Consider the following 144,179-nt stretch of genomic DNA (forward strand, 5'->3'; position numbering starts at 1 on the left):
CAGACTCGATGGTAAGAATGGCCTCCTTCTGCATTGTAAATTCTATGAATCGGTGAGTTTCTATACGCCAGGGGAGGTGGATACCAATGGATTTGACTCCCAGTCAATCGTCTCCTGGAACTTGTTTGATTTACTTCAACAGGTGGTCAGGAATTTTCCAAAGCTCTTGAAGTGTTGGGTACTCTGCTACACAGACGAACCAACACGGTTGCGAATGGTACAACGCAGTTTTATTTCAAACATCTATTTACACTGGTAAACTATTTACTGAGGTTCGATCATAACCCTAGAATCTGTGGACCTATTCCTAATTCTATCTTGTAGTGGCACTCAGCACATGGTGGATGTCTGAGTGGCTTGTAATGAGCTCTGTGCCCTGAGCCGTCTCCTGCTCGAGTGCCCAGGAAGTGTCGTGTTCCCTGTTTTGTACTGTGCCTGTGATTGGCTGTCGTGTTGTGTGTGTTGATTGGTCCGTTGATCTGTCCATCAGTATGTATGTATGTATGTGCTATGATGTTTACCTGAATATCATGACAGCTCTTTCCTACGTTTGCCTACTTTTCGTTGTTGCCTTTCCCAAAAGGTTGGTTGGCTGCTGGGGGTGCAGGAGGCTGGGAAAATGGTCTTGGTTGCACTCGTTATACCCGAACGGCACGGGACAAGCTGTTTTTTTTCTCTGTTGCTGTCCTTTGCTTTTGTACGCTTTGGAACATTGAACTTGTTTGAGCTTTTATTGATGAAGCCAAGTTATTTACCAAAAGATGTAGAAGTAAATGGGAGAAATATCATCCTGTATAAGGGCGGCATGGGAGCACAGTGGTCAGCACTGTTCCTTCACAACGCCAGGGTCCCAGGTTCAATTCCCAGCTTGGGTCACTGTCTGTGCGGAGTCTGCACGTTCTCCCTGAGTCTGCGTGGGTTTCCGCCGTGTGCTCTGGTTTCCTCCCACATGTCCTGGAAGTCTCCTTCTGTGTACCCAAACAGGCACCGGAGTGTGGCGACTGGGGGCTTTTCACAGTAACTTCATTGCAGTGTTACAAGCCTACTTGTGACAACAATAAAGGTTATTATTATACAGTGAAAACCCTTCCATGTGGCGTGTTGAATAAAAACCAATAAAAGGTAACAATCTAAATGCAAAGCTACTGTTTCATATATAGCGTTTATGTACAGAGGTTTCCTTTCTCTCACTTAAACCCCTGTGGGAATGTTATTAGCCTAAACTGTGGCTCTTGGAAGAGCCACAGAGGTTTGAACAGTCGCAGATCCTTAAATGCGCCAGAAAAATAGTCACCAAGGTTTCTCGGCTCTGAATGACTGCTTGTTGCATTTACAGCTGATTGGTTGTCATAAAGTTAAAAAAAAAGGAGTTGTATTCTTAAAGCGCCTTCCGCAAACTTGCAGTGTCCCAAAGCCCTTTACGCTCAGTCAGTGAAGTACCGATGGAGTGAAATCGCTGCTGCAACGCGGGGAACGCAGCAGCCAATGGTGGTAGTTTAGTTTGGACATGTAGCGATGTGCTAACCACTGGATAATCTGCTTTTTTAATTTTGTGATATTGATTGAGGGTCTATTAGAAAAGTCAAAGTGAGCTCAGTTCAAAATTACTCCAGCAGCTACTAAGATCCTTTTGTGATAACGGCAAGCTTGGCAGATTTTCAGACAGTCAATCTAATGCAAGTACAGACTGTAAAACAAACTCACAGAATCATCAAAGTGCCTCAGCTCCCTGAAGAATTTTGTATCATTTGGAAGCTGCAAGTCAAACTGAATTCCAATGGTAAATAATGAGTGTATAATGGATTAACAATAAAACTATTTTTATGCTGCAAATGTAAGTATTCATTCCCAGTAAGTTCCATGCTTTGACTCCAGGATCCCAAAGGTTGTGTCTCTTTATCCACTCACTTCCGCAAGGTAGTCCGGGCTAGGAAGGCTTGCTAAAACTGTACCTGCGGAGCGACAAGCCAAGCTCACACTATGATATGAGGTTAGCTAATCAGGTATGACTCCTACCACTGGAGAGTTTCCACCTGCTTGCCACTGTCTTCAATTTTGCTCGGGCCTCTTAATGCCACACTCAGTCAAAAGCTGCCTCGATGTCAAGGGCAGTCACTCTCATTCTCACTCTCTGGAGTTCAGCTCTTTTGTCCATGTTTGAACCAAGGCTGTAATGAGATCTGGAGTTGAGTGACCCTGGGACCCAATTTGAGCGTCTCTAAGCAGGTTATTGCTGAAGCTGTGCCACTTGATAGCGATATTGACAACACCTTCTACCACTTTGCTGATGGTTAATAGTAGACTGATGTGGCGGTAATTGCTGGATTGTATTTTTGTGAATAGGACATACCTGGGCAATTTGTCACATTGTCAGGTAGATGCTAGTGTTGTACTGGAACAGCTTGGCTTGGTGTGTGTCTTTATTATTGTCACAAGTAGGCATACATTAACACTGAAATGAAGCTACTGTGAAAATCCCCTAGTCACCACACTCCGGCGCCTGTTCGGGTACACTGAGAGAGAATACAGAATGTCCAATTCACCTAACAAGCATGTCTTTCAGGACTTGAGGAAGGAAAGTGGAGCACCCGGGGGAAACCCACACAGACACAGGGAGAACGTGCAGACTCCGCATAGACAATGACCCAAGCGGGAATCAAACCCGGGATCCTGGCGCTGTGAAGCAACAGAGCTAACCACTGTGCTCCATACCGCCCTAGTTGTGAATCATAAATTGTTCAGCCCTACAGCTGAGATGTTATCAGGGTTCAAAGCTTTTGCTGTATCCAGTGCCTTGATATTGGCTGAATATTGGCATGTTAACTGGCTGGTGTTGTTTTCATTGGTTGCAATGCCTTCATAAAGGTAACTAGTTCAGACCTTCTACCTGACCACTGTTGCTCTCTTTGGTTGGCTCTTAATTTGGCTCTGTTTAATTCCGTTTGCTCAAGAGTCGGCAGGTATCTTTCGACACTGCCACAAGGTTCAGAACCGAATACTGATCACTGACTCGATACACCAGTTAGTAAGTTCAAAAGCAATGCTCATTTATTTACACATAGTCAAATCTACTCATGCATAAACTCTACAAACTAAACTACCACTATTACTAAAGCCTATACTTAGCTTCGGGTGCCCACTCAGTCAGAGGAACAATGGCCGTTGCTCGGTTCTGAGGCTGCTGGGTTGAGCTGTTCACAGGGTAGCAACTAGGAGCGTCTGCCTCGTAGCGTGCGTTGACTTGGAAAGTACTTGGTCTGATGCAGCTGCTAGGCTGGTCTCTCTCTTCACTGAGAGCCAAAGCCAAAGGAGAAAGATTCTCCCTTGGGGAATACCTTTTATACCTAAAAGGGCTTTGCGCGCTTTTGGGCGGGCCTTGAACTTGGCCTCATCTAATTGGGTCTTTCACAATCATCTGTATCGATCTTCCTCCAGTAGAGGGGTGGTTCCCTGATCGCTGGGTGTGTCCTATGTGATTGGATTGGATTGGATTGGATTTGTTTATTGTCACGTGTACCGTGGTACAGTGAAAAGTATTTTTCTGTGAGCAGCTCGACAGATCATTAAGTACATGAGAAGAAAAGGGAATAAATGAAAATACATAATAGGGCAACACAACATATACAATGTAACTACAAAAGCACTGGCATCGGATGAAGCATACAGGGTGTAGTGTTAATGAAATCAGTCCATAAGAGGGTCATTTAGGAGTCTGGTGACAGTGGGGAAGAAGCTGTTTTTGAGTCTGTTCGTGCGTGTTCTCAGACTTCTGTATCTCCTGCCCGATGGAAGAAGTTGGAAGAGTGAGTAAGCCGGGTGGGAGGGATCTTTGATTATGCTGCCCGCTTTCCCCAGGCAGCGGGAGGTGTAGATGGAGTCAATGGATGGGAGGCAGGTTCGTGTGATGGACTGGGCAGTGTTCACGACTCTCTGAAGTTTCTTGTGGTCCTGGGCCGAGCAGTTGCCATACCAGGCTGTGATGCAGCCTGATAGGATGCTTTCTATGGTGCATCTGTAAAAGTTGGTAAGAGTCAATGTGGACATGCCGAATTTCCTTAGTTTCCTGAGGAAGTATAGGCGCTGTTGTGCTTTCTTGGTGGTAGCGTCGACGTGGGTGGACCAGGACAGATTTTTGGAGATGTGCACCCCTAGGAATTTGAAACTGCTAACCATCTCCACCTCGGCCCCGTTGATGCTGACAGGGGTGTGTACAGTACTTTGCTTCCTGAAGTCAATTACCAGCTCTTTAGTTTTGCTGGCATTGAGGGAGAGATTGTTGTCGCTACACCACTCCACTAGGTTCTCTATCTCCCTCCTGTATTCGGACTCATCGTTATTTGAGATCCGGCCCACTATGGTCGTATCGTCAGCAAGCTTGTAGATGGAGTTAGAACCAAGTTTTGCCACGCAGTCGTGTGTGTACAGGGAGTAGAGTAGGGGGCTAAGTACGCAGCCTTGCGGGGCGCCGGTGTTGAGGACTATTGTGGAGGAGGTGTTGTTGTTCATTCTTACTGATTGTGGTCTGTTGGTCAGAAAATCGAGGATCCAGTTGCAGAGTGGGGAGCCAAGTCCTAGGTTTTGGAGCTTTGATATGAGCTTGGCTGGGATTATGATGTTGAAGGCGGAGCTGTAGTCAATAAATAGGAGTCTAATGTAGGAGTCCTTGTATTCGAGATGCTCTAGGGATGAGTGTAGGGCCAGGGAAATGGTGTCTGATGTGGACCGGTTGCAGCGGTATGCGAATTGCAGTGGATCAAGGCGTTCTGGGAGTATGGAGGTGATGCGCTTCATGATCAACCTCTCGAAGCTTGGTCTCGAAGCTTGGAACAGCAGACTGTTGGTCTGCTTTGTCTTAGTCTCTTCTGGTGCCGGGGAGTCTCCCTTAACATTGTGTATCTAAATGTTTCCCTTTTGTCCCCGGAGATGGTTCATTAGTTTGTAGATTGCTTGGCAGTTTCTGTCCTGTCTGAGAGTTTAAGGTTCTAATCAACAGACAGAGCTTGCACCTGCTTGTTTCTTAGTATTGTCCAATTTTCCCTGCATTCTTTGCAAGTGTCCATTTTGTAATCGGGACGTGGCCATCTCAGATGGCTACACTCCCTCCTTGTGATTCTCAACGCGAAGCGTGAAGGATCGCACTACTATGTCGTCTTCATCCTCTGACCAACCGGGGCACCCCTACTTAGGCTCTACACTGTCCTATCCTATGCAACACAATTTTACCTAAACCGTTTTAAATACATTCATTATCATAAAAACTCTACGGGGCGCTATGACATTAATACATGCATTACAGAAAAATAAAAAAACTGGAACCTCTAACTATTTTCACTAAACTGACCTCATTCAAACAATCCAAAAATACAAACAATCCAAAAATAATCTATACATCTTAAACTGTACAAAATAGCAGCACACAAATTTCTATGGCCTGGCAGTCAGACACAGAGGTTTACATCTCTTTATTCCACAGAATACATAAAGAAAATGGATGCATTTTCATCCGTCCCAATGGGTTCGGGGGTCTGGTGAAATCCGAAAATGGGGGACCTAAACCTGTGTACCGGGGGTGCGAGAGCAATATGCTCTCTTTTGCCATTTCCTAACTCTAAACGTTTGCACGACACTGCAAAGTATCGCCAGCACTAAGAGTGCTTCGACTACATAGGAGAGTGAGTACCAGGTGATAAACTTATCACACCAGGTCAGGGTATTGCTAGCTGTCACTGGTCCTCAGGCAGGGCGGGGACCAATGCCGTTTCTCCACTGCCTGAGCAACCGGCAAGAATGGGTAAGAATGTGGTCGTCGTGGGGGGCTGCCTCTGGTATTAGGAGAGCAACTATGAGACCTGTTCTGTCGACAAACTAGTTCCTCTGAACTATTGTCTCGGGACAAACTTGTTCCATTAACAGCCGGGGGGGGGGGGGGGGGGGGGGGGGGGGGGGGCGTTAAAGGAGTGGTAATGTGGGGCCGTGAAAACTTTCGAGTTTATAAACATCACTTAACAATAACACTAACGAACAAACATTCAACAAACATGGTGCAGGTTCCATCAGAAAGGACACCGTATCTCTCCATCGGTTCCTTTTTTCTCCATCATCTGGACACCTCACTGCTCAATAGCGAACAGGGTGGCAAAGGGATTCGTTTGGTGGGAGTCAGACTCTAAGTCATCATCTTCTCCCGGCTGCCAAACTCTTGTCTGTAGTAACCGTGCTAAAGCTGCTTGGGGCGAATTGGGGTCCATCTCATCATTCCGGATGAGCCTGAATGAATTGTATCGGTGCCAGAATCGTGTGTCGAGGTTGGAGCGACTATGCTTCAATCCGTAATCGTCGGGCGGTGGGTCTGCGTCAGGGGCTTTGATCTCTGTGATCTCAAATGGGTCAGTAGAATCATGCTCAGATTCGCTGGGAGTGGGGCCTGGTGCAGGGGTATAGTCGTAACATGGTGTGCTGTGGCTATCGTCAACGTGATCGCTATCACTGTTGCTGTCGCTGTTGGTTGAAGGAAGGGAGAGGCGGAGTCGTGCCTCTGGGGGCGGAGTTGAAGTTGTGTCTGAGGGCGGGCTTGAGTGGTTGAGGGAGGGTAGGAATGCGTCATCTGTGGGCGGGGCGTGCTCGTCTGCTGCTGTGAGCAGTATGTGGTGTGTGTGGTTATTCTGTGAGCCATAAGCCTTGAGCTGGTTTATATGAAACTACGCAGACTTACCATTGGGATAGGTTATTTTGTATACTGAGGGACTGACTTTGTCCGGAATGGAGTACGGTCCGGAAAATTTTGGGGAAAAGAATGAACTGGGGTTGCAAAGGGAAAGCATAACTTGTTGCCCTACTGTAAACTCAGTGGTGTGTACTGTTTCGTTGAAACAGGCCTTGATCTGTTTCTTCCTGGTTCCAAGTCTCACTGCTGCGGTGAGTTGGGCTGCCTTTATGTTCTGTACGAGTTGTGTAACCGCATTTTAATGCGTGAGGGTTGTAACTGCGGGGCTGGCCAAATCCAGTCCTAATAAATACTCAGTGGCTTTCATGGGGCGTCCGGTCATGAGGATGTGGGGGGTGTATCCTGTGGACGTGGATACTGTGTTTCTTAAAAACATCAAAGCAAATGGGAGTACTGAATCCCAGGTATTATTATTTTGCTGAACCATTTTCCTGAGGGTGGCTTTCAATGTCCTATTCATTCGTTCTACAATACCACTTGACTGGGGGTGGTATGCGATATGGAACTTTTGTCTAATGCCGAAAATCGTGAGGACATTTTTCATTATACATCCGGTGAAATGGGAGCCTTGATCGGACTCTATACTGCGTGGGAGGTCCCATCTTGTAAAGATGTGGTGTGTTAATATTTTAGCCGTCGTCTTGGACGTATTAGTTTGTGATGGAAATGCTTCCACCCATTTTGTGAAGGTGTCTATGACCACCAACACATACTTGTAACCATTTCTGCACGGGGGTAGGGGTCCTATATAATCTATCTGGAGATTTGTCCAGGGTCCATTAACGGGGCGGGTAAGGCTAAGTTGAGACTTTTTAGCATATCTGTCCGGATTGTTCTGGGCACAGATTAAGCAATTCTCTACGTAGTGCGTTACATCAGTTTTTAAATCAGGCCACCAACAAAGCGGTCTGAGGTGCGCTAGGGTGGGTACAATTCCTTGGTGTCCATGATTGTCATGGAACTGACAAATGATCTGGTTCCTGTCCTGGCTGGGAACTATATAAAGGTCATCCTTTAAATTCACACCGTCGTGTGTGGTGATTGCGTTTCTAAACTTGTCGTTCGGGGCTGGGAAGGTTCCCTTTAAAACTTCCTTTAGTTTCTCGTCCTCTTTCTGGGCCTTCGCTAAATCCTGAATGTTGGTCTGTGAGACCTGAACTGCGTGTACTGGGGTGATTTCGGGGTGGTTCCAAAAATAACCATGCCTGGAACCTGCCTTCGCTAGGGTGTCTGCTTTAACGTTTCCGGGGGGGGGGGAAGAACGGTGATGACTGCGAACCTTAATTATTCCGTATTTCCTATCCTTCGCTGTCTCTAAGATATGGCTGAGTAATGGGGCTGAGGGGAGGGGTTTACCGTCCACGGAAACAAATCCTCTTGTTTCCCAGAGTGGTAGGAATTCTGTCAAACTATTACAGACATACAAGCTGTCTAAATAGATGTCTGCTGGGGTCGGGAACGAGTCGGGGTGGTCTACAATATATGCAATCGCTGCCAGCTCTGCTGCCTGTGAGCCTAAGTGTCCTGGCAACTTTAATGAAATTTCATCGAGGGCGCGTCCTCTACATATATACCGCAACTGGTCATTCTCGTTCCATTTAACACTGTGGAGGAGCCATCCACATATATCTTCAGGGGTGCGCACGTGTCTGTGAGCTGGGGTCTCTGGGGTGTACTACCTGTTTTCCTGGGGGGTGTTTGGGGAATAAATGGGCCCGTGTTGTGTTTAGTGGTGATGATCTCACATTCATGAGGGGTGCCTGCATACTGCAAATTATCGGCAAGGAAGGTGTGGGTTGTGGTTCTCTTTACCGTGATGTCTCGTCCCTGCAAAAGAACGGTCCAACGGGCTGCGCAAATTTGGCTGACTGTGCCATCTTTAAGTCGGCCGTCTAACAATACCTGTGTCGGTGTGTGTTCTGTGAGGATGGTGATGGGGTTTAGTCCTGTAATGTAGGCGAAGTATTGTACTGCCCAGAAAACTGCGAGCAGGTGCCTTTCACAGGCAGAAAATCCTTGCTCTATGGGGTCTAATACGCGTGAGGCGTATGCCACGGGGCGTAATTGGTCATGGCGTTCCTGTAGGAGCACGGCCGAAAGGGTTCGGTCAATGCTTGCTACTTCGATAGCGTACAGGGAATGTGGTTCTGGGACCTGTAGTGCGGGGGCTGTGCTGAGTGCTCTTTTTAAAGCGTCCACGGCATCTGTATGCTGTGGAAGCCATTCCCAAGGTGCCTGCTTCTTGAGAAGTTCGGAAAGGGGCGCTGCTTTAGTGGCGAAACCGTCAATATGGTTTCGGCAGTAGCCAACCAGTCCTAAAAATGACCGGAGGGCTGAGACATTGTTAGGAAGGGGCAATTTGACGATCGAGTCAATTCTCTTTTGCTCGATCTCGCGTTTACCATGAGTGATCACTGTTCCCAAGTAAATCACTTTTTCTTTCAGAATCTGGGCCTTCTTGGGGTTGACTTTACAACCAATTTCTTTTAGGAGTGCTAGGAGTTCGGTGAGAAGCGAATGTGCTCTCCCTTTGTGTCTGTCTGTAGTAACAAGTCGTCTACGTACAGGACCAGACAATCGGGGCGGGAACATTTTGCTAATCCATTTGCCAGCTGTTGGTGGAAAATGGATGGTGAGTTGTGGAAGCCTTGTGGAAGGCACATCCATGTGTATTGTTGCCCTTGGAATGTAAAGGCAAATTTGTACTGGCACGCTTTAGCCAATGGAATGGACCAAAAGCCATCACTAATGTCCAAAACCGAAAAACATTTTGACTGGAGTCCCTGTTTGAGCATGGTCTCGGGACCCGTGGCTACAGTGGGGGCTGCTGCTGGGGTTACTTTGTTCAGTTCCCGGTAATCAATGGTCAGTCGCCATGATCCATCCGGTTTCCTGACGGACCAAATCGGTGCGTTGTTTGTGGAGGCTACTGATCTGAGTACGCCTTGATCCAACAAACTCTCTATTACTTTGGAGATTTCTCCCTCTGCTTCCTGAGGAAATCCGTACTGCTTCTGCGGTTTAGGGTCGGGACCTGTAATGTTCACAAAGCCAGCCAAATTGCCACAGTCGTGCTTGTGCTGTGCAAATACTGCTTTATATTCCTGCAGGACTACCCTAACCTGGTTGTCTGCACTAATGGCTCGAGGGTCGAACCAGAAGTCTCCTGCTGAGCTAATCCTGTTTACGTATTCTCCTACTGTGAGCGTGGCGGGGGCTCGTGCTGCCTTTGCCATTTTCCAAACACACTTGTTAACTGGGTCAAAAGAAAGGTTATGGGAGCTCATGAAATCGATCCCAAGGATATGTTCTGCTATCTGGGGCAGATCAACTAAAACTACGGGGTGCTTAGTCATGATGTTCCCTATCTGTATTGCTATAGGGGCCGTGATGTGTCCCTGTTGTAAATGACCTGTAACACCGCAGAGTGTAATGGTGTTGGTTGTGGGCCACGTGTCTCGCTGAAACATCGTGGAGGAATTGAGTGGGGTGCGGGATCCTCCTGTGTCCCAAAGAAATTCTACGGGTTGTCCCCGGACTTTGCCTGCTACTACCGGTCTACCAGACTTGTCCCAAAGGGTGTCGCAGACGCAAGTTGGGGAGCCCGAACACCGTCAGCCGGTGCCGTTCATGTCTGTACTCTCTGAACGGGCGCTAACGCTATGGATCGGCTTTGCCCTATTCTTGTTTAGGGTGCCTGTCTGTTGGTTTCTCTGCTGCTTCTGGGGCACGTTGCATTCTCGTGCAAAGTGTCCTAGCTGTCCACAGTTGTAACATTCCTGAGCTTTGGGCTGGGGTCGGCTGTTCCTGCCCTCATTTACCCATGCGGGGTTCTGGTGCGCTTTAACTGGGTTCATCTCTGCCTGCTCTTCATCGGGTGTTATAAATGCGGTTTTACCTGCAATTGATTGCTCCCAAGCGCGGGACAATCTCTTCAAAACCCATTTTTCATTGTGGGCCTCATCTGAGGGGTCATAATTTGCGCAAGCTTTTCGTCCTGCTTCTGTGGCATGGGAGACTAGAATTCGGGTCCATTTGGCCATATTATCTGGGGACAAATGGGCGCGGGCTAATTCTCCAAAAACTGCGGTAAAGTGAATACACAAACATCCAGCAAATGCTGTGGGGTGCTCTGTCTTCTTTTGCCGACACTTATTTAGGCCTTCTATGGGGTCTCCTCTGTTAGCCGATCGCATCAAGGATCGCTGTGTGCATCTCTTGGAGTATCCCTCCTCCTACATTCTGTGGGTCGGGAAGGACTGCTACGACTGAAGGGTCGAGGCTTAAACCTGTGAGCTTCACTTGCTCCTTTTCGTCCCGGCCGTACATGGTAGCCTGTTGTTTGACTGACGCATAAAATTGGTGGGGGTCGGATGTGGGAAGGTACGGTGTAATTTTTCCACACGCGTCCCGTAATTGGGTCACGGTTACCGGGGTTGTGTAAAGGAAGTCTGCTTCTCCTTCTCCTGTGGCCCTGCGGTGTGTGGTTACAGGGTTCATGGGGATGTGTTCTGCCTGTTCGGTTGAGGGTTGGGGCGCTTTCCTTTTCTGGGGTTTTTCCTGTGTACATATCTCTTGATCTAATTGGGGTCCGAATGTACTTTGAAATCCATTTTGAACGGAAAGCAGAGATTGCAATTCTGCAATTTGCTTCCGGCACTTTGCGTGGTCTACGGAGCTCTGCCTTTGTTCCATTGTGGAAGTATGGAGTGCTCGTAGGGCTGCTTTTAAATCGTTGCATTGCTTCTGCAATTTCTCCACTTGCTGCTCTATTTCTTGTCTTACCAAGACCGCACGTTGCGTGTCCTAGTAGGCCTTATCATATTGCGTCTGAAAACTGTTCAAATGCGCGAGACAAGACTGATGTGCCCACTTGGCATCATCCACCTCTCTGTCACTTGCTGCTAACTGCTCTTTTAAATCTCGATTCCCCTTCTCTACCTCACTCACGTCTACCTCACTGGTTCTGTCTCTCTCCTCTATCTCTCTACAGAGCGTCCTAATGACCTCCACTGTGCCTCGCAATTGTGCCAAACAGGACACGATTGCCATCGGCTTGTTAGCTTTCCCTGAGCTCTTCTTGTGGATCTCTGACAGGTTCTCCCACCAAGTATGTCCTATCCTCCCGGGTCCTGTTTCCTCATTATTGCAGAATTCACACCAAAGGGGCCATCCTTTCCCTTTGAGATGTTTCCTGATCTCATCTTCCCACCCGGGACACTGTCCTACTCTACTGGTCGCTGCGACCTCGAATACCTGGGGGTTAAAAGGCGTTCCATTGCCTTCATTGCCATTTTCTCTATCTAGGTTCTCTACTGAATTTGGAACAGGGGGTGATAAAGTGGTGATATAAACACGGGTACGGCTTACACTACTTTCCGGCCTACAAAACTCCCGACAGTTTTACGCAACAAAATCTCTCAGGTTTACCTTATATCCTTGTTAGTACGCATGCATTAACACACTTCCGAATCTCAGATGCTTGATTAGTACTGTTTTGACGCTTGTGGTTTTTCTTTCTGTTCCCAATTGGACTTCTAATTCAAAGATTGTGGGTTTGAGTCTCACCAGAGTCACCAGTAAATGTTGCTCTCTTTGGTCGGCTCTTAATTTGGCTGTTTAATTACGTTTGCTCAAGAGTTGTCAGATATCTTTCGACACCGCCACAAGGTTCAGAACTGAATACTGATCAATGACTCGATACACCAGTTATTAAGTTCAAAAGCAATGCTCATTTATTTACACACAGTCAAATCTACTCTACAAACTAAACTACCACTATTACTAAAGCCTATACTTAGCTTCGGGTGCCTACTCAGTCAGAGGAACAATGGCCGTTGCTCGGTTCTGAGATTGTTGGGTTGAGCTGTTTACAGGGTAGCAACTAGGAGCGTCTATCTTGTAGCGTGTGTTGACTTGGAACTTACTTGGTCTGATGCAGCTGCTAGGCAGGTCTCTCTCTTCGCTGAGAGCCAAAGTCAAAGGATAAAGAATCTCCCTTGGGGGATACCTTTTATACTAAAAAGGGCTTCGCACGCTTTTGGGCAGGCCTTGAACTTGGCCTCAAATAATTGGGTCTTTCCCAATCATCGGTATCGATTTCCCTCCAATAGAGAGGTGGTTCCCTGATCGCTGGGCGTGTCCTGGTGACTGTCAGTCTGCTTTGTCTTAGCTTCTTCTGGCGCCGGGGAGTCTGTCCTAACATTGTGTATCTAAATGTTTCCCTTTTGTCCCCGGATATGGCTCATTATCATGTAGATTGCTTGGCAGTTTCTGTCCTGTCTGAGAGTTTAAGGTTCTAATCAACAGACAGAGCTTGCACCTGCTTGTTTCTTAGTGTTGTCCAATTTTCCCTGCATTCTTTGCAAGTGTCCATGTTGTAATCGGGACGTGGCCATCCCAGATGGCTGCACCACATTCTCTCCTAGATAAATCAGCCAGCTTCCTTTCCTTTACTTTAACTGGTTATACAACCTCGAGCCTCAAATTGACCCAGTTTCTAAAGTGATAGTGATCTTTGATCTCACCGCGACGTGCAGTTTGAGGGTGCTGCTGCACTGTCTGATCTCAAATTTTGACTGTTACAGTCCATGGGAGTGAGCTCAAATAGAGAATAAACACTGGCGTGGGCTTGTGGGCTGAATGACCTTTCCTGTGTTGTATATCCTGTGTAATCTAAATATTGTGACAGCACATGACACTATTGGGAACATCCAGAATAAGGAGCCCCATCTCCTGTTCCTCTTTCAATCAATGCAATTCAGTATGTTTACAAACTCCACTGTATGAGCCTCTCCTAATGAGGTTCTGAACCAGGCAGATCCATTTTCCACACAATTCAAGGACCTGCGTAAACATGTAATTGTCGAAACGAGGAGTGATCTTGATAACTTTCCTCAGTGTGCTTTCCTTACATTTTGCTTCCTGTCGGCTATTATTCCATCTTGATTTGGTTTGAAAAAACTATAATCTAAGGGTAATGACAATTCTTGCATTGGAGATTTTTTCAGCAGTCAAATCATTGAATGTCTGGAGTATCGTCTAACACCGTTGCCCAAAGGTAGCCTGTGCATTTATTGACTGTGGTAAGTGCAGTTTTATTACTAAAATTATTGCTTTGTGAGGGTTTCTCCCTTTTTGGGGGGTTCGTTATCCCCAATATAGAAAAATGAAATGAAAATCACTTATTGTCACAAGTAGGCTTCAAATGAAGTTACTGTGAAAAGCCCCTAGTCGCCACATTCCGGCGCCTGTTCAGGGAGGCTGATACGGGAATTGAACCGTCCTGCTGGCCTGCCTTGGTTTGCTTTCAAAGCCAGCGATTTAGCCCTGTGCTAAACAGCCCCAGGCAGGAAGATGCAGGTGTAGGTGCACTCACAATGAAGTCACCGAGGAGCGGTTTTCATTCCATACATGAAAAAAAAACATAGGGCAAACAAATACACAATGTAAATACATAGACACAAGCATCGGGTGAAGCATACAGGAGTGTACTACTACTCAGTACAGAAGATATCAGATCAGTTCATAAGAGGGTCATTTAGGACTTTGGTAACAGCGGGGAAGACACTGTTTTTGAATCTGTAAGTGCATGTTCTCAGACTTTTGCATCTCCTGCCCGATGGAAGAAGTTGGAAGAGTGAGTAACCCGGGTGGGAGGGTTATTTGATTATGCTGCCCTCTTTCCCAAGGCACCAGGAGGTGTAGACAGAGTTAATGGATGTGAGGTGGGTTTGCGTGATCGACTGCGTTGTGTTCACGACTCTGTAGTTTCTTACGGTCTTGGGCTGAACAGTTGCCATACCAGGCTGTGGTGCAGCCAGGTAGGATGTTTCTATGGTGCATCTGTAAAAGTTGGTAAGAGTCAATGTGGACATGCCGAATTTCCTTAATTTCCTGAGGAGGTACAGGCACTGTTGTGCTTTCTTAGTCGTAGCGCGACATGGGTGGACCAGGACAGATTGTTGGTGATGTGCACACCTAGGAATTTGAAGCTGTCAATCATCTCCACCTCGGCACCATTGATGCAGACGGGTGTGTACGATACTTTGCTTCAACAAAGAACAAAGAACAAAGAAATGTACAGCACAGGAACAGGCCCTTCGGCCCTCCAAGCCCGTGCCGACCATGCTGCCCGACTAAACTACAATCTTCTACACTTCCTGGGTCCGTATCCTTCTATTCCCATCCTATTCATGTATTTGTCAAGATGCCCCTTAAATGTCCCTATCGTCCCTGCTTCCACCACCTCCTCCGGTAGCGAGTTCCAGGCACCCACTACCGTCTGCGTAAAAAACTTGCCTCGTACATCTACTCTGAACCTTGCCCCTCTCACCTTAAACCTATGCCCCCTAGTAATTGACCCCTCTACCCTGGGGAAAAGCCTCTGACTATCTGACTATCCACTCTGTCTATGCCCCTCATAATTTTGTATACCTCTATCAGGTCTCCCCTCAACCTCCTTCGTTCCAGTGAGAACAAACCGAGTTTATTCAACTGCTCCTCATAGCTAATGCCCTCCATACCAGGCAACATTCTGGTAAATCTCTTCTGCACCCTCTCTAAAGCCTCCACATCCTTCTGGTAGTGTGGCGACCAGAATTGAACACTATACTCCAAGTATGGCCTAACTAAGGTTCTATACAGCTGCAACATGACTTGCCAATTCTTATACTCAATGCCCCGGCCAATGAAGGCAAGCATGCCGTATGCCTTCTTGACTACCTTCTCCACCTGGTTTGCCCCTTTCAATGACCTGTGGACCTGTACTCCTAGATCTCTTTGACTTTCAATACTCTTGAGGGTTCTACCATTCACTGTATATTCCCTACCTGCATTAGACCTTCCAAAATGCATTACCTCACATTTGTCCGGATTAAACTCCATCTGCCATCTCTCCGCCCAAGTCTCCAGACAATCTAAATCCTGCTGTATCCTCCGACATCCTCATCGCTATCCGCAATTCCACCAACCTTTGTGTCGTCTGCAAACTTACTAATCAGACCAGTTACATTTTCCTCAAAATCATTTATATATACTACAAAGAGCAAAGGTCCCAGCACTGATCCCTGTGGAACACCACTGGTCACAGCCCTCCAATTAGAAAAGCATCCCTCCATTGCTACTCTCTGCCTTCTATGGCCTAGCCAGTTCTGTATCCACCTTGCCAGCTCACCCCTGATCCCGTGTGACTTCACCTTTTGTACTAGTCTACCATGAGGGACCTTGTCAAAGGCCTTACTGAAGTCCATATAGACAACATCTACTGCCCTACCTGCATCAATCATCTTAGTGACCTCCTCGAAAAACTCTATCAAGTTAGTGAGACACGACCTCCCCTTCACAAAACCGTGCTGCCTCTCACTAATACGTCCATTTGCTTCCAAATGGGAGTAGATCCTGTCTCGAAGAATTCTCTCCAGTAATTTCCCTACCACTGAAGTAAGGCTCACCGGCCTGTAGTTCCCGGGATTATCCTTGCTACCCTTCTTAAACAGAGGAACAACATTGGCTATTCTCCAGTCCTCCGGGACATCCCCTGAAGACAGCGAGGATCCAAAGATTTCTGTCAAGGCCTCAGCAATTTCCTCTCCAGCCTCCTTCAGTATTCTGGGGTAGATCCCATCAGGCCCTGGGGACTTATCTCCCTTAATATTTTTTAAGACACCCAACACCTCGTCTTTTTGGATCACAATGTGACCCAGGCTATCTACATCCCCTTCTCCAGACTCAACATCCACCAATTCCTTCTCTTTGGTGAATACTGATGCAAAGTATTGATTTAGTACCTCGCCCATTTCCTCTGGCTCCACACATAGATTCCCTTGCCTATCCTTCAGTGGGCCAACCCTTTCCCTGGCTACCCTCTTGCTTTTTATGTACGTGTAAAAAGCCTTGGGATTTTCCTTAACCCTATTTGCCAATGACTTTTCGTGACCCCTTCTAGCCCTCCTGACTCCTTGCTTAAGTTCCTTCCTACTTTCCTTATATTCCACGCAGGCTTCGTCTGTTCCCAGCCTTTTTGCCCTGACAAATGCCTCCTTTTTCTTTTTGACGAGGCCTACAATATCACTCGTCATCCAAGGTTCCCGAAAATTGCCGTATTTATCTTTCTTCCTCACAGGAACATGCCGGTCCTGTATTCCTTTCAACTGCCACTTGAAAGCCTCCCAAATGTCAGATGTTGATTTGCCCTCAAACATCCGCCCCCAATCTATGTTCTTCAGTTCCCGCCTAATATTGTTATAATTAGCCTTCCCCCAATTTAGCACATTCATCCTCGGACCACTCTTATCCTTGTCCACCAGTACTTTAAAACTTACTGAATTGTGGTCACTGTTACCGAAATGCTCCCCTACTGAAACATCTACCACCTGGCCGGGCTTATTCCCCAATACCAGGTCCAGTACCGCCCCTTCCCTAGTTGGACTGTCTACATATTGTTTTAAGAAGCCCTCCTAGATGCTCCTTACAAACTCCGCCCCGTCTAAGCCCCTGGCACTAAGTGAGTCCCAGTCAATATTGGGGAAGTTGAAGTCTCCCATCACCACAACCCTGTTGTTTTTACTCTTTTCCAAAATCTGTCTACCTATTTGCTCCTCTATCTCCCGCTGGCTGTTGGGAGGCCTGTAGTATACCCCCAACATTGTGACTGCACCCTTCTTATTCCTGATCTCTACCCATATAGCCTCACTGCCCTCTGAGGTGTCCTCTCGCAGTACAGTTGTGATATTCTCCCGAACAAGTAGCGCAACTCCGCCTCCCCTTTTACATCCCCCTCTATCCAGCCTGAAACATCTAAATCCTGGAACGTTTAGCTGCCAATCCTGCCCTTCCCTCAACAAGGTCTCTGTAATGGCAACAACATCATAGTTCCAAGTACTAATCCAAGCTCTAAGTTCATCTGCCTTACCCGTAATGCTCCTTGCATTAAAACATATGCACTTCAGGCCACCAGACCCGCTGTGTTCAGCAACTTCTCCCTGTCTGCTCTGCCTCAGAGCCACACTGTCCCTATTCCCTCGTTCTCCCTCAATGCTCACACCTTCTGACCTATTGCTCCCGTGCCCACCCTTCCTGAAGTCAATGACTAGCTCTTTAGTTTTGCTGGCATTGAGGGAGAGATTGTTGTTGTTACACCACTCCACTCTCTATCTCCCTCCTGTATTCTGACTCATCATTGTTCGATATCATCAATTTCTCCAGTATGCTCCATTCCTCCTCATTTAGAACCAATGTCGGGCATGTGAACCAGGCAGAAATGAGTTATACGGCTGGCCATGGTGCCTGATCAGGCACAACAAGACCCTTTAGTTTTTTAACATTATCAAAAAGATATTCAGCTCTTTCCTACGTTAGAACAGCGACCACCGTTCACAAATACCTCTTTGGCTGTGAAGCACTTTAACGTCTTGGGGTTGCGAAAGGCGCTACATGAATGCAAGTCTTCCTTTAATTCAAAAGGTTCAAGATGAAGGTTAAGAGTCTTATATTGGTTGGAGTTCTATTGGAGCCAATGGAAAAAGTAATGGGAGGCTAATGCAGTTTTCCACCACTTGCTGGTCTTAATAACAACCTTCCTGCGTTATAATGTACACCTGGCGATATAGAGCAGAAAGCTGGGAGAAGGACATTGTCGGCACCAGTACTGATGAAACTTTTGACATTAAGGAGCTGCTTATTCCGTTTGCTGGAGATTCCCAGCATGACCGCAAGTGAATAGAAAATGTACCAGCTAAATTCGAGTTTCAAGAGAGTCTGCCCAGTAATATATATATATTTTTTATCCGAGTGGTCAAACTTGATGGGATAACTGGAGTATAAAAGCCAACAGGTGGAATTCCTTCTACTGCCCAGTTCTAGCAAATCGGAAAAAGTTTTATCAAAAGGAGGAACTTTAGCTCCTGACCTGCGCCATTTCCTGAAGCTCCAGAGGAAGATGCCTGTGACTTCCAGGGGTAACTCAGAGGAAAACCTCATTTGACATCGTATGAAGATAAGTTTAGAATGATGAATACCTTTCATATTGGTCTGTGAATGTGTGAAAAAAGTGATACATAATCAACAAATCTTTGGGAGTCAGTTTATAGTTTATCAGGGACAAATTATACATTAAAAAACTGAAATGCACAGAAACAAGAAAGAAATGGAAATTGCTGGGCGTCACATCGCTGGTGCATGAACTCTGTTTCTGGCACAAAAAAGAATCAAGTGAAATATGGATGTGAAGAAGGCAAAATTCCAGGACACTGACAAATAACCTCTGTAGCGATTCCTGGAAGTGCAAAGCAACTGGGAGAGTGAGGTAAGGAAGTGTAATGATGTGAAAAGCAGAACGACATGAATAATGAAAGGCCACGCAAAGATGAGAAACAAGAGCCATCAATCAAAACACCGCCATAACACAAACTCCACAAAGATTAAATCAAAACAGTGATATTACGACAAGCTGAAAAACTAGACCAGTAGTGCTTCAAAGCCAAAGAATAGCATTCAAACCCGTTCGTAAATAGGGATGTATGCAATGATAAAAATAGAAAGGCAAAGACATTGGTGTGCCAGGACGGTTTGGCTGATGGGTGGTGTTGCTGCAATGAAGCAGCAACTTCTTGGAAGCAGCATGTTATGAGGTTCACAACGGACACAAGATCTGAATGGTGTAATGGTTTGGCACTGTTCCCTGATTTGTTATGTTGTAGGTGTAACATAAACGGCTTCCTTGTGGTGCACTTGACAAAGGAAGGTTCAGACGTGGAAATAACTTCAACACGTTTATTAAACTATTTACACTTCTATTACTCGGGTTTGACACTACTGCTAATCCTACTATAGCTACCCAGACTGACTAACCAGTTGCTGCAATCCACGTGGTGGGTGTAATATTGAATCAATCCTGTGTCTCTACTCACTGACTGTCTCCACTGGAAAGAGGCAGATCATGATGTGTGGTGTCCTTTATATATGGGTCGTGTCACCTCCTTGTGTATCATGAATGTCCATTGGTCATGTCCTATCTAACTGATCTATTGGTTGAGTGTGATGTTTCTGGTGCTCCCTCTAGTGTCTAGCTAGCCTACATGCATTTACATTGATGCACATCACCACATTCCCCTGGCGGGAAGTTCGAGGTCAATTTGCACCAAGCAGCTTTCCTGCACGTTAACAGCTCGGGCAGCTTTGATGGGAGCACAATTGTTTCACAGCTCCAGGATCCCAGGTTTGATTCCCGGCTTGGGTCACTGTCTGTGCGGAGTCTGCACGTTCGCCCCGTGTGTGCGTGAGTTTCCTCCGGGTGCTCCAGTTTCCTCCCACAGTCCAAAGATGTGCAGGTTTGGTGGATTGGCCATGCTAAATTGCCCTTAGTGTTCAGAATTGCCCTTATTGTTGGGTGGGGTTACTGCGTTATGGGGATAGGGTGGAGGTGTGTGCTTGGTTAGGGTGCTCTTTCAAAGAGCCGGTGCAGACTCGATGGGCCGAATGGTCTCCTTCTGCACTGTAAATTCTATGATTCTATGATTCTATGAGTTGAGAGCTGGTGTCCTGCCTCCAAGTCATCGCCTTAGACAAGCACGTTGCATAGGGGAGGCCAAGGGTGGAAGACAAAATGCTTTTCAAAAACAGAAATTTAGAAGTGATATTCTCACCTGTGCAGCAAATGTCGCAGGGCTTTGCCAATTGCTGCATCTTTAAACTTTCTTCCCGTGAAAGCTGAATTAAACAGAACGGCCCCAGTTTTACAGAATTCGCAATGGCGATGTACAATTTTGTAAGTGGGCAGTAAGGGTTGTAAAATCCACCAAGCAGACGTGTGTGATCAACGCTCTGGGGCAGCAATAATCACCACTCTTTGTGAAGTTGCTCCGGCGGCCAACAAGCTCTTCGTTATACTTCTGAAAATATGGTAATTATATCCAGAACTATCAGTTCCTCTCACTTAGCACTCTTCACCTCCCTGCATCTGCCATCTGATTGCTTGCCAGACATGCGGTAAAGCTTCTCAATGCTTGAATGTTAGTTGCATAGATTAATTTGTTTACTGAAAGTAGATGGTCCAAAATGTGTTTTCCTTTCTGCATTGATTCGTGTTGCTTTGGAGGGCAGGTTTCTCACATTGCAAAACCCTTAATACCGCTCTGTTTATCTTACAGCTGTCAATTGCTAGCAGCTACCTTCCCACTTGCGACCAAGTTCTCAGAATTCAGGATTGTAAAAGCACCCTGCAATTTGGATAACAAAGCTGACTTCTAATCGGAAAGGGAAGGATTGAAAAATGTGAAGCCCTCCATCAATGTTCAGTCGAGTTGATCGCCCACCTGTCCAGCTGGTCTTGGGAGAACATTGTGGGCAGGATTTGGTTATTTTTGCACCAAGTGCTGGCTCAGGCCAGAAAACCGACGTGCCAGCTCGCCGGCTGCGCAATTGGCATTTCTTGCCAGCTAATCCAAATTGGTGCAAAAAAAGATGGAAGCTTGGCCCACGCTGTCAGGCTGGTGGTGGGGGGGGGAGGTTGCTGGGAAAAGCTGGCAATGTCGAGAATCCCGAGATTGGAGCACCGTTTAAATGATGCTCTGATCTCTGAGAACAAAGAAAGACAGCATTTCCCCCTCCGTCAAACACACAAACACACACATGGAGACCCTCGCACATGCACACAGGAGGACTGGAGAATCCGTTCCATTTTTCCAGCTGGAAGCTGGCAAGGACCAGGATCTCACTTCCTGTTGGTAAAGGGCAGAAACTCCTCAAACTTGCAGACTATTGTTCCCAAGATACTTGTATCTGTAACGGTGCCTGAATCAGACAGAGTGCCATCGCATCGCCTGCTGTGAAATGCTAACATCCTGTCAATTACTTGGACCTGCCACCTTACAACGGGAAAAAAATAAATGTGTTACAATTATGTCAGGAGAGAACACCTTGCAACAGAATAAGCTGTAAATATATTGCGCGTCATGCTGTTCTGTGCAAAGTATGCCTCGATGTTTCGAAGCGAATGAGTGAGCAAGGGTAACAATGAGAGTCATAAAATAAGAATACCTGCTGTGTGATGATACTAGAGTTTCAAACACTCACTGCATATACCTTGCGTGAACACAGGGATAAAGATGATCTCTGTCGTCTCCTTGAGGCTTGATCAGTCCTTTATTTTGGAGAGCCCTCTCCCCCCACTTGTTGTATTTCTATCAGCTTCCACCAACTTTTCAGGAGAGCATTCCAGATCCTGACAATTCGGAGTGAAAATTATTTCTCCTTGTTCCAACCCTTCCCCCCCCCCGGTTGTTTTGCCAATGTTTCTTTTTGAATATATCCATTCGTGAGATGTGGGCTCCCCTGACTGTGACAACCCCCATGGAGGCCACGGGGTGTGGACCATCCGGTTCCCCGTGACCACTACTGAGTACAAATTTCCCTGGTAACAGGCCTCCCCTTTAACGAGGGAAACTGTGCAGCATAAAAACCCTGACCTGGACTTCTGGTGGTGGCTATGATGGAGTAAGCACATTTGGTGGCTCCCACTCTGGTCTGACGTTTGGACCTTTTCCCCCGAATTTCTACCGGACTTGAACTGTAAAACTGAAGACAGAGTCAATTGTGTACTGAATTCCCACATCGGTGCATGGAGAGAAGGACTAGAAGTGCTCGTAAAGGCAGAAACAGAAAGACAGAGAAGGCTTGGGCTGAAGCTGCAGCAGGAGACAGCATGGCGGAGGACCGGACCTCTGGTTTGTCGACCCAGCGGTCAACAGAGCAGCTGATGCAAGTTATTCAGGAAGGCTTTGCTAGGCAGAAGCGGGACTGCTTGGACCCGATAAAAGAGTTGATTGAGCGGCTGGAGCTTAGATTGGATGCCCAAGATCGGGCTAACCAGAAGGTGGAGAAGGTGCTGGCTGAGCAGGAGGAACATCAAACTGCGGTGGAGTTGGAGGTGGGGATAATGAGAGACCAGCAGAAAAAGCTCCTGGAGAAGGTGGAGGACCAAGAGAGTAGGTCCCGCCAGCAGAACTTGAGAATCGTTGGGCTCCCGGGGGAGCCCGAAGGAGCGGACTCTGGGGCATACATCACAGATATGTTTGAGAATCTGCTGGGGGATGGGGCATTCTCCCGACCCTTTGAGGTGGACAGGGCTCACAGAGCACTCGTGAGGAAGCTGCGACCGGGAGATCCTCTGAGGGCAGTGGTGCTGAGATTCCACAGGTACCTGGATAAGGAGCGCATTCTACAGTGGGCCAAGCAGACACGGAGCTGTAAGTGGGACAATAATATCCTGCAGGTCTACCAAGACCTGAGTGTGGAGGTGGCCAGGAGAAGAGCAGGCTTCAACCAGATTAGGTTGATCCTTTTTGAGAAAAAGGTGTTGTATCCGGCTAGCTCACAGAAGCGCAGTGGGGGGGGGGTGCATATGTTTGGTTTATCAAAGGTGATGGGTTACAGAGTTTTGTTACTAGTGGGGGGGGGGGGGGAATGTTCTGCTGATGAGGGAGGGACTTGGGCCAAGGGACAGAGAGGAGGTTGGAGGCAGAGGCTGCCTGGGGCGGGCTGGTGGAGGCGCGGAGCATGGGCTGGAGGCGGGCCCAAAAAAGGGGATGGCTGATTGGCGAAGGGGGGGGGGGGGCAATGAGCCCCCATTAACTAGGCTGATCACCAGGAATGTTCAAGGGTTAAATGAGCCGGTCAAGAGGGCACGTGTGTTCGCGCATCTTAGGGGACTAAAGGCACTCGTGGTAATGTTGCAGGTGATGCACCTTAGAGTAACTGATCAGATTAGATTGAGGAAAGGCAGGTATTTCACTCAGGACTGGATTCAAAGATTAGAGGGTCGCGATCCTGATCAGTGAGCGGGTGATGTTTGAGGTGGGTAGAATAGGTTCGGATGTGGGAGGTCGGTACATTATGTTCAGTGGGAAACTGGAGGGGGTGCAGGTGGTATTAGTAGAAGGCGGTGGTCAGAGGGGAGCTGATCTCGATACGGGCCCATAGGGAGAAGGTGGACAGGGCTGAGACGGACCGACTGTTAAGGAGATACTGCAGATTGACAGGAGGTATGCGGAGACCCCAGAAGGCAGGGCTTTTAAGGGAATGGAGGAGGCTACAGGTGGAGTTCGGCTTGTTAACCACAGGGAGGGCGGTGGAGCAGCTGAGAAAGGCAAGGGGGGCGATCTATGAGTATGGAGAGAAGGCCAGCAGAATGCTTGCACAGCAGCTTAGAAAGAGGGAGGCAGCCAGGGAGATAGGGAAAGTAAAGGACGGAGACGGGAACCTGGTTGGTGATTCAATGGGGGTGAATAAGGCTGTACAGGTCAGAACCCCCTACGGGGCCGAAGGGGATGAGGCACTTCTTGGGGGGGCTGAATTTACCAAAGGTGGATGGGGAGCTGGTAGAAGGGCTGGGGGGCCCGATCGGGTTGGAAGAGATAGTGGAGGGTCTGAAGACCATGCAGGCGGGTAAAGCCCCGGAGCCAGATGGGTACCCAACGGAGTTTTATAAAAGGTTCTCTGGGATATTGGGGCCGCTGTTGATGAGGATGTTCAATGAGGCAAGGGAGAGAGGGGTGCTGCCCCCGACGATGTCACAGGCCACGATTTCACTGATTCTGAAGCGGGACAAGAACCCAGAGCTGTGTGGGTCCTCCAGGCCAATATCCCTGTTGAATGTGGACACCAAACTGCTGGCCAAAATTTTGTCCTCCAGGATTGAGGATTATGTTCCGGACATTATTGGGGAGGCCCAGACGGAGTTTGTTAAAGGTAGGCAGTTGGTGGCCAATGTAAGAAGGATATTAAATGTGATCATGATGCCCCCAGAAGGTAGGGAGGTGGAGGTAGTGATCGCAATGGATGCAGAAAAGGCTTTTGATCGGGTAGAATGGGATTATCTGTGGGAAGTACTGGGATGGTTCGGATTAGGGCGGGGATTTATTGACTGGGTCAGGGTGCTGTATCAGGCTCCTGTGGCAAGTGTACGGATGAATAGGACAACATTGGACTATTTTAGATTGCACCGGGGGACAAGACAGGGATGCCCCCTCTCCCCACTGTTGTTCGCGCTAGCTATAGAGCCGTTGGCAATTGCTCTGAGAGCTTCAAGGGGCTAAAATGGACTGGTCCGGTGGGTGGGGGTGGAGGTGGGGGTGGGGGGTGGGGGGGGGGGGGGGGGGGGGGTGGGTGGGGGGGGCATGGATGCAGACGACCTGCTTCTGTACGTATCGGACCCATTAGAAGGGATGGAAGAAATCATGAGGATTCTAGGGGAATTTGGCCGGTTTTCGGGGTATAAGCTAAATATGGGGAAAAGTGAGATGTTTGCGATCCAGGCGAAGGGGCAGGAGAGGTGATTGGGAGAGCTGCCGTTTAGATTAGTAAGGGGAAGCTTTAGGTACCTAGGCATTCAAGTGGCGCGGGAATGGAACAGTCTGCATAAATGAAGGACGATTTTCGGAGATGGGATGCGCTCCCGTTGTCATTAGCTGGGAGGGTGCAGACAGTGAAGATGACGGTCCTCCCGACACTCCTGTTCGTGTTTCAATGTCTCCCCATCTCATCTTCTATACCACCAACAACGGATACTTTCTCAGCCTTCTTTTTCTCCATACCATTGCACCCAGAAAGTCAATATCTATTTGCCTTTACATATCGGAATCAACAGTATTAAAAGAGACTTGGACGAGTGCCAGTTGTCTGCAGGCTCAACATTCCCTCAATATGATGATGATTTATTGATAGCCTCAGAGGGAGGGCTAGTTTGTCAACAGAATACCCTTTTGTTATTATCACATCTGGCAGAAAGAGAGCATAGGGTCTCAATGGACAAGCTGCAATTCTGTCAGGAGACAGTTCAGTATTTGGGATTTCAGCTGCAGCAAGGACAGCGGAGGCTTGTGTCTGAAAGCATACAGGCTGTAGCAAGGGTTCCAACTCCACGCACGGAAAAGGAAACCTTTACCTTCCTCGGAATGGTGGGCTATTTCAGGCAGTGGATACCGGACGATAGGGAGATGGACGCATTGTGATGACAATCTTATTGATGGCTCTAAGATCTTGCACAAACCCCCACTCGTTGGGTCTTCCTACCTTTGGAATGGGGAGTACAGGGGTGTTACAGGGGCTTTGTGTTCTTTTCAGCACCCCTTGCTGTAATAGTGCATCGATCACTCCCCCTATCCCTTTTTCTGCTTCCGGTGCCAACCTGTATAGTTTTAAGCAGGGCAGGGCAACGTTCTTCTGTAACTGCACCCTATGCGCTGGGGCAGAATGTACTTTTCCAACATGATTTTTATGTTGGGCCCATAGATGTGCCAGTACCTGGGCCAGGATTGAAGGGAGTAAATGCTGGCTCTCTCGGGGAGGTTGTTGTCTTTCAAATGTAGCGGGCCATTGCTCCTCTCTCCAGGTCACTTTGCCCTCCTGTTTGCCATAAAATTCTATCAGGCAATTTCGTCCATCCATTTCAATATAAATCCCATGTATTACTTTTTTCCTTTGGCCTCTTTGATCACTTCTCCTATTTGCTTTGCCTTAGCGGGATGTCTTACGCCCAATATTAAATGGGGTTCTGAAGTTAAACCCATCCTAAAAAGGTCCCTCTGACTATGGGTCAACTGTACTAACATTCCTAATCCCACAACACCGAAAAATAAAAAGGAGTGACATGCAATGATGTCAGCTTTCCTAAGTGACTTTGCGTTTATAAATTGTATGCGTGCTCATCCTCATGAGCATACCAAGCCGTGCAATGGGTCACTATATTCTCTCATCTGGGGCGAAATTCTCCGTTATCGCGGAAAGTCCGCCGATCGGCGCAAAAAACGGCGCAAATCCCACTTGCGTCACGTTATAAAAATGGGCCGATAGTCTCCGGCCCGAAATGGGCTAGCAGCGACGTGACGGGATCCGCGTTTGCGCAGTGGTTCACGCCGTGCAGCGTCATACGCGCTGCACGGCGTGACGGCTCATAAGGCCGCGCAGCTCCCCCCCACCCGACTGGAACACCCGACCGCAACACTCGACTGGATGGCTGGCCGTCGCTCAGCCCCGAGGTTCGAGTCACGCGATGTGGAGGCGCTCCTGGATGCGGTGGAGCAGAGGAGGGACGCCCTGTATCCCGGGCACGGCCGCAGAGTTGCCCCACGCCACAGCCGGCGTCTGTAGAGGGAAGTGGCAGAGGCCATCACCGCTGTGGCCCTGACACCACGGACAGGCACCCAGTGCCACAAGAAGGTGAACGACCTCGTCAGAGCAGGCAGGGTGAGCCTCCCCATATCCCCCCTCCCCCATATCCCCCCTCCCCCATATCCCCCCCTCCCCATATCCCCCCTCCCCATATCCCCCTCCCCCATATCCCCCCTCCCCCATATCCCCCATATCCCCCCTCCCCCATATCCCCCCTCCCCCATATCCCCCCTCCCCCATATCCCCCCTCCCCATATCCCCCATATCCCCCCCTCCCCCATATCCCCCCTCCCCCATATCCCCCATATCCCCCCTCCCCCATATCCCCCCTCCCCCATATCCCCCTCCCCCATATCCCCAAGTGAATCCAGCCCTAACCTTAACCTCTGCAATGCACGCGCAACCGATGGCGTGCATTCATATACCTGCCTAACACTGTTGCCTTTTACCCCTGCCACCACCCCCCCCCCCACAGGAGAAGCGCGCACACAACAATAGGGAGCATGTGAGGACTGGAGGAGGGCCCGCTGATGAGAGGCCACTGACCGTACACGAGGAAAGGGCCCTGGAACTGGCTGGCGGACCTGAGGACCGGGAGGTTGCTGATGCAGAGGTCGGGAGCCCACGAGCAAGTGAGCCACCAACAGCCCGTCCCCATATCCCCCCTACCCTATATCCCCCTCCCCCGTATCACCTGATCACTGCCTGATGTCTAACCATGCATGCTTCATTGTGTATCGCAGGACCAAACGTCCAGGCACCCATCCCCGCAGATGCACACCGCCCGCAGGATGCCCCTCGGAGACCACGGGAGACGGAGAGACCCGGACCCTCCAGCATGCGACGCCCGCAGGATGCCCCTCGGAGACCACGGGAGACGGAGAGACCCGGACCCTCCAGCATGCGACGCCCGCAGGATGCCCCTCGGAGACCACGGGAGACGGAGAGACCCGGACCCTCCAGCATGCGACGCCCGCAGGATGCCCCTCAGAGACCACGGGAGACGGAGAGACCCGGACCCTCCAGCATGCGCCGCCCGCAGGATGCCCCTCGCACACCACGGGAGACGGAGAGACCCGGACCCTCCAGCATGCGCCGCCCGCAGGATGCCCCTCGCACACCATGGGAGACGGAGAGACCTGGAGCAACAGGGAGACGACACCCCCGTCACGTGCGGGAGCGACCACCCAGCGATGAGGGGGGCAGCCACAGGCCCCCGTCACATCCGAGCCAGGACACCACTACCCAGGACACCACTACCCAGGACACCCCTACCCGGGACACCACTACCCGGGACAGCACTACCCGGGACAGCACTACCCGGGACAGCACTACCCAGGACACCCCTACCCGGGAAGACGAAATACCGGACAGTGACTCAGAGTGGATGGGTGGAGACGAACCCCCACCCCAAAGTGCCATGGAGTCAGAGTGGGACGAAGAGCACGACACAACGCCACTGCTGTCACCAACACCCTCCACCATCGCAGAAACACTCACCACGGTTGGGCACTTTAGTGATGAGGCGTCGGGTACACTCACTGGTGCGCACAACACAGCCGTCCCGGTACAGCAGGTGGAGGTAGGAGCAGCAGAGGGACCGGGCGGTCGGAGGGCAGCCCAGGCCAAGCGAACATCTGCCGCCCAGATGGATCCCGGGTTCCTGCAGTTACCACACCCACACATAGATCCGATGCAACCACCGACACGGAGACGAGCGAATAGGGTGACGGGTGGCTTGCGGCGGCTGCGGTCGCAGGTGGAGGAGTCCACCCGCGTCCAGGAGCTGGGAGTGGTCCCGGTCATGCGTGCCACCCAGGCTGACACCGCACGGGTGGCGTCCGCGGTGGAGGCAATGGGTGCGACGGTGTCAGACATGGGGAACGGTTTGCAAGGCCTGGGGCCTTCCGTGCAGGCGGCGTCTGTGGCCCAGGAAATGGCTGCCCTCTCACAGGAGGCCATGAGCCAGTGCCAGCGCCAGATGGCAGAGGCGCTCAACGCCATAGCCCAGTCTCAGCAGGCCATGGCCCAGTCTCAGCAGGCCATGGCCCAGTCTCAGCAGGCCATAGCCCAGTCTCAGCAGGCCATAGCCCAGTCTCTGCAGGCCATGGCCCAGTCTCAGCAGGCCATAGCCCAGTCTCTGCAGGCCATGGCCCAGTCTCAGCAGGCCATCGCTGAGGGCATCGGCGCCAGTGGCCATGTGCGAGCCGGCGTCGCACTGTCACAGACAGGGTTTGACAACCCCCTGGGCTCCATGGCTGCAAACCTGCAGACCCCTGTCGATACCAGCACGGGCCTCCAGGACTGGCAGCGCCAGATGTCGGGGGCGCGTCGGATGGCCAGTCCGTTCGCATCCCCCACCCATGTAGAGGCCTGGGGGCCATCGGGCACCCCGAGGGAGGAGGAGGTGGTGTGGTCCGTCCCGGCTCCCTCTGTAGGGGAGGTCCCGGTACACCGCGACATCTCGGACTCCCCCCCTTCCGTCCCAGGTGCATCGGGTGGGCAACGGGCAGGACAGGCTGGCAGCTCGCCATCCCAGTCGCCCGGGCCGCAGCCTGGCCCATCTAGGCCAGGACGCCCCAGGAAACGGCCGCCAAAGGGATCCAGTGTCAGAGGGCAGGAATCACAGGAGTCCACCTCCAGTTCTGCTGTACCGTCTGGGGAACCACGTAGACGTAGTCAAAGGGCCCGTAAGGCCAAACAATTAGACACTGAGTAAGTTGGCACGGGTGCAGGGCACAGATGAGTTTTAGGGGCTAGGGCACGTGCATGAACTCCTTTGGTTATTAAAGTCAATGGTACACCTACCGAAGCTGCCTTTGTGCTCTGTCCAAAGTGTGCGGGGCGTGTCATGTACGTTGAGCGCAAGTGTGTGTGTGACGGGTGGTCTTACCTCAGCCCCAGGTGAGTCTGCCCCCTTCCCCCTGGGCCGCCATCAACATCCCCCGGGCAGAGGACGGGACCGTGCGCTGCAGTGTCACAGCCGCATGCAGGGATGGTCCGGGTGGATGGTGGTACTGTGGCCATGGGTCAGACATAGTCCAACGATGTAGAGCCAGGAGCTCATCGGAGGCGGGTTGTCATCATCCTCCATGGCCTGCGATAGACACGCGTCCACCCGCAACTGGGTGAGCCCGGCTCGTTGTGCCGCCGGTGGATCGGCAATTGGGGGGGGGTGGTGTGCATGCGGGTGGGGTGTGTGGGGTTGGGGAGGGGGGTGAGGGTGCTGGGTGGGTGGATGGGTGGGGGGTGTGGGTGGTCGGCTGTTGCCATGGTGTGCGGTCTGTGGCCATACTACCCGATTCCCACGCCCATCTAGTCAGTGAAGCGGGCGTCTATCAGTCTGTCCCGCGCCCGCTGGGCCAGCCGGTAACGGTGGACAGCCACCCGTCTGTGTCTACCCCGTCTTCCCTGACCATTGCCCCCATCCCCCTCATCTGGGGAGGACTGCGCCTCTTCCTGCTGCTCCTCCACTCTGCCCTCCTCTGCCTGCGGCACATCGCCCCTCTGCTGGGCTATGTTGTGCAGGACGCAGCATACCACAATGATGCGGCCGACCCTATCTGACCGATACTGGAGGGCGCCCCCAGAGAGGTCCAGGCACCTGAAACGCATCTTCAGCACGCCAAAGCACCTCTCGATCACTCCCCTTGTCGCTACATGGGCATCATTGTAGCGGTTCTCCGCCTCATTGCGTGGCCTCCGTATAGGCGTCATCAGCCACAATCGCAATGGGTAGCCCCTGTCGCCCAGCAACCAGCCCCTCAGCCGGGGATGGCGTCCCTCGTACATGCCGGGGATGGATGACCGCGACAACACGAATGAGTCGTGTACACTGCCTGGGTGACGGGCGCAGACATGCAGGATCATCATGCGGTGGTCGCAGACCACCTGTACGTTCATCGAATAGGTCCCCTTCCTATTAGTGAACACGGCCCTGTTATCTGCAGGTGGCCGCACGGCGACGTGCATCCCATCGATCGCGCCCTGGACCATGGGGAACCCGGCAACGGCAGAGAAGCCCACGGCCCGGGCATCTTGGCTGGCCCGGTCCACGGGGAAGCGGATGTAGCGGTGCGCCATGGCATAAAGGGCATCTGTCACTGCCCGGATGCACCGATGCACCGATGTCTGCGATATGCCGGACAGGTCCCCACTCGGTGCCTGGAATGACCCCGTTGCATAAAAGTTCAGGGCCACCGTAACCTTGACGGACACGGGGAGAGGGTGTCCCCCGCCAGTGCCACGCGGTGACAGGTGTGCCAGCAGGTGGCAGATGTGTGCCACGGTTTCCCGGTTCATCCGGAGTCTCCTCCTGCATTCCCGGTCCGTGAGGTCCTGGTATGACTGCCGGGGCCGGTACACACGGGGCGCCCTCGGGTGCCTCCGTTGCCGTGGGGCCGCGACGTCCTCCTCCCCCTCCTCGTCCTGTCGGTCAGGTGTCCCTCCAGCCTGGGCGGCTGCCGCCTGCCCCTCTGCGGCAGCCTGCGCCGCCTCTCTGGCACGCTCCTCCTCCTCCTCCTTCTCATCCAGGGCAACATAGACATGAGCGGCTGCCACCACGGCGGCCAACATCGCTGGATGGTCTGAAAACATGACGGCCTGGTGGGGGGGAGGGGAACGACGACATGTCATCATTGCCCATATCCCCTCCTCCCCCCAGCCAGGTGGCATGGACCGCATGGGTCCAACTGTTGGAGGCTGGCACCTGGCCAGGTGGACCAACTCATTTGCCCTCCCATCACCCACCCCGGCACGAACCCCCTCCCCAACCTCCACCCCAGCACGGACCCCCCCCAACCCCCAACCTCCACCCCGGCACGGACCCCCCCCCCAACCTCCACCCCGGCACGGACCCCCTCCCCAACCTCCACCCCAGCACGGACCCCCCCCCCAACCTCCACCCTGGCACGGACCCCCTCCCCAACCCCCAACCTCCACCCCAGCACGGACCCCCCCCAACCCCCAACCTCCACCCCGGGACACGGACCCCCCCCCAAACTCCACCCCAGCACCCCCTCCCCAACCTCCACCCCAGCACGGACCCCCCCCCCCAACCCCCAGCCTCCACCCCGGCACGGACCCCCCCCATCCTCCACCCCAGCACGGACCCCCTCCTCAACCTCCACCCCAGCACGGACCCCCCCCCCAACCCCCAACCTCCACCCCCGGCACGGACCCCCCCCCAACCTCCACCCCAGCACGGACCCCCTCCCGGCACTCCCCCGGAGCCAAGCCTACTCTAACCACCCCCCCCCGCGCCCGCCGCACACACACACACACAAGCTGAGACACACCTCTCCTCACGCAATAAGTCTGCGGCCACGCCATTTCCTGCCCAGAGCCAACCCCCCAGGCCGTCACTCACCTCCTCGCTGGTCGGCGTGAGCCTGGAGCACCGGGTCACGCCGATGAAAAGGAGGTTTGATTCACGTCGACGTGAACGGTCATCACGTCGACGGGACTTCGGCCCATCCGGAAGGGAGAATATCGGCAGTCCGAAAATCGGCTGCCTTGCGCAGACCCGTGACGTTCTCCGCGGCAGCGGCGCCATTAACGCCCCGCCGACTTTTCTCCCTTCGGAGACTTCGGCGGGGGCGGGATTCACGGCGGCCAACGGCCATTCTCCGACCCGGCGGGGGGTCGGAGAATGACGCCCCTGGACTCTATCAGGTGGTTTAATAGCTGTGCCCAAGGATCATTAATCTTTTGTAAGACTTCCTGCAGTTTAAACATTTTTTTTTTTTTAACAGTGGTACTGTCAGGGTTTAAGTTCAGCTGCCAGCATAGAACACAGACACAGAGCGATCGGGCGCAGGCTCAGAAGTTATTAAATTTTGCACCTGATGAGCTCGTATTTGAGACAGTTCTATAAACGGTTCTATTACCGCTCCTAATTTGCAAAGTGTCTGTCTGCCTAATAGGGTCAGGTGTCGCCAGTTGCGGTACATCCTTCCTGGGGGTTAAATGCTTCTTGGCCCCTTGCATGAAAGCCTCTTTCCCTCCATTTGCTAACGTGTTCGAGGGACTCATTTCCTTCATTCAAATGATTATCATTATTGGGAACCCAGCCCCCGTTTAAGCCGGGTGGGATCCCATCCTTCAAAGCCAAGATGCACCATAAGAGTATTTTAGAAGCAGCAAAACATCCCCTGGGAGGGGGCTATAAATAGCACACATTTAAGTCAATTTCCAATGATTGATTTTATAGGCATTCGCTATTCTTAGAGACGTATATTTTTTCTTTGTCAATTCAGAAAAGATCAACTGTCTGCTGAAATGGTTAATGTTTCCTGCAGAATCTAAGGGGCGGAGAACTTGGCATGATGCTATTTACGTTTTTTCACGTAATCTAAAAACTTATCCATATTCAATTACTTTTATTCGTAAAGGCACTTTCTTTCTTTTAAACTGATCGTAATTTCCAATGTTTCCGTTCATTTGAGAAATCTCAACAAAAATCATTTAAGTTATAATCTCTGACTCACAAAGACAGATGATAAAAAATACAACCCACTTCATGCTTTGACTAAAATTAATTGGTTAAACAAAATACACAGATTCTCACAGCTCACAAATATCACAGTTAACCTTATCTCACGGCTACAGAAAATCTGAATTCCCTTTCTCTACAGGAACTCATCTGTTACGCTTTTACCTTAATCTTCTATGTACTTTTACTCCCCTGTTTTTTTTTCGAGAGGGGGTCAGCTTCATTAGGTTCCTATGCGGGACATATAGGTTTTCCTACCTCATTCCGTTGCTTTACGATTGTTTCTTTTCGTTTTCTTACTCATTTTGACTCCCTTATCTGTCCTCTTTAAGGAGTTCACCTTCTTTCTTGCTCCGTATATCTTTACCGAGGCTTTGGGACGACCTGTGAGGGGGCATCGAATTCATTGCTCATCGTTCCTTCTGAAAAATACTTTAGAACATATATATAACAATAACAATGACCGCGGAAATCATGGACAAATACTACAGGGAGCGCACACCGGTGTTTATCCTTTCACGAACCTCGAAGTCTTAAAAAAAAATTTTTTTAGTCTCTATGGCACCTTTTTCTTCCCATGCAGCTATCATGAGTCACTGGCCAGTAATTAAGGCTGCCGAGCCGCAGACCCCCCTTTCAGCTGGGGTCGCACTATGGCTCTCTCCCTTTCAGCTGAGCGAGTCCTGTTTAGAGATTTGTTTCGGGGTTTACTTCCGTTAAATTAGGGAAACTGCAACGACTATGCCAATTTGCCGTGGAAATCATAATAAAGACAAATTCCTCGAGGTTCAATTTAAGGAAATTTATTTACACAAATATATTTGCGGCGAGAGAGTGTTCTAGCTGCAAAGCCAGGGCACCGCACTCTGAGTTATACAACCGAAAACCATTATATTTATAGTGTGAAATAAACAACTTTGAAGAGATAAAGCTTGGGAACATACGCAAGAGGAAATATGAATGTTTTGCCCTTGGTTTAAAAACAATTCGAGTACGCATTTTGTTGTCCTTCAGAAGAACAACTTATTATCATAATAACGCAGAGTACAAAATACTAAGCAGTATTTAGTTTACATTACTTGACCTACTTATTTTCGCTCAAAAGCAGTGTTAAAATATAGTCAATATTCCCAGCATGCTTCTAAATTGGTAACTCATTAACATCCCTTCCACAGAGGGTGCAGACGGTGAAGATGACGGTCCTACCGAGATTCCTGTTCGTGTTTCAATGTCTCCCCATCTTTATTCCGCGGTCCTTTTTTAAACGGGTCAACAAAGTGATCTCTGGCTTTGTTTGGGTGGGCAAGACCCCGCGGGTAAGGAAGGTAATGCTTGAGCGGAGTCGGGGAGAGGGCAGGCTGGCACTGCCAAATTTTATTAACTATTACTGGGCGGCGAAGATAGCCATGATCAGAAAGTGGGTGGTGGGGGAGAAGTCGGCATTGGAGGGTATGGAGGTGGCTTCATGCAAGGGCACCAGTTTGGGGGCGTTGGTAACTGCGCCTCTGCCGTTCCCACCGGCACGGTACTCCACCAGCCCCGTGGTGGTGGCGGCCCTGAGAGTCTGGGGGCAATGGAGGAGACATGTGGGAGCAGAGGGAGCATCGGTCTGGTCCCCAATCTGTAATAATCACCGGTTTGCCCCGGGAAGTATGGATGGGGGATTCCGGATATGGCGGAGAGCCGGGATTGAGAGGATGGGGGATATGTTTATAGAGGGGAGCTTTCCGAGTATGAGGGCGCTGGAGGAGAAGTTTGGGTTGGCGAGGGGAAACAAATTCAGGTACCTGAAGGTACTGGACTTCCTAAGTAACAGGTGTCAACCTACCCGCTCCTACCGCTAAGGGGAATTCAGGACAGGGTAGTTTCCAGAGGGTGGGTAGGAGAAGGGAGCGTCTCGGACATTTGCAAGGAACCTATGGGGTCAGAGGAGACGCAGACCGAGGAGCTGAAGCGCAAGTGGGAGGAGGATCTGGGAGGAGAGATAGAGGTTGGTCTATGGGCGGACGCATTGAGTAGAGTCAAAGCGTCCGCAATATGTGCCAGGCTCAGCCTGATACAATTCAAGATCGTTCATCGGGCTCACATGACAGTGGCCCGGATGAGCAGATTCTTTGGGGTGGAAGACAGGTGTGCAAAGTGTGCGGGAGGACCAGCGAACCATGTCCACATGTTCTGGGCATGTCCGAAGCTTAGGGGATTTTGGCAGGGGTTTGCAGATGTCATGTCCACAGTGTTAAAAACAACGGTGACACTGAGTCCAGAGACGGCGGACGACCCGAGAATCCAGGAGGAGAAATAGGCAGACGTTCTGGCCTTTGCTTCTCTGGTAGCCCGGAGACGGATACTATTAGCTTGGAGGGACTCAAAGCCCCCGAAGTCGGACACCTGGCTATTGGACATGGCTAGCTTTCTCTGTCTGGAGAAAATCAAGTTCGCCTTGAGAGGGTCAACGTTCGGGTTCACCCGGAGGTGGCAACTGTTCGTCGACTTCTTCGCGGAAAATTAATCGTCAGCAGAAGTGGGGCGGGGGGGGGGGGGGGAGGGGGGGGTTTGTTTTGCTTAGAGTAGGGGGTTAATAAAGGTGGGACCTGTGAGGGAGGGAGACGGCTTTTGCACTATGTTTATAGTTTCATGTACGTTGTGTTGTTATAATATCAAAAAATACCTCAATAAAATGTTTATTTAAAAAAAAAACCCTGACCTGGTGAAGTTCAAGGCTGGAGAACCCTGCTGGGAGTGGACTAGTTTAATGAACGTGATGATAAACCTTTCTTTTTACATCCTACCCTTCATTCCTCGTGATCACTCTGTGCGGATTCTACACTGGCGAGGGCAGAATTTGGTGCCCATCTTTTGTTGCCTTTGAGAAGATGGTGCTGAGCTGTCTTCTTGATTTGCTGCACTCCATGTGGTGTAGGAACACCCACAATGCTGTTAGGAAGGAAGTTTCAGGACTTTGACCTAGCGACGTGAAGGAACGGCGATATATTTCCAAGTCAGGATAGTGAGCGATGTGCTGGGGAACTTCAAAGTGGTGGCGTTCCCCGGTATCTGCTGACCTTGTCCTTCTATTACGGTAGTGGTCGTGGGTTCGGAGCTTCCTGTCTAATGAATCTTGGTGAGTTCCTGCAGTGCATCTTGTTGATGGTATGCATTGCTGCCACTGAGCATTGGTGGTGGAGGGAGTGTCTGTTTGTGGAAAGGGGAGAAATCAAGCGGGCCGCTTTGTCCTGGATGGTGTCGAACGTCTTGAGTGTTGTTGGAGCTGGACTCATCCAAGCAAGTAGAGAGTATTCCATTACACTCCTGACTTGTGCCTTGTGGATGGTGGACAGGATTTAGGGAGTCAGTCGGTGAGTTACTCGTTGCAGAATTCCCAGCCTCTGACCTGCACTTTAGGCCACATTTCGATGGATAGCCCAATTAAGTTTCTGGTTAATGGTTACTGACAGGATGTTGGTAAAGGGGGTGCAACGATGGTAATGCCATTGAATGCCAAGGAGCGATGGTTAGATTTTCTCTTGTTGGATATGGCCATTGCTTGGCACTTGTGTGGTGTGAAGATTTTTGCCACTTCTCAGCCCCTGGATATTGTCCAGGTCTTTCGGCATTTGGGCACTAGTACTGAGCTTCAGTATCTAAGGAGTCACGAATGGTGCGATCATCGGCGAATGTCCCCACTTCTGACCATATGGTGGAGGGAAGGTCATCAATGAAGCAGCTGATAATGGTTGGGCTGAAGACACTACCCTGAGGAACTCCTGCAGTGATGTCCTGGAACTAAGATGATTGACCTCGAACCACCTTCCTTTATGCCAGGTCTGACTCCAACCAGCGGCGAGTTTCCCCCCTGATTCCCATTGACTCCGCTATTGCTAGGGTTCCTTGATGCCATACTCAGTCAAATGTCAGAGCGATCGGCTTTGAGAGTTTTAACTGCTTGGCTGCTTTAAGATTTTCCTTTGGTTTTCTGCCCACAGGCCGTCTGATTGACTCTCTAGAGGCCTACTGCGCAGGGAAGCCTGCAACATAAGGCCTCATTCGGTAAGAGCAGGTAAATGGGGTGATGTGACAGCCTGGGTGAGATCACAATCCTTGGGGGGGGGGTGGATTCTGATCATGGGGGCAGAGGGGGGTGCTCTGATGGTGATTGGGGAGGGGTTGGTCGATGTTGCTTTCAAAGCTGCTGGAAGCAGATGGTGGTTGAGGAGAGCAGACAGGTGACACCAAGAGGTTTATTGGCTGGAGGTGGGCCAGGGGAAAGCACCTGTGCTCCTCCTGGTCCACAAGCAGTGCTGTAAAAGCACTTACCTCACGGGACTTAGCCCTTCTGAATACACTTAATCTGCTGTATTTCCAGAGGCCTGGAAAACCCAGCCAGCATGAGTTAGATCATAGAATTTACAGTGCAGAAGGAGGCCATTCGGCCCGTCGAGTCTGCACCGGCTCTTGGAAAGAGCACCCTACCCAAGGTCAACACCTCCACCCTATCCCCATAACCCAGTAACCCCACCCAACTCTAAGGGCAATTTTGGACACTAAGGGCAATTTATCATGGCCAATCCACCTAACCTGCACATCTTTGGACTGTGGGAGGAAACTGGAGTACCCGGAGGAAACCCACGCACACACGGGGAGGATGTGCAGACCCCGCACAGACAGTGACCCAAGCCGGAATCGAACCTGGGACCCTGGAGCTCTGAAGCAATTGTGCTATCCACAATGCTACCGTGTTACCAGTAGCTGTTAAAAGCAGCAGCCTCATTGTAATAAAAAAATGACCAACCCAACTCTCGCAAGCTAGTTGGTGACCCACCCTTGACCTACCTCTGTTTCATATTGTTTTGAATTTCAACTTCTGACACAACCTGATTTTGACAGTTAAGATTCAGCCCGACATTTTTGAACAAAAAGAGAGTTTAATCCTGAGCTAAAATGAGCTTTGTTCGAATGTTTTCGATAAAGGCAAAAATAGAAGTGAGACTGTTGGCAGCCAACTCTGTTTCCACCTAATTAAAAGAAAAAATGGTTAAATTGAGTCATGAAAATCTGACTCAAATTAAGTCTTCAACTCGATAAGTGCTGCCCTCATCACGAGCGAAATAAATTTGCACTGTTATCCTTAGATGGTTTCACGTCTGACTGGTGAAAACTTGCAATGCCTGAAGAGTAGAACGCTGAACCCAAGGTAACTCGTATTCCATTAAGTGAGTTAATTTGCTAACGCTGACACCAAAAGTATATTATTGTTCATTTTTCATAGGATATGTCAATGAGTCACACATCTTCCTCAGCAAGGGTATGCACGCACTACTTTTATCATAGCACACTGATGTTGCCTAGAGCTAGGACCTTCCCCTTATGCCGCAGGAGCTGATTACAAGGACAGAGTGTAATATATTTTAGTTGCAGGTAATGATATTCACTATATTATCACACGTCGGTTATTCTGATAGATCCTCCAAATGCAGAAAGCTCAAGAATGAGGTGCTATAGTGATTTCGGTTCAAAGACTGCAGAGAAAAATGTGAAACACCAGGATTTTTTGGGGAACTTTAGCACGTAAGGGAAGTGGTTGTACAACTATTAACTGGGAGAAAAATGCAATTTTTAAAATGCAAACGGCTAATTCGAATCAGCAGCCTTGGATTTTCTGATGTGGGTGCAGTTAGAAATAGGTTTTAGACGAGCTCAGAGACGCTGGTTGTCTGAATGCAGTCTTCCCGAGACCAATTAATTGGGTGCAGATCCGAATGTGGCGCCAATTTTTCCTCATCTGGTGCAAATTGTTGCTGGCTAAGAGATGGTGTTCATGTATTAGCAACACTACTATTTCCTGGGTCAGCTCACTTCTACCACAAGACCCAGATCTAGTTCAGATCCGGCTCCTGAAAATCTGATTGGGCAAGTGGCTGAGCAAACGCTTATACCGCCAAAGTGGAGAGGCCTCACACCCAATCTGTCTGGCAAAATCAGGATGTGTTGGCTTCGATTGGTCCGTGTCGTGTTGGGTGTTCCGATACACAAACAAACCAACACGGTTGTAGGTGTTTTATTATTCTGTACAATAATAACTATTAACTTCTGGCTGTGGTTCGTACTTCACCAGCTAACCTGTGGACCCAGCCCGAGCACTATCTTAGTGAGGCACTCAGAACATGGTGTATGTCTGAGTGGCATGCTGTGAGCTCTGTGCTCTGAGCTATCTCCTGTTGGAATGAGCAGGAACTGTGGTGTTCCCTGTTTTTATAGTGCGTGTGCTCTCACTGGTGATTGGCTGCGATGTTGTGTGTGTGTTGGTTGGTCCAACTACCTGTCCATCAGTGTGTGTGTGTGATTGCACCATGATATGTTAATGTGGATATCATGACATTCCCCCTTTTCACAAGAATATGTGCCTACATGGTAATAAATATTGGTGTGTACTGAGTGCATCTGAGTATGTGTGTGCAATATTTACAACATGTACATGAGGCTAAACTATATACAGAGGAAGGTGTCAGGTGCAACAGAGCAACGAGGTTGTACCACAAACAAAACAAGAGCAAACAGCAAACATCGAAAGAGAACTTCTGGAACGACAAGAAAGAAACACGTTAACATTATTGCAAAACAATTCAGTGAGTCCAATGTGCTAACAGGCTCATAAGTCCAGCCTAGTAGGTGGGCGACGAATTCGGGTTGACCGCCTCAAGGGTGGGTCAGGATCCACCGGCTGAGGAATGGGCCTGGCCACGGGTGAGAGAGGAATAGGCAGAGTGGCAGGAAGTTCAACAAAGTCGACATCAGGGACAACAGGAGGACGTGGCACCGGTGCATGATCACGTAGCGAGCGCGGAAGCAGCCGAAGGGCCCGCCGATTGCGCCGGCGAATGGAGCCATCAGGCAGGCAAACCAGGAACGAGCGGGGAGCCACGCAGCGGAGAACCTCGGCGGTTGCCGACCAGGCACCCTCCGGTAGGTGTATGCGGACGTTGTCTCCAGGCGCCAGGGCAGGAAGATCAGTTGCCCGAGCGTCATGTGCCACCTTCTGCTGAGCACGTTGTTGTTGCATCCTTTGCAGTACTGGAGCATGGTTGGGTTTAGGAACAAGAATGGATGGCACAGTGGTCCTGAGGGTGCGACCCATCAACAGCTGGGCTGGCGAGAGGCCTGTGGACAGTGGGGCCGAGCGATAGGCCAGCAGGGCTAAACAGAAGTCAGATCCGGCATCAGCAGCCTTGCAGAGGAGCCGCTTCACGATATGGACGCCCTTTTCTGCCTTGCCATTTGATTGGGGATGCAGAGGGCTGGACGTCACGTGTGTGAAGTCGTATGAAGCGGCAAAAGAAGACCATTCTTGGCTCGTAAAACAGGGCCCATTGTCAGACATGACGGTGAGCAGAATCCCATGGCGAGCGAAGGTTTCTTTGCATGCTTGATGACAGCTGATAATGTCAAATAGTGCAGGCGTATGACCTCCGGATAATTTGAAAAATATTCAATTATAATGACGTAGTCCCTGCCGAGCACATGAAAGAGGTCCACACCCACCTTTGCCCAGGGGACGTGACCAACTCATGGGGCTGAAGGGTCTCAGGGGGTTGCGCCGGCTGAAACCTTAGGCAGCTGGGGCAGTTGATCACCATGTTAGTGATGTCGTCGCTGATGCCCGGCCAGTACACAGCTTCTCGGGCCCTCCGCCTGCACTTTTCAACTCCGAGGTGGCCTTCGTGCAGTTGTTCGAGGACAAGCACCCGGTGCATGCTGTGTGGGATCACAATCCGGTCCAACTTTAGGAGGACACCATCAACGACGGCCAAGTCGTCCCGGACATTGTAGAATTGTGGGCACTGCCCCTTGAGCCACCCTTCCGTCATGTGGCGCATCACACGTTGTAGAAGGGGGGTCAGCCGCAGTCTCACGGCGAATGTGGGCCAGACGTGCATCAGTAGCCGGCTGATTGGCCGATGTGAAGGCTACTTGTGCGCGACCTGACAAACGAACCCCTCCGATTCGGGCGGTGTGTTCACTGCTCTGGACAGGGCATCCGCGATGATGAGGTCCTTTCCCGGGGTGTAGACAAGTTGGATGTCATGCCTCCAGAGCTTGAGCAGAATGCGCTGGAGGCGAGGGGTCATATCGTTGAGGTCCTTCTGAATGATGGCGACCAGGGGGCGTGGTCGGTCTCCACAGTGAACTGAGGGAGACCATACACATAGTCGTGGAATTTGTCGATGCCGGTCAACAAACCCAGGCACTCTTTTTCAATCTGCAAATAGCGCTGTTCTGTGGGGGTCATGGCCCGCGAGGGATAGGCGACCGGGGCCCATGATGCAGTGTCGTCCCGTTGCAGGAGTACCGCCCCAATGCCGGACTGGCTTGCCTCAGTCAAGATCTTTGTGTCCCGAGTAGTGTCGAAGAACGCCAATACCGGGGCGGTGGTGAGCTTGATCTTGAGCTCCTCCCATTTCCTCTGGTGTGCGGGCAGCCACTGGAATTCCGTTGTCTTCTTGACCAGGTGACGGAGAGCCGTTGTGTGCGAGGCAAGGTTGGGAATAAACTTCCCCAGGAAGTTGACCATCCCAAGAAAGCGTAACACTGCCTTCTTGTCTGCTGGCTGTGGCATGGCTGCAATAGCTGCCACTTTGTCGGCAGCGGCCGCACCCCTGACCGGGATATGTGGTCCCCCAGAAACATTAGCTCAGTTTGGCCAAAAGAGAACTTGGCACGGTTGAGGTGCAGGCCCTGATCTCGTATCTGTGCAAGACACGCTGGAGACGACTGATGTGCTCTTGTGGTGTGGTGGACCAGATGATGACGTCGTCAACATAGACTAGTACCCCTTCGATGCCCTCCATCATCTGTTCCATGATGCGATGAAAGACCTCGGATGCCGAGATGATGCCAAACGGCATCCTATTGTAGCAGTATCTGCCAAAGGGAGTGTTGAAAGTGCACAGCTTCCTGCTGGACTGAATCATAGAATTTACAGTGCAGAAGGAGGTCATTTGGCCCATCGAGTCTGCACCGGCTCTTGGAAAGAGCACCCCACCCAAGGTCAACACCTCCATCCTATCCCCATAACCCAGCAACCCCACCCAACACTAAGGGCAATTTTGGACACTAAGGGCAATTTATCATGGCCAATCCACCTAACCTGCACATCTTTGGACTGTGGGAGGAAACCGGAGCACCCGGAGGAAACCCACGCACACACGGGGAGAATGTGCAGACTCCGCACAGACAGTGACCCAAGCCGGAATCGAACCTGGGACCCTGGAGCTGTGAAGCAATTGTGCTATCCACAATGCTACCGTGCTGCCCCAGTTGAATCTGCCAACTGATCCAGTTGAATCTGCCAAAAACCCTTTGAGGCATCAAGCTTGGTGAAAATTTTAGCCCGGGCCATTTCGCTCGTGATCTCTTCCCGTTTGGGCATGGGGTAGTGTTGCCTCATGATGTTATTGTTCAGGTCTTTCGGGTCGATGCAGATCCGGAGCTCGCCGGAGGGCTTTTTTACGCACACCATGGAGCTGACCCATGGCGTTGGCTCCGTGACCCGGGATAGCACTCCTTGGTCCTGGAGATCCTGCAGCTGCTGCTTGAGGCGGTCCTTGAGTGGTGCTGGGACTCTACGAGGTGCGTGAATGACCGGGGTGGCGTCCGGTTTGAGCTGTATTCTGTAAGTGTAGGGCAGTGTGCCCATGCCCTCGAAAACCTCCTGGTTGTGGGCGAGGAGCGAGTGGAGCTGCGCCCGAAAGTCTGCATCCGGGAAATCGGAAGTGCCTTCTGGAGACAAAGTGTGTGCCCGCTGAACGAGGTGGAGGATCTTGCACGCCTGTGCGCCTAACAGAGAGTCCTTCGAGGATCCAACTATCTCAAAAGCCAGTGTGGCTGTATGTGAATTGCGTGCAACCTCGAGCTGGCAGGGCCCCATGGCCGGGATAACCTTTCCGTTATAATCAACCAGCTGACAGTGGGATGGCAGAATCGGTGGTTTAACCTTCAAGGTGTGTAAGGCTGACCATGCAATGAGATTGGCGGAGGCACCAGTGTCTAAGCGGAATGTGATTGGTGATCGGTTAATCGTTAGGGTGGCACACCATTCATCACCCGGATTAATGCTATGCACTGGCATTGGCTGGTGGGTCCGACTTGGGGACATCCGGTTCTTGTTTATTACCGCAACGCGGAAGGGTTCCCGGTCGTCGGTATCACCGGTCAGCACATCGTCAGGGTATGACTCGGTGTAGGGGGGCTGAATGGCCCGCAACTCCCTGCGAGGCTGGCGGAATTGCGGAGAGTTGGCAGGTTGAGCTGCTCGACAGCAGGCAGCGTAGTGGCCCATCCTGCACAGTGGAGGCATTGTCGCGCTTTGGCCGGACATTGCCGCTTTAAGTGTGCGGATCCACAGTTGCCGCACGTCATGGCGTCATGGCGTTCATTGCGCCACCGCGCATGCGCGGTGCGGTGCGGTCTTGGGTAGAGCGCGCCTGCGCGTCCCGTCCCTCTACGACGACGTCCCCTCTTTTGGCGCGTACAAGCGCGGGAGGCCTCGGAAAGCGCGCAAAATGGCCACCCTCGTCCGGGCCGTGGGCCGGGAGGAACTCGAGCGACTGGACCCGCTCCACCTCGTAGGACCCCTGCCGTGCCGATTCGGCCGCCTGGAATTGGGAGTACCGGCTGGTCGCGTTTTCGTGGAGGACGCAGGTCTCGATGGCGGTGGCTAGGGTGAGGCGTTTTATTTTGAGGAGCTGCTGGCATAGGTTGTCGAGGGGACCCCAAAAACTATCTGATCCCGAATCATGGAGTCGGAGGTGGCCTCATAGCCGCAGGACTGCGCGAGGATACGGAGGTGTGTCAAATAAGATTTAAAAGGCTCATCCTTACCCTGCAGGCGCTGCTGGAAGAGGTACCTCACGAAGCTCTCATTAACTTCCACATTGAAGTGTTCCTCAAATTTTAGCAGGACCGTCTTGTACTTTGTCTTGTCCTCGCCTTCCGTGAATGCCAGGGAGTTGTAGATGTGGATGGCGTGTTGCCCCACCGTGGAGAGAAGGAGGGTGATCTTCCTGGTCTCTGATGCATTCTCCCTGCCTGTGGCTTCTAGGAAGAGTTGGAAGCGCTGTTTAAACAGCTTCCAATTGACGCCAAGATTTACAGCGATCCGGAACGGCTGCGGCGGGCTGATGGTTTCCATGGCGCAGGATGGCAGGTTTCTGAAGAGGTGTAGGTAGGTCTCACAGTCACTGGCGAGTTTCCAATCCTGGTATCATGTCGTGTTGGGTGTTCCGATACACAAATGAACCAACACGGGTGTAGATGGTACAACTCTGTTTTATTATTCTGTACAATAATAACTATTAACTGTGGTTCGTGCTTCACCAGCTAACCTGTGGACCCAGCCCTATCACTATCTTGGTGAGGCACTCAGCACATGGTGTATGTCTGAGTGGCACGCTGTGAGCTCTGTGCTCTGAGCTATCTCCTGGTAGAATGAGCGGGAACTGTGGTGTTCCCTGTTTTATAGTGCGTGTGCTCTCACTGGTGATTGGCTGCGATGTTGTGTGTGTGTTGGCTGGTCCAACTACCTGTCCATCAGTGTGTGTGTGTGATTGCACCATGATATGTTAATGTGGATATCATGACAGTCCGGACCTATTTCCCTCTGCCGATGACGTGACTGTGCCCTTTAAGGGCAACACAGCGGAAAAGGATCACCTGTCTTGGGGGCCCAATGTGGACTGAGAGTGGGTAATCATCACCGGGGGTGGAGTCTTCTCTCAGGCAGAAGAGAGCCAGGAGACATGCATGGACTAGGGCAGTCGTGTGGGGCTGCTGGCCTCTGTACAGTTCCACAGTGATTAGCACTGTTGCTTCACAATGCCAGGGTCCCAGGTTCGATTCCCGGCTTGGGTCACTGTGTGGAGTCTGCACGTTCTCCCCTTGTCTGCGTGGGTTTCCTCCGGGTGCTCCGGTTTCCTCCCACAAGTCCCAAAAGATGTGCTGTTAGGTCATTTGGACATTCTGATTTCTCCCTCAGTGTACCCAAACAGGCGCCGGAGTGTGGCGAATAGGGGCTTTTCACAGTAACTTCATTGCAGTGTTAATGTAAGCCGATTTGTGACAAAAATAAAGATGATTATCATTATTATAATGAATAGATACCTTTCCTGTTTCTAATGAGGTCTGTGAACGTGCATCATTACAGTGACCCACAGTGTTTGAGTTTAAGGACACATCAACCATTAAAGTTAATCAGGCACATTCCTCAGTGCTACCAACCAGTCTGCTGTTCCTGCATCCTTTGAGAACAGGGAGAAGCTGGAACTGAGGCAAGAATGTGGATTTGCAGTGAGGGCCAAAACCTATCTCTCCCTGGTTTAGTCTGAGAAAATTGCAGCTCATCCAAGATTGCATCAGATTAGACATGTATTCCAAAGTGTTATTGTTACGTACTTCATTCCTGCTTTATTTTCTTCCAACGCAAGTGCAATGCATATTTGTATTCTGGGCTCAACCTTCCACAGTAAAAGGGCATCTGTTAACAAATTGAATTCACATTTGGTGCATGATTAATGTCTATTAAGAAATCCAATTCCAAGGCAGCGCTCCATTAAAAAATGTATTCAATTTTGTTTGAAACTGAATATGCTTTAAAACTCTGACAGCAACGCTGTATCTGAATATAATAATGAAAAGAGACTTAGATACTCTGTAGAAGGCTGTCAGTCCCCATTATATTGCAGGCTGTGTGTGACATGTGCCTTTATTATTACATGATGTGGAGATGCCGGCGTTGGACTGGGGTGAGCACAGTACGAAGTCTTACAACACCAGGTTAAAGTCCAACAGGTTTGTTTCAATGTCACTAGCTTTCGGAGCGCTGCTCCTTCCTCAGGTGAAGGAAGGAGCAGCGCTCCGAAAGCTAGTGACATCGAAACAAACCTGTTGGACTTTAACCTGGTGTTGTAAGACTTCGTACTTTATTATTACAGGTCCAGGTGCTTGTTTTCAATGTCCCATTGATTTTGCATTCTGCTATAAAATGCAAGGTGGATTGATTGAACGTGTCCTGTAAGCCAAAAAAACATGCATGCAGAGAAACCCAAAGCCATGTGAAATGAAATGAAAATGAAAATCGCTTATTGTCACAAGTAGGCTTCAAATGAAGTTACTGTGAAAAGCCCCTAGTCACCATATTCTGGCGCCTGTTCGGGGAGGCTGGTCCGGAAATTGGACCGTGCTGCTGGCCTGCCTTGGTCTGCTTTCAAAGCCAGCGAATTAGCCCAGTGTGCTTTACCAGCCCCTGGTTTAAATGTGCGCCACCAGAAATAGCAGGAGAGCTGATAGCTGAGGAAGTCTTTAATCTCATGGACATCACTGAATCACAACAAATGTGGCAGGGATTGTGTTGGAAATTAAGTTTCAACTTCTGCCTCTGAAAAGTGGTTAAGTACAAATTGAAAACATGATTCAAATCAATTTTGGGGACTGTATTTCAACTTAATGATGACACAACTCCGTATATCATTCCAGTTCCACAGCTTTAATTAACATAATAAATCACGCAAGGTATTGTGTGAACCATATTACTTTGTTCCTTTTGAGTGGCTGTAAATTACCAAAGCATATTTGTGATCGAGACTAAAAGGTCCACCAAGTTCTCAAGTGTGTCTGAATTGCCCTGTGCCGAGTTCAATTTGGCTTTTACTATCTGTGACAGCAGATGATCAAAGTGTCAATTTAGTGCACTTTATGGATCTAAAGCAGTCGGAGTCCGAGGTTAGTTTCACATAATTTTGAGATTTGATTGACACTTCCTGTGACTCACGAGTGATCCATTTCTACCCAGTCCACTTTAAGTGCAACATTAAGTGTTTAGAGGTAACTCTGAAAGCAGCTTATAAAAATGATTGCCTCATTAAAGGAACACTCTGGAGAAGGGCCACAAAAGTCATATTCATGAGTTGAACGGCAGTAACTGCCCGTTCTGTATGAAAAAGCTGGAGTTAAAAGCTGCTTTAATTTGTAATCGTAGTTTTCCTTACACCGATTGTCACCCCTGAGATCTTGCGATTGTTAGAAACTCATGAAGGGTTTAATTCAATACTTTCCTCAAAGGTAGTGGATAATGAAAGTAGGATCTCATTTTAATCCGGTAAGGCATTCAATCCGGTAAGCATGAGGTGATGCACATGGGCAAGACAAACAAGGTAAGGGAATACATGATGAATGGCAGGACCCTGGGAGGTACTGAGTATCAGAGGGACTTTGGTGTGTGTGTACACCAGTCCCTTAATACTTGCCTTTATTATCTGAGGCATAGAAGTTAGAATCATAGAATTTACAGTGCAGAAGGAGGCCATTCGGCCCGTCGAGTCTGCACCGGCCCTTGGAAAGAGCACCCTACTTAAGCCCCACACCTCCACCCTATTCGTTTTATCCCCATAACCCAACCTAACCTTTTTGGACACAGGGCAATTTATCATGGCCAATCCACCTAACCTGCACATCTTTGGACTGTGGGAGGAAACCGGAGCGCCCGGAGGAAACCCACGCAGACACAGGGAGAACGTGCAGACTCCGCACAGACAGTGACCCAAGCCGGGGATCAAACCTGGGACCCCGGAGCTGTGAAGCAACTGTGCGAACCACTATGCTATCGTGTTGCCCTAAGAGCAGGGAGGTTATGCTGGAACTGTATAAAAAGTTGGCTAGGCCACGGCTAGAGTATTGTGCGCTGTCCTGGATTGCACATTATAGGAGGGATGTGATATCATTGGAAAGGGTGCAGAGGAGATTTACCAAGATGTTGCCGAGGCTGGAGTTTTGGTTATGAAGAGAGAATTGATAGACTGGGTTGCCTTCCTTGGAGCAGAGGAGACTGAGGGGTGAGGGACATGATTGAGGCGTATAAAATTATGAGGAGCATGGACAGTGTAGACAGGAAGAGACTGTTCCCCTCAGTGGAGGGATCAACGACCAGAGGGGACAGATTTAAGGTAAGGGGCAGGCGGTTAGAGGGGATGTGAGGAAAAACATTTTCACCCAGAGGCTTGTGGGAGTCTGGAACTCACTGCATGAAAGGACGGTGGGGGCAGAGACCCTTGTCGTGTTGGGTGTTCCGATACACAAATGATCCAACACGGTTGTAGATGGTACAACTCTGTTTTATTGTCTTAAACAATAACAACTAATAACTGCTGGCTGAGGTTCGTGCTTCAGCAGCGAACCTGTGGACCCAGCCCTTTCACTATCTTGGTGAGGCACTCAGCACTTGGTGTATGTCTGAGTGGCACGCTGTGAGCTCTGTGCTCTGAGCTGTTCCCTGGTAGAATGAGCGGGAACTGTGGTGTTCCCTGTTTTATAGTGCGTGTGCTCTCACTGGTGATTGGCTGCGATGTTGTGTGTGTGTTGGTTGGTCCAACGACCTGTCCATCAGTGTGTGTGTGATTGCACCATGATATGCTAATGTGGATATCATGACATCCCCCCTTTTCACAAGGATATGTGCCTACATGGTAATAAATATAAGTGTGTTCGGAGTGCATCTGAGTATGTGTGTGCAATATTTACAACATGTACATAAGGCTAAACTATATACAGAGGAAGGTGTCAGGTGCAACATAGCAACGAGGTTGTACCAATAACAGAACAAATGCAATCAGCAAATATCGAAAGAGAACTTCTGGAACGACAAGAAAGAAACACGTTAACAGTATTGCAAAACAATTCAGTGAGTCCAATGTGCAAACAGGTTGATGAGTCATGTCTATCAGGTGGGCGATGAATTTGGGTTGACCGCCTCAAGGGTGGGTCAGGATCCACCGGCTGAGGAATGGGCCTGGCCACGGGCGAGAGAGGAACAGGCAGAGTGGCAGGAAACTCAAAGAAATCGACATCAGGGACAACAGGAGGGCGTGGCACCGGTGCATGATCTCATAGCAAGCGCGGCACCAGACGAAGGGCCCGCCGATTACATCGGCGAATGGAGCCATCAGGCATGCGAACCCGGAACGAGCAGGGAGCCACGCGGCGGAGAACCTCGCCGGTTGCCAACCAGCCACCCTCCGGTAGGTGTATGCGGACGTTGCCTCCAGGTGCCAGGGCAGGAAGATCAGTTGCCTGAGCGTCATGTGCCACCTTCTGCTGAGCACGCTGTTGTTGCATCCTTCGCAGTACTGGAGCATGGTCGGGTTCAGGAACATGAATGGACGGCACAGTGGTCCTGAGGGTGCAACCCATCAACAGCTGGGCTGGCGAGAGGCCCGTGGACAGTGGGGCCGAGCGATAGGCCAGCAGGGCTAAACAGAAGTCAGATCCGGCATCAGCAGCCTTGCAGATTAGCCGCTTCACCGATGTGGATGCCCTTTTCCGCCTTGTCATCCGACTGGGGATGCATGGGACTGGACGTCACGTGCGTGAAGTTGTATGAAGCGGCAAAGGAAGACCATTCTTGGCTCACAAAGCAAGGCCCGTTGTCAGACATGATGGTGAGCGGAATTCCATGGCGAGCGAAGGTTTCTTTGCATGCCCGGATGACAGCTGATGATGTCATGTCGTGCAGGCGTATGACCTCTGGATAATTTGAAAAATAGTCAATCAGAATAATGTAGTCCCTGCCGAGCGCATGATAAAGGTCCACGCCCACCTTCGCCCAGGGGGACGTGACCAACTCATGAGGCTGAAGTGTCTCAGGGGGTTGCGCCGGCTGAAACCTTTGGCAGGTGGGGCAGTTGAGCACCATGTTAGCGATGTCGTCGCTGGTGCCCGACCAGTACACAGCCCCTCGGGCCCTCCGCCTACACTTTTCAACTCCGAGGTGGCCTTCGTGCAGTCGTTCGAGGACAAGCCGCATGCTGTGTGGGATCACAATCCGGTCCAACTTTAGGAGGACATTGTAGAATTGTGGGCACTGCCCCTTGAGCCACCCTTCCGTCATGTGGCGCATCACACGTTGTAGAAGGGGGTCAGCCGCAGTCTCACGGCGAATGTGGGCCAGACGTGCGCCAGTGGCCGGCAGATTGGCCGATGTGAAGGCTACTTGTGCGTCGACGTGACAAATGAACCCCTCCGATTCGGGAGGTGGGTTCACCGCCCTGGACAGAGCATCTGCGATGATGAGGTCCTTCCCCGGGGTGTAGACAAGTTGGAAGTCGTACCTCCGGAGCTTGAGCAGAATGCGCTGGAAGCGAGGGGTCATATCGTTGAGGTCCTTCTGAATGATGCCGACCAGGGGGCGATAGTCGGTCTCCACAGTGAACTGCGGAAGACCATACACATAGCCGTGGAATTTGTCGATGCCGGTCAACAAACCCAGGCACTCCTTTTCAATCTGCGCATAGCGCTGGTCCGTGGGGGTCATGGCCCGCGAGGCATAGGCGACCGGGAACCATGATGCGGTGTCGTCCCGTTGCAGGAGTACTGCCCCAATGCCGGATCGGCTGGCATCAGTTGAGATCTTTGTATCCCGAGTGGTATCGAAAAACGCCAGTACTGGGGCGGTGGTGAGCTTGACCTTGAGCTCCACCCATTCACTCTGGTGTGCGGGCAGCCACTGGAATTCCATTGTCTTTTTGACCAGGTGGCGAAGAGCAGTCGTGTGCGAAGCAAGGTTAGGAATGAACTTCCCCAGGAAGATGACCATCCCGAGAAAGCGCAGCACTGCCTTCTTGTCTGCCAGCTGCTGCATGGCTGCGATGGCTGCCACTTTGTCGCCATCCGGCTGCACCCCTGACCGGGAGATGTGGTCCCCCAAAAACGTTAGCTCAATCTGGCCAAAAGAGCACTTGGCTCGGTTGAGGCGCAGGCCCTGATCTCGTATCCGTGCAAGGACACGCTGGAGACAACTGATGTGCTCCTGTGGTGTGGTGCACCAGATGATAATGTCGTCTACATAGACGCGTACCCCTTCGATGCCCTCCATCTTCTGTTCCATGATGCAATGGAACACCTTGGAGGCCGAGATGATGCCGAATGGCATCCTATTGTAGCAGTATCTGCCAAATGGAGTGTTGAAAGTGCACAGCTTCCTGCTGGACTGATCCAGTTGAATCTGCCAAAAGCCCTTTGAGGCATCAAGCTTGGTGAATATTTTTGCCTGAGCCATTTCGCTCGTGATTTCTTCCTGTTTGGGTACGGGGTAGTGTTCCCTCATGATGCTGTGATTCAAATCTTTCGGGTCGATACAGATCCGGAGCTCGCCGGAGGGCTCCATGACCCGGGAAACCACTCCTTGGTCCTGCAGGTCCTGCAGCTGTTGCTTGAGGCGGTCCTTGAGTGGCGCTGGGACTCTACGAGGTGCGTGAATGACCGGGGTGGCGTCCGGTTTGAGCCGTATTTTGTACGTGTAGGGCAGAGTGCCCATGCCCTCGAAAACCTCCTGGTTGTGCGCGAGGAGTGAGTGGAGCTGCACCCTAAAGTCTGCATCTGGGAAATCGGACGTGCCTTCTGGAGACAGAGTGTGTACCCACTGAACGAGGTGGAGGATCTTGCATGCCTGTGCGCCTAACAGAGAGTCCTTCGAGGATCCAACAATTTCAAAAGACAATGTGGCTTTATGTGAGTTATGTGTAACCTCGAGCTGGCAGGACCCCGTGGCCAGGATGACGTTTCCGTTGTAGTCAACCAGCTGACAGTGGGATGGCAGAATCGGTGGTTTAACCTTCAAGGTGTGGAAGCCTGACCATGCAAGGAGATTGGCAGAGGTACCAGTGGCCAAGCGAAATGTGATCGGTGACCGGTTGACCATTAGGGTGGCACACCACTCATCGCCCGGATCAATGCTGTGCACTGGCAGCGGCTGGTCGTTCCGACTTGGGGACATCCGGTTCTTGTTTATTACCGCAACGCGGAAGGGTTCCCTGTCTTCGGTATCACTGGTCTGCATGTTGTCAGGATATGTCTCAGTGTATGGGGGTTGAATGGCCCGCACGTCCCTGCGGGGCTGGCGGAATTGTTGAATGTTGGCAGGTTGAGCTGCTCGACAGCAGGCAGCATAGTGGCCCATCCTGCCACAGCGGAGGCATTGTCGCATTTTGGCCGGACATTGCCGCTTAGAGTGGGCGGAGCCACAGTTGCCGCATGTCGTGGCGTCATGGCGTTCGTTGCAGCACCGCGCATGCGCGGTGTGGTCCCGCGTAGAGCGCGCCTGCGCATCCCGTCCTTCTGCGTCAACGCCCCCTCTTTTGGCGCGTACAAGCGCGGGAGGCCTCGGAAAGCGCGCAAAATGGCCACCCTCGATCGGGCCGGGAGGAACTCGATCGATTGGACCTGCTCCACCTCGTAGGACCCCTGCCGTGCTGATTCGGCCGCCTGGATTTGGGAGTACCGGCTGGTCGCGTTCTCGTGGAGGACGCAGGTCTCGATGGCAGTCGCTAGGGTGAGGCGCTTTATTTTGAGGAGCTGCTGCGTAGGGTGTCCGAGGTGACCCCAAAAACTATCTGATCCTGAATCATGGAGTCGGAGGTGGCCTCATAGCCACAGGACTGCGCGAGGATACGGAGGTGTGTCAAATAAGATTGAAAAGGCTCATCCTTACCCTGCAGGCGCTGCTGGAAGAGGTACCTCTCGAAGCTCTCATTGACTACCACGCTGAAGTGTTCATCGAACTTTAGAAGCACCGTCTCGTATTTTGTCTTGTCCTCGCCTTCCGCGAATGCCAGGGAGTTGTAGATGTGGATGGCGTGTTGCCCCGCCCTGGAGAGAAGGAAGGCGATCTTCCTGGTGTCCAATGCATTCTCCCTGTCTGTGGCTTCTAGGAAGAGCTGAAAATGCTGTTTAAACAGCTTCCAGTTGACGCCAAGTTTTCCAGCGATTCGGAGCGGCTACGGCGGGCTGATGTTCTCCATGGAGTGGGATGGCGGATGTCTGAAAGGGTGCAGGTAGGTCTCACAGTCGCTGGCTAGCTTCCACTACTGGTATCATGTCGTGTTGGGTGTTCCGATACACAAATGATCCAACACGGTTGTAGATGGTACAACTCTGTTTTATTGTCTTAAACAATAACAACTAATAACTGCTGGCTGAGGTTCGTGCTTCACCAGCTAACCTGTGGACCCAGCCCTTTCACTATCTTGGTGAGGCACTCAGCACATGGTGTATGTCTGAGTGGCACGCTGTGAGCTCTGTGCTCTGAGCTATCTCCTGGTAGAATGAACGGGAACTGTGGTGTTCCCTGTTTTCTCGTGCGTGTGCTCTCACTGATGATTGGCTGTGATGTGTGTGTGTTGGTTGGTCCAACTGCCTGTCCATCAGTGTGTGTGTGATTGCACCATGATAGGCTGATGTGGATATCATGACAACCCTTATAACATTTCAGAAGTTTTTAGATGTGCATTTGTGATGTCCAGGCAGTCGAGGCTGTGGACCAAGTGCTGGAAAATGGGATTATAAATACTTAGGTGGTTGCTTTTGACTGGCGCAGGCAGGATGGGCTGAAGGGCCTTTTCTGTGCTGTAAACCTCTATGACTCTACGACTATGACTTTATTGCACTCCATTGTCAAATACAAAAATACTTTGAAAGTGAAAATACTTCAGTAATGTAGGATAACCCTGTGCACAAATATAATCTCAAACGGAACAAGGTACTAGACTCTTTTATTAAGGAACTTTCAACGAAACTATCATCAGGGGCCGGATTCTCCAATAATGAGGCTATGTCCCCATGCCAGTGTCAAAACGCTGGCGAATCAATCTGGACTTTTCTGAAGAAAGCCCAGAGTGATTCTCCTACCTGAAGGGGGCTAGCCGAGCCCCGGAGTAGTCCTCGCAGCTCCGGCTGCTGATACGGGGCCCTGCACTTCCTCAAAGGTAGTGGTCGGTGTTCCGCGCATGCACAAGGCGGCGGCCTGCATTGGCCGCCCCGCGCGACATGGCAGACCCACACCGCGGACCCGGCACCAAAAAGATAGGCCCCGCGAGATCGTGCGCGCCCGCAGATCGCTGGCCCCCGATCGCTAGCCTGACTGTCTGTGAGGCCACCCCCAGTGAAGGCTCCCCCCGCCCCCCACCACGGCGGCCGCAGACTGATCCCGCAGCCGCCACTGGCCGTTTCCGACAGGCAAAACGTGGTTAAACCATGCCGTCAGGAACTCAGGCAGTTTACGTCAGAGAATCACCGCGGGAGACTCTGTCAACGGCCCCCGACCGGCGCCGCGTAGACCGCACGCGATTCGCGGTGTTTCTCCGGTCCCGGAGCAGCGGCCGACTGGATTTCCAATTTGACGCCCATTCTCTGCCCCCGCACCGATGTTACCACAGGGCTAAATCGCTGGCTTTGAAAGCAAGGTAGGCCAGCAGCACGGTTCAATTCCCGTACCAGCCTCCCCGAACAGGCGCCGGAATGTGGCGACTAGGGGCTTTTCTCAATAACTCCATTCGAAGCCTACTTGTGACAATAAGCGATTTTCGTTTCATTCCATTCATTTCATTTCGGCACGGAGGCTCGGAGAATCCCACCCCAGATGTTTGTGTCTTGGTTTGAATGTACCTTTGACCTATCCCAACTAAATCCAGCATTTCTAACAGATTAGGGGCGGGTTTCTCTGTTCCTCCAGATCCGATTTCTGGCGCCGTTCATCCTCGCCAGCAACAGGATCCTCCGTCCCGGCAGCCGGCCAATGCGGTTTCCGATGCAAAATCCGTGGGCGTGAGTGAAATGAAATGAAAAAATGAAATGAAAATCGCTTATTGTCACAAGTAGGCTTCAAATGAAGTTACTATGAAAAGCCCCTAGTCGCCACATTCCGGCGCCTGTCCGGGGAGGCTAGTACGGGAATTGAACCGTGCTTTGATCTGCTTTCAAAGCCAGCGGTTTAGCCCTGTGCGAAACTAGCCCCAGTGGAGGATCCCACTGACGGAGAATCCCGCCAGGTTCCAAGTTTTAATTATCATTAGTTTTCTTCTGCTATATTTTAACAAAAGCGTGTTTGATTCTGTGCAAATTGACGACTAAAGACAACCAATAAAGACTGAAGCTAAAATACATAGGCCAGAATTTTACATATCTTGGGCGGGCGGGTGCTAGCCCTACCCAGAAGCACGTTGAAACGTGCAAGAAGATGTTGGGCGCATGTCCTGATGTCATCGCAAGCTCATGCAATATTTTGGTCGATGGGCTCGCTTCTAACTCTGTGCGTGCCCGCTGACAAGCAAGCAGGTAATTTAGTCTATTCAGGGGCCAACAGAATGCAATTTTACATGACCTGGTTGGCCAGGTGGTTTTCACATTTTAGCTGCAACCTCAATTCAAAGAGATAAAACGTGAATGCTGAAATAAAGTTTAAAATGGTTTCTGTGCCTGAACGTTCTGCCCAGACACTCCTTGCAGCGATTTTCCCATTGCAATTTATTTTTGTATAGGTGAGAAACTCGCCCAGACAGCTCTGCAGCGGCTGTGTCCCCGAGGGAGCCCATTAGAGGCACCAGCCCGTGCCCTCCCTTACCTTGGCACCCTTCCCTGGCAGCGCTGAATGTTTCCCAGTGCGTGTTTCACACTGACTAGCTGTTAATTGGCCAACGTTCCGGGGCTGATTGCGGCCAGAAGAGTGATTCGCACCTGCGTCCTAGCCCACTGAGTGTGAGTACCCGACGGGTGAACAATTCAAGCCATAGTATTTATAATAGCGTTTCAAAACTGTGTTGACACAAATTACCATTGGATATTTTAATGCTTCGCAAGAACTCCATAAAGAAACAGGGAGGGAAAGTCTTTGGGCCTAGTTTATCTCACCCACCCAGGACGATTAAGATGCCAAAATAATTCTTTAATGATTCTAGAGATTTTGCCTTCATTACTTGCCAGATTTTCTATCAGCCCATATGTTTATCATTTTTTGTGTGAATTTCTTTCTGATATCAGTTCTAAATTTGCCTTTTACTGGTTTGAACACATTTTATATTTGATGATTTGTTGACCATTTTCCCTCGGAAATATTTGGAAAATAATTGCTTTGAATGTTTTTTTAAGAGTTATACTTCAAATCCATGATAGGGTAACTTTGATGTTGTTCCCTCATAAATTGCCCATAGGGCATTGGTTTGGTTGCTTTGGCAATCGCTAAAACAGCTCACACCAATTATATTAGAGAGTCACGGACTCTGGGAACTCACAGAAAGTTTGGTAAATGTGGTGATATGCCTGCAGATAATATTACACGTACTCAGCTGTGTGACCTCTCACCAGCAGGAGGCTATGTACTCAACAGGGTGACATGCCACCAGCAGGTGGCGTCCGATATAAGCCAGGTGACTTCCGGCTACCAGCAGAAGGTTGTAAGGCGTGCATGAGGACAGTTGCACATAAGGGTAGTCTCTGATAACTTGCTCTGTATCTGATTGTTACCTTACCACGTGTACATTAAGAAATAGTAGTTCTGGCTAAATCACCAGCAGTTCTGTAGATTCATTGCAAGGCAAGAACACGGAACACAACAGTAAGCTTTATTTTTGTTGTTGTAAACAGGCGGAGATGAAAGTTGAATTTTATCAGCACTGAAGAAGGACCGCTGTTGGGTCGAAATGGAGCTGACCCGGCTTTAGCAACTGGTGGGGACCTCGGGTAGGTTTTTTCCAGTGGCAACCAATTGACATGCCATGGCTGGAGCCACTGTCCAATTGAGGATGGTGGCCCACTCACTCCACAGCTACAAGACCAATCAGAGAGCTTGCAACTCAGCAGTCTTGGGGGTACCACCACTAGTGGGGGTTAGTGCTGAGGCTGCAGCAGGAAGAGGGCACCTCGAAGATAGGTACATTTTGCTGAGGAAGGGGGGGTGGGTGGGTGTGGGGGTGTGGGGGGGGGTGGGTGGGGGGAGATGGGGGGGAGGTGGGGGGGTGGGGTGGGGTGGGGGTGGGGGCTGGGGGGGGTGGGGTGGGGGGCTGGGGCTGGGGGGGGGGTCGGGGGGGGTCGGGGGGGGGGTGGGGGGGTGGGGGGATGGGGTGGGGTGCCCATGACTTCGGGGGGGCGTGCCCATGACTTCGGGGGGGGCGTGCCCATGACTTCGGGGGGGGGGCATGCCCATGACTTTGGGGGGGGGCATGCCCATGACTTTGGGGGGGGTGCCCATGGCTTCGGGGGGGGGCATGCCCATGACTTTGGGGGGGGCGTGCCCATGACTTCGGGGGGGGGGCGTGCCCATGACTTCGGGGGGGGGGGGCCCTCTCTAGATCATGGAGCACCCACCAAGGAGGCCCCCTCCCCAGAACCCACTGGAAGGCCACCAGGATCTACCTCACAGTCTCCCTATGTGACATTGGGTCCACCCGATGCAGGGACAATGACCACGGGACAGGAGGTGGCCCTCAATTGGGCCCCAAAATGGCTCAATTGTCTCCATGGTAGTTGGCCATGCAGTGATGTTTCCAGTTGCTGGTAATATGCCATGGCAACAAGAAGACATTGAGTTCCCCTCCCAACGCCGTTCCCCATCTTATTGCCCATCTCCATCGGGCTGGTGAAATTCAGACCATAAATACAGATAGTCAAGAAGATGGTTTTGAAATAGGATTTAATCATTGCTCTGAATGCAGACTTATTGAAATAAAGCATTTTGAAGATTCATATTAAGCCTCATCTCACTTGATTATTTTCAGGCACTTTGAAGTAATACTCCAACTCCTAAGGATTTAGCCCTATGGCTACAAGCACCATATTGTTGGTTCAGTCTGAGTAGCGTATTGTCAACCAGTCTATTGCCAAGGCTGTCCACTGCCACCTCCATCACCTCAGACACCATCTCCACCTTATAGCCCAACACTGAAAAAACCCTTAATGTTTTACATTTGAATTTCCACAGTTGATATTTCCAACATCCACTTGACCAATTGTTACAAAGTGTGGGCTCAGATGAAAAAAACTCATTGGCAGCACTGCTGACTTTCCCCACCATATTTTCCTGCATTTTCAGAAGGAGGGGGTCCTATGGCATCATGCTGGCAGGGTGGGCTCTTTCCAACAACATCGGCCTTCCAGACAGCAGGGTGCCCTATTTAAAGGGCGCCCCGATCTAACAGAATTAAAAATGAAAACAAGTATTTCTCCCACGCACATTGGGAAACTCCAATCACATGGGTCACTGCCCCCCTCCCCACACACCCATCATGGACCTCCCCAAAGGAGCACCCCCTTGGTAAGTCCCCCACCACTATCCCCGACACTGTGCTTTGGTACTGTCCCCACTAGTGCCCCCGGGAGCTGTACTTACTTGTGCCCCCCTCCCCGCGGATCTGCTTCACCTGGTATGCATTTCTCCAGAACTGCTGTAAATCCCGCCGACATGAGGGGGGAGATCTGAATGTGGGGGGCGGATAAAGCGGAGAAACCCGCTCGTGATATTTAAATGCGGTCCCCACCATTGCATGCCGAATCTTGGCTTGTCCGTGAGGAGAAGTGGGTCCCACTGACTTTCACAGTTTAGTAGTTGGTTTGGAGATTCTTGGTTCCACAGGTTAACTGAAAGGAGTTATCCTGTTTCCTTTTTGACTGTGATTCCTTTTCTGACTTGTGACTTGCTTCCAACAATCAGAGCGATAGAGACTTTATTACCTGCAAGCGCAGGGCCGATGTTCTTCAGCAGTGACCTTCACAGATCACACTAGTACAGTAGAACAAGGACGAGAACACCAGGCTAGAACACATAGGCCAGGCTCATGGTTGGCTTTTAACCCCTTTTCTTGTGTTTTTATGAAAGGTGAAAAATAGAAATACGTATTTCGCCCAGAAACTGCTTCCTTTTAACTCACATCATGTCTACAGCCAGGGGTATAACTCACAGGAGATGGTTTCTGCTGAGATGGGAATCAACATCCATTATCTCTGCAACTACAGGAGATTACAGTTCAGTTTTTATATTGCATCTCTTCCTTTGAAGTGCTTCTGTGTGACGTTCCTTGACACCCTCCAGGTACAACATCCATGGTGTCTCTCAGGACTGAGTATAATCCGCACAGGAACTTGCCAGACAGTCACTGAATTACATTCTTAGAATTTATGTTATCAGCCATTTTGGCTTGCATGGTCTTTTTTTTTAACAACATATGACATACTTGAAAGCTCAATATGCCTGTAAGTAATTCGGGGCTATGATTCATTGTCATGACAATAGACGCAACTAAAGCTGCAAGATCTGATAGAGAGAGAGAGAGAGAGAGTGGGAGACAGATTTCAGGCAGAGAATCCCAATGCTGGGCAAAATCAGGATTCACGCGGGGGGCCAACCAGTCGTGAGTCTCCATGCCCACCATGCCGGCCGTAGCAGGTTTCCCGATGGCGAGTGCGGCATGTGGCGCAGTGGATAGCACTGGGACTGCGGCGCTGAGGACCCGGGTTCAAATCACGGTCACTCTATGTGTGGAGTTTGCACATTCTCCACATGTCTGCATGGGTTTCACCCCCACAACCCAAAGATGTGCAGGTTAGGTGTGTTGGCCAAGCTAAATTGCCCCTAACATTGTAAAAAAAATAATAATTTGGTACTCTAAATTTATCAAAAAAGGTTTCCAAACGGCGCAGCTGACCTTCCTGCCCTGACCTGGCAGGACCATGCAGATAGCCAATTAGAGTCATTTTGCACGTCATGTGGCAGGCAGGGTGCACCATTCGCCAGCCAGGTGGGATGTCCCCCTCCCCCATATCCCCCCTCCCCCATATACCCTATATCCCCCCTCCCCCATATCCCCCATATCCCGCTCCATCATATCCCCCATATCCCCATCCCCATATCCCCCTCCCCATATCCTCCCTCCCCCATATCCCCCCTCCCCCATATCCCCCCTCCCCATATCCCTCATATCCCCCTCCCCCATATCCCCCCTCCCCCATATCCTCTCTCCCCTATATCCCCCCTCCCCCATATCCCCCCTCTCCATATCCCCCATATTCCCCCTCTCCCATATCCCCCATATCCGCCCTCCCCCATATCTCCCATATCCCCCGATCACCACCCGCGTGTCTAACCATGCATGCTGTATTGTGTATTGCAGGACCAAACGTCGAGGCACCCGTCCCCACGGATGCCGACTGCCCCCAGGACGATCCAGGGCGGCCACAAGACAGGGAGAGACCCGGCCCCTCCGGCATGCGATGCCCCCAGGACGCCCCAGGGCGGCCACGAGACACGGACAGGCCCGGAGCAACAGGGAGACGACGCCCCCGTCTTGTGCGAGTACGGCAACGCAGGCGTGACACCCAGCGACGAGGGGGGCAGCCACAGGCCCCCGTCGCAGCCGAGCCAGGACACCCTTACCCAGGACACCCCTACCCAGGACACCCCTACCCAGGACAGCCCTACCCAGGACACCCCTACCCAGGACAGCCCTACCCAGGACACCACTACCCAGGACAGCCCTACCCAGGACATCCCTACCCAGGACACCCCTACCCAGGACACCACTACCCAGGGCACCCCTACACAGGACACCACTACCCAGGGCACCCCCACCCGGGACACCGACACACATGACACTGACACACAGGGGACGGGTGGACAGGAACTGCCACCCCAGGGGACTATGGACTCTGATTCGGACGATGAGCACGACACAATGCCACTGCTATCTCCAACACCCTCCACCATCGCAGAGACACTCACCTCGGTTGGGCACTTTAGCGATGAGGCTTCTGATACACTCACTGGTGCGCACAACACAGCCGTCCCGGTACAGCAGGTGGAGGTAGGAGCAGCCGAGGGGCCGGCTGGTTGGAGGGCATCCCGCCGCAGGCAACCATCTGCCGCCCAGGCGGGTCCCGGGTTCCTAGAGTTACCACACCCACCCATAGACCCGATGCAGTCACGGAATCAGGGACGACCGAAGGGGGTGACTGCCGGCTTACGGCGGCTGCAGACGCAGGAGGAGGAGTCTACCCGCGTCCAAGAGCTGGGAGTGGTGCCGGTCATGCGTGCCACTCAGGCCGAAACCGCACGGGTGGCGTCCGCGGTGGAGGCAATGGGTGCGTCGGTATCTGACATGGGTCGCAGTATGCGAGGCCTGAGCTTTCCGTGCATCTGTGGCCCAGGACATGGCTGCTCTCTCACAGGAAGCCATGAACCAGAGCCAGCAGCAGGTGGCAGAGGCGTTCAACACCGTGGCCCTGTCTCAGCAGGCCATGGCCCAGTCTCTGCAGGCAGTGGCCCAGTCTCAGCAGTCCATCGCTGAGGGCATCGGTGCCGTTGCCCAGGTGCTGGCCGGCGTCGCCCAGGCACAGACACGGATGGCCAACGCCCTGAGCTCCATGGCTGCAAACTTGCAGACCCTTGTCGATACCAGGGCGGGCCTCCAGGACTGGCAGCGCCAGGTGTCGGGGGGGGGGTGGTGTCGAATGGCCTGTCCGTTCGCACCCCCGACCCATGTAGAGGCCTGGGGACCATCAGGCACCCCGAGGGAGAAGGAGGGGCTGGGGCCCGTTCAGGGTCCCCCTGTAGGCTCCCCTCCCCGGCACTCGCCCTCTCCCCCCTCCCCGGCACTTGCCCCCCCCCCCCCGGCACTGGAGCTGGGAGTGGTGCCGGTCATGCGTGGCACCCAGGCCGAAACCGCACGGGTGGTGTCCGCGGTGGAGGCAATCGGTGCGATGGGTGCGATGATTTCATTCACCTGAGGAAGGAGCAGCGCTCCGAAAGCTAGTGATATCGAAACAGACCTGTTGAACTTTAACCTGGTGTTGTAAGACTTCTCACTGTGCTCACCCCAGTCCAACGCCAGCATCTCCACATCCAGGACAGTGTTCATGCACTATCCCAGTTACGCTCAGCTAGTTGAGCACAGCCGAGGTCTGGAATCACAAGGATATTCCTGGTTTGCACCTCACTAATGTATCTAACTGAGCCACTTATTTTTTCTTGCGTAGTTTGCCCGAAAAACCGCCCGAAAACCATGACTGCCACCATGGGTAGGGCAAGTCTCAAATCCGCCCCAGCCAGAGCAGGGATTGAACTATTGTGCTCAATATGACCCACACCAGATGTCCAGGCAGCTGAGCCAACCAGCACCCGCCCCCCGCCACCCCCCCCCCCCCCCCCCACAGCCCCAAGGTGCCCAAGTTGCTGTGGCAACATGCATATTGTAGTCTGGAGCCAAGAATAGTAATGGTGGAGGCTCTAATTTTCTTACCATCACATGGCTGACCAGGAATCTCTTCTGCACTAACGATATCTCATTGGCGCATTGAATCATAACATTTACAGTGCAGAAGGAGGCCATTCGGCCCATCGAGTCTGCACCGGCCCTTGGAAAAAGCACCCTACCTAAGCCCACACCTCCACCCCATCCCCGTAACTCAGCAACCCTACCCAACCTTTTTGGAAGCTAAGGGCAATTTAACATGGCCAATCCATCTAACCTGCACATCTCTGGAATGTGGGAGGAAACCGGAGCACCCGGAGGAAACCGGGAAGACACGGGGAGAAAGTGCAAATTCCGCACAGACAGTGACCCATGCCGGGAATCGAACCTGGGACCCTGGAGCTGTGAAGCAACTGTGCCAACCACTGTGCTGCCGTGCCCCCTCCCCCATGCATCGTTGAAGGATTTACAAGTTGATAGCCAACCTGTTTGGCCGCATTAGCCTGATTTCGAACCCTGAGCTCTGACTCAGAAGCAGGGATACTAACCACTGGGCCACAAGATCTCCTCGTCCGAGCCATTGAGGGACATTGAATTATTAGAAATAATAGAGTCATTTATTGACAGGTGATCATGGGTGGGATTTGTCATTCCACCCCCCACCCCACCTGCCCCCTCCCTCACGGTATGTTTTCGTCAGGATCTTCCAGTCCCATTGATGTCTACATCCTTTTGGGTCCCTGTCCCTCCCGCCGCTGAGGAACCCGCCACAGGAGATCGACTTCAGCAAGACCGAAAGATCCCACCAGTGGGAAGGCCAAAATATACCACCCTCTGGGAAAAGTCTCAGAACACTTCAAATACATTGAATTACTTTGAAATGTAGCGAATGTTATATAGACATATAGACATCTTCACAAATTTTTCATTAAAAAAAAATGTATTTTATTACAAACATGTATCAAAACAGGTTACAGCGAACAAACACCCCGGGAAAAATGCTTCCCAACAATCAACTATACAGTCGGTACAGATTTTTCCCCTTTTCCACCCCCCCCCGCCTCCACGACGAGCAGCCCCTCAAACACGGTCACAAACATCCCCCATGCAGAGCCCCTTAACCCATACTTTATCTTCTCTAATCGCAGGAAGTCGTACAGGTCACCAACCAAGCTGCTACCCCTGGTGGCGATGCCAACCTCCACTCCAGCAAAATTCGGCACCGTGCAATCAGAGAGGCGAAGGCCAAGACATCGGCCTCCCTCCTCTCCATGAGCTCCGACTTCTCTGAGACCCCAAATATCGCCACCATAGGGTCCGGGTCCACCTCCTCCTCCACTATCCTGGCTAAGACCGCGAACACTCCCGCGCAGAATCTTCCCAATTTTTCACAACCCCAAAACATGTGCGCGTGATTCGCTGGCCCCCGCCCACACCTCTCACACTCATCTGCTACCCCCTGAAAGAACCCACTCATTCTCGCCCGAGTCATATGCACTCTGTGCACCACCTTAAACTGTATCAGGCTCATCCTTGCACACAAGGAGGTCCCGTTTACCCTGCACAGTGCCTCACTCTATGCTCCCCAATTGATCTCCCGTCCCAACTCCGCTTTCCATTTCTCCTTGATCTTCGTCACCCGCTCACCTCCCTGCTCCCCCAGCCACTTGTATATATCCCCAATTATTCCCTCCCCTTCCACATCCAGGAGTAGCAGTCGCACCAGCAGGGTGTATCCCCGGCAAACTAGGGAACACCTCCAGACCATTCGCGCAAAGTCCCTATCTGCAGATACCTGAACTCACTCCCCCTCGGCAGCTCTACCCTCTCCCTCAGCTCCTCCAGCCTGGCGAACCCTTCCTCCAAATACAGATCCCTCATCTTGACCAGCCCCACTTCCCTCCACCTCCTGTGTACACTATCCATCCCCCCGGCTCAAACCCATGATTCTCGCACAGCGGTGTTAGCACCGACATCCCTGCCACCCTAAAATGCCTCCTCAGCTGATTCCATATCTTCACCTTGGACTGCACAACTGGGCTCCTTGAATATCTACCTGGAGCCATTGGCAACACTGCCATCACCATAGGCCTCAAACTAGACCCCTTAGAAGATTCCTCCTCCATCCTAACCCACTCTACCCCTTCTCCTTTCCACCACCGCCACACCTTGTCCACATTCGCCGCCCAAAATAATGAAGCAAGTTCGGCGAACCCAACCCCCCCTGCTGCCTCTGCCTCTGTAGCAGGGTCCTCTCCACCCTCGGCACCTTCCCCGCCATACAAAGTCAGAAATGATTGTGTCCACTTTCCGAAAAAAGGTCTTTCGTATAAAAATCAGGAGAGCTTGAAAGATAAACAAGAACCTTGGTAGAATATTCATTTTCATCACTTGGACCCACCCTGCCAGCGTTAAGTGCAGTGTATCCCACCTCTTAAGATCCTCCCTAGCCTCCTCCACCAGCTTTGTTAAGTTCCACTTATGGAGCCCCGTCCATTCCCTCACTACCTGAATCCCCAAATACCTAAACCTATCCTCGCTAACCTATTGCCATAAATGGCAACCCCCCAAAATTAGCCTGCTGTGCCAGCTCATTCACCCTGCTTTGCCAGCTCATTCATCCAACTGTGCCAGCTCATTCACCCCACTGTGCCAGCTCATTCACTTTCACAAAGTTTTCAATTCGGGTCATTGGAAAAAAAAACACAGAAAGCTCGAAAACGTCTGAATTTTCCGAAGATTACATTGAAAAGAAAACGGTACCACTGAACTGTGCTAATGTAATAAAATGAGAATGTTTAAGAAGCAGCTGTTTTTTGCATATTCTGGAACTGCAGTCAATGCCAGCAATTGTGGCTGAATGTTGCTGCCATACCCTTACCTCATCTGATGTCTTGATTTTGGTTTGTACAGTGAGGGAGCCTTAACTTAAAACGAGGTTTCTGACTGAATGCAAAAGCACTGTGCACATTCTGAAATCAAATGTTCCTTTTAATAATGATCAAATCACATTATTTTTGGCATCTTGATACGAACTGAACTCGCACTCGGGGAGAGCTTATGTAAAATGGTATTCTGTGATGCATGGAGCTGTTCAGAGGGTGATTTATGTGTTTCATTATATATTGTAACCAAGTTAGTTGATTGATTAGAAACACTTTAAGGCAATCTTTAAATAATGTGTATATCTTATTTTTTTCTCCTTAAAGAAGATGCATTTCTGAACACTCGATAGAATTCCGTAGGAATTCCCTGTGGCAATCACTGACTCCCGTCATTGGCAAAAACTTTTAATACAGTGGTGTGGCTTGCACACACTTGATGATAAGTTCAAGAAATTAATCTAGCCTTGCAAAGTTTACTCGCCAGGCCTCATTGTGAATATTGTGAGAACATTGACGCAACAGAGAAACATCGGAGAAAAACGGCAAGGATAATTTCTGGATTTTGAGCTCTAAGTTACGAAATGTGGCTCATAGAGTTGATGTTGCTTGCACTGGGCAAGATAGTGAGGATTAGTGTCCATATTTTTATAGTGTTGAGTGGAACAGGTAATAAGATACAACAGGGCTACTTAGCTTTCATTATATAATATTTGCAGCGCAAGAAGTGCCCTTTCAACCCGAGGGGACAATGCCAGTGTCTGTGCTCCACACAAAAGAACTAACAAAAGTTTTAACAAGACTTAAATTTGCTCATTAACAGTTGTCATGAAATGTCCTCCCAAAAGTGTGTGACAAGACTTGACTCCATGTTTTCTTGCTCAAATTTACCCCTGCAGATTAGCGGATTTGGGGAATGCACCCAAAGTAGAAGGAGTTAACGGTGAAATAAAACAGAACGTGCTGGTAGCATCAGCGGGGAGAGAAAGAGAGTTATCGTTTCGAGTCATAAATGACTTCTTCTGAAGCGTTTCCCCCCCCCCCCCCCCATTGACTGGAATTTTGTTAAGTAGAAGAAAGTTCATGACAATCTACAACAGAATCACGGAATTGTTATGGCGCAGAAGGCGGCCATTTGGCCCATTGTGTCTGTACCAGCTCTCTGAATGAGCAACTCAACCCTGGTGTCATTCCCCCACTTTCCCCCCCATAGCTCTGCACTTTCTTCCCTTACACGTGACAGTCTAATTCCCTTTTGAATGCTCCAATTGAACCTGCCTCCACCACACTGTCAGGCAGTGCTTTCCAACGCCGAACCACTCACCCTGTAAAGAAGTTCCTCATATCACTTTTGCTTCATTTGCCAATTACTTCCATCCATGCCCTCTCATTCTCGGTCCATTCACGAATGGGAATGCTCTCACCCTACCTGTTCTGCCGAGACCACTCATGATTTTGAACACCTCTATCAAATCTCGTCTCAGCCTTCTTTTCTCGAAGGAAAACAGAACTAACTTCTCCAACCTATCATCACAACCGCAATTGCTCGTCCCTGGAACCATTACCATGACTCTCTTCGGCACCCTCCCCAATGCCTTCACATTCTTCCTATCGTGTGGCAGCCAGAAGAAGATGAAATACTCTAGCGGAGGTTAAACTAGTGAGTCAGTATAATTCCCTTGCTCTTATACTTGACCGGCGACACAGTGATTGGCACTGCTGCGTCTCAGCATCAGGGACCAGGGTTCGATTCCGGCCTTGGGTGATTTCTGTGTGGAGTTTGCACGTTCTCCCCATGTCTGCTTGGGTTTCCGCCGGGTGCTCCGGATTCCTCCCACAGTCCAAAGATGTGCAGGGTTCGGGGGATTGGCCATGATAAATTGCATCTTAGCGTCCGAAGATGTGAAGGTTGGGTGGATTGGCCATGCTAAATTGCCCCTTAGTGTCCGAAGATGTGCAGGTTAGGTGGATTGGCCATGATCAATGTGCAAGGTTACAGGGAAAGGACGGGCAAGTGGCCTTAGGTAGAGTGCTCTTTCAGAGGATCGGTGCAGACCTGGTGGGCCGAATGGCCTTCTTCCGCACTTTTGGGAATTTTATGGATTCTATATTCCAAGGAAATGCTTTATTAACCTGTCCTGCCTCTTTCAATGATTTATGCACTTATACACCCAGGACTCTCTGCTTCTGCACCATTTTAGAACTGTAACCTTCATTTTAGATTGTGTCTCTTCCTACCAAAATGAATCACTTAACATTTCTCCTCATTGAACATCATCTGCCCCTGTCTGCCCATTTAACCAACTTGCTTACATCTCTTTGAAGTTCTACACCATCCTCCTTGCTGTTCACAATGCTTTTCAATCATTCGTAAATTTTGCAATTGAGTCCTGTACACCAAGGTTTAGGTCAGTGTTTTTCAAACTGTTTTTCCCCGGGACCCACTTTTGCCAACTAGCCGACGTTCGCGACCCACGCCGGCCAATCTTTGTGACACAAGTTCGCTTATCTTTAATGCGAAAGGGGGGCCTGCTTGATCCTCATGATCTCACTCCAATCAGGTTCAAAGGAGGGGAGGGCAATGTGCATGTCAGGTGCAGACCAGCCAGTTCCTTTGTGCCGTCTTTATCGTTATAAAAACAGAAAATCCAACTTCATGCATGTAGGTCATCGTGAAGAGCAATAGCAACAAAATGCTTATTTTACTCAGCAATGAATACTCCGGGGAGATGCTACTCCATAATGCTGACAGCCTCATGGGCTTTTGGAGAGTTTTTAATGTGGTATCACAGGTCAAGTACCGCATCATAGTCCTTTCATTTGGATTCAGCTGAAAGTTAATAACTGACTCTGGGGTCTCAACCTCAAAAGGAATTTTTCACCCACAGCTTCTCTTTAAAAATGTAATCTTCTCTTCTCATTTGTCAGTACTTCCCTGCATACAACACACATGGGCTTTGCATCCTTATTTGCATTGGCACATCGACAAAACCATATCTCAAGAAATCATCTTTATACTGCTTTGTTCCCGAGTTATACTTCTTCTTTGTTGGCTGTTAACCAGAGGTCCTGGAGCTCTGTACAGAGCTAACAATAGCATTGCTCTATCCTGCCCTAGACTCCCCTGAGCAGCTCTCTCCAGTAGATTCTATTGTGAGATCCTGTCCAGTAGGTACACTGCCTATTTGAGTCTCTGGCCATCTCTTACATTTAAGGAAATCATAGAATCATAGAATCCATATAATGCAGAAGGAGGCCATTCAGCCCACCTGGTCTGCACCAGCCCTTGGAAAGAGCACTATCTTGGAAATGATCTATATTCACAATGCTCTTGCCTTGCTTGCTAGCCGCTAGGAAATGGAAGAAGCTCTCTTCCATGATTTGTCACCAAAAGCACCTACACAGAGGGCGTTTGACGTTGAGTGTTAAGTGCAGGATGCGTGATCTGCTCACTGTTGCTGTTTCTGGCCAGAGGACTCCACACAGCCTCAATTCTTTTCATTTAAAAGGTGGCTGATGATGCCATTCCTAACGTAAAAGTCTGTAGCGGCCATTGGGTGCTTTTCCCGTGATCAGAACCACCACGGGAATGGCGCGACTGATCGCTCCATGACCCTCCCGACCCGCACTTTGAAAAACTTTGGTCTTGGTCATTCATATATATATCACCTGATGAGCCTTCCTCTAGCACGAAAAGCATCCATTCACCACTACTCTCGGCTTCCTGTTGCTGAGCCTATCCTGTATCTATGTTACTACTCTCCCTTTTATCCCCTGAGCCATAACTTTGCTCACTCGTCTGCTGTGTAGCACTGTGTGGGTAAACAATAGGTATTACTTCCTTATGCTTTCATTGCACCAAAAAAGACTTTGGCTATTCCTAAATCTAAAAACCTGTATTCCTAATGATAGTGCTACATTTTCAGGAATATTTTGCACATGGTATGAGTCATACCCTTTGGAATTCTGGACTACTGGTTATCGGGTGGGGACAATCTTCAGAGGTGGTGGTCGATAGATTCGGGAGATATCTCAATGTTACCACTGCCAGCTCATTTATTGGACACACCAATGCCAAATTTCAACTGCCTGTCCTCTGCATTGGGAAGTTGGAATTGAACATCTTCGTATCGTGGACACTTACTGAAAGGATGGCATGGACAATGTGCTTGCTCTTATCCATTCCTTAAAACCTACTTCCTCCACCTTTGTAAATGTAAGGCTGTTTACCTCTAATGTGAAAGAACATGTAGCTGACTGCCAGGTTGCTAGTAGCAGACAATCCCATGTGACACACTCTATTAAAGACAAAACTGCAGTCCTCACCTTGATTGGTTAGATACACAATAAAAGTCCCAACTGAACATTGCAGCAGTTTTCATTTCACACTGATTAGCCAATACAGTAATTGTATTATTACTTTATGAAACGTATCAAAAAACTGGTTAGAAAAGCAAATGCAAATTATTAAAACATGCACAAATTACAACTCTATTCCATTTATTTTTAATACCTTCCAAACGATTTCCACGGTTCCCATGTGTTGACTTACAAGGTAATATTGTTTGTAACTGAGGAAGCTCAGGGACTAGCCAGTAAGGGGCAGGGTTGGGAAATTCATATTTTTAATAGTTGTAAAATATGGTAAAATATATTGACAACTTGGGTTATTGAGTGAGATGCTTCTCGCTTTTGAGAATTAACAAAAAGGTACGTAATTTCAACAACAACAACTTGCATTTCTTTGGGCCTTTGGCGTTGTAAAATATCTCAAACTTTTTCCCAGGAGCATTATCAGATAATTGGCACTGAGGCAAAGGACAAGTTTTAAAAAATTCTTTCATGAGATATGAGTCGGAGTTCTGCAAAAACGCGGCTAAGTGTTGACGCCGGCGTAAACGTCGGAGTGTTTCACGCCGGCGTCAACGGGCCTCTTGCCCCAGCAATTCCGTGGCCCACAGGGGACCAGCACGGTGCCGGCGTGCTCGACGCAGCTCCGGCTGCTGATACGCGGCCCTGCACTGCCGACCGCGGGTCCCGCATGCGCGCGGCGGTCGTTTCAGCGCCAGCTCCGCGCGACATGGCGGACCCACACAGCGGCCGGTGCGGAAGAAGGTAGGCCCCCCCCCCCCCAGATGGCGCGTGCCTGCCGATCGGTGGCCCCCGAACGTGGGCCTGGCTTTCGTGGAGACCCCCTCTGGAGACTGACCCCCCCCCTCCCCCACCAGGACGGCCACCGCAGCCGCGACGCCGAGCTCCCGCCGAGTGGAAACATACATGAACCACGCTGGCGGGAACTTGGCCAGTCGACCGCGGAGAATCACCGCGGGGGCCTCTTTCAATGTCGACCGTGCGCGCGCGACTGGTGCCGATTTCAGTGCGGAGGCTCGGAGAATCCCGGCCATGGAAGTTGGCAGCATTTATTGCCCAACCCTAATTGCCCTTGAATTGAGTGTCTTGCTGGTCCATTTCAGAGGGCAGTTAAGTGTCAGCCACATTGTTGTGGGCCTTGAGTCACTTGGGTAAGGATGGCAGATTTCCTTCCCTGAAGGAGATTGGTGAACCAGACATAATTTTACGCCAATCAATGATCGTTTCATGGTCACTGTTACTGAGACTAGCTTTTAATTCCAGATTTACTGATTGAATTTAAATTCCACCAGCTGCCGTGGTGAGATTTGAACCTGTGACCCCAGGGTATTAGCCTGACCGGAAACCTGGTGAAAAAAGTAAGTTTGAGGACCATCTTGACGGAGAAGCAAAAGCCAGAGACATGGACCGAGATTTTATGCTCCTCCCCGGCAGGTTGTGAGGCGGGATGAGGGTGAAATTGCATGGATAGGATTCTGCACCCACCCCAACCCAGACACAATTTTAGGTGGGGAGGGCAGGGCCTTGGGAGGGAAGTCCACCTTTTCCCCTGTTAAAGCCCTTAATAGCCATTCACGGGCTTTTCTCCACCTGGCCTCAATTTTCAGGCTGGTGAGCACCAGATAGCTGAGGGTGGGAAATAGAACAAAATCCCTGATCTCCATCATGGGCAGGAAGTCAGAGAAGCCCCCTTTTGACAGGGGTGCCCTCCCCTCACAGACCAGACACCTCTAGATCTCCCAACCCCCAGCCTATCCCCGATTACCTCACCCCTCCCTGTGACCTCCCCTCCCCCCCCACCCCCCCCCCCCAAGATATCGCCTACCCTTTCCTCCCCGGGCCTCTGCCACTTACCTCACACTGGCTCCCTGCACTTCATCCCATGCTCAGCCCTTCAGTTCCTCTTTTGGCCACTGCAGCGCTGTGCCTGGATGGGCTGGATTGGCCGACAGCTCTCCAAGGCGGAACATGGAAAGCCAGCCTGCTGCCAATCAACACTCATTGGAGCTTAAAATGGCAGCGGGCCTGTCGCCATTTCTGGGGATGCATTCCCGAAAAAATCCAGGCCATGGAGACACTTTGGGAGGCAATTCCACAGCTTGAGGACTAACACGAACTGAAGGCATGAATGCCAGGGGAGTGAAGGAAATGTGGATGCACAATTTTGGGGAAGGTTCGGGGTTCAAGGGGTTCACTGAGATAGGGAGGGGCAAGGTCATGGAATGATTTAAACACAAGAATGAGAATTTTAATATTGAGGTGCACTGGGAGCTGATATAAATCAGTAAGCATGGGGCAACAGATGAATGGGCCTTGGTGCAAGCTGGGTAACTTTATTTACTTTTTAAGTACAGCGGACAACACAGGAGAAAGGTACTTTATGGCTCTGACAAGTACTCATCTGAAATTAACTTATAAATTAGATTAAATGCATATTAATATTTCCGTGAAGCTGTTGGATAAAGGCAGTTCACACAAATCCACCTCTGTAAGACAATCCATTACATTCTTTTTCAGAAGAAAGTCTTTATATTTTTCATATCAACTTATGAGATGTGGTTGCTCACATTTATTTCATTCAAGGCCTAATTGCCATCCCTAGTCTGTAGCAAAAATAACAAGTCACATATCACAACATTTGTTCTCCGATAAATTGTCTGCAGCTCTCAAGGTCCTGCTGGTGGCATGTTACCTCGAATACTGTCACCCATGGGGTGACGGAGTTGAGGTGGAACTTACTTTGGTCATCAATGGGTGGAATTGTGTTTGAAGGAAGTCTATTTCACACAGCTGAAGATTGCTGCCATAAGACTTGTTTGCCTTAAACACTCTTCAGTCTCAAGATCGTTTGCATTGATCTCAGCAGATGCACTTTCTAATAGATGTCTGTATACTTTTCAATCTATTGAATCTGATGGATTGTTAACTGGTTGCTAGATTTCCTAGAGAAATTCCCAGCTTCGTGACCTCGGCATCCTATTGTAATAGTAACAGCCGTCTTGTCACCATAAAGAACGTCTTGATTTTCTCTGTCTTGGTTTGAACTCAAAGCAACAAAAAAAAAACAGGTAGACTAATTGAGGTAGTGGTGAGGGGTGAGATTTCTTATATCTTTAGATGTCTAGATTGATGGACAGTCTATAAACCAGGAGCTATATTTTTTAGCACGGGTGTGCCAGCCTTTAGAGTTCTACTAAGCTCATTAAAATGGAAGCAGGAAGGTTTGTGGTGAATGTGTGTCAGTGGATCAGGTTTAGTATACTACGGAAATTAGCAAAGCATTACAGCTTCTACTATTTTGTATATCTGAGGAAGTGTAAATTAAAACTTCTGCAATCCAGTGAGATCTGCTATACCTATTTTACACCACAATCCATCTTTTATTTGTAATAATATTACTTCTTTAAGTTTATAACTTGGGTTATATGGTCAGACAGTTTGTTCGTCTGTTGTTCAACAACTGGGGGTCCATGACAGAGTAGAAATCTAGTCACTGAGCCATATGCGATGCAAGGGTTTCTGGTCATGTCCTCAATGCTAAACACTTAGCTCTGGTTTCGAGAGTTGCGCATTCAACCTCTGCTCCAGTGACTTGAGCACACAGTCAGGGCTGAGAGAATGCTGCACTGTCAAGAGTTGTTAAATCAAGGTGTGTTCACCATTGCAGTTAAAAGTAAAGCATCCCATGACACTTTGAAAATATAGAGCGTAGCCCTGGGTTTCAGGCCAACATTTTTCCTTTAACCAACATCTGCGATGAATGTAGGGATTTCAGATATAGGGCTGGATTCTCCGTTCCCCCAGCTGCATGTTTCTCAACGGAACACCGTTCACAGGCGGCGAGATTCTATACTTCCGCCGCTTGTCAATGCAATTTCCCATTGAAACCATCCCACGCTGCCAGGAAATTCATGGGTGGGGGTGCACTGCTGGCGGGAAAAGTGAATCACAAAGGCCAGCCATATTGTATTATATGTATTTGGTGCAGTCAGGGTTAAAGGCCTGGGTTAATGTGTGTATGACTGCTGCAGTACTTTAAAAAAAAAATCCTGGCTTTGTGGAGTCTGAGGTGCAATTAAAGCATCGTAAAAGTTTGGACTTTTATTTATATTAAGAGGGCACCCTGAGGGGTGGTTAATTAGAGACATGGGGCGGGATTCTCTGTTTTGCCGGCGCCCTGGGGTTTCCCGATGGCATGGGGCTGCCCCACAATGGGAAACCCCATTGGCCGGCCGGCATAATGGAGAATCCTGCCGGCGGGTCGAGGTAGAAAAGTGGCACGGCGGGGCGAAGAATCCAGCTTAGCAAGATGATGTACTTAATGGGAAGAGCCAGGAGTTGAAGCGGTCAGGTGTAGAGATTCATAGTTAGTTTTATTGGCTAGAAGGTGAGAAGGTTTCTGAAGAAATCCAGTCAGAGATTCCACATTATTCTGACAGGATGTCAGATCTATTTCTTTAAGCAGTCTCAAAGATCTCTCTTTCTCAAAGTGGAGCATTCAAGATATATCTTAACAGCGTGTATTCCTGGCTGCTAACCAGATTTAAAAAGGGATTGGGATCTGAGATGGTTTAGTTGTTTAAGTGGGAATAAAGATAGCAGTTAAGGGTTATTGTGTCACTGTATTGATTAGCATTGTTTAAGTGATAATTGTAAGTTATATTCTTGTGTGATATAAAAGATATATTAAAACTCTGTTCCCGCCAGACACAAACAGGCCAGGATCTCACAATTGAGTCTGCTGGAGGGAGCTTCTCAGGCAAATTCACGACAGGACAAAGCAGTGCTGGTGTGATCTGTATCCAGAGCTCCAGGGCATCTGGTGAACAAACAATTAAGAAGAAACTGAAATCGGGAACAAAGCAGTATAAAGATAATTTCTTGAGGTGTGGCATTGTTAATTTTGCCAATGCAAATCAGGATGCAAAGCTCATGTGTGTTATATGCAGAGAAGTACTGGCAAATGAAAGTTTAAAACCCTGAAAACTTCAAAGGCATTTGAAGATTAAGGATGGAGAGTTCGAGGATAAACCTCTTGATTTTTTTCAATGAATACACTGAGAACTTAAATCGTCGGCAGAACTCCTAAGCAGACATATAATGTTGAATGACAAAGCAAGTGAGATCATGAGGACCAAGCAGGCTCACCGGGCGCATTAAAGATAAGCAATAATGGTGTGTCGCGAAAGCCGGCCAGAGTGGGTCACGGAGGTCGGCTGAGGTGAGTCACCGAGGTCGGCCGGGGTGGTTCGTGCAGGTCATCCGGTGTGGGCCGCAAAGGTTGGCATGGGTCCCGGATGTTGGCTGGCATGGGTGGTGAATGTTGGCATGGGTCACGAAGGTCAACTGGTATGGGTCATGAAGGTCGGCCGGCTTGGATCCTGAATGTCGGCCGATTGGTAAAAGTGGGCCCAGGGAGAAAAAGTTTGAAAAACACTGCACTAAAACAACAACGATTGGCTTTTATTCTGGATGATACTTGCTTTGTTATCAGTCTCTCAAGTTTAAATTCTTTTTGAAGTTAGCCACAATAGGTAGCAGCTATGTTTTGAACTCAGAATTCATGTTTAATTATTTTTCACTCATTATATTTCAAGGTAAGAAGTCTTACAACACCAGGTTAAAGTCCAACAGGTTGGTTTCAAACCACTAGCTTTCGGAGCACTGCTCCTTCCTCAGGTGAATCATCAGGTGAATTCACCTGAGGAAGGAGCTGGGCTCCGAAAGCTAGTGGTTTGAAACAAACCTGTTGGACTTTAACCTGGTGTTGTAAGACTTCTTACCGTGCTCACCCCAGTCCAACGCCGGCATCTCCACATCTTTATATTTCATGAAAGGTGCAAGGGTTTTTCAAAAAGTAAATCCGAAACAGATTAGTGACACTCTAGAAATGGGTTCTTTTAAGACCTTGCAAGAAAACATTCCTTTCTCACTCTTCCCGTCACTGTGAAATGCTATCTTTTTATTCTCAACTTAAATTCGCATTGAACATGTATTATATTGTTGACTGTATTTTAAAGTTTCTTTGTGCAACATCCAATTCCACCTATGATGGGTGGCAGCGTTGAACTAATGGCAACTGGCTACATAATGCACATCATTGTGAAAATGCTTACCATCTTCTGAGACCTGACACTACCATAGAACCATAGAATCCCTACAGTGCAGAAGATGGCCATTCGGCCCATCAAGTCTGCACCGACCCTTTGAAAGAGCATTCCACTCCCCCACCCTATCCCCATAACCCCAACTAACCTGCACATCTTTGGACTCTAAGGGGCAATTTAGCGTGGCCAATCAACCTAACCCGCACATCTTTGGAATGTGGGAGGAAACCGGAGCACCCGGAAGAAGCCCACACCGACACGGGAAGAACGTCACCCGAGGTCGGAATTGAAGTCAGGTTCCTGGCGGTATGAGGCAGAAGTGCTAACCACTGTGCCACTAATATCATCGAATCACAGAAGAGTTATGATGCAGAAGGAGACCATTTTGTGTCTCACTAAATATTCATAACTCGCTGACGTGACTTTATAACAGGTTTGGCCAGATGTGAGGCAATCGAGGGATCCCTCTGGGGTTCAGGTGTAAGTATAGCGCCCGGGGGCAGAGGGTAATGCCCAACATGGCATTGCCAGGTTGGCAGTTCTAACCTGGAAGTCCCAAGCTGGCATTGCCAACCAATGTCAGAGGACAGCGCTAGGGGTAGGGATTCATGGGTTCCCCATGGGAGTGTGTGCATTGATGTGTTATGGGCAGGGGGAGAGCGGACACTTGGGGAGGGGAGGGCAGGAGAGGAGTGCCACCTATGCTTCAGCGTAGTTAGTGGAGGGTTGCAATGCCAATGAGGATTTTCAGGGGCGGGGCTGTAGCTGGCTGTCAAAACTTCCATGAGGACCACAGAGAAACCATCATTGATCTCCCCGTGGAACTCGTGGAGTACGAGCTTCCCAGACAGTGGGTGGAGGCCAAACACCTGGGGCTCATTATGAGCTAATATAAAAGCAGGCTGAAAACAGGGCCTGGTGTGGTTAGCTCTCACCCTTTCAAACACCCTCTAGGTCACGGGACGGTACGTCCTCTGAAAGATCAGCCCCCGAGGCAATCCCGTGGTAGAGTTTGGATTTTGGGAACTGCCGCTACCCAGTGGAACACTCCGCCAGAGGATGAAGGAGAGAGCCAGCCGCATTGCCAGCTGTGTGGTTGAAGGACTCATGGGGGTCAGGATTTCCTGGTTCGGCGAAGCGAACGCCGTCCGTAACAACCGCCGAGGTCACCGCGAACCAGGGCCTTGCACGTGGACGCCTCAAATGAGGATGGCTGTTTAATGCAGTTAAATTGTGTCTCGGCTCCAAGAGTTGCACCAATCCAGATAGAACTTGCAGGTCAGTGGACATTTGGTGCTGATGTAAATGGGCACTGGGGCGATCGTCTCTAGTGTCGACCATTGTCAACCTCCGTACATTTTGGCGGCTTCACACAGCGATCATGCCACTGGCATTGTGTGACACCAAATCGAGGTTGGCACCCTACATGGAGGAGTCTTTGAAGATTGTGGGGACCACCGTGACTCCGGTAACGTATCAGTTGGTCCGCCTTCCTTTGGTTGTGTTGCAGGGACCGGGTCCAAACTTGTTGGGGTTGACGCTGGTTAAGAGTCCTCTGTTTCGACTGGCAACAGGTCTTCAGGATGGGCACTGGGAATCTCTATGATGTGCTGGGTAAATATCCCGAGGTGTTCCAAGATGGTCTGGGCAGGATAAAGGGGACCAAGGCCCATATCTATGTGTATCCTGCTGCTCAGCCCTGATACTTCACAGGGAGACCTGCACCTCACGCGCTCCTTCCGAAAGTAGCACCTGCAGGATCTGAGGGCCATACGCCCTGTTCAGTTTGCGGAATGGGCCGCGCCTTTGGTGTCCGTGATAAAGCCCGATAAAACCATTTGGCTCAGCGGTGATTTCAAGCTCACCGTGAACAGGGCTTCGCATCTCAACCGGTGTCCAATGCCCTGGGTTAAGGATTTTTATGCCACATTGGCTAGGGTATGCTCCTTCATGAATCTGGACTTGAGCCATGCTTACTTGCAGGTGGAGTTCGACCCAGAGTCCAGAAAGTTTGCAACCATCCATACTCATTGGGGGGGTTGTTTGAGTACACCCGCTACCATAAGACCATAAGACATAGGAGCAGAATTAGGCCATTTGGCCCATTCAATCATGGCTGATATTTTTCTCATCCCCATTCTCCTGCCTTCTCTCCATAACCCCTGATCCTCTTATTAATCAAGAATCTATCCATCTCTGTCTTAAAGACACTCAGTGATTTGGCCTCCACAGCCTTCTGCGGCAAAGAGTTTCACAGATTCACCAGCTTCTGGCTGAAGAAATTCCTCCTCATCTCTGTTTTAAAGGATCGTCCCTTCAGTCTGAGGCTGTGGCCTCTGCTTCTAGTTTTTCCAACAAGTGGAAACATCCTCTCCACGTCCACTCTATCCAGGCCTCGCAGTATCCTGTAAGTTTCAATAAGATCCCCCCTCATCCTTCTAAACTCCAACGAGTACAGACCCAGAGTTCTCAACAACTCCTCATATGACAAGCTCTTCATTCCAGGGATAATTTTTGTGAACCTCCTCTGGACCCTTTCCAAAGCCAGCACGTCCTTTCTTAGATATGGGGTCCAATACTGCTCACAATACTCCAAATGGGATCTGACCAGAGCGTTATACAGCCCCAGAAGTACATCCCTGCTCTTGTATTCTCGCCCTCTCGACATGAATGCTAACATTGCACTTGCCTTCCTAACTGCCGACTGAACCTACATGTTCTCATTCGGGGTTTTGTCCATCCCTGCAAATTTTCGGGAGTGATGGTGAATATCTCGCATTGCCTACCATAGCTGGCTGCCTATTTGGATGGGGTGTTTATTACGGGATCTACAGAGAAGTAATATATGGCAAACCCACAGGAAGTGCTCTGGCGTTTTCCCCATGTGGACGCCAGGCTGAAGCACAGTAAGCGTGTATTCCCTGCTGGAGCGGTAACCAATTTTGGTTACAGGGTGGAGAAGGATAGTCTGCATCTGGTGGAGGATAGTTTTCACGCTATAAAGAGGGCCACCCCCCTGAAGAATGCTGCCAAGCTTTGGTTGTATTTGGGCCCGGCCAACTACTACGGGATGTGCTGGCCTTGGAAAGGATGCAAGAATGATCCCTGGAATGAAGAGCTTGTCATATGAGGAACGGTTGAGGACTCTGGGTCTGTATTCCTTGGAGTTTAGAAGGATGAGGGGGGATCTTATTGAAAGTTACAGGGTACTGCGAGGCCTGGATAGAGTGGATGTGGAGAGGATGTCTCCACTAGTAGATAAACTAGAAACAGAGGGCACAATCTCAGACTAAAGACGATCCTTTAAAACAGAGATGAGGAGGAATTTCTTCAGCCAGAGGATGGTGAATCTATGGAAACCTTTGCCGCAGAAGGCTGTGGAGGCCAAATCACTGAGTGTCTTAAAGACAGAGATAGATAGGTTCCTGATTAATAAGGGAATTAGGGGTTATATTAATAATAATCGTTTATTGTCACAAGTAGGCTTCAATGAAGTTACTGTGAAAAGCCCCTAGTCGTCATATTCCGGCGCCTGTTCAGGGAGGTCGGTATGGGAAGTAACCCCCGCTGCTGGAATTGTTCTGCATTGCAAGCCAGCTGTTTAGCCCGCTGTGCTATACCAGCCCCTATGGGCTGTGGTTATGGGGAGAAGGCAGGAGAATGGGGATCAGAAACATATCAGCCATGATTGAATGGCGGAGCAGACTCGATGGGCCGAATGGCCTAATTCTGTTCCTATGTCTTATGGTCTTATGGTTTGGAATCTGCTGCCTAAGGAGCCTTGGTGAGTTCCTGCAGTGCATCTTGTAGATCAGTTTTTTTTAAACTTTTTTACCCGGGACCCACTTTTCCCAACTGGCGAACCTTCGGGAACCACACCGCCTGACCTTCGGGACTCCCCATATTCCAAGTGCTTCATACATAAAGATACAGAGCCTTTAGGCTCGCATTTTTTCCATTTTTAATCATCCTCACTCTTCTTTGTACTGTGGCCCTATTTGCCTCTCGCCCTTGATTACCTTGTCTATCGTTGTTGCATTTTAATGTTCTATATTTATTACTGTCCTTGTTTCTCGTTCCCTTGACACCCTGCTTAGGTTCCCAACCCCCTGCCATTCTACTGGGATGATGGAAATATTGAATTTGCCCACAAACAGTTGTTAAAGCTTGGGGTTAACAGCAAATTTCCAAACTGAAACTGCTCATTTTTGTTTAGTAAGTGTTTTAAGGATTATAAGACGAAGGTGAATGGATGGAGTTAAAACACAGACCAGTCATGATCTCAATAAATGGCAGAACAGACATGAGGAAGAATAGTTTATTTCTGCTCCTGCATTCCAATCTTTCTTATCCTGGACTGAACCGTTTTAAAAATTCTTACACAATGTGTAGACGTTGCCTGTTAAAGTTAATTCTCCCACCCCCTCTTAATAGAGGAAAACTAAATCTGGGGCATCATTCTCCGCCGGCGGGAGTCTCCGTTTTGCCGGCGCCCGGGGGTTTCCCGACGGCGTGGGTCTGCCCCACAATGGGAAACCCCATTGACCGGCCGGTGTTACGGAGACTCCCGCCGGCCGGTCGGGGCAGAAATGTGGCGGGGCGGGTAGGAGAATTTCGGCCCTGGAGGGAACGGAAATGAGCGCCAGGATTCTCCGGTCGGCCAGCCGCCTTTTCCTGGGCGGTACACCCTCGCCGGCAGCGGGATTCTCCGTACCCGCTGCCTGCCAATGGGATTTCCCATAGTGGCAACCCCACGCTGCCGGAAACCCGCGGGTGTGGGTGCATTGCCAGCGCAGTGGAGAATCCCGCCGGTGGAGAATCCAGCTGGAGGTGTCATCCTTTGTTGAGACCATTATTCTCTCACAAATGACTATCATGTTCTGTAGACTGGCCGAAGTGAATGATGACCGACAGAACATCTAGTTTAAATATTTTATTATGGAACAACTGCATGATAAAATAACTAGGATAAATAAAATAATAAACTACTAACACTAATTAACTATTGTAGAGCTACTGCAAAATACATCTATCCTCCAGCATGCCCTACTCCCAACTCCCCAGCCACAGGGTTACGTGGTGGGTTTATACTGCCACCTAATTGTCGGAGGTCATGCATGACATTATGTACAAACTTGTTTTATGTATATCACAATGACAATCTCTGGTCCTGAACTCGGAGTCCACACACAACTCAGCTCTCAGTAAATGCTGATAATAATTCAAATCTCCTATCAAAGCTGCCTGGATAAATATCGGCCAGTGCTTGGGATGATTACCCCACTGCTCGTGTAGTATCTTCAGCACAGCATCATGGGATCACTTACGCCAGAATGAGTGGTGGACTTGTGACTGGATTCAAACCCAAAATCCCGTCACAATTACATTTAAAATAAAGCTGTCGGCTGCCTGAAAACTCAGCGGTTAAAATTCTGGCTTGACCATGAGAAAAGCTAGGGGGGTATTTACAAAACAAAATCCTCCAACTAAAACTTTACCTCAATTTCTCTCTTGAGGCCTGAGCGGGAGAGCAGCGTGATCCTATGACAAGAAGGACCCGGAAATACGTCGCTGAGACCAGACGCACAAACACTGCGAGCATTAGCTCCACGACCCTGCTGACACCCACTCGCGGGCCACGACCCTCACTTTGAAAAACCCTCTGGTAGATGGTACACACGGCTGGCACCGCGCACCGGTGGTGGAGGGATTGAATGTTTGTGGAAGAGGTGCCAATTAAGTGGGCTGTTTTGTGCTGGATGCTGTCGAGCCCTTGTGTGTTGTTGGAGCTGCACTCATCCAGGCAAGTGGAGAGTATTCCATCACACTCCTGACTTGTGCCTTGTAAGTGATGGACAGGCTTTGGAATAATACCAGTTGTTCCTGTTGTACAGCTCCCAGCTCTTTGAAAGAAATATCCAATTAGTTCCATTCCCTTGCTCTTTCCCCAAAGCCTTGAAAATGTTTCACCTTCAATTCATTAACTATCCAGTTCCCTTTAAAATTGAATTTGTTTCTGCCATCCGACCAGATAGTGGATGCTAGATCAGAACAACTTGTGTATAGAGAACTGCATCTCGTTCCTTGTTCTTTACGAGTAAACGGAATAAGCCAAGTTATAAAAAATTGCATAGAAGTTGAAGAGTTATCGAGAGTTGTCCGCTGTAAATATCCAATAAAGATTTGCCATCAAGTCACTGGAACTGAGATTTACTACGCCAGGAGAGAAGATCTTGCTGCCTGACATTAGAATCTTGTTGTCATCAATGCTACATTGAATTCTCATTTTGGTTCAATGTTTGCTTATCCCTTAGACTACTTTCCACCAGTGTCTCCTTAAGGGAATGATCCATGCTGAACGTTTAGAGCAAATGTCTACTTTAAAGCAAATTGGGTGCAGTCAGCAACTGAGATTCTCATTTGCCTCGGTCAATGCTGCAGCAAAGAGTCATTATGTGGCTGTCAGGTAATAAAGTTCATCAGAAAGCACTAATGCAACAATTTAAACTACGCCGGAAATACAAAATAAGGGTGAAATTAATGCACTCTCCTTACAGCTCAGGTCTATTGTGTTTCTATGATGTTGCAGTATATATTGATCATAATAGTGTTTTGTAAATGCAACTTTTGTTGAGGCAGCAGAACTGGCGAATTATCACAATGGGTTTTCAACTTTTGGCCAATTTTCTATAAGTTGACGTCTTTATCTGATAACTTTGTCGCATCATTTCCTTGAACAACCATGTTCAAATTGTCATGGCCAGGCTGGTTTGAAATTTACAAATCATTTCATTCTCAACCTTGGAGAATTCTTTTGAGCAACATGAGCTGAAGGTAGGAGTTATCCTTGTTGTTGAAGAATATCAATTAAAGATGAAATACCTGTCACTGATAACTCAAACCTGGTTGTAAACGTGCTGTGGATCTCAGTGTTCAATTTAAAAACTGATAGGTAAGAGACTGAATGATATGGCCACGGGGCAAATTTTAACTCACATGCTATTCACAAGCTATCGGGTTTTCTCTGTCTCTCAACTCAGGCCTGAACGGTAGCACAAGTGGATAGCACTGTGGCTTCACAGCGCCAGGGTCCCAGGTTCGATTCCCCGCTGGGTCACTGTCTGTGCGGAGCCTGCACATTCCCCCCCCGTGTCTGCGTGGGTTTCCTCCGGGTGCTCCGTTTTCCTCCCACAGTCCAAAGATGTGCAGGTTAGGTGGATTGGCCATGATAAATTGCCCTGAGTGAACAAAAAGGTTAGGAGGGGTTATTGAGTTACGAATATAGGGTGGAAATGAGGGCTTAAGTGGGTCGGTGCAGACTCGATGGGCCGAATGGCCTCCTTCTGTACTCTATGTTCTATGAACCTCTGGAATGTTGCAGGAGTGGATGAGCAGCAGTTTAAACAGCTCTTTAAATCAATAGAAACAAATCGAAAGCAACCATATTAAAATACATCATGCTAGATCTGTGAATGGAGCGTTTGAGCAAGTCACTACTCATGACACAGTTCTCCTATCTGGGACTAAGTTATGTGGCGGGGGCAGGAACGGAGATTGTTTCATACTGCAGAGGCCGTCAGAAAACCACAGCATGTCTTCTGGCCCTGATCTCATTAAATATGCACCCGGGGGTTTAGCGGTGTATTCCGTGGTGGAGCGGATATGATGGCGTGCACCCCGCCATCCTATCTGTCCGCCACATTGAAAAGGTACCCAACATCACTTACCCACCATTGAAGAAAGAAGATGGATCCCCACGATCACTCTGAGGCTGGAAGGTGGACCTCCTTCATGACACTGAACCTGGAAGATCCACCTGTAGATGTTCCCTGCACCCACTGCTATAGCAGGGTTACTGTCAACCACCATCCTGATCTCTGGAGTCAGCCGCAGTCATCGTTCAAGTCAGCCTCAACTTGTGCATGCCACATTGTTCCAGAAGTGTACTGGGCCAGCATGTTTTCCTGCTGGTGTCGCGAAGAATGAGACGTGGGTGGGAGATTCTGATCGTGCCTTAATCTGCAACCCATTTGCGGGGTGCAAATCAGTTTCACACTGAACCCGTGGGTCTACTGATCTGGGGCTGGTTTAGCACAGTGGGCTAAACAGCTAGCTTGTAATGCAAAACAATGCCAGCAGCACGGGTTCAATTCCTGTTTCGACCTCCCCAAACAGGCGCTGGAATGTGGCGACTAGGGGCTTTTCACATTAACTTCATTGAAGCCTACTTGTGCCAATAAGCGATTATTATTATTAATATTATTATTATCTGCCATGGCAGGCACCAGGGGAAGATCCCATGGGATATTCACGGCAGCATTAAGCCGATTTTTGAATTCCTATCGAATTCTCCCCTTCTGCCCGCCATTGGACTTGCCGGCAGGGCCAAGGGAGAATTCTGCCCTGTGTCTTACCCAAAGGAGATGCTTGAGAAGCTAAAACATAGGCCTGGATTTTCCGGCTATTCCCGTTGGTGGGATCTTTCCTCCAGTGGCAACCCCACTGCTGCAGGTTCCCTGGAGGTAGAGGCAGCGAACAACGGGAAACCCCATTGACCGTGTGGGGGGAAAGGGGGGCAGAAAAGCCCACCCCTAGTGTCCAATGACTCCAGAGTTGACAAAGGGTAATCGGCAAGGGCCATCCAATTCGGTCACAGTCTTGCTCTATATTTGCCATACGAGCAAGGTATTGTGTGCTTACATACTAAGAGTGCACCCATTGTGTTCCATTGCTTGGCGGAATCATTCTGATAGGTGCCAGGGATAACAGCATGCAGTGCACTGATGATTTTGCCATTTTCTGCTGGGTTAACACCTCGGGCTGGATTTCCCGTTCCTGAGACTAAGTCTTGACCCCGGGGCAGGATTTGTGGATTTCACGACAGACAAACTGGTGGCAAACCTTTTTTTCAAAAAAAGTATCCAATTCATTTTTTTCCAATTAAGGGGCAGTTTTAGCGTGGCCAATCCACCCACCAAATCTTTGTGTTGTGGGGGCGAAACCCACGCACACACGGAGAAAATGTGCAAACCCCACACGGACAGTGATCCAGAGCCGGGATTGAACCTGGGACCTTGGCGTCGTGAGACAGCAATGCTGTGCCACCCTGCTGCCCATGTGCCAAACCTGGACCGATTCAACCGACTGCGGAGGGGCTAGCACCAGTGCCACAATCAATTCCGTGATTGATACTTGGGAGTCTGACAAGCTGCAGCCGCATATATACATTTCAATTGCCACACACACTCATCCCAGCCAACAAGATGATACTGGTTGTGCTGGAGCGCGCCCATACAGCAGTTGGGTTGGCTGGGGTCAGAGGGCACCTAGGGGGTGACCTGGGGGGACCCCTATATGACCTGTGGCCCCAAGTTCACAGTGGGCAGTCAGTGGCGTGCAGGGCCTCATGGCTGCCTTTCCAGCTACGGCAATGGTGTTCCCTGCCCGTCTACCCTGACCCCACAGTCCACCTCCTGGCCAACCCCCCGCCAACCCAACTCCCCCCGGCCCTGGCAGAAGCCCCCAGCCAGCGGCACAACTGTTAGCAAACTATGGCGAAGTTGGGCACTTTCCATGCCCGGTGCGGGTTTGTTGATTTTTAAAAGCACAAGTGAACAATGCCATCGGGAAGTCGGACCATTGGAGACGGAAAATCACAGAGGCCCCGGAGAATACCGGGTCGGGCCCACTGATGATATGCAAATGGTGTTTACAGTACGTGTGTTCCGGACTGCATTCACCCGCTGCTGAGGTGACGGAGAATTGCGATTTGGCGTCAAATCAGCACCTGCCGCGATTTTGGCGGCGGAACCTATTCTCTGTCCAATCGCATTTCTCGGGCGAAATTCTCCGGAAACGGCGCGATGTCCGCCGACTGGTGCCCAAAACGGCGCAAATCAGACGGGCATCGCGCCGCCCCAAAGATGCGGAATGCGCCGCATCTTTGGGGGCCGAGCCCCAACATTGAGGGGCTAGGCCGGCGCCGGACGAATTTCCGCCCCGCCAGCTGGCGGAAAAGGCCTTTGGTGCCCCGCCAGCTGGCGCGGAAATGACATCTCCGGGCGGCGCATGCGCGGGAGCGTTAGCGGCCGCTGACAGCAATCCCGCGCATGCGCAGTGGGGGGAGTCTCTTCCGCCTCCGCCATGGTGGAGACCGTGGCGGAGGCGGAAGGGAAAGAGTGCCCCCCACGGCACAGGCCCGCCCGCGGATCGGTGGGCCCCGATCGCGGGCCAGGCCACCGTGGGGGCACCCCCCGGGGCCAGATCGCCCCGCGACCCCCCCAGGATCCCGGAGCCCGCCCGCGCCGCCTTGTCCCGCCGGTAAGGTAGGTGATTTAATTTACGCCGGCGGGACAGGCATTTTAGCGGCGGGACTTCGGCCCATCCGGGCCGGAGAATCGAGCGGGGGGGCCCGCCAACCGGCGCGGTGCGATTCCCGCCCCCGCCGAATATCCGGTGCCGGAGACTTCGGCAACCGGCGGGGGCGGGATTCACGCCAGCCCCCGGCGATTCTCCGACCTGGCAGGGGGTCGGAGAAATTCGCCCCTCGATTTCGGCGTCAGCCAACGGAGAATCCCGCCCCTCATCTGACACACTAATAAGCAAAACAGAATTAGCCTAAGATTACAAAGTGCGACATTGACCTGGTTGAGGTATTGTATTAGTTCACTATGTTCATGGATGCAAATTGATCCAAACAATTACTGAGAGACATCATTGCGCACTGAAAGCATCCTTCTTTTCTAAATTCATTCATTTGAAGTGGGCGTGACTGGCAAGGCTGGCATTTATTGTCTGGGCCTAACTGTCCTTGATAAGGTGGTGGTCATCTGCCTTCTTGAATACAACTGATTGGCTCGCTTTGCCATTTCAGAGGGTAGTTAACGGTCAACCACATTGCTGTGAGTCTGGAGTCACATATAGACCATTCCAGGTAAGGATATTCGGGAAGCGCGTGGATTTTTACTCCAATCCAGAGGTTCTGTGGCCATCGTGATTGATACCAGCTTTTTATTCATGATTTATTCAACAAACTGAATTTCAATTTTCCAGCTGTTCTAGTCGAGTATAAACTTACACACCCAGATCATTAGTCCAGTAAAATAACCACAATCTACTGTATTCCACATACAAAAGAGCGGGGTAAGGCATATGGTTGTAAGGATATTGGCTTAATGCCAAGTAAAGCAATGTGAGAAAGGCAATAATTGCTGTGCAAGAATATTATTTATTTCATAGTTCAGCACAATACGAGCAAACTATTTATGGTTTTCTACTTAATGAGGAGTTTATCAATTGTAGCTTTACTGCTGCTAATTGTGTTTTTCTTCTGTTTAATAAGTATGTTTGCCAGTTCCAGCGTAAATAGATTAATATCATTCTGCTAGCTTCTGAAGTCGAGGAGAATCACAAGAGGTTACATTTTGCCACCCGAGACTGCAAAATCAAATGATCGGCTAAAATATTCTGGAGCGATTACTCTGTTCCTTGCTATGAATTCACCTCAATACCTGGGCGTGAATCATTGGACTGGATTTTATTAACCCTCTAGAAATGGACTGGGAGGCAGGAGGTTTCAGTAAAATGGTGGGGAATGCATGGAGGGGGGAGGGCCAAATGTCTTCCCACAGGATATCACGAGACAGAAACTTTAGTGCCGACTCCGATTTTAAAACAAACGATCAATCGATTAAACTAAATCAAATGAACTGCGGGACAAATTACAGGAGCAGCTGCTTAAATGGATACTGCATTAAACAGCACATACATGAAACTTAAATCGTCAAACCAAAAACAGGATTAAGAGGGTTGATAAGGCACCCCAGTTACCGCAGTTTCAGTCACTGAAAGCGCAGTAGACGGGCAGACAGTCGGATTGGGCTGCCTGGATCTGTTAACAAGCTGCTGGCTGAAGGCGGGTGTGGTGTTCTTTGTGATTCTATTGTCAGGATGGAATGCACCATGTTCACAAAGACACTTGAAGCTAAGTTCATCAACGAAGCTAATTTTATTTACACTACTTGAATAAAGTTCGACACTTATTCCTATTTGTAAACAATAGATTATATTAAACTACACTCAACTAACACTATCTCTATATTCTAACTAACTATATTCTATCCTCTCTAGATCTCCTGTGCACTTTAGTCTCCTCTACTCCACTCTCTCCCAGAAGCCTGGGAGTCAGTGTCTTTTATAGTACTGCCTCTAGCTCCATCTACTGGTTAATTGTGACATTAACTCCTTACATACTGAACATTTCTATAATGTCACACCTACATCAGTGTAGCTGATTCACCCAATTATTTGGACAATTATTGGCTACTTCCCACCCCCACTCCGGTATTTTACTGACATCTGGAGGGCCTGCCGTGCATGGAGAGACCATAGCATCCTCCCAAAGGGTTCCTAGGCAGAGAGCCCTCCTTTCTAGCTGTTCAATGGCCCATGAAGGAAGCCCCCGATGGCAATGGTCGTCCCAGTTGGGATGCTGTTGCCGGAAGGATCACCCCATCTGACAGCCAGGATCTATACCGGTCTGGCATCAACACACAAAATTAAAAAAATTAACTCAAAATGGAGGTGACCTCTCCTTCCTCCTGTAGCCTCAATATGGCCATCTCTTTTGGTTGTGTTGCTAAAGCTGCTGAGCGTCCGGCCCTCCGATTGGGCCGACAGTTCTTGGGAGAGGGCTGCCCTCCTCAATTGGGCGGCAGTTGCACCAGTAAAATGTTGCCAAGAGGCCAACCATCCATCCACACTGGACGAGGTCCTGCTTTCTTTCCCAGTGTTTCGTAAAATCCCACCCAATATCCCTGATGTAAGAACAAAGAACAAAGAACAAAGAACAAAGAAATGTACAGCACAGGAACAGGCCCTTCGGCCCACCAAGCCCGTGCCGACCATGCTGCCCGACTAAACTACAATCTTCTACACTTCCTGGGTCCGTATCCCTCTATTCCCATCCTATTCATGTATTTGTCAAGATGCCCCTTAAATGTCACTATCGTCCCTGCTTCCACCACCTCCTCCGGTAGCGAGTTCCAGGCACCCACTACCCTCTGCGTAAAAAACTTGCCTCGTACATCTACTCTAAACCTTGCCCCTCTCACCTTAAACCTAAGCCTCCTAGTAATTGACCCCTCTACCCTGGGGAAAAGCCCCTGACTATCCACTCTGTCTATGCCCCTCATAACTTTGTAGACCTCTATCAGGTCTCCCCTCAACCTCCTTCGTTCCAGTGAGAACAAACCGAGTTTATTCAACCGCTCCTCATAGCTAATGCCCTCCATACCAGGCAACATCCTGGTAAATCTCTTCTGCACCCTCTCTAAAGCCTCCACATCCTTCTGGTAGTGTGGCGACCAGAATTGAACACTATACTCCAAGTGTGGCCTAACTAAGGTTCTATACAGCTGCAACATGACTTGCCAATTCTTATACTCAATGCCCCGGCCAATGAAGGCAAGCATGCCGTATGCCTTCTTGACTACCTTCTCCACCTGTGTTGCCCCTTTCAATGACTAGTGGACCTGTACTCCTAGATCTCTGACTTTCAATACTCTTGAGGGTTCTACCATTCACTGTATATTCCCTACCTGCATTAGACCTTCCAAAATGCATTACCTCACATTTGTCCGGATTAAACTCCATCTGCCATCTCTCCGCCCAAGTCTCCAAACAATCTAAATCCTGCTGTATCCTCTGACAGTCCTCATCGCTATCTGCAATTCCACCAACCTTTGTGTCGTCTGCAAACTTACTAATCAGACCAGTTACATTTTCCTCCAAATCATTTATATATACTACAAAGAGCAAAGGTCCCAGCACTGATCCCTGTGGAACACCACTGGTCACAGCCCTCCAATTAGAAAAGCATCCTTCCATTGCTACTCTCTGCCTTCTATGACCTAGCCAGTTCTGTATCCACCTTGCCAGCTCACCCCCGATCCCGTGTGACTTCACCTTTTGTACTAGTCTACCATGAGGGACCTTGTCAAAGGCCTTACTGAAGTCCATATAGACAACATCCACTGCCCTACCTGCATCAATCATCTTAATGACCTCCTCAAAACTCTATCAAGTTAGTGAGACACGACCTCCCCTTCACAAAACCATGCTGCCTCTCACTAATACGTCCATTTGCTTACAAATGGGAGTAGATCCTGTCTCGAAGAATTCTCTCCAGTAATTTACCTACCACTGAAGTAAGGCTCACTGGCCTGTAGTTCCCTGGATTATCCTTGCTACCCTTCTTAAACAGAGGAACAACATTGGCTATTCTCCAGTCCTCCGGGACATCCCCTGAAGATAGTGAGGATCCAAATATTTCTGTCAAGGCCTCAGCAATTTCCTCTCCAGCCTCCTTCAGTATTCTGGGGTAGATCCCATCAGGCCCTGGGGACTTATCTACCTTAATATTTTTTAAGACACCCAACACCTCGTCTTTTTGAATCTCAATGTGAGCCAGGCTATCTACACACCCTTCTCCAGACTCAACATCTACCAATTTCTTCTCTTTGGTGAATACTGATGCAAAGTATTCATTTAGTACCTCGCCCATTTCCTCTGGCTCCACACATAGAATCCCTTGCCTATCCTTCAGTGGGCCAACCCTTTCCCTGGCTACCCTCTTGCTTTTTATGTACGTGTAAAAAACCTTGGGATTTTCCTTAACCCTATTTGCCAATGACTTTTTGTGACCCCTTCTAGCCCGCCTGACTCCTTGCTTAAATTCCTTCCTACTTTCCTTATATTCCACACAGGCTACGTCTGTTCCCAGCCTTTTAGCCCTGACAAATGCCTCCTTTTTCTTTTTGACGAGGCCTACAATATCTCTCGTTATCCAAGGTTCCCGAAAATTGCCGTATTTATCCTTCTTCCTCACAGGAACATGCCGGTCCCAAATTCCTTTCAACTGACACTTGAAAGCCTCCCACATGTCAGATGTTGATTTGCCCTCAAACATCCGCCCCCAATCTATGTTCTTCAGTTCCCGCCTAATATTGTTATAATTAGCCTTCTCCCAATTTAGCACATTCATCCTAGTACCACTCTTATCCTTGTCCACCAGTACTTTAAAACTTACTGAATTGTGGTCACTGTTACCGAAATGCTCCCCTACTGAAACATCTACCACCTGGCCGGGCTTATTCCCCAATACCAGGTCCAGTACCGCCCCTTCCCTAGTTGGACTGTCTACATATTGTTTTAAGAAGCCCTCCTGGATGCTCCTTACAAACTCCGCCCCGTCTAAGCCCCTGGCACTAAGTGAGTCCCAGTCAATATTGGGGAAGTTGAAGTCTCCCATCACCACAACCCTGTTGTTTTTACTCTTTTCCAAAATCTGTCTACCTATCTGCTCCTCTATCTCCTGCTGGCTGTTGGGAGGCCTGTAGTAAACCCTCAACATTGTGACTGCACCCTTCTTATTCCTGATCTCTACCCATATAGCCTCACTGCCCTCTGAGGTGTCCTCCCGCAGTACAGCTGTGATATTCTCCCGAACCAGTAGCGCAACTCCGCCTCCCCTTTTACATCCCCCTCTATCCCGCCTGAAACATCTAAATCCTGGAACGTTTAGCTGCCAATCCTGCCCTTCCCTCAACCAGGTCTCTGTAATGGCAACAACATCATAGTTCCAAGTACTAATCCAAGCTCTAAGTTCATCTGCCTTACCCGTAATACTTCTTGCATTAAAACATATGCACTTCAGGCCACCAGACCCGCTGTGTTCAGCAACTTCTCCCTGTCTGCTCTGCCTCAGAGCCACACTGTCCCTATTCCCTAGTTCTCCCTCAATGCTCTCACCTTCTGACCTATTGCTCCCATGCCCAACGCCCTGCCATACTAGTTTAAACCCTCCCGTGTGACACTAGCAAACCTCGCGGCCAGGATATTTATGCCTCTCCGGTTTAGATGCAACCCGTCATTCTTATACAGGTCACACCTGCCCCGGAAGAGCTCCCAATGGTCCAGATAATGGAAACCCTCCCTCCTACACCAGCTGTTTAGCCACGTGTTTGGCTGCTCTATCTTCCTATTTCTAGTCTCACTGGCACGTGGCACAGGGAGTAATCCCGAGATGACAACCCTCGAGGTCCTGTCTTTTAACTTTCTGCCTAACTCCCTGAACTCCTGCTGCAGGACCTCATGCCCCTTCCTGCCTATGTCGTTAGTACCAATATGTACAACGACCTCTGCCTGTTTGCCCTCCCCCTTCAGGATGCCCTCTACCGGTTCGGAGACATCCTGGACCCTGGCACCTGGGAGGCAACATACCATCCTGGAGTCTCTTTCACGTCCACAGAAGCGCCTATCTGTGCCCCTGACTATAGAGTCCCCTATTACTATTACTCTTCTGCGCTTTGACCCTCCCTTCTGAACATCAGAGCCAGCCGTGGTGCCAGCCGTGGTGCCAAGAAGCTTGGATTCACCCGAGATTGTCGTCTGAGACACGGCTGCTAAAGATATCCAGAATGGGAAAGGATTAAAGAAGCCCTCAAAATATCACGGTTCTATTCAAAGAAATTGTGGGAATAAAGTGGCTGCAATATTTCATTTTTTATTAATGAAATAATTTAGCACATCAGTTCTGAAGATGTATGGTAACAAATGTGATTTTGCGGAAATTGACAGGATGATGAATTCTGGTCTCAACATATTGTCTGCCAGCTCCTAACTAATGATGTGATAATGGCACTCTGTCAATATGCTTTGATTAGCATTTAATAGTGCCTTTCATAGACCTAGGATGAGTGGAGTTAACTCAATCCTTTAACTGTTAGATTGAAGTTTATTACATTTGTTGATACATTTTTAATTTATTGTATTATCTTAAGCTTTTTGCAATAAATAGGCTTGTGAACCAATCCACAGGAGGCCAATGGACTGTAAAATGAAGCAAACATATAGATGTTGTTCTATTTAAGATAATCTCTGAAGGGTAGAGCCAGAACTAATTTATTTATATACTCAGAAGCATATACTTACAGAAATGCACATTTCCAGCATGGAACTCCGAACACAACAACCACAGTTTCAGTCTGCTTCTAATATATTGGAACATAATTAAATCCCCAGTCAATGCCTAGTATGTGAATGCAATTAAATATTCAATTACTATACAATTAACAGTAGACACATCATACATCATGACAGTGTAATTTTGTGAAATAAATATTTCAGATTCTGATTTGAACTTGTGTGAAAATTATATGTTTTTAACAATACAAATAATAATAATATCCTTTATTGTCACAAGTAGGCTTACATTAACATTGCAATGACGTTACTGTGAAAATCTGCCAGTCGCCACATTCCGGCACCTGTTCAGGTACACAGATGGAGAATTCAAAATGTCCAATTCACCTAACGTCTTTTGGGACTTGTGGGAGGAAACTGGAGCACCTGGAGGAAATCCATGCAGACACAGGGTGAACGTGCTGACTCCACACAGACTTCCCAAGCCGGGAATCGATCATGGGACCCTGGCGCTGTGAAAGAACCATTGTGCTCCCGTGCCACCTATTGAGATGCCCAGGGTCCTGCACAAAGAGGGCTGAATTTTATGGGCCAGAAGTGGATGGGGAAATAGGCAGGAGGACCCATAAGTTAGGATGCTGTGCCACTGACAGCTTGCCAACTGCTTGCCTGCCCACCCCTGCCATGATTTTAGGGGAGCTATCAGGTAGGCTACCTGCCCATGGCTCAATGGAGGCCCTTAAGTGGGCAATAACCATCTGGGCTGATGGTCCAATGAAAGGGCCAGTGCCTTCTTTCCAGGCTCCCGTTGCCAGTCAGAGGGCCCCCTGACAGTTGGCCATCTTGCATTCCCTCCCCTTACCTCCTGAGCTCTTCAACATGCCCCCTAACTTAGCCCCAGTGTGATCCCAGACTTATCTGGATTAGGAAACCGGTTCCTTTTCCTCTCTGGCCTTCTGCAACAGTAGCTACTGATCCAAGTGATGGAGCAGAGCTCTGCATTTCTGCATCTTCAAACCTGCAATTTTTCAGATTAAAATCTGGCCCCTGATTGGCCAGAAGCTCTATGGTATGGGATTGTCTCCTGGAGATGGATGCAAATCCCGCCTCATGCTAATTAAAGAGCTGTTGCCTGAAAAATTAAAGCAGGATAACCCAGCCAAATGACACTGGGGGGGCGGGGAGCCCACACTCAGCATATAATCCAGCTCAGAGAGTTGGCTAGAACAGAGAGGCTTTACTGCAGTACAAGTTGAAGCTCTTCAAATGGGAAAGTGGGATGATATAGCAACTCCTGTCCTACCAGCTTACAAAGGGAATTCCCATTGTAAATGTGACCTGGAAATTTATAGTGGGACAGGCAAGTTTTTTATTGACTGGAATTGGACACAGATGTAAGAGATTTAATATACGATAAATCTAAATTTATAATAATTACACCCGCATTGGAGTTCTTTCAAATTCAGTGATGGGATGTAGGCATTGGAGGCTCGGCCAGCATTTATTGCCCATCCCTAATTGCCCTTGAACTGAGCGGCTTGCTGGGCCATTTCAGGGAGCATTTAAGGGTCAACCACACTGCCCTGGGTCTGGAGTCACATGGAAGCCAGACCAGGTAAGGATGGCAGATTTCCTTCTCTAAAGGACATTAGTGAACCAGATGGGTTTTTATAACAATCGATTTATAATTCCAGATTTTTTTCTTTATTGAATTCAAATTTCACCATCTGCTGCACTGGGATTCTAACCTGGGTCCCCAGAATAATACCCAGAGTCTCTAGACTACTAATCCAGTGAGAATATCACAAAACCACAGCTGGGGTAACTGAAATATTGTTGTGATGAAAATAGCACTCACCCTTTTGTCTTTTTCTTCCCCCAATATAGTGACAGTTTTGTTGTGTTATGCCTTTAAGAGATAGCAACATGCCATCACAAGAAGGGAATTGTGTCATGTGATCCAGTCTCAGTTTCACTTTGGTCTGTGAGCAGAACACAGCTCACTCAGCTCTGCTGCTGATGTCTTCAAGCTTTCTACCCATGTATGCATGTTTGAATCTGCCTAGTTTAAATAAATGAACACACAACACATTTACACAATCCCTTGTGAGTGATTGGTGCCTTTAAAAACATTAGTGAAAACATGACAGATTTCTCCTTTTAATTTCCTGTAATGTTCTTTCCCTCCACGGTGAATCCAGGTGTTCAGTCTAGCGAATGGGATACATTCCTAGTCCAGGCAGCTAAATGAAGATTTGCCATTTCTGCATCTTCAAACCTGCAATTTTCCAGATTAAAATTAATTGGCATAATGAGGGGGGAATGGAGAATGGCCAATGCCAGTATCGAGCGTCTCCGGGTGCAGTATCATGTATTTAGAGTGAAGCTCCTTCTGCTCTACATCAAGATTGTGTCTCAGTCCCAATATCAGAAGGTGGTTTCCTGTTGCAGCCAATTGACATTTTCCACTTCTCACATTGACAATCTTATAGTCTCTGAATGAAACTGCCAGTTTAGTGGCATGAGTATCAGATTAGGGTTATGAATGATTAACATCCAGAGTACCTCCAAGTTGAAATTTCTGAACCGACTTGTGTTGGTGAAGTGGAATCCATTTGAAGAAAAGGGCGGGATTCACCCATCCCCCAGCCACGTGGTTCTCGGTGGCACACCGCTCGCTGGCGGCGGGATTCTATCCTCCCACCGCTTGTCAATGGGATTTCCCTTTGAAGTCCCCCACACCACGAGGAAACCTGTGGGCGTGGGTGCGCTGCCGGCAGGAAACGTGACTCGGAAAAGCCAGAGAAATCCAGCCTTGCTTTGAAGAAGCAAGACGAATCATAGTAAATAAAGAAAGACTTGCATTTATACAGCACCTTACACAATCACATGATAAACTTACAACAATTGCGATGAGATAATGAGCAGGTAATCAATTTTTGTGACACTGAGGGTTAAATATTGACCAGAACACTGGCGATAAATCTTGTTCACAATAGTGTCATGGGATATTTTATGTCCACCTGAGAGAGCACCTGGGACACAGTTTAACATTTCATTCTAAAGACCCATCCCCTTCAATACTGCATTGGAGCGCTGCTATTCTAGTATTTACAATATACATCATATCCCAGCCGGGTCTGACCTATCGGTGCCATACCTGGCCGACTTTATACAAGACTTAACCACGGATGATTTAAGGCGCCCCGCCCCCTCGTGGGGGAGTTTGCATTCAGCAAGACTCAGGGGAGACTGATTGTTCGAAACCCGTAAGTCTCGTAGTTCCCCCCCACCCACCCCATCATCCAATCAGCCCCACGTGCCAGTGGGCTTCCATGCGGGCTGGAACAGTGACGGGTGACGGCTCCTTTGGAAGGAAGGTCACATGCACCTTAACCTTTTTAGGATGAAGGGTTCCAAGGTGACTGGAGGAAGGTTCATGGTGACACCGGAAGGGCCAATAGTTGGGGGGTGGGGCGAAGGAGTGGGTAAACATGGGGCGGGGGTGAGGGTAAATGGTGCTTCATTGAGTCTCGAAGCGTACTCTCATCATGGCTGCTCAGAACCTCCAGGTTGAGAAATTCAGATGTTGGACAGGCGTCAGGCCATCGAGTGGGCAGAGCTGCAGGTCACTCCATGTCCCAGTTCCCAGTCTCTGAAGTTAACTTGAGCAGTAGAGGTTCCATTTACCGTGGTGACGCGGATGAGGTCGTTGATCCTTTTTCTTGCACTGCAGGGCTGTCCTCTTGTGTATACCGACGGCACTCACCACCCTGACAACTGCCACCCATTCAGGGTTGGTGAGTCGGGCGGCCTTCCATCCCTGGGATAGAGGACATCCCTCCTGTTCCACTCTATTCTGCAGGACCTCCAGGGATGAATCACTGAATCTGGGTGCTGCCTGGGGCCTCCGAGCCATTTCTTGGACCACAGTTCAGATTGAGATAAGGCCGCAGTTGTCCAGGGGCCTTTTCAATATGGCGCCTGGATAGGACAATGGGGTGCATGACTTCCTGCCTGCCCGCCACTAACACGGTCTGAAAAACAGCAGTTGTATCGTTAATGAGCGCAGCATCATGCAATTCGGTGTGATTCCCTGCTGGGTTCCGCGGGCGGAAATACTATCGCCTCCCACTCCCATCAGAGGACTTAGGCCTGGAGCGTTAAACACCAGCCATGGTTACAATAATTAATGGTCATTTACAGGTACATTCATGATAAAAGATTGACAAGCTGGATAGGATGCAGAAAAGAACCAAGTGCTGGATTTTCTGGCTTTTCCCACCGACGGGATCTTCCGGTCCCCTCAATGGCGGACCCCCGCCACGGGTTACCCGGCAGTGAGGGGTGCATTCAACGGGAAACCCAGTTGACAATGGCGGGACCAGAAGATTCCACCAACTCCAAATGGTGGGACATCTCCGGCGCCGCAAAACCCGCTGTAAGTCTCAACACTTAATTCAACCTTTAAGAGGCTGAATAAAATTATTCTGGGATTTGGGCAGGGAAGTCCCCGCGGGTGAAGAGGGTGATGCTTGAAAGGAACAGAGGAGAAGGGGGGCTGGCGTTGCCGAACTTCAGCAACTATTACTGGGCGGCCAACATAGCGATGATAAGGAAATGGATGGTGGGTGCGGGGTCGGTTTGCGAGCGGATGGAGGCTGCTTCGTGCAGGGGCACTAGCTTAGCAGCCCTGGTCACGGCACCTCTGCCGCTTCCGCTGGCACAGTACTTCACCAGCCCGATAGTGGTGGCGGCTCTTCGGATCTGGGGCCAGTGGAGGAGGCATGTAGGGGAGGTAAGAGCATCGGTGTGGACCCCAATCTGCGGCAACCACCGATTTGCCCCGGGGAACATGGACGGGGGTATCGACTGTGGAGGAGGGCGGGGATTGTGAGGATGGGGGATCTGTTCCTGGAAGGGAGCTTTCCGAGCATGAGGGCGCTGGAGGAGAAGTTTGGACTGGCGAGAGGGAACGACTTTAGATGCATACAGGTGCGGGATTTTGTTCGCAGACTGGTGCCGTCCTTCCCATGTTTCCCGCCGAAGAGGAGGCAGGACAGGGTAGTTTCTAGGGGAGAGGTGGGAGAGGGTAGAGTCCCAGACGTCTACAAGGAACTAATGCTGAGGATACGCAGACCGAGGACCTGAAGCTTAAGTGGGAAGAGGAGCTCGCGGGGGGGAGATGGAGGACGTTATCTGGGCAGAAGCCCTGAGCAGAGTAAACACGACCGCACCATGCGCCAGGCTCAGCCTGATCCAGTTTAAGGTCGTGCACCGGGCCCACATGACGGTGGCCCGGATGAACAAATTCTTTGGGCTGGAGGACAAGTGTGCTAGATGCGCCGAAGGGCCGGCTAACCATGTACACATGTTCTGGTCGTGCCCTAAACTCAGGGGGTACTGGCAGTGTAGCCACTTAAAATGGCTAACTCCCGATTAGAATGGCCAAACCCCGATTTAAAATGGCGAACGGAAGAGGCTGATGGGAAAATCAGCCAACTGGACTCGAACAGACAGCTGCAGGCAAAACTGTGTATTCGCCTCTGGGAAGGCCAGACAGAACCGATACCTGCAGCCATCAACATCACAACACACCAGCCATCTGCATATTAATCAGCAATCCCCGGGAACAATTGATATAAATTGGACACACAAAGCCAACCCAGACCTTTCGGCACCAGCAGGAGCTGACACAAAGAGTGGTGGGTGACCACCCCTCGATCAAGGAATCGCTCCAGCATTGGAGAATATCGAACCAAGTGATTGGGACCAAGTCCAATCACTTGGAACCAGGTACAGGGTCTGCCCCGAAAGGCGTTGAAGCCCTATGGGACTATAAGAATAGAGGCCAAGGTCATATCGCGCTCATCCCTTCTTCTCCTCTCCGCACCCTTCGAGACCCTTCTGCAAGGGAACGTAAGTTTTACTCCAACGATCGCTACCAGATAGACACTCCTGACTATCGGCCTGTACCAGCTTTTGAATCCCGCAGGCTCAGAACCCATTCGAAAGGCCATTCGTTTCCCTGACCTGGTGGGCCATTTCCAAAGTTAAGTATTGGCCTGTTAGTTGTAGGAGGTAGCTTAGAAGTAGAATTAATGTATAAGTATTAATTGCTGTATATCATAAATGAGCATTGATTTAACTCTTACTAAGCGGTGTGTTGGATTATTAATCATTACTCGGACTTGAACCACGTGGTGGTATCAGAAAGATACCTGGCGACTCAAGAGCTAAGGTGACAAAACAAGAGCAATTAAACTAAGGCTAAAACGAGCAACATTTTGGCGACTTCCTGACGGGACCCGATCTAGAAGTGGAAAACCACTCCGGGAGAACCCAAGAAATTTGAATTAGAAACCCAATTGGAAACAGGAAACCACAAGTGTTCAAGCAGTTCTGATCAATACTCATAATTCGGAAGTGTGTGTATGCATGCGTAACTAACAGGGCTATAAAGTAAAAGTGATAGATTTTGTTGCGTCAAAACTGTCGGAAGTCTGTATTTTCGGAAAGTAGCGAAAGCCATACCCGCATTTACAACACCGCCTTAGCCCCCTGTTCCAAATTTAAACAAAGCAGTCGGATAGGAAAGATGGCCATGCAGGCAATGCAGCGCCTCATGAACCCTGAGGAATTTGCGGTCACAGCGACCAGCGGCAGTAGAGTGGGACAGTGTCCCATTTGGGAGGAGGAAATCCGGAAATATCTCAAGGGCAAAGGATGGCCCCTGTGGAATGATTTCTGTGATAATGAGGAATCAGGTCCCGGAAGTATAGGGCATACTTGGTGGGAGAACCTGAGCGAGATACACAAAAAGAGCTTGGGAAAAGCTCGCAAGCCGATGGCAATCGTGTCCTGTTTGGCAGAATTGCGAGGCACAGAGGAGGTCGTCAAGACGCTCCGCAAAGAAGTTGAGGGCTTATATCGGATGAGTAAAGTCGATGTGAGCGACGTTGAGAAAGAGAATTTGGAATTAAGGAGGAAATTGGCAGCAAAGGATGAAGAGGTGGCTGACGCCAAACGGGGTCACCAGTCTTGTCTTGCACATTTAAGCAGTTTCCAATCACAGTATGAAAAGGCCTATCAGGACACGCAACGTGCAGTCCTGGTAAGAAAAGATTCAGAAAAGCAGGTAGAGACGCTACAGAAACAATGTAGTGATCTCAAGGCAGCCTTGAGAGCACTCCACGCTGCCACCACAGAACAAAGACAGAGCACCATAGATCATGCAAAGCGCCGGAAGCAGATTGCAGAACTGCAATCACTGATTTCTGTTCAGAAAGGATTTCAGGAAACCTTTGGGGAAAAGTTAGACCAGGAAGACGGCCCTGATTGGGAAGAGTTACACGAAACAGCGCAGAGATATGTTCAGGGAACATGTGCGCAGGGAAATCCCCAAAGGAGAAAAGCACCCCAACCCCCCACACAGCAAATAATTCACGCTCCAATTAACCCTGTAACCACCCACCGCACAGCCACATCGGACGATGCGGAATATCTATATTCCACCCCCTTAACAGTGACCCTATTACGGGACGCGTGCGAGAAGATCACACCGTTCCTCCCCAGCTCAGACCCCCACCAGTTCTTTGCCACAGTTAGACGCCAGGCGCACATGTCCATCCTGGACGAGACAGAGCATGTAAAGCTCATGGTTCTAAGTTTAGATCCGTCGGTAGCAGCAGCCCTTCCCGACCCACAGAATGTAGGAGGAGGCACCCTTGCAGAAATGCATACCGCGATCCTGGATGCGATTGGGTATAACCGGGGTGACCCCGTAGATGGCCTCAATAAATGTAGGCAGAAGAAATCTGAGCACCCCACAGCATTCGCTGGACGCCTGTGGATTCACTTCGCAGCCGTTTTTGGAGACGTAGACCGTGCCCATTTGTCCCCAGACGCACATGGCCAAATGGACCCGCACCCTTATCTCCCATGCCACAGATGCAGGACAGAAAGCCTGTACTAGTTATGATCCCTCAGAGGAGGCCCATAACGAGAAATGGGTGGTGAAAAGATTGTCCCGCATTTGGGAGCAATCTGTTCAGAGCAAACTCACCGTTAAAAACACAGAGGAAAAGCAAGCCGCCGCAGAGATACAGGCAGTGAAAATAACACACCAGAACCCCGCATGGGTAAATGAGGGAAAGAACAGCCCCCCACCCAAGTCACAAGAGTGTTACAATTGCGGACAGTTGGGACATTTCGCGAAAGAGTGCAATGCCCCTAAAAAGCCACAGAGAGCCCAACAGACAGGCACTCTGATTAAGAAAAAAACAGAGCCCATCCATAGCGTTAGCGCCCGTTCGGATCAGACGGACTTGACCGGAACGGACTGACAGTGTACGGACTCCCCAGTTGGGTCTGCGACACCCTTTGGGATAGGTCAGGACGACCCGTAGTTGCAGCGAAAATTCGGCACAGCCTATCGAATTTCTTTGGGACACAGGAGGGCCCCGCACCATTATAAATTCCTCCACCCTATTTCAAAAGGACACGTGGCCCACTACAGCCACTATCACCCTCAGCGGCTTTACAGGCCACTCACAGCAGGGACACATCACAGCCCCCGTACCCATTCAAATCGGAACCATCACCACCAAACACCCCGTAGTTTTAGTTGACCTGCCCCACACAGCAGAACACATTCTGGGAATTGATTTCATGAATTCCTACCACCTATCATTCGATCCAGTCAACCAGTGTGTTTGGAAGATGGCGAAATCCGCAAGAGCCCCCGCAACGCTCAACATAGGGGAATACATGAACAAAAGTAGCGCCGTCGGCGAATTTTGGTTCAACCCGACCACGCTTAGCATGGACAAGCAGGTTAGGGCAGTTCTGCAAAAGAACAGGGCAGCATTCGCGACCCACAAGCACGACTGTGGACGGATGACTGGCTCCGTACAAGTAACAGGACCTGACCCTAGACCCCAAAAACAGTACGGATTTCCCCTGGAGGCAGAGGGAGAAATCTTAAAAGTTATTGAGAGCTTATTAGAGCAGGGCGTACTCAGATCAGTAGCCTCCACTAATAATACCCCGATTTGGCCAGTGAGAAAGCCCGATGGATCATGGCGACTGACCATCGATTACCGGGAACTCAACAAAGTCACCCCCGCAGCAGCCCCCACCGTAGCAACAAGTCCCGAGACCATGCTCAAACAGGGACTCAATTCCCGCTACTCCACGGTTTTGGACATCAGTAATGGATTCTGGTCCATTCCATTGGCAAAGGCGTGCCAGTACAAATTTGCCTTCACCTTTAAAGCACAGCAGTACACGTTGACATGCCTGCCACAAGGATTCCACAACTCCCCCTCCATTTTCCACCGACAGCTGGCAAATGGATTAGCAAAATTCTCCCGCCCCGAATGTCTGGTACAGTATGTAGACGATCTACTACTGCAGACAGACACCAAGGAAGAGCACATTGAGCTTCTGTCCGAGCTCCTGGAATTGTTACATTCAATTGGTTGTAAAGTCAACCCCAAAAAGGCCGAGATTTTGGAAGAAAAAGTGGTATATTTGGGTACAATTATCACACACGGCAAACGCGAGATCAAGCACAAAAGAATTAACTCGATTGCTAAATTGCCCCTTCCCCAGAACGTTTCAGCCCTCCGGTTGTTTTTAGGACTGGTTGGTGTAGCGCACAAAGACTCCGTGAGACGAATAGAGTGAAGTCGATGAGGCTTTATTAAGCGTGTCTGTTCCCCCGCAGCTCGATAGTAGAATGGCCTGCGGGGGAGGACTCCGGCTTCTTATACTCCGCCTTCAGGGTGGAGCTAGAGGTCAACGGCCAACCAGGACCCGGGATCTGTCAGCCAATGACATTAGGGCTTCCAGTCCCACATGACCCCTAATACATACTACCACAGTTGGCTACTGCCAAAACCACGTTGACGGTTTCGCCAGCAAGGCAGCGCCCCTCTCAGACCTCCTAAAGAAAGGAGCCCCCTGGGAATGGCTTCCGCAGCATACAGCATACAGATGCTGTGGACTCTTTTAAACAGGTACTCATAGCAGACCCCGCACTACAAGTTCCAGACCCGCTTTCCCCTTACGCCATAGAGGTAGCGACCACAGACCGCACCCTTTCGGCCGTGCTCCTCCAGGAACGGTACGACCAGTTAAGACCCGTAGTTTACGCCTCCTGACTTTTAGATGCTGTGGAGCAGGGATTTTCAGCCTGTGAGAGGCACCTGTTCGCAGTTTTCTGGGCAGTCCAGTACTTTTGATATATTATCGGACTGAACCCCATCACAATCCTCACCGCACACCCCCACACAACTTTTACTGGACGGACGACTCAAGGACGGTACAGTCAGCCAAATACGAGCAGCCAGATGGACCCTTCTCTTGCAGGGACGGGACATCACAGTAAAAAGGACAAAGACACACACCTACTTACCGACAATTTACAGTACCCCGGAACCCCCCATGAATGTGAGATTATCTCTCCACACCACAACACAGGCCCCTTTATAGCTAAAACACCCCCCAGAAAGATAGGAAATTCATCTCAGAGCCCCCCTCACCCGGACACGTGTGAACCCATTAAGATTTATGTGGATAGATCTTCCACAGTCTTGGATGGGCAGCGCATAACAGGTTGCGGGATCTATGTCGAGGACGCGCAGGGCCACGCCCTTGAGGAAATAGCGCTAAAACTACCCGGACACTTAGGCGAGCAGGCAGCAGAGCTTACGGCCATCGCATATATCGTTGAACACCCAGATTCCTTCCCCAGCCCAGCAGACATATACTCAGACAGCCTCTATGTCTGTAACAGCCTTACGGAATTTCCGCCCCTGTGGGAAGCAAGAGGATTTGTTTCCGCAGACGGAAAACCCCTCCCCTCAGCCCCATTGCTCCGCCATATTTTAGAAAAAGCCCAGAACAGGACTTTTGGCATCATCAAAGTCCGCAGCCACCATCGTTCCTCCCCCCCTGGAAATGTGAAAGCCGACGCACTGGCTAAGGCAGGTTCCAGACATGGGTATTTTTGGAAACCCCCCCGAAAGCGTGCCAGTGAGTGCAGTTCAGGTCACACAGACTAGGATCAAGCATCTAGTAGAGGCCCAGAAGCAGGACGGCAAACTCACGGAGATTGTAAAGGGGAAGTTTCCAGCCTCCTACGAGAGGTTCAGAAATACACTGACCACACATGATGGTGTGGTGTTAAAGGACACCCTTTAGGACAGGAACCAATTGATTTGTTTGTTCCATGACGGTCATGGACCTCAGGGAATCGATCCCACTACAGCCCATCTCAAGCAGTTTTAGGAAGATGTAAACCATTGCATAGAAAATTGTCTTATCTGCGCGCAGAATAACCCCGCCAGATATGCCAAAAAGGCCCAACTCAGCGACATCCGACCCGTTAATGGCCCCTGGACTAACCTCCAGATTGATTTTATAGGTCCATTGCCCCCTTGCAGGAATGGCTATAAATATGTACTTATGGTCATAGACACATTTACGAAATGGGTGGAAGCATTTCCAGCCCGCACAAACACTGCAAAAACCACAGCCAAGATTCTAACCCACCACATCTTTACAAGATGGGGACACCCCCGCAGCATTGAATCGGACCATTTTGCGGGACGTGTCATGCAGAACGTCCTCACGATATTTGGCATCACCCAAAAATTCCACATTGCATACCACCCACAGTCGAGTGGTATCATGGAGCGCATGAATCGGACCCTAAAAACCACCCTCAGAAAAATGGTCCAGCAGAACAACACCACTTGGGACTCAGTCCTCCCTTTTGCGCTGATGTTTTTGCGTAACACTGTTTCCACCTCCACCCCACACACTCTCATGACCGGACGCCCCATGAAAGGGACAGAATACTTGTTAGGTTTGGACCTGACCAGCCCCGAAGTTACGGCCCTCACATACGAGAAAGCCGTGGAGCAATTAGTTGCTAATGTTAAAACGGCTCAGTTAGCAGCCGCGGTAAAATTGGGCACCAAAAAGAAACAGAGCAAGGCTTGTTTCAACAAGACAGTGCATGCGACTGAGTACGACATCGGACAGCAAGTAATGCTTTTGGTGTATAGCCCCAGTACATTCCTGTCGCCTAAATACTCGGGTCCGTATTCCATTGCGGACAAAGTAAGCCCATCCGTTTAGAAAATAAAGTACCCCAACGGTAAGACTGCGTGGTTTCATATAAACCAGTTGAAGGCTTATGGAACACAGTCGAACCACGCACACCACGTCATGCTTGACGCAGCAGACCACACCCCGCCCACAGCCAACGTAACCCAACCAACCCCCACCACGTCCAGCCCAGCCACGGACTCGACCTCGACTCCACCCCCGAAATATACACTCCGCCCCGGAACGCCCACAGACTGCAGCAGCAGAGACAGCGACTGTGACTCGGACGATAGCCACAGCACGCCTCCATACTGTCCCCATGCAACCGGACCCACACCCAGCAACTCAGACTACGATCCAAGTGATCCCTTCCTGATCACTTTCCTGAACAAACTCCACCACCGACCACTGAACCACACTGACGACCCCGATTTTGTCCCCACACAACTAGACACCAATTATTGGCACCGCGACAACGCCTACAGACTCGTCCGCAACGCCGAGAGCGACCCGAACTCACACCATGCAGCCCTTTCAGCCCTAATCCACTCAAGAGTTTGGTACCCGGGAGAAGAGGACGACCTTGGGTCTGACTCCCAAACCGCCAACCCCTTTGCGACCCTGTTCGCAACCGAGAACTGAGGTGTCCAGATGAGGTTTTAAAGGAACCGCTTGGGAAAAGTGTTGTCCTTTCTGTTGGAACCTGTAGAATGTTTTATGTTGTTTGTCAGTTTGTTACATGTTGTCTGTCCGAGGAGAATTTTTTCCACACGCTCGTTCAGAGGAACTCGCTTTTCAGCTGATACTTGTTCGGGTATCAGACGCCCGATCATAACTGCCCTTCTGGTTCGAAGGATAGAACCACTATTGCAGCCCCACCACGATGACTACATTTTTGCCCGTTCTTGTCGGTTGCTCAGGCAGTGGAGAAACGGCGTGAGACCCGCCCTGCCTGGGGACCCCCCCCGTTGGTCAACTAGGTTTGGGTAGGGGAGATACGGCGTTGGTAGCCGTCCTACCCGGGGACTCCATCCATCTCTTACCCGTCGCGGCCCATACGCACCTCATTTTTGACATCTTTCATTTCAAAACGTTTTTGTTTGTTTGTGTAACCTTTAGGTTGCCGCCATCTGCTATTTACATCCTGAAACATTGGGATGGTAACTCAGCACTGGTTCATGATTGGGAAGTGTGCCGTGTCCTAAAATTTGTTTTTGAAAAAAAAAATAAGGGAGTTATATAAAGGAATAATTGGCACCAAAGGACAGACACACTAGCATATCGGATATTAAACAAAGATAGTTACAGATACTATGCTTGTTTCTGCAGAACTCCGGAAGCTCCAGGACCGGAGAAAAGAAAGAGAAGGAAAGAGAACAGCCACGAGGACTTCCTTCATCGTGATCAACATACTGTTTTTGGACATTTGGTTGCGCGTGACCGCGAACCCCATGACTTCAAACCCCCCAGCCGTTAATGTTTCACTGCCCCGCAGTACCCAGAGCCCAGTCACCAGCGACACTGCATCATTCTGGTGTGCCAGGTTCATAACCTGGTACTCCCTGTCCTATGTGATCGAAGCACTGTTAGCGTTGGCGATACTCTGCTGTGTAGTGCAGACTATGCGCCTACGTAAATGGAGAAGGAGAGCCTACCGCGCTCGAACCCCGGTATATAGGATCAGATCCCCTATGTTCGGTTACGACCAGACCCCCGCGATCTATAACAAAATAATAAAGTGCATTCACTTGCGTTTATTGTTGTTGTAAATAAAGAGATGTAAAAAAACTTTTTCATCAGCAAACTTGTATGATCCTGAGCTTGACTGCCAAGCCAGGAAAGATTATATGAAATGCTGTGATTTTGTTGTATGATTGAGGAAGGTAGGATAATGGAATGTTTAGCGAGGGTAGTATATTAAGGATAAATTAGAGGTTCCAAGTTTATTGATTTGTAATGCATGTCCCTGTCTGACATAGCATCCTTAGAACTGTTAGTTAACATTTTTTGTGCATAGCTATGGTCAGTGCAGAGGCCATGTAGGAGGTGTCCCCCCCCGGTCAGGGAATGGAAAGTAACAATCATGATGTGATCCTTCACGCTTCGCGCTAGGATCACAGGGAGGGTATGTAGCCACTTAAAACAGCTAACTCCCGATTAGAATGGCCAAACCCCGATTTAAAATGGTGAACGGAAGAGGCTGATGGGAAAATCAGCCAACTGGACTCAAACAGACAGCTGCAGGCAAAACTATGTATTCGCCTCTGGGAAGGCCAGACAGAACCGATACCTGCAGCCATCAACATGACAACACACCAGCCATCTGCATATTAATCAGCAATCCCCGGGAACAATTGATACAAATTGGACACACAAAGCCAACCCAGAGCTTTCGGCACCAGCAAGAGCTGACACAAAGAGTGGTGGGTGACCACCCCTCGATCAAGGAATCGCTCCAGCATTGGAGAATATCGAACCAAGTGATTGGGACCAAGTCCAATCACTTGGAACCAGGTACAGGGTCCACCCCGAAAGGCGGGAAGCCCCTGGGGACTATAAGAATAGAGGCCAAGGTTAAATCACGCTCTTCCCTTCTTCTCCTCTCCGCACCCTTCGAGACCCTTCTGCAAGGGAACGTAAGTTTTACTCCAACGATCGCTATCAGATAGACACTCCTGACTATCGACCTGTACCAGCTTTTGAATCCCGCAGGCTCAGAACCCATTCGAAAGGCCATTCATTTCCCTGACCTGGTGGGCCATTTCCAAAGTTAAGTATTGGCCTGTTAGTTGTAGGAAGTGGCTTAGAAGTAGAATTAATGTATAAGTATTAATTGCTGTATATAACAAATGAGCGTTGATTTAACTCTTACTAAGCGGTGTGTTGGAATATTAATCATTACTCGGACTTGAACCACGTGGCGGTATCAGAAAGATACCTGGCGACTCAAGAGCAAAGGTTACAAAGCAAGAGCAATTAAACTAAGGCTAAAATGAGCAACAGCAGGGATTTGCAGATGTCATGACCCGGGTATTGAAAACTGGGGTGGTAATGAGCCCGGAGGTGGCAATCATTGGGGTTTCGGAGGATCCGGGAGTCCAGGAAGAAAGAGAGGCCGACGTTCTGGCCTTTGCTTCCCTGGTAGCCCAGCGACAACTACTGTCAGCATGGAGGGACTCAAAGCCCCCGAGGGCTGAGGTATGGCTATCGGACATGGCGAGCTTTCTTGGCCTAGAGAAAGTCAAGTTCGCCTTTAGAAGTTCGCGATTAGGGTTCGCCCGAAGGTGGCAGCCATTTATTGACTTCTTCGCAGAGGAGTAATCGTCAGCAGGGGGGGTGGGGGGATAATGAGGCAGGTCCTTGCGTGAACAGAGCCATGGTTTGCACTATGTTCAATCTGTGTCTTGACTTCTTTTTTTTGTACTGTACAATGTCACTTTTTCTATATGCCTAAAATACCTCAATGAAATTGTTTGTTAAAAAAAACCACTTAATTCAACCACATTTCCCCCATCAGCTTCTTCTCAGAAGGCTGTAAGGCTAAATTCTGCTGAGGTTCTTGCAAAGAACAACAAATTGCCTGAGAAACATTTGACTGAGCAAAATGAATTAAATCAAGTAACAGGTACTAGATTAAAATGTCCAGTTTAAGAAATCTCCTCACGTATTTAATTAGAAGTCTTAAGTTGATCACAGGAGAAAATCAACTCAAATGTCCCATTGATAAAACAAAAATAACCAAACGACAACCAGTTCACATGTCACATTCTTTCTAAATGTTATCCAGCCAGAAAAATACAGTTCACAATCAGCGACCAACATAGAATCAACCCAGCTAATTGTTCGATCATTTTTCCAAACTTTTTTCCAGCCATTTTCCTCTGCCCAGGTTCATCACTTAACAGTAGAGTTAGCAGCATTTCCTCTTAATTTTGTGTCCAAGGAGGGGGCAATTTGCAAGTTCCAGTAAAAATGCTGCTTCATCGATTGATGCTGCTTATTTTTTTTACTTACTGTAAACAGGATCTTGATGGAAAACGTATTATTATTCTGCTCCCCAAAGTCAACATGTTTGCGAGAGGGCTTGTGTTATAACCCGCACGAGCCCTACAAGGCTGGACTAATTAGCATCCCCTTGAGCTTCATTGAATAAGAGCTTCCCCGCTAAGGGGCGGATCCCATCAGCAGAGCAAATGGACTCTAGCATAGAAGCGGGCCCAGTTGAGAGGCGAGCATGGGTAGTCCCAGCTGGGACCTGAAGTGTGTTATATATGTGGTTTATTTAACAATAAAACAGTTTTCTTTCTGCTTCTCGTTTGGACGCTTCTGTGGCCAGTAAAGCTTGATTTACCCAGGAAGCCTAAAATACAGTGATAAGGGTTTCAGTTCAGCTGCTACACAACATCACGTGGCTCCATTACTCCCCAGCATCACACTTTGTTACACATTCAGAACTGTCCTGAAAAGAAAACGAGGCATTTTGTTTTGTGTTACCGACTGGAGATTCAAATGTACAAGCAACTTGCTGATGTCTGTTTGCTGTCTTTACAACAAATTGCCTGGATCCCATAAGGCAGTGCTAGGTGACCTAGGCTAGCGAGTGGCCCGTATGAGTGGTCCTCCTTCATCTCAAGATTGAAATCGGGACTTGTCCACTAACCATGACCCCATGAATAAGATTAAATACATTTAATGCATGCTGAATATTTCCGAATGAATTATAGAAAATGCTTAATCATTTCTATATTAATGGAACAGTCATCAACTTCAAATGGTAAAAACAAAATAAATATTTACATTTTGGACGCAGAGGGAGCGCACGGCTCTCACAGTCAATGTTGTGGCCAATCAGCATCCACCTTACTTAATAATAATAATCGCTTGTCACAAGTAGGCGTCAATGAAGTTACTGTGAAAAGCCCCTAGTTGCCACATTCCGGTGCCTGTTCGGGGAGGCCGGTACGGGAATTGAACCCGCGCTGCTGGTCTTGTTCTGCATTACAAGCTAGCCTTTTAGCCCACTGTGCTAAACCAGGCCCACTTCACTCGCCCTTGCCTTGCGTGTGCATCACTTCAGTCATAGTGGCAGGAATAAACCTACGCAGATGGAAATCAGCCAAATGTGGCAACCCTGCTTATGGACAATGGTCAACAAAATGTCTTGTGGGGCACGCTCAGAACCTAAATGTGGTCCCCGGACTTCAGGTCGCCCACCACTGCTCTGGGGAGTTCATGAGCAGTAACCTCAAAGGGTCAGGTTCAGTTGATCACGATATCTCATAGACAGCTCACCGACAAAACCAAGGAAGATGTGGAGGCCTGCATAAAACTTGAACTGACTGAAGAAGTATGATTGAAGCAGCGTGAAATTCTAGATTACCTGCCAGCCCGAATCGCGTTGGCCCCTTTTTGTTTGAGGTTCAGGAGGCACTTTATAGGAATTTCCTCTGAGATGATACCAGCTTTATGGAGATCACAAGGAAGAGAAACAGCAACATGCAGGATAAAGAGGCTCAGAAGAACCCAAGGTCTCCATATGGGAACACGGTGCAGATTAACAGAAAATCAAAGGAAGAGAAAATAAGATTTGAAGTACAGTGGAAGAACTGAGGGAGAATGAAGCTATCTGAAGTCTCACTCCTGTGGGAGACTTTTAATATAATTAATAGAGGATTAATATGTGTTGAACTTACTTTTAGTAGGTCAGAATAATTTTAGCTCTTAGAATGAGGCAGAGACTTTATGATCAAGGAGACAAAACAGCCACTTAAGCTTTTTCAAGCTTTTAGCATCAAAGAATAGAGTCTGTTGCTTCTCATTCAGCTGTTACAGACTTGAAGGAAATGGATGCACTAATGCGAATGGAAATATCTGAAGTCATGAAGAATTCTGAAATGTGATCTCTAATCCTGAAACTGATGTTTGAACCTCAGGTGTTAACAACTTTTTTGTGTGAAGCTTGAAATCCGACACAAGGGTGCGGAACACGGAAAATTCACAAGAAGAGCTGCGGAGAAGGTGTCATGAAGTCAAACTCTAATTGCATTGCGTTGCATCTTAGCTTGAATAGCAACATCATCATTTTCCCTGATCGGATTCAACAATTTCTTGTGAGTCTTCTGAGACTCAGTGGTGTAGCTATTGATGGACTATTACAGCTGTTCCCTGGTTACCATAGATTACAATGGATCACATGAACAGATGATGGACTATCAGGTGGCATGCATGATGGATAGAACGATAAGGGCAGACTTTGTGGATGGATAATGTAATTTTGATCTTATTCTAATTTTCACCTTGTAGTTCCTTATGGGTTGCTTTTTTAAGGACAATTGTAGGCATTTCTGTGCACGGTGCTGTAACTATTTTGATTTTAATGATGCCAGCTCATAATATTTGGGGTTTTGAAATGGATTCATTGCTTTATCTGGCTTGCCATGGTCGTGTGACCTCTGCCATTAGGGACTCCCTAAAAGCAACCATCTTACATTCAGTTCAATAAAGGCGCCACACTAGAAAGACTGTAGTCTTTGAGATTGTAACATGGTGTTAAGAAATGGAGCTGAAATTGAGTTTTGAAAAGCTGGAAGAGATGTCACACAGGGAGGAACACCTCAATCTTCCAATCTGCTAATAGCTGCTGGAAAAAAAGACACAGACAAGGAATGGCAATCACAGGCCAAAGGCTGCAAGTACAAAACCGGGGTGAGACAACAATGGCTGTATATTTCCCACTCCTAGCTCTTGCCAAAATGAAAGGAAATATGTGGCAGAACTGGCAATGTTTTCACGAGCTATAGAAAAACTATGAGATTGCAACAGATTTAGTTAACAAGCCAGAGCAAATACGTGCAACATAACTGTGGAGTGACTGCTACAAATTGTATTCCAACCTAAATTTATACAAAGAACAGAAAAACAGACTTCAGAAATTTGGAAAGCCTTGCAGGCATGCTTTGAAACTCCAGTGAACATAACTTATGAACAGTATCTGTTCAACATTAGGGCTCAAGGTGAAAAAGAGGCAATTGATCAGTATGTGACTGCAGTAACACAGCTTCCTGAATCATGTGAATTCGGGCAACTAAAAGATGATCTCATTAAAGGTAGAATTTTCTCGGGCAAAAAAGATCCGACAGTGAGAGCAAGACTATGGAGAGAGGAAAACCTTACTCTCAAGAAAATGAAAGATGTGCAAAAACGTGGAGGTTGTAAAACATCAGCTAAAGGACATTAAATTGAGAGACATTCCAGGCCGAAAGAGCAAAGCAATCACAGACAAAAGGCAGGATGCAAATACTGTGGAGGACATCATACAAAGGAAAAAGGGAATTGTCCAGCAGAGGGGCAACAGTCTTTTAACTGCAAGAAGCTGAATCATTTTTTGGTTAAAAGAAGAAAAACAAGCATATAGAGATGCCCACCAAAAAGATAGCAGCAGAAGAGTCTGATGAAGCACTAAACATCAAACAACACGGGGGCACAGTGGTTAGCACTGCTTCCTCACAGCGCCAGGGGCCCGGATTCAATCCGCCCTTGGGTGACGGGCTGTGTGGAGTTTGCACCTTCTCCCCGTGTCTGCGTGGGTTTCTCCCGGAGTTCTCTCCCACAGTCCAAAGATGTGCAGGTTAGGTAAATTGGCCACGCTAAATTGCCCCTTAGTGTCCAAAGATTAGGTGAAGTTACGGGGATAAGGTGGGGGCATGGGCCTAAGTGGGGTGCTCTTTCGGAGTCTTTCGGAGGACTGAATGGCCTCCTTCCACATTGTAGGGATTCTATGGTCCATGATGTGGAAAACAGATTGGTTCCATCTACAGGCGATAAATCATAGAATTTACAGTGCAGAAGGAGGCCATTCGGCCCATTGAGTCTGCACCGGCTCTTTGAAAGAGCACCCTCCTCCACCCTATCCTCATAACCCAGTAACACCACCCAACACTAAGGGCAATTTTGGACACCAAGGGCAATTTAGCATGGCCAATCCACCTAACCTGCACATCTTTGGACATGGTTTGTGGCGGTTAGAATGAGGGCCGCAGAAGGAGAGCACCAAGCGAATAAGACATGGATGGTACACACTGGTGCGTCCTGCAACATCGTGACCTTCACTGGCCTGTCGAAGTGGCTCAACATGACAATCCACAAATTAAGCCCTCAAAAGTACGTTTGAGGCTAAATGATCACAGGATCCTCATACCAAGAGGATAAATTAGTCTGAGAGCCTAATGCAATGGCAGGAATGAAGCTCTGCAGTTCCAGGTCATAACTGGTAAGCAAAAGCCATTCATCTCAGCCAGAGCAAGTCTAAAACAGAGATTCAGAATATGTCGCAGCACAAGATGGCTTCCTTCAGCACTGTGAAGATTTTGTGAAAACCATTGACTGCTGCACCAGATCCGAGAGGAGTACAAAGATGTGTTTCCAGGGTTTGGATGTCCACCTGGAGAATATCATCTTGAATTAGGTGAGAGTGTGAGAACAATTCAGCATCTGTCGAGAAGAGTTCCAGCTGCTCTCAAGTCAAACCTAAAAGACAAGATGGAAAAGAAGGGAGTAATCAAGAAAGTGACAACTCCTACAGACTGAATCAGCAGCGTGGTCGCAGCGAAACAACCTGGAAAGCTGCGAGCCTGCTTAAACCCAAAGGATCTCAATGAAGTGCTGAAGAGACCTCCTACCCCAATGCCAACCATCGAAGGAATGCTGCCCCAACTTTCTAAGACAAAGACCTTTACGACCCTCGATGCAAAGGATGGTTACTGGCAAGTGAAGCTGGACGAACGTAGCAGCTTTCTGACTACGTTCTGAATAATGTTTGGGAGATACAGACGGTGAGCGTGCCGTTTGGCATGTTCACGACTCCAGAAGGGTATCAACAGGAACAACATGAGGTAGTCAGTGATCTTCCCAGAGTGGACGCTACAGTGGATGACCAACTAGTCTGAGGATGTGGAGACACAATGGAAGAAGCCGTAGCTGACCTTGATCAGAATTTAATACGACTGCTGGAGAGAGCTCGCCAGATGAATCTGAAACTGAACAAGAAAGACTTCCAGCTGAATATGCCTGCAGACAAGTATATAGGTCATGCACTGACAGAGAAAGGTCTTTGCCCAGTCCCCAACAACAGAAATGGAACAACGCCAACAGTTACCATGGCAACAAGTGCCGAGGGAATGACACTCCTCAGAGAGGGAACATCATCCAAATGAACAGCCAATGACAAATGCACATGTTCCATGAAGAGGCCGTCATGATTTAACAACTATGGATGCAATGTATATGCAGTGCTTTCAGAATAATGAACAGTTTTTAATGCATGAGAACAGTTGTGGTTCAACGGGTAACTCACACTTACTTGCATATGATGGTGCATGCAAATTTGTCTTTTGTTCATTAGGAAAAGGCGGTTGGTTGTGTTTGGAAATGCAATCATTACTACATGTCCTATCTGGCTTGCCATAGTCATATGACCTCTGCCATGAGGGATTTTGTGCAGGACGCCATCTTGCATTCAGTTCAATAAAGATACACCTGACAGCCTGTAGCCTTTGAGCTCATAACACAAAGTAATTTGGCTTTAAGTGGCTTTGCTGCTTCTGAAAGAAAATCTGCTATGGTGGCCCTGATAGTTCAATGGTGGGGAGGGGGGAATGCTGAGGAGATGGGGGATGGAGCATATTGTGTAGTTCTGATCCATGGTAGCGGGGAACATGCAGGTTCAATCTCCACTCAGTGTAAAAAAAGTAGCATCTTAGCTGGGCCAGCAGCAGGGTCCTACGATTCCCCTGAATATCCCACGGCTAAGGAGTGGTCAGATTAGAAACATGGAATTACTAGACAATAAAAGACCATGGGTGGGATTCTCTGATCCTGTGGCTAAGTGTTGACGCCGTCGTAAATGCCGTTGCCTTTTACGACGGCGTCAACAGGCCCTAGAAGCAGCAATCCTGAGCCCGACAGGGGGCCAGCACGACACTGGAGTGACTCACGCAGCTCCAGCTGCCACTACCAGCGTCAAACAGGCGCCGTGGGTCTGCGCATACGCGCTGCGACCGGCGTGAGCTCATGTATGCGCGATAGGTTCCTTCTCCGCGCCGACCCCGATGCAACATGGCGTAGAGCTACAGGGGCCGGCGCAGAGTAAAAGAGGCCCCCACCAGGAGAGGCCGGCCCGGCGATCGGTCGGTCACCGGAGAATCGGCGGACTTTCATTGGGGCGGCGTCGCGTGAATCACGCCCGGCCCTGCGATTCTCCGACCCGGCCCAGGGGTCAGAGAATCCTGCCCCATAGTTCTTCTAGTTTAAAGATGCCGATGTTATAGAGGGATCTGGGCGTCCTGGTGCCTGAATCATATGCTAACTTTAACTGTGATTTGAGAATGGAATGTTGAACTGTGATTTGAGAATGGAATGTTGAACTGTGATTTGAGAATGGAATGTTGCTGTTCATCACAAGGGGGGATGGAATATTGATGTAGGGACGTTTTACTGGAACTGTACTGGGTCCTGGTGAGACCACATCGGGAGTGGTGTGTACAATTTTAGTCTCCTTATTTGAAAAAGGATATAATTGCATTAGAAGCAGTCCAGAGAAGATTTACTCGACACATTCCTGGGATTGAAGGGCTTATTCCATGGAAGAAGATGTAATTTCATAGAATCACTACAGTGCAGAAAGAGGCTATGCTGCCCATCGAGTCTGCATTGATCCGCTGAAAGAACACCCAACTTAGGCCCACTACCTCACTCCATCCCTGTAATCTCACCTAACCTGCACATCTGGGGACTGTGGGAGGAAACCAGAACACCCGGAGGAAACCCACGCAGACTCGAGATAAAATACAAAGTTCACACAGTCACCGAAGGCCAGAATCGAACCCGGGTCCCTGGCATTGTGAGTCAGCAGTGCTAACCACTGTGCCACCATGCCCTCCCTTCTTATAATGAAAGGTTGAACAGGTTAAGCCTATAACCATTGGAATCTCGAAGGATGAGAGAAGTTTTTTGGAAACGCATAAGATCCTGAGGGGATCTTTCACGTACTGACAGGGTGGTTACAAGGAGCATGTTTCCTCTTGTGGGGGGGTGCTGAAACTGAGGGACATTGTTTAAGAATAAGAGGTAAGAGGTTTCCCATTTAAGATGGAGATAAGGAGAAAACATTTCTCCCAGGGGATTGTTAGCCTTGAGAACAGTGAAAGATGACTGGCTCATTGAAAATATTCATGGCTGAATTAGATGTTTTTTTGATAGACAAGGGAGTCAAACGTTATTGGGTGGGGGGGGGGGGGGCTGCAGACAAGAAAGTGGAGTTGGGATCACAATTGGATCAACCATGATCTTACCAAATGGCAAAGCAAGTTCAAAGGGCTCAATGGCCTCCTCCTACTCTTAAGTCCTGGTCATATTTCCCATTTAACTCCTGCATCCTTCTAGGTGCATGAGAAATGATAACAGTGCACTTGACCAATCATAACGATCAGTTGCTAGTGAATGTTTCCCAACAATTTGATGAGACCAGGAAAACCCTCCTGCAGGAAGCTATGGGAATGTAAAACCATGGTCACTCTATTTCCCCCCCCCCCAAACATGTTGTTCCATAGATGGATTACTTGCTCACTGAAGCATTGGGCCTGATCTACCGATTGTTGACACTGGCGGGATATTCCGGTCTCACGCCTGTGCATGGGTTTCCCAGCGATGTGGGGTGCAGTCATCGGGAAATCAGTGAGGTTGGTAATTCCCGCTGGCCTGCCACCTCACACGCTGAGAAACACGCGGTCAGTAAATCCCGCCCATTGTTTCTGTAGGTTAGCCTTGTCTTTACCCTCCTTCAGCCACAGATCATGGTTCGACAAGATAAAATAACTTGTCATGGTCTAGGTTACTTAGTCATTTTAGAATCTTAAAAATGGCACACATTACAATGCTCTCCTATTTGATAATGGACAGATAACCATTTATTAAGTGATGTTGATTGAGGGATGAATGTTGGCCCGGACACCAGCAGCACACCTCTGGACAATAGTGCCATGGGATAGTTTATAGTCACCTGAGAAAGTAGATGAGTCCTTGATTTAACATCTCATCCCCAATATGGCATCTCTGGCAGTGCAACACTCCCTCGGTATTGCACTGAACTGTCAGCCCAGATTATGCGTTCAAAGTGGGGTGGAATGGTGCTTGAACCCACGATCAACAATAGAAAGCGACAACCTTAGCGTGTCTCAGAGCACTACGAGCCGATAAATTATTTTTGAAGTGCACTTCCTGCTGCTTTGTAGAAAATGGAGCAGACAATTGAGCCCAGTAAGGTACCACAAGTAGTTTGTTGATCATTTGATCTGTCATTTTTGTTGTGATATTGGTGATGGAAGTTGGCCTAACCAACAGAACTGAACAACTATAATTGCTTGGTTGTTAACTAACTGGTTGTAGCCATGACGTGGACTACAGGGCCTTTTATCATTTGCAGCTTGCCACCTTCAGTTATTCCTCTCAAACATTCTCTGCAAAATAGATAATTTGATGCGCAGTGAATTAAATATAATAGCATTGGGAAATTTAAGAAGTATAAAGTTCAATAATTGGCCTCCTTCTGAGGTCCCCAACATCACAGATGTCAGTCTTTAACCAGTTTGATTGCATCGCTTCTCGGCCTTTGGGCTAAGGTCCAGTGTAGTATCTGTTCAACCAATTTGATTCACTCCACGCCATATCGAGAAACGGCTGAAGGCACAGGATACTGCAAATGCTATGGACCCTGATAATATTCCGACAATTGTACTGAAGACTTGTGCTCCAGAACTAGCCAGGTCCCTAGCCAAGCTGTTCCAGTACAGCTGCAACACTGACTTCTACCTGGCAATTTGGAAAATTGCTCAGGTATGTCCTGTCCACAAAAGGCAGGACAAATCCACAGTGGCTGGTTTAGCACAGTGGGCTAAACAGCTGGCTTGCAATGCAGAACAAGACCAGCAGCACGGGTTCAATTCCCGTACCGGCCGCCCCGAACAGGCACCTGAATGTGGCGACTAGGAGCTCTTCACAGTAACTTCATTGAAGCCTACTTGTGACAATAAGTGATTATTATTATTATTATTATTAACCAATTGCCTCACCATCAGTCTTCTCTCAATCATTAGCAAAGCGGTGAAAGGTTTCATCAATAGTGCTATCAAGTGACACCTACTCAGCCTGCTCACATGCTCAATTTTGGTTCTACCAGAGCCACTCAATGCTTGACCTCACTGCAGCCTTGGCCCACGCATGGAAAAAAAGAGCTGAAAAAGAGGGGGGTGAGAGTGACTGCCCTTGAAATCAAGGCAGCATTTGACCAACAGTTGCATCAGGGAGTGCTAGCAAAACTGGAGACAATGGGAATTAGGGGCTAAACTCGCCACAAGTTGAAGCCAAATTTAGCACAGAGGAAGGGCGTTGATGTCGGAGGGCAATCATCTCATTTCCAGCACACTATGGCAGGGGTTCCTCAGGGCAGTGTCCTCGGCCCAACTATCTTCAATTGCTTCGTCAATGACCTTCTCTCCATCACAAGGTTAGAGGTCGGGATGTTTGCTGATGATTGCACAATGTTGAGTACCATTCACCACATACTGAAACAGTACGAGTCTAAATGCTACAAAGCAGTATAATATTCAGGCTCAGGCTGATGAGTGGCAAGGAATGTTCATGTCAGACAAGTACCAAGCAATGGCCATTTCCAAGAAGAGAAAATTCCAACCATCTCCCATTGACATTCGATGGCCTGACCATCACTGATTCCCCAATTATCAACAACCTGGGGGTCACCATTGATGAGAATCTGAAGTGGACCAACCATCTAAATACTGTGCATCAAGAGCAGGTCAGACTTTGGCAATTCTGTGGCAAGTAACTCACTTCCTGAGCCACCCCTCCCCCCACCAAAAACAAAGCGAAGGGCACAAGTTAGGCATGTGATGGAATACTCTCTACTTGCCTGGATGAGTGCAGCTCCGACAGCACTAAAGAAGCTCAACACCATAACAAAGCAGCCCGTTTGATTGACACCCCATCCTCTACCATCAATGTTCACTCCCTCCACATCTCCTGCACAATGTGTACCACCTACAAGATGAGCTGTAGCACGGCTCCTTCGCCAACACCTTCCAAAACTGTGACCTCTACCCCCTTGAAGTACAAGAGCAGCCACCTGCAAGTTCCCCTTCAAACCACACCTCATCCTGGCTCTTCGCTGTTCTTTCACCGTCGCTGGGTCGAAATCTTGGAACTCCCTGCTGAACAGTACTGCGGGTGTACCTGCACCACTTGGACGCCAGCAGACTCCAGCGGTTCAAGAAGGTGGCTCAAGTAGAAATGGGAAAGAAATGTTGGCCGAGCCAGTGACCGTGAGTGAATAAATAAAAAAACTTTGGATGCAAGTTACCGGCTGTAGTATATGACCAGAGCTATTATATTGCCTGTGATGGACAAGAAGGTTCATTTGTAAAATTAGGTCATTAATCTTAAGGGTACAGCTCAAGAAAGTAGATGATAGGGCAGTATGGTGGCGCAGTGGTAGCACTGCAGTCTCACGGCGCCGAGGTCCCAGGTTCGATCCCGGCTCTGGGTCACTGTCCGTGTGGAGTTTGCACATTCTCCCCATGTTTGCGTGGGTTTCGCCCCCACAACCCAAAGATGTGCAAAGTAGGTGGATTGAACACGCTAAATTGCCCCTTATTTGGAAAAAATGAATTGGGTACTCTCAATTTATTTAAAAAAACAAAGTAGATGATGCAATTTGACTTCCTTGTGCTTTTGTCTAATTCTTCGGCCTACCTGTGGAGAGTTTCACCAGATTCAATTATGTTCTCATCTCTGCTATGGTGGGGGTAATGGGATTTTCCACACTATTATTTTTTGAAAACTCTTTGATCCTGGCACAATAGACACAAAGGAATGTTTCGCAAAAGCAGTAATACTTCCTTGCCATTTAGTCCAAATTAATACGTCCAGATCAGAAGTTCTCTATCAAATAATGAAAGAACTTTAAATTAAACGAAAATTTAGGTTGGTGAATCATTTTAGCAGTTGATGGGCTAAATTATTGTTTAAAATTAAATTACAAGGATTGCTGTTGTAATTTAAATTGGATCACAGCTATTGCTATTGTAAATTAAATTGATTCTTATTCTTGTCTAATCCCATTCTCTAATTATTTGTGTAAAATGCAGTTAAGAACCACTGATTTTTTTCTAAATTGCTACTTAACTACTGCTTGTCATTTATAGTTTTAATTTCACTTTGGTAATTTATTTTGCTGTAGAGTTTTCACAGTACCAGGGACAGAAGCTAATGTAATTTTAAAATATTACTGTTATATATAGTGGGAGAAAACATAATACAACATTAGGACATCAAGAATTGGAGCAGTAATATTCATCTGGCCCTTCGAGCCTTCCTGTGATTCAGTAAAATCGTGGCTAATTTTCTATCTCAGGTTCACCTTGCCGCCCTATCCCCATATCCCTGATAGAGAACCTCGTGGAGTGGTGCAACGGCAACAATCTATCCCTCAATGCCAGCAAAACTAAAGAGCTGGTCATTGACTTCAGGAAGCAAAGTACTGTACACACCCCTGTCTGCATCAACAGGGCCGAACCCCGAGGGGTGCACATCACCAAAAATCTGTCCTGGTCCACCCACGTCAATGCTACGACCAAGAAAGCACAACAGTGCCTATACTTTCTCAGGAAACTAAGGAAATTGGGCATGTCCACACTGACTTTTACCAACTTTTACAGATGCACCATAGAAAGCATCCTATCTGGCTGCATCACAGTCTGGTGTGGCAACTGCTCGGCCCAGGACCGCAAGAAACTTCAGAGAGTCATGAACACCACAAAGTCCATCACACAAACCTGCCTCCCATCCATTGACTATCTACCCCTCCCGCTGCCTGGGGAAAGCAGGCAGCATAATCAAAGACCCCTCCCACCTGGCTTACTCACTCTGCCAACTTCTTCCATTTTGCAGGAGATATAAACGTCTGAGAACACGCACGAACAGACCCAAAAACAGCTTCTTCCCCGCTGTCACCATACTCCTAAATGACCCTCTTACGGACTTACCTGATTAATATTACACACCTGTATGCTTCACCCGATGCCGGTGTCTATGTATTTACATTGGGGACCTTGTGTTGCCCTATTATGTATTTTCTTTTTATTTTATTTTCATGTACTAAATGGTCTGTTTGAGCTGCTCGCAGAAAAATACTTTTCACTGTACCTCGGTACATGTAATAATAAAAACAAATAGAAATTCTCTTTATAGTTAAAAATCTATCAGCCTCCATCTTGAATCCACCTAATGAGTCTGCCCCCACAGGGGGTAGAGAACCCCAAAGATTCACAACCCTTTGAGTGAGGAAATGTCTCCCAATCTCAGTCCTAAATGGTTGACCCCTTATTTTGAGATTGTGCCCCCTACCCCCCCCACAATTCGAGACTCCTCAATGGAGAGGAGACACCCTCTCAGCATCTACTCTGTTGAGCCCCTTATAGTAGCATAAATTAATTAGCAGGTATTTAATCTAGCCCGTCCCAAAAGGTAACATGGCGGCCGACCACATTAAACCATTGATCGGGGCTGTCCTTCAGTCTGCTGGTGGTGAGAAAAACATCCGAGATTAAGTTCGGGACAGGAAGGGGATGTCTGCAATTAGCCCATGTGCAGGGGGATTCAATTAAAGTAATTTACAAGCCACTTGACACCAATTATCCCAGTGCCCACCAGAACTACCTTAGTCTTGGGGGGGGGGGGGAGATGGGGGGGGTGGGGATGGGGGGGGGGGGATGAGGGGGAGGTGGGGAGTTGGGGGGGGGTAGGGGGTTGGGGGGGCGGGGTGGGGGAGTGGGGGGGGGGGCTTGGTGGGTGGAGGGGGTTGGGGGGGTGGGGATATGGGGTGGAGTGGGGGGGATGTGGGGGGGGGATGTTGGGGGGGGAGTGGCTGGTCCGCAGTGAGGTGGTCCGCAGGGGGGTGGGGGGAGTTGGGGGGGGTTCCACAGGGAAGAGGGTGGTTCGCGGGGGGAAGGGGTGGTGGTCCGCAGAGCCCTACTGGCAACAGCCATGGCCTCTGATTGGCCAGCAGCTCCTGGGGACAGGATTATGGCCCTCGGGGTCCTCAGGGAAGGCCTGACGCTGACCAGTTAAGTGTGTTTCCCATCCGCCACAGAAGTCAGATTTTTATCTGAATGGTTATAAATTCAGAGAGGGGATTGTGCAACGAGACCTGGGTGTCCTCGTACACCAGACACTGAAGGTCAGCATGCAGGTGCAGTAAAAAAGGCAAATGATAAGTCGGCCTTCATAGTGAGAGGATTCAAGAACAGGAGCAGGGATGTCTTTCTGCAATTATACAGGGCCTTGGAGAGACCACACCTGGAACAGTGTGTGCAGTCTTGGCTTCCTCATCTGAGGAAGGATGTTGTTGCTATAGAGGGAGTGCAACGCAGGTTTACAACACTGATTCCTGGGATGGCGGGACTGTCACATGAGGAGAGGTTGAGTCAGTTAGGATTATATTGAAGGGAATTAAGAAGAATGAGGGAGATCTCATAGAAACCTGTAAAATTCTAACAGGACTAGACAGGGTAGATGCAGGTAGGATGTTCCCGATGGTGGGAGAATCCCAAACCAGGGGTCACAGACTGAGGATACGGGGTAGATCATTTCGGTCAGTGATTAGGAGAAATTGCTTCACCCAGAGAGTGGTGAGCCTGTGGAATTCGCTACCACAGAAAGTAGTTGAGGCCAAAGCATTGTGGGCGCGATTTAACGGGAAAAAACAGTCCCACTTTGGGCACGTTAAGCGGGGTGTTTCGCAGCACCTGGAGTGCCAAGAATGACCCCGCTAATAAACAAGACTCTGTTATTTTTGGGGCCTTGGCGAAGAAAGCCTCGTTGAGGTTGCAGTTACATTCATTTCCTGCACTGATGAGCTCAACTTGTCAGTACAGGAAGAGATCGGAGTGCCATTTTAAAATAGCGCCTCGATCTCTTGACCCCTCACCGTGGCCTCCAGACGACCCATTGCCCCAGCTTACCGATTAGGGGTCCTCGAGCCCCCTTCACAAGGGCAGGACTGCCCCCAGCCCGATCCCCAGTGGGGACAACCTGCCAGTCTGGCACCTTGGCACTGCCAGCCTGGAACCTTGGCAGTGCCCCTTCCAGTCTGGAAGTGCCACCTGGGCACCCTGGCAGTCCTAGTGTGGCACTCATGTGGCGCTACCAGTGTGTCAACTGGCGGCGCCAAGGTGCCGGGGTGGTATAGAGGTGTCAGCGTACCACCCTGCCCACAGCCTGGCCACCCGTGCGTCCTCCGATCTCCTGGGAGACTCTCCTCAGGTACTGTTACACCTGGTTCACGTTTGTGTGGATCAATGCTAAACAGCGCCACTGCAATGTGTGGGCATTCGATCCTGCGCCTTGGAAGACTCCACTGCAAACATATTTAAGTGAGTTTAACTGCACACTTAAACATGCAAATCTGGATCCCACCCATTGAGGCGAAATCCAGATCACGACGTCTCGCGAGATCTCGTTAGGTCTCACAAGTCATCCCGATCGTCGTAAATCTCGCGAGAGGTCTCACGCGAGATTTACCGGTGTCATCACATCACCCACTCGGTCGTGACGAGGCCTGTATGTTTTCAAGAAGGGATTCAATATAGCTTTTGGGGTTAAAGGGGTCAAAGGATATGGGGCTAAAGGGAGGACAGGCTATTGAGTTGGATGACCAGCCATGATCATAATGAATGGTGGAGCAGGCTCAAAGGGCTGAATGGCCTCCTCCTGCTTCCATTTTCTATGTTTCGCTGTAAGCAACACAGGGCTTCCACCACTACCCCATACGGAATCCCAGCATTTGTGGGTGTTTGGGACATGTCAGCTCAATTTACCCTCTCTCTGAATTTCTTAGCCACTGTAGTTAACCAGAAAAAGACATTTGGGTGAAGGGGAAAATGGGCCTGCAAATGGGCGAGCAATGTGCTATCACCCATGATAAATTCATACCCCAATGAGTCCCAGCGTAATCTATATTTCCCACTGAATGTATACAGTGTCTGCAGGCAACGATACCATCGTTAAACATTATAACCTGTCTGAGAAGTCACATTAGGAAAAAAAAAGACACAATGATTTACGGTTTGTCTAAAGCTCAACAATACTTGAAATATCACTCCTCTTTCTCCTTTAGTTCGCCTGCTGTTTTGACAGTTCACCCCACAGGCTATGGTTACCGCCATTGTCACTCCTTGATCAATCTGTTGGGAGAAAATGGTGCTAAAAGAATGCCTCCCTGCCTTTCCCTCCTGCCAGTTTTGCTTCTTCCTTCAAGGATGATTTGTGGCCAAGGCTGACAAATAATTCTCTGGGGAAGCCCTATTGCAAATGTCAGTCAGAACAGGATGCAAAGTCGGAACTCCAAGTGGAAGGGCAATGCCGCCTTTGTAGCTGCCAGTTCTTCATATCTTTGTCTGCCAGTGTCTGAGGTAAATAATAGAGCAGCGATCGTATTTGACGATTGTAATTACCATTTAACGAGAATTTCTTAAAACCCTCACATCTTTTGGTATAAACAATGCCTTCCCCCTTTAACATCTGTGGGTTGTTTAGTAGACAACCAAACATTAATTACACATCTTTCTGTGAATTCTAATGTCATATTATTGCTTACACTCCTTGCAGGATTTGAGTTTGCCAATTTTATCGGCATGTTTCCATCTGTTACATTTTATCATGCAGACTGTTCTTGGGGCAGGCAGGGTAAAACGATACTCAGCAATATCTTATTTACTATTGATTGCCAGTAAAAAGAATCTTCAAAATCACTGCAGTCTACCAAATATGAAAGTAAGTGTGAAATAATTCCTTCAAGTTGCATTTTCCCTTCAGTTACTACAGAACTACAAATGAATGTGACTGCCAAACAACGTATAGCCGGTGGGTTCAACATTTGCCATTTTCTGTGCCATCTGAGCCATTCTGTTTAATTGCCAGTGCACATGGTGCTTTATATTCCCAGTAGACATACAGTCTCCATGACAACTTTATCAAAGTGCTACAATGCATGACTACGAGCCCTCCGACAATCAGCTTTGCAAAGACCAAATTTACGCCCTATTCGATGAAAATGTTCCTCTAACTCTGTGACAAAGGCACAGCAAGCAGTGAAAAAACACACCGAGGACAAAGAAGGGAGCCATTTAGCTGCAAATGAATGGCAGATGGAAAATCAGCAGGTGCCTTAGTGCGACGGGATCTCGTGTCTCTGCAGGCATGCTCCATAATGATGCAGATCGACAAGAGAGGGGGAATTAATATGTTGCAGCAGGTACTTTCTGTCCATTAGCCAACGCTTGACATAGCCGCGTTCGCGTTGCCCTTGGCTGTTTTGCAAAAATGGCTAACCAATTGTGCGCCAGCTGTCTGGGAAGAGAGTGGTGCTTGTGACCTCGCGGTGCTTTTCCCAGTTGACGTGCATCAACGAACCTGTCGGACCGCTCCTCGAGAACATCATTTTCAGGGTGTAAACGAATGACACTGATGCAGATGTTTTGAAGATATTAATTTAAAGTATTGATTGACAGCCATTGGGGAGGAAGCAAATTAGGAGACAGGCAACCAAACGGAGGCTGCATAAAAGGCCGTGGAAATATTGGCAGTCCTTGGCTTGGCATGAGGCATTGTCAGCTCTGCACCCATTTCCAACGTAATGCGCAGCATCAAGATTTAGCCTCAGCCGAGCTCAGTTAAATGGAGAAAACATAATTACTCAAATCAGCTGCTGATAGCAAAGGATGATGTTGGAGTGACATTGAGAAAATTAGATCTACTTCTCATATCATTATAAAAGCTATGTTTCAATCTAATGCAGTTATAATTGGAATGGATCACCGAAATGTGAAACCCAATACATTTGACTATCTAATTATCTTTATGAAATGCGTTCTGACGTTCCTGAAGGAATGTGTGCTACTTCTTTCTCACAATGCCTACCTTTTCTTTCCCCCAAGCGCGGCAGTAAAAAGTCCAATCTATAATCGGCCCCTGCTAAACATATAAATAAAAGCAAGCCTGTTTATATGGCTGTCACTGCCAGAGCTATCTCTGTATTGAAATTACCAGACCTCAGCCCCGATTTTCAGGTTACTTTTTTACCCTGCTTTATTGCACACATCTCATCATAGCATATAAAACACTTGGCTCCCAGAGGCATAATATAATGAGAGTTTAGTGTTCCGCAGTTTTTTTTTAGATTTCTTTTTTTTTAATTGAAAGGCACAGGGTAGCATTAAGGATTAGTAACTGAGAATGGTAGCTTCATTTGTTTAAGAAGAGGAAAAGCTACTTTGGTTGCCATGGTTGCTGATAAGGTGAGGATGGGCACTCAACAAGTCAGAGACTGCGGAGTGCAAGGTGCCCGAACGTGAGCCGGGAGGGCAAAGGGGGCTATGCCTTCTCACAAGCCAGGCGCTAGGGATCTTTAGACCCCTGGTTTCGATGTACTTGAGGTGCCCCTGGTAATGCCTCTTAAATGCCTGACGTGGAGGCCACATTGAAGAAAAACTCTGTGGTTCCCCGACACATGTAGCCGGCACCAATGGTCGTTTTTCCCCTGTCCAGTGGCTCTTCTCCCTCAGATTGGTAAAGTACCAGTGCACAGTTAGCAGACAGCATCTCTTTGCTGGCTCTTACTGCCTGTCTATGTAAACCTGCCACTCCCAAAGATGTTGGATCCCAAGATGATGGATTTGTTTTTGTCATGTCTACCGAGGTACAGTGAAAAGTATTTTTCTGCATGTAGATCAAACAGATCATTAAGTGCATGAAAAGAAAATACGTAATAGGGCATCACAAGGTACACAATGTAAATACATAGACCCCGGCATCGGGTGAAGCATACAGGAGTGTAGTATTAATCAGATCAGTCCATAAGAGGGTCGTTTAGGAGTCTGGTAACAGCGGGGAAGAAGCTGTTTTTGAGTCTGTTAGTGCACATTCTCAGACTTTTGTATCTCCTGCCCGATGGAAGAAGTTGGATGAGTGAGTAAGCCGGGTGGGAGTAGTGTTTGATTATGCTGCCCGCTTTCCCAAGGCAGAGGGAGGCGTAGATAGAGTCAATGGATGGGAGACGGGTTTGTGTGATGGACTGGGCGGTGTTCACGACTCTCTGAAGTTTCTTGCGGTCTTGGGCCGGGCTGTTGCCATACCAGGCTGTGATATAGCCAGATTGGATGCTTTCAATGGTGTACCTGTAAAAGTTGGAAGAATCAATGTGGACCTGCCAAATTTCCTTAGAGTAGGACAGGAGTAGGCCACTGAGCCCCTCGGACCTGCTCCACCATTCAATAAGATCATGGCAGATCTGATTGTGCTCTCAATTCTGTCTGTTCCCCCATATCCCTTGGAGTCAATTGTATCAATTGAGATTGGGTACACAGGTGGAGAGCATTGATTGGATAGTTATATGCCAGTACTTTTTCACTCTGTGAATAAATCTATTCCAAGTAAAAACTGGCTCTAGACTTTTCTTTCATCAACTGGCTGTGAGGAGTATAAAATTTGACTCGCTTGTAGATCAAACATCTGTCTAACTCAGTCTTTACTCTTCAATTACCCAGCCTCCAGTTCTCTGTTTGGCAAGGAATATTGCCCCACCCTCTGAGAGGAAAAATCCCTCCTCATCTCCATCTTAAATGAGAGACCCCTTATTGTGATACTTTCCCTTGTAGTTCGAGAATCCCCCATGAGGAGAAACATCCTCTCGGTTTGCACTCTGTCAAACTCTTAGGATCCTGTATGTTTCAATAAGATCACCTCTCATTCTTCTGAACTCCAATGAGCATTGGCTCACTCTGCTCCAGCTTGCCTCATAGGACAACCCTTCCCTTCCAGGATGCATGTGACATGCAGCTGGAGTGCCAGAAAAATTTGCACCTGGAATTGTCCAGCAAGGGTAGTGGGTACATAAGGCCATAAGACATAGGAGCAGAATGAGGCCACTCGGCCCATTGAGTCTGCTCCGCCATTCAATCATGGCTGATATTTTTATCATCCCCATTCTCCTGCCTTCTCCCCATAACCTCAGATCCCCTTATTAATCAAGAACCTAGCTATCTCCCTTAAAGACACTCAGTGATTTGGCCTCCACAACCTTCTGCGGCCAAGAATTCCTCAGATTCACCACCCTCTGGCTGAAGAAATTCCTCCCCATCTCTGTTTGAAGGATCGTCCCTTTAGTCTGAGATTGTGTCCTCTGGTTGGAATCAAGTGGAAACATCCTCTCCACGTGAGCTCTATCCAGTATCCTGTAAGTTTCAATAAGATCCCCCCTCATCCTCCTAAATATCCAACGAGTACAGACCCTGAGTCATAGGAGCAGCATTGCCATTAGGAGTCAGGAGTCACATGTAGGCCAGACTAGGTAAGGATGACATGGTTTGTGTTCCCCAAAGAACATCAGTGAACCAGATAGGTTTTTACAGCAATCAAAGATAATTGTCATGGTCACCATGATCACGACTAGCTTTATCATCCAGAATTTATTTAATTGAATTGAATTGAATTGAACTGCACCCGTGGTGGGATTTGAACCCATGTTGCCAGAACATGGATTACTAGCCCAGTGACATTATCACTATGCCACCATCTCCCAATTATCCTGGCTTCAGTGAACACAGCAAATCTTCTTGTACATGGTCAATAACACAATATGGGTAAATGTTCCTTAAATTAAATATACGCTGTTTTTTGTTTTGGGTCCCAGCTGCCTGCAATTGGCTGCAATCTTTGACTGCATAATAAATCCAACTGCGCTTCAGAAAAAAAAACAAGCCATTAGATGTGAATCAGTTTGAAGATCTTGAGGATAAGGTGCCTGCCTCATCATTGGAAACACGTGTAAATCTAATGGCTTCGGTTAATGTTGAAAAGGACCTAACTGTTTCAAGAAAACAGTATTAACATCCCCTAATAATATGACAGGCAGAAACATTTCTGTGGATTGTGTTAACACATTTGCCAATACCTCAGCACCTCCATTAGTAGCATTAAAAGTAGCTGTTTTCGTTAAAATTACTTTAAATGATTAGTCATCTGCAAACAACGATTTGTTGACCCGTAAAGGCTAAATCAAGCAAATATTGGGCACAGTGGGAAAGGTATGGCAATGACTCAGAGTATCAGTGAAGGCAGTTAAAGTCGCTGGGTACTGTGGACTCACAGCCAGCAGCCTCGACCCTGCAAAGAGCTCAAAGCTGGCTTTTTACAGCAACTAATGAGGTTCGATGTGGACAAATGTGAGGTATAAAAAAAGTGATTCCTCATTGCCCTTGGGGCAGAGCTGCCTGCTTGAAATGCAATCTGTGTGGTCTTGGTACACCCACAGTGGGCGAGGGACTGGCAGGATTTTAACCCAGCGACCATGACGGAACAGCGATAGCACAGTTGTTAGCACTGTTGCTTCACAGCGCCAGGGTCCCAGGTTTGATTCCTGGCTTGGGCCACTGTCTGTGCGCAGTCTGTACGTTCTGCCCTTGTCTGCGTGGTTTCCTCCGGGTCCTCCGGTTTCCTCCCACAAGTCCCAAAAGATGTGCTGTTAGGTAACTTGGACATTCTGAATTCTCCCTCTGTGTACCCGAATGTGGCGACGAGGGGCTTTTCACAGTAACATCGTTGCAGTGTTAATGTAAGCCTATTTGTGACAATAAAGATTATTATTATTATATTGTTCAACGTTCGGTTTGTGCGTGTCTTGGTGAAGGAACCATGCGCCTGTTGCCCTCGCCTTTTGGATTATTGGATACAAAAAACGGAGGTGGATTAGAACTTCCCATTGGGAAACTGAAGGAGAACAAGTAGTTTTGCCTCAAAAACAGAAAATACTTGACAATCTCAGCTGGTTTTCTCTCTCCACAGGCGCTGTCAGACCTGTGAGATTGTCCAGTATTTTCTGTTTTGGTTTCAGATAGGGGCTGTTTAGCACTGGGCTAAATCGCTGGCTTTGAAAGCAGACCAAGGCAGGCCAGCAGCACGGTTCAGTTCCTGTAACAGCCTCCCCGAACAGGCACCGGAATGTGGCGACGAGAGGCTTTTCACAGTAACTTCACTTGAAGCCTACTTGTGACAATAAGCGATTTTCATTTCAGATTCCAGCATCCGCAGTAATTTATCCCAGTAGTTTTGCCTGATGGCCCGATTTTCCTTTCAACAAGTCCAAATAGGGCAAGGTGGTATAAACAGACTAAATGGGATGCTGGAAAATGTTGCCAAATTAGTTGAGTTTAAAAACTTAAAGAGTGAGGTGAGAGTGTGCGTCGTTCTGAGCAGGCGGTCACTGGACTACTGCCTCAGGGCATGGTCACTATCCATAGGATGGCATCCAGGAGCATTACAGATCCCTGGGGCGTCATTCTCCAACCCCCCGCCGGGTCGGAGAATTGCCGGGGGCTGCCGTGAATCCCGCCCCTGCCGGTTGCCGAAATCTCCGGCACCGGATATTCGGTGGGGGCGGGAATCGTGCCGCGCCGGTTGGCGGGCCCCCCCGCTCGATTCTCCGGCCCGAATGGGCCGAAGTCCTGCCAATAAATTGCCTGTCCCGCCGGCGTGGATTCAACCACCTTTTGAACGGCGGGACAAGGCGGCGTGGGCAGGCTCTGGGGTCCTGGGGGGGCGCGGGGCGATCTGACCCCGGGGGGTGCCCCCACTCTTTCCCTTCCGCCTCCACCACGGTCTCCACCATGCGGAGGTGGAAGAGACTCCCTCCACTGCGCATGCGTGGGAAACTGTCAGCGGCCGCTGATGCTCCCGCGCATGCGCCGCCCGGGGATGTCATTTCCGTGCCAGAAATGAAAATGGCGGGGCAACAAAGGCCGTTTCCGCCAGCTGGCGGGGCGGAAATTCCTCCGGCGTCGGCCTAGCCCCTCAATATTGGGGCTCAGCCTCCAAAGATGCGGAGCATTCCGCACCTTTGGGGCGGCGCGATGCCCGTCTGATTGGCGCCGTTTTGGGCGCCAGTCGGCGGACATCGCGCCGTTTCGGGAGAATTTCGCCCCTGGAGTCAGAACAGAGTTCAACCAGCAGCACCTTGATTACCTCGGATTCTTCCGTGTCGAGGGGATAGGTTTATCATTGGGATATTCAGTGACGGAGCGAAAGAGAAAACAAATGATGCTTTCAGATATCAGGGCAGAACATTAATGTTGTGATGGTCAAATTTGGATTCATTTAAAAAAAGCACAGTTACAGAACAGTAAATTTGACTATTTATGATGAGAGCAAATGAGCTGAAATGCTTCCTTAATCCATACTAATCTTAACTACATTACATCAATAGTACACAGGAAGATAAATCCACCCCCCCCCCCCCCCCCCATGCTGGCACTCATTGCCGCCGGGTCAAGTAATTCCACTGAGAGAAGCCATCAGGTTGATTACAGTGGGAACGGAGATAAAGTGGGTGCACATAGCAGGAGGACAGGTGGCAGCAAAGACGTGTTCTTGGCGCAAAGTTTGTGGCAGTTTTGTTATGATGTGCTGCAGCTGACCAGGGAGCACTTGATGCTGATGATTCAACTCCTCAGCACTAATGGCCCTCGCCCCGATGAACTCAAAAACTCACCAAACAATGAAAGGGATGCAAATAAATTGAAGGAAGTTGCCATTGTGCTCAGCCTGAGCTTGATTATATATCTGTAATATTTGTCTGGTCACTTCATATCAGAAGTAATTCATTGCCTGTAAACTGGTTCTGAGATGATTCTGGGATGTATTAAGGTGCTGTCGAGATGGAAGTATTTCCATTTCATTGCCTTGTTTTTTTCTTCAAATATATGGGGCGCGATTTAACTAAATGGGAACAAAGTCGCATAGCGAGCGCGTTTAGCCACATATTTCCCAGCACTTGCAGCGCCGAGGAATACAACGCTATAAAATGACACTTGAGTAAGATAGGGGGCCTCAGCGCGGAATGCACAGCCAAGGCCACACATAACCCGTTTTGTGCATCGAGGAGTTCCATTTTCTGGAACTCCTCAGTGTAGTGATAGATCGGGACATCATTTTTAAATGGCACCCTGATCCCTGGAGCCCCCTAAGCATTCCCCGAATGCCCCCAGCCCCAACACACTATGGGAGGATCCCCAACACCCTCCACACAAGGCACCTCTAGCCTGATCGGCAACGCACAAAAAATGCCACCTTAGCAGGTGGCACTGCCAGGGTGCCTAGGTGGCACCAGCAGTTTCAGAGTACCCCCTGCCCAAAGGGCATGCACCTGGGGGCCTCCGATCCCCTGAGAGACCCGCATGAGTGCTGTTCTATCTGGTCCCCTTTTGTGCAGACCAGTACTGAACGGCGCTCGCCCGAGGTGTCCGAGGTAGAAGAGCTAGATCCCACGCCTCGGTTACCTTGGGATTCTGCACATTAAAGAGAGACTAGCTGTCTCGCTCTAAAATGTAGATTTGCTAAAAAGTGATCCCACCCACAATGGATGGGATTTAGATTGCAACATCTCACCAGATCGCGTTAGATCTCGCAAGGCGTTGCGAGCCAGGTAGATCGCAGGAGAGGTGTCTTCTATCGGCTACTCTGCGCTGCGGCGAGCTGTTTTTCGGGCGCAGCGTGGCCATAAAATCGTGCCCATGATTTCTTTCTCTCTTCATCCCAATTTTGTTTTCCTCCCCCCCCCCCCCTGGCTCTTTTAGTCCCGTCTCTGGAGATAGTAACCAAACTCCATTGTGATTTGGAAGTGATTAAACCTCAGTCCAAAATAGCGAAAACCTCTCTTTCAGGAAATGTGCACCTCTGCCACATGCACCATAACAAAACCTTCCCTGCAGAACTGTTTGTGGGTGGATGCACAAAGGAATTGCTCTAACAATGAGCCTGCAGAGTACGAGGGCGTGAATGGCCTCCTTCATTGCTCTACCCGTTCTGCAATACAAAATAGCTGACATATTAATTTTTTGTCACTAGTTTCTATCCCATGTGGGAATGGGAATTTAATAATAATAATAATAATCTTTATTATTGTCATAAGTCGGTTATCATTTTTTTTGATAAACATTTTATTGAGTTATTTTTGGTATAGTAACAACAACCAAATAAACAATATACATGAAACCATAAACATAGTGCAAAAGCCATTTACCTCTCGTACAGGTCCCTTCCTTATTGACCCCCTACTCTAATCTAAACTACTCCCCCCCCCCCTTCCCCGTCTGCTGACGATTAATTTCCCGCAAAGAAGTCGACGAAGGTTGCCACCTCCGGGTGAACCCTAACAGTGACCCTCTCAAGGCGAACTTGATTTTCTCCAAACAGAGAAAGCTAGCCATGTCCGATAGCCAGGTCTCCGACTTCGGAGGCTTTGAGTCCCTCCATGCTAGTAATATCCGTCTCCGGGCTACCAGGGAAGCAAAGGCCAGAACGTCTGCCTCTTTCTCCTCCTGGATTCCCGGGTCTTCCGACACCTCGGAAATCGCCACCCTTGGAATCAGCACCACCCTTGTTATTAACACCGTGGACATGACATCTGCAAACCCCTGCCAAAATCCCCGAAGCTTTGGACATGTCCAAAACATGGGGACATGGTTCGCCGGTCCTCCCGCACATTTTGCGCACCTGTCCTCCACCCCAAAGAATCTGCTCATCCGGGCCACTGTCATGTGAGCCCGGTGAACAACCTTAAATTGTATCAGGCTAAGCCTGGCACATGTTGTGGACGCGTTGACTCTACTCAACGCGTCTGCCCATAGATCATCCTCTATCTCTCCTCCCAGATCCTCCTCCCGCTTGCGCTTCAGCTCCTCAGTCTGTGTCTCCTCTGACACCAAAAGTTCCTTGTAAATGTCCGAGACGCTCCCTTCTCTTACCCACCCTCTGGAAACTATCCTGTCCTGAAACCCCCTTAGCGATAGGAGCAGGAAAATTGACACCTTTTACGAAGGAAGTCCCACACCTGCAGATACCTGAATTTGTTTCCCCTCGCCAAACCAAACTTTTCCTCCAACTCCCTCATACTCGGAAAGCTCCCCTCTATGACCATATCCCCCATCCTCTCAATCCCCGTTCTCCGCCATACCGGAACCCCCGTCCATACTCCCTGGGGCAAACAGATTGGGGCCCAGACCGATGCTCCCACTGCTCCCACATGCCGCCTCCACTGGCCCCAAACACTCAGGCCACCACCACCACTGGACTGGTGGAGTACCGTGCCGGCGGGAACGGCAGAGGCGCAGTTACCAACGCCCCCAAACTGGTGCCCGTGCATGAAGCCGCCTCCATACGCACCTGTGCCGACCCCTTTCCCACCACCCATTTCCTGATCATGGCTATATTAGCCATCCAGTAATAGTTGCTAAAATTTGGCAGCGCCAGCCCGCCCTCTCCCCGACTCCACTCAAGCATTACCTTCTTTACTCGTGGCGTCTTGCCTGCCAGACGAAGCCCGTGATCACTCTGTTGACCCGCTTAAAAAAGGACCGCGGAATAAAGATGGGGAGACACTGAAATACAAATAGGAATCTCGGGAGGACTGTTATCTTCACTATTTGCCAGAGACAACGGAAGCGCGTCCCATCTCCGAAGATCGTCCTTCATTTGGTCCACCAGCCGGGCCAGATTCAATTAATGCATCCAGTTCCATTCCCGCGCCACTCAGATGCCTAGGTATCTATAGCTTCCCTCTACTAACCTAAACGCAGCTCTCCCAGTCACCTCTCCTGAACCACAAACATCTCACTCTTTCCCCTATTAAGCTTATACCCCGAAAACCGGCCAAATTCCCCGAGAGTCCTCATGATTTCTTCCATCCCCTTTATTGGGTCCGAAACATTCAAAAGCAGGTCATCCGCATAGAGTGAAACCCTGTGCTCCACCTCCCCCCCCCCCCCCCCCCCACCCGCCCCGGACCAGTCCTCTCCAGCCCCTTGAGGCTCTCGGAGCAATTGCCAACGGTTCTATAGTCAGCGCAAACAACAGTGGGGAGGGGGGGCATCCCTGTCTCGTCCCCTGGTGCAGTCTAAAATAGTCCGATGTTGGCCTATTTGTCTGTACACTTGCCACAGGAGCCTGATACAGTAACCTGACCCAGTCAATAAAGCCCTGCCCGAACCGTCCCAGTATCTCCCACAGATAGTCCCATTCTACCCGATCAAAAGCCTTTTCTGCATCCATTGCGATCACTACCTCCACCTCCCTAACTTCCGGGGGCATCATGATCACATTTAACAGCCTTCTTACATTGGCCACCTGCCTGCCCTTAACAAACCCCGTCTGGTCCTCCCCAATAAACATCCGGAACACAATCCTCGATCCTGGAGGACATGATTTGGCCAGCAACTTGGCATCTACATTCAACAGGAAGATCGGCCTGTCGGACCCACACAGCTCCGGGTTCTTGTCCCGTTTAAGAATCAGCGAAATCGTTGCCTGTGACATCGTCGGGAGCAACACCCCTCTTTCCCTTGCTTCATTGAACATCCTCAACAACTCCGGCCCCAATATCCCCGAAAACATTTTATAAAACTCCACTGGGTACCCGTCCGGACCCGGGGCCTTACATGCCTGCATGGCCTTCAAGCCCTCCACTATCTCCTCCAGCCCAATTGGCGGCCCCAGCCCTTCTACCTGCTCCCCATCCACCTTTGGGAAATTCAGCCCCTCCAAGAAGTGCCTCATCCCCTCCAGCCCCATAGGGGGTTCTGACCTGTACAGCCTTATTCACCCCCATTGAATCACCAACCAGGTTCCCTATCTCCCTAGCTGCCTCCCTAAAGAACAAAGAACAAAAAAAAATACAGCACAGGAACAGGCCCTTCGGCCCTCCAAGCCTGCGACGACCATGCTGCCCGTCTAAACTAAAATCTTCTACACTTCCTGGGGCCGTATCCCTCTATTCCCATCCAATTCATGTATTTGTCAAGATGCCCCTTAAATGTCACTATCGTCCCTGCTTCCACCACCTCCTCCGGCAGCGAGTTCCAGGCACCCACTACCCTCTGTGTAAAAAAACGGCCTCGTACATCTCCTAAAGCTTCTTCCTAAGCTGCTGTGCAAACATTCTGCTGGCCTTGTCTCCATGTTCATAGATCGCCCCCTCACCTTTCTCAGCTGCTCCACCGCCCTCCTTGTGGTCAGCAAGCTAAACCCCACCTGTAACCTCCGCCGTTCCCTTAAAAGCCCTGCGTCTGGGGTCTCCGCATACCTCCTATCAATCTATAGCATCTCCTTTACCAGTCGGTCCATCTCTGCCCTGTCCACCTTCTCCCTATGGGCCCGGATCGAGATCAGCTCCCCCCTGACCACTTCCTTCTGTACTTCCCAGACCACCGCTGCTGAAATATCCCCCGTGTTATTGACCTGCAGGTAGTTCTGAATATAGCCTCAGCCGCTCGCACACCCCTTCATCCGCCAAAAGTCCCACATTCAACCTCCAATGCGGGCGCTGGTTACTGTCTTTACTAACCTGCAGGTCAACCCAGTGCAGAGCATGGGGCGAAATTCTCCGGTATCGGCGCGATGTCCGCCGACTGGCACCCAAAACAGCGCAAATCAGTCGGGCATCGCGCCGCCCCAAAGGTGCGGAATGTCCGCACCTTGGGGGGCTGAGCCCCAACCTTAAGGGGCTAGGCCCGCGCCGGACGAATTTCCGCCCCACCAGCTGGAGGAAAAGGCCTTTGGTGCCCCGCCAGCTGGCACGGAAATGACATCTCCGGGCGGTGCATGTGCGGGAGCGTTAGCAGCCGCTGACGGCATTCCCGCGCATGCGCAGTGGAGAGAGTCTCTTCCGCCTCTGCCATGGTGGAGACCATGGCGAAGGCGGAAGGGAAAGAGTGCCCCCACGGCACAGGCCCGCTCGCGGATCGGTGGGCCCCGATCGCGGTCCAGGCCACCGTGGGCCACCCCAGGATCCCGGAGCCCGCCCGCGCCGCCTTGTCCCGCCGGTAAGGTAGGTGGTTTAATTTACGCCGGCGGGACAGGCATTTTAGCGGCGGGGCTTCGGCCCATTCGGGCCGGAGAATCGCGGGGGGGGGGGCCCGCCAACCGGCGCGGCGCGATTCCCGCCCCCGCCAAATATCCAGTGCCAGAGAATTCGGCAACCGGCGGGGGGTCGGAGAATTTCGCCCCAGGTCTGAGATTGTGATCGGCGAGTACCCCGTGTCCACCACCCCAGACATCAAGGCCCTGCTCAAAATGAAGAAATCGATCCGGGAATACACTTTATGCACGTGTGAGTAGAAGGAGAACTCCTTCACCCTCGGCTGCCCAAATCTCCATGGATCCACCCCACCATCAGCTCCATGAACCCTCTTAGTTCCTTTGCCATTGCTGGCACCCTGTCCGTTCTCGAGCTTGACCGGTCAAAGCCAGGGTCCATAACTGTGTTGAAGTCCCCTCCCATGACCAACCTGTGTGAGTCCAGGTCCGGTATCTTCCCCAGCATCCTGTTTCTAAACTCCACATCATCCCAATTTGGAGCATTTCCATTTACTAATACCACCTGCACCCCCTCTCGCTTCCCACTGACTGTAATGTACCGACCTCCCACATACGAGACTTCTCTACCCGCCTCAAACACCACCCGCTTATTGATCAGGATCGCGACCCCTCTAGTCTTTGAATCTAGTCCAGGTGATCAGCCTAGTTGGGGGGCTCATTGCACTCTCCATCCACCGATCAGCCATCCCCTTTTTTAGGTTCACCTCCAGCCCGTGCTCCGTGCCTCCACCGGTCCATCCCCAGGCAGCCACCACCCCCAACCTCCTGTCTGTCCCTCAGCCCAAGTCCCTCCCTTGTCAGCAGAACATTCACCCCCCCCTCCCCCCCTTGTAACAACACCCTGTAACCCAACCCCTTTACTCAACCAAATATATGCACCCCCCTCACTGCTTCCAAGAGCAAGCTTGCCCAGCTAGCTTGGTGGCCCCCATCCCCAGTGCCAGATAGTCTCCCACCTATTGTTCCCTCCCTCCTGCTCATGCAAACAAACTCCAACATCAAACAATCCCCACACAATTGCCCAACAGAAAAACACCAAGATCAAAACAAGCACACCTCCATCCCCCAACAGTGCAAATGAAAACCTTAACTCACTCAGGTCTACCGCTGGTTCCAAATCAATGCAAACGGCATCAGAAACATCTTCCATGAAACACAAAATAAGAAATGTTTTACAAAAACAGAGAAACAAAAAGAAAAAGGAAAAACATAAAGGTTGCAGCCAAGTTCAAAAGTTCTCAATCCATCACCAGCCCTTTCTTTTTCGCAATGGCCAACGCGTCCTCAGGCGACTCGAAGTAGAAGTGCTGATCCTCATGCGTGACCCAGAGACGGGCTGGGTATAACAGTCCAAACTTCATCTTTTTCTTAAAAAGGATCGACCTGATCTGGTTGAAGCCTGCTCTCCTCCTGGCCATCTCTACACTCAGGTCCTGGTAAACCCGTAGGATGCTGTTGTCCCACTTACAGCTCCGTGTCTGCTTGGCCCACTGTAGAATGCGCTCCTTATTCGAGAACCTGTGGAATCTCACCACCATTGCCCTCGGGGGGGGGGGGGGGGTCTCCCATTCACGGCTTCCTCGCGAGTGCTCTGTGAGCCCTATCCACCTCCAAGGGCCGGGAGAATGCCCCATCCCCCAGCAGCTTCACAAACATGTCTGCGATGTATGCCCCACGTCCGCTCCTTCGGACCCCTCTGGGAGCCCGACGATTCTTAGGTTCTGCTGGCGGGACCTATTTTCTATGTCCTCCACCTTCTCCAGGAGCTTCTTCTGCTGGTTCCTCAGCATCCCCACCTCCAGCTGCACCGCAGTTTGATGTTCGTCCCGCTCAGCCAGCGCCTTCTCCACCTTCTGGATCGCTCGATCCTGGCCGTCCAATCTATGCTCTAACCACTCAATCGACTCTTTTGTCGGGTCCAAGCAGTCCCGTTTCTGTGTAGCAAAGCCTTCCTGAATGACGTGCATCAGCTGCTCTATAGACTGCTGGGTCGACAAGCCAGAGGCCGAACCTCCGCCATGCTGTCTTCTGTGCAGCTACAGCCCAAGCTTTCTCTATCTATTTGTTTCTGCCCTTACAAACACTTCTAGTCCTTCTCTCCATGCACCGAAGTGGGAATTCAGTAAACAATTGCCACTAACATCCGTTTTACAATTCAAGTCTGGTAGAAAAACAGGGAAAGGTCCAAAAGTCCGACCAGAGCGGGAGCCACAAAATGTGCAACTTACTCCTCCATAGCCGCCACCGGAAGTCATAAGTAGGCTTACATTAACACTGCTATGAAGTTACTGTGAAAATGCCCTAGTCGCCACATTCCGGCTCCTGTCACCAGCGGGGGGGGGGGTGGGGGTGGGGGGGGGGGGGGAGGGTCCTCCAGGACGGCCAGGGTTCCGATCGGGGGCCACTGATTTTATGGGGGCTGGCTTGCTGTCTGGGTCCGCCATGTTGCGGGGGGCCGCCGCCACAGGCCGCCGCACGCATGCACGGACCCGCGACCGGAAGTGCAAGGCCCTGGCCCAACTCCTGGCCCCCTTCAGGTAAGTGATTCGCTGGGCCAAGGGGTCCCGTTGACGCTGGCGTGAAACGCTCCGGTGTTTACGCCGGCATGAACATTTAGCCGCCGTTTCGGAGAATCCCGGGCAGAATGTCCAAATTACCTAACAGCACGTCTTTCGGGACTTGTGGAAGGAAACCGGAGCACCCGGAGAGTTCACTGGAGCTTCGTACACCTGGGCCTGGATTTTAAGCAAAATGGAAGGGTGGTGTCGGCGGAAATGCGGAGTGCTCAGCCCCATCCAGTCCGCTAGCCCCGCCGTGATTAAACTCTGGGCGGCTGATTAACAGTCGAAAGCTGTGCTGCCAGATGTAGGAGGCCCAGGCAGGATGTCAGGCAGTGACCCGGCCCAGCACTGAATTGGGAGCAACTGCTGACAAACAGATTAAAGGGCTGTTGATGGTACATGTCAGGCCAACAGAGGGACTGCCTGAGGAATGGAGCGAGCTGTGCAGTGGTACTAAATAGTATCATTGAGCAGGCAAAGGGGCCGCTGCCAGCTTTGCCAGCCCCAGTCCTCCTGAGATGTTCACAATGGACATAGGAACATAAGAATTAGCTGCAGGAGTAGGCCACTCGGCCCCTCGAGCCTGCTCCGCCGTTCAATGAGATTATGGCGGATCTGGTTGTATCCGCGGCTCCACTTTCCTGTCTACCCCCAATAGATTTTCACCCCCTTGCTTAACAGGAATCTATCTAGCTCTGCCTTAAAAACTATTTGAAGACTCTGCTGCCACCAACTTTTGAGGAAGAGAGTTCAAGAGATGCACAACCTTCTCGAGATACTTTTTTTCATCCTAATCTCTGTTTCAAATGGGCGACGACCGATGACTGTCTTCACTTCTTCACCCAGGAGATTCAAAAAACGCGATTTGACTGCCTACCGAGGGCAATGCCACGATGCGCAGCCCCAAGGTTTGCTGGTGACTCCTTACTTGTCCTCTTCCAGGCTGTGTTCGAACGATGAGAGGTTGCCCTGCCACAGGATGGAGAGAGGATATACCACTGCTTGACCAAGGTGGATGGAGACGGCAGAGGAGGTCATTAGCTGTGGGGGTCAGCCATCGGATATGGTCCATGTGCTATAAAAGACTGAATGGCCTTCTCCTAATGCAAGGCCAAGTGCCAATCCTAACTCTCGATGTGGGCACAAACCTATGGGCGGCTAAGCATGCGTGGGGGATGTTAGCCAGGAGAGTGGATGAGTGTTCACCATCACGTCTACAAAGATAACTCAAGGGGACATGGGGGTGGGGAAGGTTACGTGGCATTGGACATGCCACCTGACACACGGAAGACAAGCCCCAGAGTTTGTGGGAATCACCCTGAGGGTCTTTCTTCCCTCAAAATATGTAACTCTTTATTGACCTCTCAGGAGAAGGATGAGGATTGGCAGGAGAGTGCCAAATGTGGCAATGCTGATGAGGTTTGAGGAAGAACTGCTGGATTTGGCTCGTAAATTGGTGGCCAGAATCAACTGGGCAAGGAGAGACTGGAGTTGGTGCCAAGGGTGTGTGTGTGTGTGGGGGGGGGGGGGGGGGGAGGAGTGGCAAGGACTGGAGATGAAAACCTTGGTGACAAGCATGGTTTGTGCAACCTCTCTGTCCCAGGTTCAGCAATATTTGCAAAATATTCATATTCAGTTTTGAGAGTTCCTCATCCCAGTGCTCTCTTCATTGGTCAGTCAGCCACCCTGGCAGCCACCAGCAACCCCCCCCCCCCCCCACAACGATCAACAGTGAGGAAGATGAGGGGACCTCCAAGGGTTTACCATCCCTCCCTTGCTCTGCACATTCCACCAGCTCAGATGCTGGCACCCCAGTGGGTATGCGTGCGTCGGCTGAAACAGTAGCACATTCTGACAGGGGAACCGCACAAGTGCCAGACCATCAGTCCGGGCCTCTGCCTCTCGGAGGAGTGTGAGATACCAATAAAATGCTGAGTCGCAAGCAGCTGATATTCCTCTGGAATCATCCGTGAGAAAGCTAATGTTGGGTGGAGATTTCTTCAGCTTTGATGGACATCAATCCAGTCGAGACGTTGAGTAGTAGTGAACCGATGTTTTAATAGACTTAAAGTGTGCCAACCTGTAGCTCCTCCCGCACTGCAAGACTGCCCCAGATCGACGGGCTTTATACCTCCTCAGAGGGGCGGAGCCACAGGCGGAGCCAACAGCAGCACCAATAACAACAGTCCAACAGTACAACAGCAACAACCAATAACAGAACAGCAATAACAGTAAGTATATACAGTAGTGGAGATAATGATAGTACTAGAACAGTAGAATAATAGTGAACATTTATACAACAGCCTTACGTGGCTCACCACATTCACCCCCCATTAAGAAAAAAGTCCGGCAGGGGTGAAGCGGACTCACAAGTTCAGTCTCACAGGAGGATTAATTGTTCGCTGCGAACGCCTCAGCTCCGGCTGCGGCGTGGACACTGGCGTCGAGACCTTCGGCTCCAGAAGCACATCGTCCGCACAACAGGGTCCCGAATAGGGTGACGACGCAGAGGCAGGGCTAAAGGACCCTGTGGGAGATGTTGGTGCAGGTGTGGGTGGGGAGGTGAGTGGGGAGGTGGCTGAGAGGGGCGCGGTGATAATGGGCGCGGGGGGTACCCGCGGGAGCCAGGTCCCGGAGGGCGACTGTGTCCTGTCGTCCATCACGGTGTGCCACATAAGCGTACTGAGGGTTCGCGTGGAGAAGCTGAACCCGCTCGACCAGGGGATCGGCCTTATGGCTCCTTGTGTGTTTCTGTAGGAGGACCGGCCAAGGTTTTGTTAACCAGGCCGGGAGCGAGACCCTGGAGATCGACGGCCTGGGAAAGACAAATAGACGGTTGTGAGGGGTCTCGTTTGTGGCAGTACACAGAAGCGACTGGATGGAGCGGAGTGCGTCAGGGAGGACCTCCTGCCAGCGGGAGACTGGGAGACGTCTAGACCATAGGGCCAGAAGGACGGCCTTCCAGACCGTAGCATTCTCCCTCTCCACCTGCCCGTTCCCCCGGGGGTTGTAGCTGGTAGTCCTGCTCGAGGCGACGCCCTTACTGAGCAGGTACTGACGCAGCTCATCACTAATAAAAGAGGAGCCCCGATCGCTATGTATATAGGCGGGGAAACCAAACAGGGAGAAAATGCTGCGCAGGGCCATGATTTTTTTAAAAAAATATATTTTATTGAAATTTCTTTCCCTGAGCAACATTTTTCCCGCTTACAAAACAAGCGAAACGATAACAGTAACAAAACAGAATTTTTTAAACTTTTTAACAATAATAATGGTAGTAATAATATACAAGTAACAAAACCTCGTACTCTGTTGACCTATACTCAACTGCCTCCCCCCCTCCCCCCACCCCCCCCCCACCCCCCCTCCCCCCTGGGTTGCTGCTGCTGGTCATCCGTCTTCCCTCTAACGTTCCCCTAGGTAGTCGAGAAATGGCTGCCACCGCCTGGTGAACCCTTGAGCCGATCCTCTCAGGGCAAACTTTATCTGCTCCAGTTTAATAAACCCCGCCATATCGTTTACCCAGGCCTCCAGTCCGGGGGGTTTCGCCTCCTTCCACATGAGTAGGATCCTGCGCCGGGCTACGAGGGACGCAAAGGCCACGACACCGGCCTCTTTCGCCTCCTGCACACCCGGCTCTTCCGCAACTCCAAATAGAGCTAACCCCCAGCCTGGTTTGACCCGGGCCTTCACCACCTGCGAAATCACTCCCGTCACTCCCTTCCAATACCCTTCCAGTGCCGGGCACGCCCAAAACATATGTGCATGGTTTGCCGGGCTCCCGCCACACCTCCCACATTTGTCCTCCACTCCAAAGAACCTGCTCAATCTTGCCCCCGTTATGTGTGCTCTATGTAGCACCTTAAATTGAATCAGGCTAAGCCTGGCGCATGAGGAAGAGGAATTTACCCTGCTTAGGGCATCAGCCCACATACCCTCCTCTATCTCCTCCCCTAATTCTTCTTCCCACTTTCTTTTTAGTTCGCCCACCGACTCCTCCCCCTCTTCCCTCATCTCTCTATAAATCTCTGACACCTTGCCCTCTCCGACCCACACCCCTGAAAGCACCCTGTCCTGTATCCCCTGTGTCGGGAGCCGCGGAAATTCCCTCACCTGTTGTCTAGTAAACGCCCTCACCTGCATATATCTCAAGAAATTTCCCCGGGGTAACTTATACTTTTCCTCCAGTGCTCCCAAGCTCGCAAAGTCCCATCTATGAATAAATCTCCCACCTTCCTAATTCCCAACTGGTACCAGCTCTGAAATCCTCCATCCATTCTTCCTGGGGCGAACCTATGGTTGTTCCTGATAGGGGACCCCACCAGGGCTCCCCGCACCCCTCTCTGTCGCCTCCACTGTCACCATATGTTCAGTGTTGCCGCCACCACCGGGTTCGTGGTGTACTTTTTCGGTGAGAACGGTAGCGGCGCCGTCACCAGCGCCTCTACACTCGTCCCTTTACAGGACCTTCTCTCCAGCCTTTTCCACGCCGCTCCCTCACCCTCCATCATCCATCTACGTATCATTGCCACATTGGCGGCCCAATAATAATCTCCCAAGTTCGGTAGTGCCAGTCCTCCTCTGTCCCTACTGCGCTGCAGGAACCCCCTCCTTACTCTCGGAACTTTCCCTGCCCACACAAAGCTCGTAATGCTCCTATCTATTTTATTAAAAA

The sequence above is a fragment of the Scyliorhinus torazame genome, chromosome 12 (genome assembly GCF_047496885.1).
Source record: "Scyliorhinus torazame isolate Kashiwa2021f chromosome 12, sScyTor2.1, whole genome shotgun sequence".
NCBI lineage: Eukaryota > Metazoa > Chordata > Chondrichthyes > Carcharhiniformes > Scyliorhinidae > Scyliorhinus > Scyliorhinus torazame.